A 121,896-nucleotide genomic window follows, 5' to 3' on the forward strand; every position below is an offset into this window, starting at 1 on the left:
ATGTAAAAATGTAAATGACACAAATGTGTCTGTTTAAAAAAGAAATCAAAATATCAGCCCAAATCAGATTTGAAGTGACCTGATTAGCAAGTTACTCATAGTAATTAAAATTAAATCATTTGGTATAAATTATTAAATATATTATTATTACTGACATGGCACACAGAAAATCACAATAATGCTAGGTTACAGGTATCCAGGTTACACCAGCTAACTAAAAGACAAAATAATGCAAGCCACACAACAGACAGTGTTTTCTACCGTGCTCATATAATAGTGTTTCACATATCTTAACATGTGTTTCTTTGTTGGCTGCATTTCATCTCATGTTAAGATATGTAAACCAGGAACATTATAGCATGGTAGAAAACACTACCTACAAAAGTTCTGAACTGTTCACATGTCACGATAGGTAAAACAAGCACACTTCGTCTGATTAAAAAGTAAATTGTCGGAAACTCACATAAACTTGGTATCGATGTGTACAAAGCATTGAAACTTACTAACTGAAGGACCACATAGTTTACAATTATTTTTTTTTTTTTTAATTTAAAAAAGATTACTAGGTATTTTTTTTACATTTTGGTATTTTTTTTACAATTTTGATATAAACCATTTTATTGATAAATTGTCCTGAGATTCATAAGAAAAAAAACGTGTTTTGGTGCCAATCTGGTGTACAGTCCCTTTAAAGAACTCGCGCAATGACTTACTGATAAACTGACAATGGGAGAATGTCATATCACAATTAGAAGGTTACATCAATTTATAGTTGAACCATCTACATAAGAACGTCACATCGATATAAGAATGTCACATCCATATAAGAACGTCACATTGATATAAGAATATCACATCAATATAAAAACGTCACATCGAAATAAGAATGTTACATCAACACCTTAATGTCACATTAATATAAGAATGTCACATCGATATACGAATGCCACATAAACATTTGAATGTCACATCAACATAAAAATGTCACATCAATATAAGAAATCACATAACATTAGAATGTCACATCAACTCAAGAAATTCAATGTCAAATCAGCATATGAATGTCACTTCGGTATAAAAATGTAACATAACCATTATAATGTCACATCAATATAAGGTTGTTACATAAATGTTAAAGCCTTATCGATCAACACAAGGCCCAAAAAATAGAGCGTCAATGATAATATTTCATTTTCCATTGTGTTTCCCGTGAAAAGGCCTGATCCAGTTTAGCAACCAAGCCATTGTGTCATCAGTGAGGTGTTACCCATTATGTCATCACTATGTTGTCACCTATGGCCAAAAGTGCTTAATGGGAGACAGGATCGGTGGCATTCGGGCTGAAATTGTATTAAACAACAAAGCATCAATCATGTTTAGAGATCTTGATGACAAAATCATTATCCTTTAATATAACAAGATCAGCATCATCACCCTCTTCATTATCTTTAACTTTAATATAAATTAAAGTTTATATCGAACTAGAATGATCTTTCAATTAAGATATTTCCATTAAATATTATCCTTATTTAAGTTCTAAAATTCAATCAAGCAATGTTTTGATCAATTCCTACCATTGCAAATGCCACTGATGGAGCATCGTTCAGGTTCCAAGAAATATCACTTCGAGTTGCAAGGTGGGAAACTTCCGGTTCCCTGGACACTGAAATATTGAATCACATATGGGTCAAGTCAGGGTTAAGTTAAAAATCATCATTATTAATAAATCAATCAATAACACTAGTATCCCCATGCAGTGACTGTAAGCATTTTTCATCAATATTACAATTGACCATGTATAACCCAATCATTGTTATATCATTTATTTCAAACTCAAGTTTAATACACAATGCTCACCTGCTTCTGTCTAAGTATCATACGTGAGATGTCATCCACAGCTGCATGGGGCCTCGACTCCAAACCGGATTGTAGGACACATGCTAAAACATTGAACGAACGCAGTCACTTAGATCTAAAAAAACACGCTATATATGAAATTTAATAAAGTTTCATCATCAAATAAAAAAAACGCTAATCATATTAATTGAAGAGCTTAAAAACAAACATCATTCAAATTCAATTCAAAATATGCTCATTTAACAATTTATTCATATTATCTTAATATTTTCTAATATGCTTTCCTCTCCATTTCATGAGCATTTCCTAGCAGTCAACAATAAACCATATTCAAACTAACACAAACTAAGCCCCTCCATTGTGTAATATAAAATTAATATATATAAACACGAGCATATGAAATTATTATAAAATTTTCTGCTACTCGAGTTCGATTTCAGAAATCTTGGGAACGGATCCTAGCACCTTTTAGCATTTTCATTGTAAGATTTCTAAAACCAACAGAAAATGCCTTTTTAATTTTCGTGTATTTTGAAAAAAGAATCATTAATTCGAAATATCATTGATATGTTTTATAAAAGAATTGACTTCATAAAAACCTTTAAAAATGTTGTCCAAATATTTAAAATGACGCATCATAAGGCTATGAAATGTAAAGTGATCTACCTAGTGAAAACATTATTTCGAGATGTATGGTTTAAAAAACAACAATGTTGAGCCAAATAGTGCAAACATAAACTTCCACAAACAAGTGAGCAAAATAATACATATCTTTGTTGATGAAGTTGTCAATTTAAGCTTACGCAAACCTGACTGCCACTACTGTGTCCGCATTACGCCTCTTCGCCAACTCCACTGCAAAGGGCATCACTTCCGGTTGGATGGTTGGCTGCCTCAGGTACCGTGGACGCTGTAACAATGATATGTATATGAAAAACCGATGCAGTGACTTATTTCAATAAGTAGATTATATATAAAATAAGTATCATTATTAAATAAATAATTGTTAAATATGTGAATTAAAGTAGCTATAAACCAATATCATTCAAAATCTATCCAATCATGTTCATTAAACAAATATATTCATATGAATTAAATCAGTTTTATATTGTTTTGCACTCTCATTTCATGAGCCTTTCCTACCAGTTAAATTATAAACCACATTTAGACTTATACAAATGAAGCCTCTCCAATTTGATATATTTTATTTAAAAATACTATATTTTGCCAAACACGAAAATGAAATAAACATTTTCTGCTACTTGGGTTCGGTTAAAGAAATCTTGGGAAAAGGATGCTGGCACCTTTTAGCATTTTCACTGTAAGATTTCTAAAACCAACAGAAAATGCCCTTTCAATGTTCGTGTATTTGGAAAAAGAATCATTAATTCGAAGACTCATTGATATGTTTAATAAAATAATTGATTAAATAAGAACCTTTAAAAATGTAATCCATATATTTAATTTATTCATCATAAGGCTATGAAATATAAAGAGATCTACTTAGTGAAAACATTCTTTTAAGGTGGATTGTTTAAAATCAAAACAATGCTGAGCCAAATAGTGCAAACAAGAACTTATACAAAAAAGTGAGCAAAATAATACATATCTTTGTTGATGAAGTTGTCCACATAAGCTTACGCAAACCTGACTGCCACTACTGTAGCCGCATTACGCCTCTTCACCAACTCCACTCCACTGCAAAGGGCATCTCTTCCGGTTGGATGGTTGGCCGCCTCAGGTACCGTGGACGCTGTAACATTGATATTTATATGAAAAACCGATGCAGTAACTTATTTCAATATGTAGATTATATATAAAATAAGCAAATATCATAATTAAATAAACAATTGTTAAACATGTTAATTAACGTAGCTATAAACCAATATCATTCAAAACCAATTAAATTATGTCCATTAAACAAATATATTCATATGAATCAAATCAGTTTTATATTGTTTTACACTGTCATTTCATAAGCCTTTCCTACCAGTTAAATTATAAACCACATTTTGACTTATACAAATACAACCCCTCCAATGTAAAACATTTGACTAAAAATTTTAAATTTTGCCATACACGAAAATAAAAAAAAAACATTTTCTGGTACTTGGGTTCGGTTAAAGAAATTTTGGGAAAAGGATGCTGGCACCTTTTAGCATTTTCACTGTAAGATTTCTAAAACCAACAGAAAATGCCCTTTCAATGTTCGTGTATTTGGAAAAAGAATCATTAATTCGAAGACTCATTGATATGTTTAATAATATAATTGATTAAATAAGAACCTTTAAAAATGCAATCCATATATTGAATTTATTCATCATAAGACTATGAAATCTAAAGTGACCTACTTAGTGAAAACATTCTTTTAAGGTGAATTGTTTAAAATCAAAACAATGCTGAGCCAAACAATGCAACTTATACAAAAAGTGAGCAAAATAATACATATCTTTGTTGATGAAGTTGTCCACATAAGCTTACGCAAACCTGACTGCCACTACTGTAACCGCATTACGCCTCTTCACCAACTCCACTGCAAAGGGCATCTCTTCCGGTTGGATTGTTGGCCGCCTCAGGTACCGTGGACGCTGTAACATTGATATTTATATAAAAAACAATGTAGTAACTTATTTCAATATGTAGATTATACACAAAATAGGTCAGTTTCATAATTAAATAAACAATTGTTAAACATGTTAATCAAAGTAGCTATAAACCAATGTCATTCGAAATTAATTAAATTATGTTCATCAAACAAATATATTCATATGAATTACATCAGTTTTATATTGTTTTGCACTGTCATTTCATAAGCCTTTCCTACCAGTTAAATTATAAACCACATTTTGACTTATACAAATACAGCCCCTCCAATGTAAAACATTTGACTTAAAATTTTAAATTTTGCCATACACGAAAATAAAAAAAACATTTTCTGCTACTTGGGTTCGGTTAAAGAAATCTTGGGAAAGGATGCTGGCACCTTTTAGCATTTTCACTGTAAGATTTCTAAAACCAACAGAAAATGCCCTTTCAATGTTCGTGTATTTGGAAAAAGAATCATTAATTTGAAGACTCATTGATATGTTTAATAAAATAATTGATTAAATAAGAACCTTTAAAAATGTAATCCATATATTTAATTTATTCATCATAAGGCTATGAAATATAAAGTGACCTACTTAGTGAAAACATTCTTTTTAGGTGAATTGTTTAAAATCAAAACAATGCTGAGCCAAATAGTGCAAACAAGAACTTATACAAAAAAGTGAGCAAAATAATACATATCTTTGTTGATGAAGTTGTCCACATAAGCTTACGCAAACCTGACTGCCACTACTGTAACCGCATTACGCCTCTTCACCAACTCCACTGCAAAGGGCATCTCTTCCGGTTGGATGGTTGGCCGCCTCAGGTACCGTGGACGCTGTAACATTTAATATTTATATGAAAAACCGATGCAGTAACTTATTTCAATATGTAGATTATATATAAAATAAGCAAATATCATAATTTAATAAACAATTGTTAAACATGTTAATTAACGTAGCTATAAACCAATATCATTCAAAACCAATTAAATTATGTCCATTAAACAAATATATTTATATGAATTAAATCAGTTTTATATTGTTTTGCACTCTCATTTCATGAGCCTTTCCTACCAGATAAATTATAAACCACATTTTGACTTATACAAATACAGCCCCTCCAATATAAAACATTTGACTAAAAAATTTAAATTTTGTCATACACGAAAATAAAAAATAAAACATTTTCTGCTACTTGGGTTCGGTTAAAGAAATCTTGGGAAAGGATGCTGGCACCTTTTAGCATTTTCACTGTAAGATTTCTAAAACCAACAGAAATTGCCCTTTCAATGTACGTGTATTTGGAAAAAGAATCATTAATTCGAAGACTCATTGATATGTTTAATAAAATAATTGATTAAATAAGAACCTTTAAAAATGTAATCCATATATTTAATTTATTCATCATAAGGCTATGAAATATAAAGTGACCTACTTAGTGAAAACATTCTTTTTAGGTGAATTGTTTAAAATCAAAACAATGCTGAGCCAAATAGTGCGAACAAGAACTTATACAAAAAAGTGAGCAAAATAATACATATCTTTGTTGATGAAGTTGTCCACATAAGCTTACGCAAACCTGACTGCCATTACTGTAGCCGCATTACGCCTCTTCACCAACTCCACTGTAAAGGGCATCTCTTCCGGTTTGATGGTTGGCCGCTTCAGGAACCGTGGACGCTGTAACATTAATATTTATATGAAAAAACGATGCAGCAACTTATTTCAATATGTAGAGTATACACAAAATAGGTCAGTTTCATAATTAAATAAACAATTGTTAAACATGTTAATCAAAGTAGCTATAAACCAATGTCATTCGAAATTAATTAAATTATGTTCATCAAACAAATATATTCATATGAATTACATCAGTTTTATATTGTTTTGCACTGTCATTTCATAAGCCTTTCCTACCAGTTAAATTATAAACCACATTTTGACTTATACAAATACAACCCCTTCAATGTAAAACATTTGACTTAAAATTTTAAATTTTGCCATACACGAAAATAAAAAATAAAACATTTTCTGCTACTTGGGTTCGGTTAAAGAAATCTTGGGAAAGGATGCTGGCACCTTTTAGCATTTTCACTGTAAGATTTCTAAAACCAACAGAAAAATGCCCTTTCAATGTTCGTGTATTTGGAAAAAGAATCATTAATTCGAAGACTCATTGATATGTTTGATAAAATAATTGATTAAATAAGAACCTTTAAAAATGCAATCCATATATTTAATTTATTCATCATAAGGCTATGAAATATAAAGTGACCTACTTAGTGAAAACATTCTTTTTAGGTGAATTGTTTAAAATCAAAACAATGCTGAGCCAAATAGTGCGAACAAGAACTTATACAAAAAAAGTGAGCAAAATAATACATATCTTTGTTGATGAAGTTGTCCACATAAGCTTACGCAAACCTGACTGCCACTACTGTAACCGCATTACGCCTCTTCACCAACTCCACTGCAAAGGGCATCTCTTCCGGTTGGATGGTTGGCCGCCTCAGGTACCGTGGACGCTGTAACATTGATATTTATATGAAAAACCGATGCAGTAACTTATTTCTATATGTAAATTATATATAAAATATGCAAATATCATAATTAAATAAACAATTGTTAAACATGTTAATCAAAGTAGCTATAAACCGATATCTTTCGAAATCAATTAAATTATGTCCATTAAACCAATATAATGATAATTATTGATATGTTTAATAACATAATTGATCAAATAAGAAACTTTAAAAATGTTGGCCATATATTCTAATGTATTCATCATCAGGCTTTGAAAAATAAAGTTACTTACTTACTTAGTGAAAACATAATTTCAAGATATATTGTTTAAAAACAAGACAATGCTGAGCCAAATAGTGCAAACAAAAAATAATAAAAAGTGAGCAAAATAATACATATCTTTGTTGATGAAGTTGTCCACATAAGCTTACGCAAACCTGACTGCCACTACTGTAGCCGCATTACGCCTCTTCGCCAACTCCACAGCAAAGGGCATCTCTTCCGTTTGGATGGTTGGCCGCCTCAGTTACCGTGGACGCTGTAACATTGATATTTATATAAAAAAACCGAGGCAGTAACTTATTTCAATATGTAGATTATATATAAAATATGCAAATATCATAATTTAATAAACAATTGCTAAACATGTTAATCAAAGTAGCTATAAACCGATATCTTTCGAAATCAATTAAATTATGTCCATTAAACCAAAATAATGATAATTATTGATATGTTTAATAACATAATTGATCAAATAAGAAACTTTAAAAATGTTGGCCATATATTCTAATGTATTCATCATCAGGCTTTGAAAAATAAAGTTACTTACTTACTTAGTGAAAACATAATTTCAAGATATATTGTTTAAAAACAAGACAATGCTGAGCCAAATAGTGCAAACAAAAAATAATAAAAAGTGAGCAAAATAATACATATCTTTGTTGATGAAGTTGTCCACATAAGCTTACGCAAACCTGACTGCCACTACTGTAGCCGCATTACGCCTCTTCGCCAACTCCACTGCAAAGGGCATCTCTTCCGGTTGGATGGTTGGCCGCCTCAGGTACCGTGGACGCTGTAACATTGATATTTATATGAAAAACCGATGCAGTAACTTATTTCAATATGTAGATTATATATCAAATAAGCAAATATCATAATTTAATAAACAATTGTTAAACATGTTAATTAACGTAGCTATAAACCAATATCATTCGAAATTAATTAAATTATGTTCATCAAACAAATATATTCATATGAATTACATCAGTTTTATATTGTTTTGCACTGTCATTTCATAAGCCTTTCCTACCAGTTAAATTATAAACCACATTTTGACTTATACAAATACAACCCCTCCAATGTAAAACATTTGACTAAAAATTTTAAATTTTGCCATACACGAAAATAAAAAAAAACATTTTCTGGTACTTGGGTTCGATTAAAGAAATCTTGGGAAAGGATGCTGGCACCTTTTAGCATTTTCACTGTAAGATTTCTAAAACCAACAGAAAATGCCCTTTCAATGTTCGTGTATTTGGAAAAAGAATCATTAATTCGAAGACTCATTGATATGTTTGATAAAATAATTGATTAAATAAGAACCTTTAAAAATGTAATCCATATATTTAATTTATTCATCATAAGGCTATGAAATATAAAGTGACCTACTTAGTGAAAACATTCTTTTTAGGTGAATTGTTTAAAATCAAAACAATGCTGAGCCAAATAGTTCAAACAAGAACTTATACAAAAAAGTGAGCAAAATAATACATATCTTTGTTGATGAAGTTGTCCACATAAGCTTACGCAAACCTGACTGCCACTACTGTAGCCGCATTACGCCTCTTCACCAACTCCACTGCAAAGGGCATCTCTTCCGGTTGGATGGTTGGCCGCCTCAGGTACCGTGGACGCTGTAATATTGATATTTATATGAAAAACCGATGCAGTAACTTATTTCAATATGTAGATTATATATAAAATAAGCAAATATCATAATTTAATAAACAATTGTTAAACATGTTAATTAACGTAGCTATAAACCAATATCATTCAAAACCAATTAAATTATGTCCATTAAACAAATATATTCATATGAATTAAATCAGTTTTATATTGTTTTGCACTGTCATTTCATAAGCATTTCCTACCAGTGAAATTATAAACCACATTTTGACTTATACAAATACAGCCCCTCCAATATAAAACATTTGACTAACAAAATTTAAATTTTGCCATACACGAAAATAAAAATAAAACATTTTCTGCTACTTGGGTTCGGTTAAAGAAATCTTGGGATAAGGATGCTGGCACCTTTTAGCATTTTCACTGTAAGATTTCTAAAACCAACAGAAAATGCCCTTTCAATGTTCGTGTATTTGGAAAAAGAATCATTAATTCGAAGACTCATTGATATGTTTAATAATATAATTGATTAAATAAGAACCTTTAAAAATGCGATCCATATATTGAATTTATTCATCATAAGACTATGAAATATAAAGTGACCTACTTAGTGAAAACATTCTTTTTAGGTGAATTGTTTAAAATCAAAACAATGCTGAGCCAAACAGTGCAACTTATACAAAAAGTGAGCAAAATAATACATATCTTTGTTGATGAAGTTGTCCACATAAGCTTACGCAAACCTGACTGCCATTACTGTAGCCGCATTACGCCTCTTCACCAACTCCACTGTAAAGGGCATCTCTTCCGGTTGGATGGTTGGCCGCTTCAGGTACCGTGGACGCTGTAACATTAATATTTATATGAAAAAACGATGCAGTAACTTATTTCAATATGTAGATTATACACAAAATAGGTCAGTTTCATAATTAAATAAACAATTGTTAAACATGTTAATCAAAGTAGCTATAAACCAATGTCATTCGAAAATAATTAAATAATGTCCATTAAACAAATATATTCATATGAATTACATCAGTTTTATATTGTTTTGCAATGTCATTTCATAAGCCTTTCCTACCAGTTAAATTATAAACCACATTTTGACTTATACAAATACAGCCCCTCCAATGTAAAACATTTTACTAAAAATTTTAAATTTTGCCATACACGAAAATAAAAAACATTTTCTGCTACTTGGGTTCGGTTAAAGAAATCTTGGGAAAGGATGCTGGCACCTTTTAGCATTTTCACTGTAAGATTTCTAAAACCAACAGAAAATGCCCTTTCAATGTTCGTGTATTTGGAAAAAGAATCATTAATTCGAAGACTCATTGATATGTTTAATAATATAATTGATTAAATAAGAACCTTTAAAAATGTAATCCATTTATTTAATTTATTCATCATAAGGCTATGAAATATAAAGTGATCTACTTAGTGAAAACATTCTTTTTAGGTGGATTGTTTAAAATCAAAACAATGCTGAACCAAATAGTGCAAACAAGAACTTATACAAAAAAGTGCGCAAAATAATACATATCTTTGTTGATGAAGTTGTCCACATAAGCTTACGCAAACCTGACTGCCACTACTGTAGCCGCATTACGCTTCTTCACCAACTCCACTGCAAAGGGCATCTCTTCCGGTTGGATGGTTGGCCGCCTCGGGTACCGTGGACGCTGCAACATTAATATTTATATGAAAAACCGATGCAGTAACTTATTTCAATATGTAGATTATATATAAAATAAGCAAATATCATAATTTAATAAACAATTGTTAAACATGTTAATAAACGTAGCTATAAACCAATATTATTCAAAACCAATTAAATTATGTCCATTAAACAAATATATTCATATGAATTAAATCAGTTTTATATTGTTTTGCACTCTGATTTCATGAGCCTTTCTTACCAGATAAATTATAAACCACATTTTGACTTATACAAATACAGCCCCTCCAATTTGAAATATTTTATTTAAAAATATTATATTTTGCCATACACGAAAATAAAACAAAAACATTTTATGCTACTTGGGTTCGGTTAAAGAAATCTTCGGGAAAGGATGCTGGCACCTTTTAGCATTTTCACTGTAAGATTTCTAAAACCAACAGAAAATGCCCTTTCAATGTTCGTGTATTTGGAAAAAGAATCATTAATTCGAAGACTCATTGATATGTTTAATAAAATAATTGATTAAATAAGAACCTTTAAAAATGCAATCCATATATTTAATTTATTCATCATAAGGCTATGAAATATAAAGTGACCTACTTAGTGAAAACATTCTTTTTAGGTGAATTGTTTAAAATCAAAACAATGCTGAGCCAAATAGTGCGAACAAGAACTTATACAAAAAGTGAGCAAAATAATACATATCTTTGTTGATGAAGTTGTCCACATAAGCTTACGCAAACCTGACTGCCACTACTGTAGCCGCATTACGCCTCTTCACCAACTCCACTGCAAAGGGCATCTCTTCCGGTTGGATGGTTGGCCGCCTCAGGTACCGTGGACGCTGTAACATTGATATTTATATGAAAAAACGATGCAGTAACTTATTTCAATATGTAGATTATACACAAAATAGGTCAGTTTCATAATTAAATAAACAATTGTTAAACATGTTAATCAAAGTAGCTATTAACCAATGTCATTCGAAATTAATTAAATTATGTTCATCAAACAAATATATTCATATGAATTACATCAGTTTTATATTGTTTTGCAATGTCATTTCATAAGCCTTTCCTACCAGTTAAATTATAAACCACATTTTGACTTATACAAATACAGCCCCTCCAATGTAAAACATTTGAGTAAAAAATTTAAATTTTGCAATACACGAAAATAAAAAATAAAACATTTTATGCTACTTGGGTTCGGTTAAAGAAATCTTGGGAAAGGATGCTGGCACCTTTTAGCATTTTCACTGTAAGATTTCTAAAACCAACAGAAAATGCCCTTTCAATGTTCGTGTATTTGGAAAAAGAATCATTAATTCGAAGACTCATTGATATGTTTAATAAAATAATTGATTAAATACGAACCTTTAAAAATGTAATCCATATATTTAATTTATTCATCATAAGGCTATGAAATATAAAGTGATCTACTTAAAGAAAACATTCTTTTTAGGTGGATTGTTTAAAATCAAAACAATGCTGAGCCAAATAGTGCAAACAAGAACTTATACAAAAAAGTGAGCAAAATAATACATATCTTTGTTGATGAAGTTGTCCATATAAGCTTACGCAAACCCGACTGCCACTACTGTAGCCGCATTACGCCTCTTCACCAACTCCACTGCAAAGGGCATCTCTTCCGGTTGGATGGTTGGCCGCCTCGGGTACCGTGGACGCTGTAACATTGATATTTATATGAAAAACCGATGCAGTAACTTATTTCAATATGTAGATTATATATAAAATAAGCAAATATCATAATTTAATAAACGATTGTTAAACATGTTAATTAACGTAGCTATAAACGAATATTATTCCAAACCAATTAAATTATGTCCATTAAACAAATATATTCATATGAATTAAATCAGTTTTATATTGTTTTGCACTCTGATTTCATGAGCCTTTCTTACCAGATAAATTATAAACCACATTTTGACTTATACAAATACAGCCCCTCCAATTTGAAATATTTTATTTAAAAATATTATATTTTGCCATACACGAAAATAAAACAAAAAACATTTTCTGCTACTTGGGTTCGGTTAAAGAAATCTTGGGAAAAGGATGCTGGCACCTTTTAGCATTTTCACTGTAAGATTTCTAAAACCAACAGAAAATGCCCTTTCAATGTTCGTGTATTTGGAAAAAGAATCATTAATTCGAAGACTCATTGATATGTTTAATAAAATAATTGATTAAATAAGAACCTTTAAAAATGCAATCCATATATTTAATTTATTCATCATAAGGCTATGAAATATAAAGTGACCTACTTAGTGAAAACATTCTTTTTAGGTGAATTGTTTAAAATCAAAACAATGCTGAGCCAAATAGTGCGAACAAGAACTTATACAAAAAAAGTGAGCAAAATAATACATATCTTTGTTGATGAAGTTGTCCACATAAGCTTTCGCAAACCTGACTGCCACTACTGTAGCCGCATTACGCCTCTTCGCCAACTCCACTTCAAAGGGCATCTCTTCCGGTTGGATGGTTGGCCGCCTCAGGTACCTTGGACGCTGTAACATTGATATTTTTATGAAAAAACGATGCAGTAACTTATTTCTATATGTAGATTATACACAAAATAGGTCAGTTACATAATTAAATAAACAATTGTTAAACATGTTAATCAAAGTAGCTATAAACCGATATCTTTCGAAATCAATTAAATTATGTCCATTAAACCAATATAATGATAATTATTGATATGTTTACCAACATAATTGATCAAATAAGAAACTTTAAAAATGTTGGCCATATATTCTAATGTATTCATCATCAGGCTTTGAAAAATAAAGTTACTTACTTACTTAGTGAAAACATAATTTCAAGATATATTGTTTAAAAACAAGACAATGCTGAGCCAAATAGTGCACACAAAAAATATACAAAAAAGTGAGCAAAATAATACATATCTTTGTTGATGAAGTTGTCCACATAAGCTTACGCAAACCTGACTGCCACTACTGTAGCCGCATTACGCCTCTTCGCCAATTCCACTGCAAAGGGCATCTCTTCCGGTTGGATGGTTGGTCACTTCAGGTACCGTGGACGCTCTAACAATAAACAGATGCTGTTGCTTATTTGAAATATAATTTACAATCAAATAAATGAGCCTTGCTTTTCATGTGAACATTGTCACTGATGACACGGGCACAAAGTTGTAAGGTAATTAAGATTAGGCCAACGTTATTGAAAAAGTGTTAAAGGTTCTAAGTATTAGTACAAGTAGTACAATGCAAAGGAATCTGAACAAGTGAGTATGTGGATTCATTTAATACATCTTGAACTTAAGTAAGTTCTTTTTCCAGAATGCTTTTTTTACAAAACGCGGAAATAAAGGCTCCTATAATCAACCAAATAGTTAAATCAATACATCCACATAACAAGTGCGTTTTTTAAAACAACAATGCAAATGCACAGACCATAATGAATGATAAAGATACAAAAAAGTATAAAATAATGTGCAAATTTTATGTGACAGTGATAAATTTAAATGATTTTTAAACATCATCGTTGATACACTGCTTACCTGGTACAGCCCAGTCTTCATCATAGAGTTGTCGTCCATAGCCATCTGGTCACCATGCCAACTCCACTGCAAGGGGCATCACTTCCGGTTTGATGATTGGACAATTTCGGTACCATAGACGCCGAAAGTGCTGAACCATTGAAGAGATGCAGTTACTTATTCAATGAAAAATTAAGTTAAAACAAATAGTATAATGAAAATAAATTTATGTATTTCTTAAACAAACAGAAAAAAACTGTTTGCATTTTTTGAAATTCTATAGTTTTATTAATTATTAATACGAAGACAATTTTTTTTCTCTCAAACAATTTATGATTTCATTATAAACGTAAGAGTACCTAATTCATTTTTTCCCATTTTATTGTAGTTCATAAATGATAAGTTTTTCAATTATAAAGTGACCTATTTAGAGAAAACAGTTTAAGCTTGACCGTTCATTGGAAATGATTCCAATATTGCAGATAGTGTCATAACTAAAATGTAACATAGATGTGTTTAACTCATTCTAATACACAAGAAAAAGAGCCAAATTAAATTTGCATTTCGTTGGTGTTTCCATGGCAGCTACATGTGGCGAAGGTAGATAAATCGTGGTGTGGGTCAATGAATCGTGGAGCGACTATTTGAACTGTATACAACTGATTATATATACATCCGGACAGAGCATTCATATATAAAATCGTTCGACAGAAAAAAATAGATAAAGTTGACATTCTTGTAAATATTTCGCTATGTAACTGTTTAGCTAGTACCATTTGAATGATCCTATGTCCTGAACGATTTGTTTCACAACCAGCAGGTTAAAGAAAAGCCAAAACTCAATGGGAACAGTTTCGCATAGTCCAACACAATATTAAATCTAAGCACAACCTAAAAGAAATACCTGGAAACAGACAAAACATTCCTCGTGGAAGCCAATATAACAGTTCCTATTTTTGTTTGCTTTCCGCTTCAACTGACCAAGGTAGAGAAAACACAGGTAAATATAAAATTATGCAAGGTTGACCACATATGACTCCGTTCACTCAAACCTAATTGTACACATGTCCTGGGGCTAGAATACATTGTTTGAATACAATATAATCCTTCCACCTTCTATTTAGTTTGGATATATAAAATTTAGTGTGGTTGCTGTCCTGGCACTGATTGATGAATTGTGTTAATATAGCATGTAATGTCCTGGTGGGGTCCAAAGTTTTTATTTGCCAATCAGCATTTTGCCTTTGGCCGATTACACAAAATGAATATTGATATGGCCAAGACACAAACGTACATGAGCAAAAAAACTTCATAGCATCTGATATCAATTATTAAATTCAACTAAGCTAGGCAAGTTTGATTGAATTCCATGTTTTCTACGTATATCGCTCTAATTAGAACAACACAGTTAAAACTGAAACACTGACTCAAAAGAATTATGTGGACATAATTTACATTTATGCTCTGTCCATATTTTGTCGAAGTCTTGTCGACGGATCTATCTCGTCTTGAGAGAGATCTAAGTAATACATACAGTACGAGTTTTCTCCACGAAATAACGAAAAAAGAGATATTGTATCTGACTTATATGACGAAAAGTGTATTGCATATATAAGTGAGGAAGAAAATGCATTAATGAGTAAATACAGGTTCATAAATTAATAAATATCAATATTTTTTCTGATAGATAAACATAAGATTATTATTATGCCCTTTCTAAATACAAGGTATCGGCTAGTGGGATTACTCGAAATTCTCGTGCACGGTCCGCTTACAAGCGTATGAAGACACCTTTTCAACAGCTCCGCTGGGGATATAGACGTATAACTGCAGAAATCAATGATGCATGTAACATCGATACGTTAACCCTTATATTTACAGACTATCTTTGCAATAAAGGTAATATATAAAAAAATATATCACAAAGTCGAACAGTGCAAATCATACCATTTTTAGTGAAGGCGATGCCAATAAAAAAAGATTGGCATGATAACGAAAGCAATACTTGCCTTTTGCCATTAGAGCCAGAACCTACAACAAGCTTTCATTTTATATCTCGAATATACATATACTAAAAAGAAAAAGGATCATCTGTCAGAACAAGGGGAGGGGGTTACGATTCATGTAACGTTTTACGGTACGGTTTTCTTAGTCTACCTTTATGAATACACTACGATACTGAAAATTGCAGCAAGATGCACCACACGCATACAATTTAGGAACCAAGAGTGTCCATCCTTGCTTATTTCTTTAGCAAAGTTTCGGACATCGTCTTAGGCGGCAACGGCGTATACAAACGTCATTTAACGCTTGTAGAAACGTAATGTAAGCCTTAAAGGAAGTGCCATAAATCGTCGAGATGGTCATTGTTCCCATGTCATGATTTTCGAGACGAACTATAACGAAATCGTTGGAGTAAAAGCTATGCTAAACGTAGAACACTTTTTATTGACTGATTACTGATAAGTTTTAACATTACGAATTATGCCATTATGTTGTTTAAGTCAGTTTCATGGTTTCTGTTTGTAAGCTGGTTGAAGGTTGCCTTTAATGGAAGCAATTTGCATCAGCTCACATACGAATCTAGTAGTAGATTAATAAATAATACTACTAATAAAACACCTTTAAAATAATTTCAAAGCGTTGAAAGGTATTGAATTATTAAATGATCGTCGAGTGAACCGTGAACCACGTTAAAATACGTCATATACGTTGTCATTTTTTCCTTGAACGCGTAGACGCGGTTGCGAGGTGTTGGCACTACCAAGTTAACTGCATCTGCTCGACGCACGCCTCTAGCACTGAGAATGCAAGACGGTTATATTGAAGCGTACGTTTTCTGGTTGAGGCGGTGCGCGTGGACATAATTGAGGGTTCACTGTGTTGCAAGTTTTGGGTCATTTTCATCCATTTGATCATACGTTGTCATTCCACTAAATAACTAAAGCAGTTTCGATGCACATATGTTGTATTCAAAAATGTAACGAAGAAATCGCAACACTCCTCCCAGCATGTAGCATGTTGACGAATTAGCTCAAAAATAATGATGATTTAAAGAACTTATTCATTCATCATACATGCCATATCCCCTGGCGGGGGGGGGGGGGGGGCTGGAGCCCCCAGAATTTCAAATCATCCCCCAGTTCCCCGCTGGGGGATGCATATCCTCCAGAATTAAAGATTATGAAAATGGCGATTATGAAAATCGCCTGGTATGGGACTCAAATCCCCTGGAATTTTGAACAAGATCCCCCGGGTGAGCCTTTCACAAATATGGCATGTATGATTCATGATTAGATTTAATGACAAGTTCTTGATACAAAACCAACCTCCAGTCATCATTGGGAATAAAGCTAACTCTCCTCAAACGCTTGTGAATAATAAATGGTACTTGGGGTGTGCACCTAATGTTATCAATTTATATGTATAATAATACGCGATCATTGGCGATCCGAGCATATCCGAAGATGTTGCATTCATCAGATGATAATGATAATCTGCTGTTCATTAAAGGACTTGCCGAAAAGCTGTTCTTAAAAGGAATGGAAGTTGGGGTGTAAATATTGAGCTGTGAAGTGTGAATCGATCTATTTGAATCACATACAGACGCAGGCATTGAGAGTTTCAGTGTTCGTTGCATTCTACGAGGATCCCCATTAACCAAGTAATTACATAGACAAGTTGAGATGAAATTGGTCATTAAAACCATTTGAACACGATTTGAAGGTTGGAACAAATTCTACTGACTTCTCGCGTCGGAGCCTGCTGACAATATGCGCATCTCCTCTGGTAAACTAAGCTTCCGAAAGAGTTTCATTTAATTCAAGCCGGTAGTTGCTGAGAAATAGCACATACACGAATTGACCAACATAACACTTTACAAAAAATTAAAAGGGCCATAACTCTGTAAAAGAATCATCCATCCGGAAAGTGTTGACAATATGGGCATCACCTCTTTTAGTGAAGCTTCCCATAAAGTTTCAATTTCAAGATTGGATGTTGAATACAAGACGGTGGTTGCTGTGAAATAAACAGGACGCGAATAGTTGGACGGACGGACATACGGAGGCGATGCTCCCTTGTACTTGTTTTTTTTTTCTGTTCAGCATAAAATTGAGTTTTCAAAAATAAAGCCTAAAAATACATTTGGTGCGGGTTACCCGACCCTACCGACGTAATAGGCCTCGACCCTAAGTTGTTTTTAGTCAGTTTTTAAAGTGACACTCTTATTCAAATTCTATACTAACATATGTATAACAAACATCAATTTTGACTAAGGCCTAAAAAAAATACATTTGGTTCGGGTTACACGACCCTACCTACGGAATAGGCGCCGACCCTAACGTTTTGATAGTCAGTTTGAAAAAAAAATTGAAAAACTAAAAAAAAAAAAAAAAAATCTTTTTTTTTTTGCTTTTCAATATGTAGTTTAAAACCTTAATTGCTTATATAGAAGATAACTTTCTCCAATGATGAAAATGACATTCTTAAATAAAGCCTAATAAAAAAAAAAAAAAAAAAAAAAAAAAGCCTACCTACCCTACCTATTTTTGAAAAGGATGTAACCCTAACCAAACAATTTTTTTTTAGGCCTAATAAACCTTTAAATAATAACAAAATAATGCATGTATGCAAAATATTAAGTACTGATAACAAGATTGTAATCCTGTATTTAATAGCAGATAACGCAAAAATATTAAATGATCGATGAATGCTATTATATTTGCTGTGATCTACTATGGTCTCATAAGGTAGAAATACCATGTTTTATGCGCATTTCTTTTAAATTAAACTCGGTATCCGTCATAGGAACCATTGTTTTCGACATTCATTCATCTTTTTGGAAAATAAAAACAATATTATCAAATGTGGTAAATCTTATTTAGGAGAAAGAGTGCATCTTTAATTCCCCAATAATGACAGTATTGAATACCATTCTTACATAACGCCCAATAAAAAAGCCTACTTACCCTACCTGCTTTTGAAAGGGATGTAACCCTAACCATATGTTGGCCTAAGGAGTGTTTGAATTTTAAATAACCATGGAAAAGTAAAAACAAAAACAACAGCACTGTGATGCACATATCAGAAATAGCTTTATTGAATTGTTCTGTGTAATAATACAACACAGACATTGAACATCTGATCTCACACTGTGGTCAAAATAAAGACAACACGTGTCTATTTTTTATAAATAAAATACACCAGGGAGAACTGAATGCGAGGAATAGATCAGATAAATTGATTAAAGAGAATTATATCGCCATAAGAAATGTGGCTGTATTCATAAAACATCGTATAAAGTTATGTAATTTCTTAACTTCTCATTTTCCTTAGCTGGGTAGTATCTCACTGGTCTTACGGTATATTAAGTTAAAAATATATAAATATTTCATTTCATTAATTTATTAAAATATAAATGATGTCTTAAAAACTTCTACATTCGTTTTAACCTGAGTTTGGTCATTTTAAGACATCCTTTAAGTTAATAAATGACTTAAGATGTTTTAAGAAAACTGGCACAGCACTTACAATTAATAGTCAGCCAAAGCAGTAATAGGATGTCCACACCCCTTGCACCAATATTTTAATTCTTTTTCACAATACTTTTTTTTCTGATTAAATCATGAAATTAAAATGTTACAGTTCTCACAAAATCTGCTTGCCCAGCTTCAATGTGGATGTTGTTTGAACTTGCTGCAAAACAATAATAACCATAAAAACTACTTCATCTTGCAGAAAGTGTGAGATCATGTTTACATCATACACAATTCTCAAGCAAGCTTTTATTCACTTCTCTTTTAATTTACTTAACAAAATTAATCCTTTTATTCACTCTCTATTGTCTTTTTGCTGAAACAACTTTTTCAAAATACTAATGACGTCATATACAGGAAATGAGGTCATCATATAAAAGTATGAAAACTTGCCACATGATTTTATGTCACAATGCAGCAGAAACAGAGCATACATATCAAGAATACAAACTACATTTTCAGCCAATGAAATTGCAGAAAGGCAATCATTAAGATCTAGGCTTGATCATTAAGAATTTCAACTTTCGCAGTGTTTTAAGGTCCGCCTACTGCCACTCATCCGATAATCCCTGCATCAGAGTTTTTCATTGACAATGTGTCGGCCAATGAGGTAGTATTCTTAGACAGCGAGATATCATGAAATAACATTTTAATGATTAAGAACAGCTCGTTTGCTTTGCTCAATCCACCCTTTCTCAATCATTAAAATGTTACTTCATGTCACCTTACCGTTACAAAGAGTTAACCGAGCATTATATTATGATGTCATTTCCTGTATGACGTCATTATATATATTACATTTGGAATGCAAAGTCTAAAAATGTAACAACAAAAATGCATTGTATAAGAGTACATCTTCAAAACAATAAACAACAATTATATTGACATTTTAATGGAATGTTGCAAAATACAGGTTTGTAGTACAATTGCAATGTAGCGTCAAGAGACTATATGAATGGTTTAAAGTATTTATATCTATATATATACAAATGGAATGCTATCAAACATATATATATATATGAACCACTAAAAATATATAACATGTACAATATTCAATAAAATCTAATTACGTAAACTAAACGGGGAATCGGGTCCTGCCATTTCTATCATTGGAATGTACAATTTATCAACATTTAACAAATAAATGAGTAAAAACATAACGGCTAAACAATGGGCAGATTGATCAGACCTTTATTACAGTTAACAAAGTTGTTCATGGCATCGTGGTTAACTTCAAAAGGTAAAGCATTTTATGATGCGCTGACATATTTAAATAAAACAAGTATAGCTGTATCAGTTAACAAAATATTTGAGTTAAGTACTGCAGATCAATTGTGTTTCTTCTAGTTAAAGGCATCGTTGTTAACTTTTTGTTAACTCAACTCAACTCAACTCAACTCAACTCAACTCAATATTCTTTTATTACATCACAGTTTACATTTAAGTTACTATTTAATGATATGTTTTTATGATAAGCTCATTAATTTAATTAAAACAAGCATACATGTAGCTGAATCAGTTGTCTTAATAATTGAGTAAAGTTCTGCTGATCAATTGTGTTTCTCGTTGTAAATTTTAAAAGGTGAAATATTTTAGGATTAGCTGAAATATTTAAGTAAAACAAGCATAGCAGAATCAGTCATTTCAATATTTGAGTAAAGTTCCACAACTCAATTGTGTTTCTTATTGCGAAAGGCATCGTTGTTAATTTTAAAAGGTATAAAAATTAATTATATAAATAGCTGATATATTTAAGTAAACCAAGCATAGCTGAATCAGTTGTCTCATTATTTCAGTAAAATACCGCAGATCAATTGTGTTTCTCATTGTTTAAGGCATTGCTGTTAACTTTAAAGGTTAACTATTTTATGATGTGCTGGTATATTTAAGTAAAACAAGCATAACAGAACCAGTTGTCTCACTATTTGTGTAAAGTACCACAGATCAACTATGGTTTTTCTTTGCTAAAGGCATCGCTGTTAACTTTTAAAGGTAAACTATTTTATGATAAGCTGATATATTTTAGTAAAACAAACATAAAAAAATCAGTTGTCTAAATAATTGTGTAAAGAACAGCAAAACCAATTGTGCGTTCATAATCAGTTCAGAGTATTAAAGATTTGAAAGTTAACAATACAGTTAACGATGTTTTAAACATTAACACGGGTCTGAACAATCGGCCCAATTCTACAACATTTTAATTTATTGAGTAAAAATTTATTTGTATATCTTTTCTTATCGCTCATTTCTGAATACAGAAATAAAGATACATGGAACAGAAATAAAGATACATGGAATAAAAATATAGGTGTATATCCAAAAAGCATAACATGGAAATAAATGCTGACATATTGACTATCATCATGACCTTAGGAGATAGCAAACACAGGAGATAGCATAAATGTTCTTTAACCAAATATCACCAAACAAATATGAAGACATTATTTTTACAATAAAATCAAATTAACTTGTAAATAAAAAATATAAAACAATCATTGAGTTAATTCTTTTAGCTCGATAGTGTTTAAAGCTGATAGCTTATAGAATCACTTCCTTGGAGAGACCAGAACTCATGTCCATTTTGAGAGGCAATGAGAAAGTACCCTTGGTGGGGATCGAACAAGTGTTTGGGTGTGAGATGGACACCTATATCAGACCACTCTCAACCTGGTTGGAATCAAACCCAATACCTCTTTGGTGAGTGATGGACACCCATACCTCAGGACCACTCTCACTCTAGAGGGTATCAAACTAACAATCTCTTGTGTCAGAGATGGTCACCTATATTACTAGACCACACACCCGGGTGGGTATTGAACCAACAACCGCTAGGGTGAGAGGCGGACACATATACTACAAGACCACTCTCATCCTCTGGAAACTACAAGAACAAGCCCAGTAGCCTAAATTGACCATGGGCCAATACCATACTAACAGCAAACAAGACACACTATGCTACAAGCCAACAAATACAGTCAAAACCTGCTGGCTTAAACTTCCAGAGACTGGCGAAAATACCTTGAGCCTCAGAAAATTTGAGTCAAGGTAGCTCACATTTAGTAAAAAAATATCAGTCCTTTACATTCAGTTGGAGCTAAAGAGCCAAGGGAGTTTGAGCCCACTGGGTTTGACTGTATGACACATCTATCAAAATATCATCATTGGTAAATATGTTTGGGTAATCGCTTTGGAATGATTATTAAAATCTAGGTAACTTAGTAATAACACACTGGAGGGTTTAACCAGTGGACAAATATCTTAAATAAAATATAAACAGAATATCCTCAACAACAAAATATTTATCGTTTAAGACAAAAAAAGCATGGACTGCAAAATACTGTGCATCCAGGGCAATGCTCAAAATAACCACAAGCCCGCAAGCAATGCAGGGCATGGAAATGTATGGGGATTTTGTTATGTTTATTTAATCAAGATTGTTCAAAATGATCTCTGATAATATGATCATATATAACTTAAGCTCGTTCAAGAAATTTCATGTTCGATTACTACCATTGATATATATTTATATATTCGGGCTTGTTAAAAATAATCTCTAATCATATGAAGCAGAACATATATAACTTGAGCCTGATCAAGAAAGTTTCATTTTCGGTGACAGCCTTAGAAGGTGAAAGTTTCAAGTATAACATTCTTTTCCCTTATGGTAGCTGTAGTAATGAAATATATAACAGGAAACATCTAAGAATGTAACTATCTTTGCAACATTTTTTAAGAAATTTGTTCCCGCTTTCTGTCACTTATGAAAATTGGACAACCTCTTTGTGATAATTTGATTTTACATTACCTGTACATTGTGTCTGCTTGATATGCATGTAACAACATATTGTACGATCAAGATGTTAGAAAAATACATATATTCATTGCAAAATCAAATAAACCATGTTTGAACTCGGACACAAAAAAACTGGAACAAAACTGCTGTTTTCTCTTTTTTTGAATCAATATTTCTGTTGAAAAAAAAATCATATTTTGAAAACAATAAGAGACAATTTCTCATGGTATAATTTTAGAAAAATGAACAATTCATTTAATAAAAGCTGAGTAATGTTAATTCTTCTACATGTTTTCTTCAAAAATTTCATTTTAAAACAGATTAATACCTTTGGATTGACAAATTACCAAGTACAATAAAAATATATCCAACAATGAAAGAGCCTTATTGACTTAAACAGAAAACAAGAGATGTTAGTGAAACATTTATGCCCCCTTGGGAGCCAAATTGTTAGTAGGATTTGGACACTTAAATAAAATATGGACAATCAGAAAACCTTTTTTCAGCTTACAGTCACACTGACCTTGACCTTTGACCCACTGACCTCAAAATCAATAGGGTTCATCTGCTGGTCATGACCAATAAGCCTACCTAGTATGAGGTCCCTGGGTCAAAGCGTTCTCAAGTTATTGATCGGAAACCGTTTTTCATGTTAAGGTCACACTGACCTTGACCTTTGACCCACTGACCTCAAAATCAATAGGGTTCATCTGCTGGTCATGACCAATACACCTACCAAGTATGAGGTTCCTGGGTCAAAGCGTTCTCAAGTTATTGATCGGAAACCGTTTTTCATGTAAAGGTCACACTGACCTTGACCTTTGACCCACTGACCTCAAAATCAATAGGGTTCATCTGCTGGTGATGACCAATACACATACCAAGTATGAGGTCCCTCGGTCAAAGCGTTCTCAAGTTATTGATCGGAAACCATTTGGTATTCCGACCGACCGACAGACAGACAGACCGACCGACCGACCGACCGACCGACCGACCGACCGACCGACATGTGCAAAACAATATACCCCACTTTTTTCAAAAGGGGGCATAATAAACTTTTTCTGGAATAAAGACCATTCTCAGTGATTATCGAGTACACTAGTAACAAGCAACCTCATAACATGAACTGGTATTTCCAGAATATCTTCAGATATGTTCACAGGATTTCCTAAGCGTTTACAGCATTTCTTTTTGAATAACCATCTGCCATCATCATTAGGCAGCAATACCATCTGAGTCCGAAGCTTCCATCAAACTTGATTTATGCTCTGGAATGTTTTTATGCTCTGGAATGTTTTTTGTATCACTTGAATCATTTACAGAATTAATCTCTAAATCATCTCCATTCTTTGGAGGAGATTCTGTTTGAGTCAGAGCAGGCTTTTCGAGTTCCCCTAACAACTTTTCCGGATTGGGCTTATTACTACTTGGATTAGTACGATTTAAGCCATAGGTAGGCTTATTTCTCGCTCTTGTTTTTCTTTGTTCTTTATCAGTATTTACCTCTGAACCAGTATCACTATTTGGTAGAGAAACCATGGAAAACAGGCCTCTCTCTTGCATAGCTTTAAACACCTGTTCCTGGATGCTTTCCGGAGGTCCCTCCATATCAGGAATTCTAAAATTCTCAAGACTTTCATCCTCATGTATAACAAATTCTGCTTCAGTGTTAGAAACTGCTGTCTTGGAACCTACAGGAAACAAACCCCTTTCTTGCATAGCTTTGAATGCCAACTCATTAAGGTAGTATTCAGGGCCTTTAATATCAGTTGCACTGAGTTTCTTAGCATCATCTCCACCTGCAAACTCAGCTTCAACTTTAACATCTGTTGTCGGAATTTTTTCAGATCTGGCAGACAGCTGTTTACGCAACCAGCTAGTGTCCTCTTGCTTTGCCGAAGCCCCAACAAATTCATCATTAACAACGAACTCTGATTTTGAATTAGGGCTACCAGAGCTGGAACTCTGGTTGCATCCTTTATCCTTTAGGGTCGTAAAGAACTTCTCCTGTTGTTTTTCATAGGTGATAAATTTTCGATCTGGTCTGTATTTTTCTCGGAAGTGAACCCCACGGATATGCTGGGTCATGTTGCTCTTATCTGAGAAAGCTTTATGGCAGTATTCACATTGGTAGGGCTTTTCTCCAGTGTGGATTCGCCTGTGTCTGAAAAAAAATATAGTTCAAAATGTAAGAGAATTTCTTCAATTTGGATGTCTACAGAGGTCTGGACCCATTTTCAATACAATATTATCTCATCCTTTGATAGGTCTCTGACATTTCACTTATTATCTTTGCCCATAGTTCACTTCAACACAATCACTGATTATATATGTTAATCATAGTAACATAGTAACAGACAGCACAAACTGCTATGTACACCTGTTGGGGTTTGAGCCCATGATCTTTCACTCTGCAGGCAGACACTCTACTGCGTCCCTATACAAGCTAGCTCTATAGTAACTTAAGACAGTTTATTGCTGTAATATAAAAATTGTATACCAGGTTACACATTCTCCCTCCATTTTGAGATTTGTCCCTGAAATTTTGGTGATTTAGGTCAATTTTCAATGATCTTGCCGCTTATCATGAGGCAACAAGAGTCCCGTGTCTGGCACCAAATGTTACAGACTGTACAAATAGCTATGTGTATATATGTCAGGGTTCAAACCAACAACCAACAAGTGCAGGCAGACACTCGTACGTGTCGCTATAAAAAGTAGCTCTATTAAGCGAGACATTATAAGTCACGCTATATACATAACTTATACCTGGTTACATTACTTTAAGATAAATCAAAGCATTTATTTAATTCAACTGTTGTTTTTTTAGTGAGCAGATATATTATATTGATTAAATACTCCTGACAGCATGTACTTAAATTTATGACATAGGCCAGACTTAAATATTATTTATATCCCCAGTTACCCAGGTGCAAACTGTACCTTAAGTGGGGGAAGGTAAGTAGATTTTTTTATAATATATAATTGAACAGCTAAAAGCTTCCAATTTTGGGCCTAAATTTAATTGATGTGAATTTATTAATAACTTTATTTTCAATTTTGTAATATTCAAACCAAGTTGAACTGAGGGTACCGGTAAGTTGTTTTGGTCATATGGGTGTCCGCCTTTCACCCAAAAATTGAAGTCATGAGTTTAAAGTTCTGACCCATAATGATATCTTATTGTATCTCAAAAGCTCATTAGTAATAGCTTCTAGCAAAGAAATTACCCTTGACTGAATCAAAGAAGGTTATAAATCTGCTCAGAATCAAGCCAAAATGAATTAGTATAAGTTAACCCACCTGGAGAGTTCCCACTTGGAGGGGAATGGTTTCCCGCAGTAGTTACACTGGTGGACCTTCACTGGCTGGTCCCCCTTACCAACAAACTGTGTATCTGATGAATGAAAAGCATTGTTATAGACATTTATTAATACATATACGGCTAACTGGCGATAACTCTACGAGGCTCTACACCGCCCTAATGTCTCGAGCTACACAAGCATAAGTTTTATTTCAGTCATGTATTATAATACAAATTGTTGCTTTCAAAGGTCTAGGGGCAATATAATTTTAGAAGATCATTATAATGTGCACCATTTTTCTAAAAGGTGTAATTGACACTTCTGTTATAAATTCTTAAGAATTGTAATAAATACATAATTTTCTCCTACCTTAAGCAATTTTAAAAGGTTTAAAAGAAAATGAGTGTGGTTGCTAACACTTTGACATTTTTTTTAGTTTATGTGTTCTGTGTATCATTCAGTATAGTCAAACTTGTTCAAGAATTAAAATCTCTCTTTTTGACTTTGTTCCAGTGATAATCAATGTTGTTCAAGGACAACCCTTAAAGCTGCACTCTCACAGGATTGACAGTTTTGATCTTTTCTATTATTGTTGTCTCAGAATCAGCTGATATTGGAATCAAAGCCTTACAATACAACAGATCTCAATTGTTGGAAAACTCATTTTTTTTAAAGCGTTAGTAACACTTTTAGTCATATTTACATCAATATAGGGAAGTGAATATATAAAAAATGCAATCTGACCTTTTCTCAGCAGTCTTATCACTGGTTTCCAGATATTAATGCAAAAAAGGCTGATTCCAAGACTAAAAAAAAGTTGTCAACACTATCAATCTGTGACTAATAAGGGTAACATACCTTTTTTTCTTTTTTCAAAAAACCATATTAGAAATCTGACCATTGGGGTACATTCAATCTCTATTGGTTTTGAAGTTGTGATTAAATTAACTTGCTAAACAAGCTGGATCCCCTTGATCTACATTTTTTTCATGTTTTCCCCGCATTCTATGAACTCCTATGTGGTAATTTCATCGAATACTTATTGGTTACATTCAACTAATTTTATCATTCCTAAAAGAAACAAAAGTTTCTTACTGATGTTGTTTAATGTTTAGTACAAAAGTGGACCTTTCTTTCCATATATGGTGTTCAAAGTCGTGAAATACTAGAAATTAGTGTTATTTTTGTGCAAATAGGTCAATTGACTAAGAATATATAGAAAATTTATTTACTGGTCTCTGATCTTAAGGCCTACATTACCTTGCAGGCTGCTATTCTGGTCCAGAGCTCCATCAGTCCCCAAAGTGTTGCCGTCAAGGTACTGGCTGGATGCCGTATACACGCCTTGACCCTCAGTGGAGCTAGCGTGATCCCTCATACCATCCAGGCTTTCATCCGTGGGTTCAACTTTGATCTTAATATACTGTTGAAAACTGTCTTGAGAGACACTAGGAGATGTATCCCTTGACGATGATCTCTTTGGAAGCCGTTTGGGTGGAGATGATTTTTGGACTTGTGGAGAGGAGTTTGTAAGATTAAGTGGAGCCTCAGCTTCCATGTCTACAGCATATGCTAGGCCATTCGCCAACTGTTTAGAGGCAATATTAGCAGCAATTTGGTCCACTTTTGACAACCCTTTAAATGCTTTATGACTTGACCTTGACCTTGGACCAGATTTCCTTTTTGACGTACGTAAAGATGGACTCTCCATGTTCTGATGCATTATGCCAGCAGCAGAACCATCTGTAGCATCCATTACCGCTGGACCATCATTAGATTGACTCTCAGTTTCTGCTTTAAAATCAGATGCTTCAAAATGTAAGGACTTGCTTGATCCACCGGGCTTTGTTAGTGGGTAAGGTTCATGCCGCAGTGCTGATGTATTGGGAGTGGATTTGGTAGCTGTAATGGGGGTTGTCTGACTGGGCTTGATTTTTGGAGATTTTCCAGGTTGGTTGTAGCCCGAAATTTGAAGCGGTTGAGAAAGGGCTTTAGCTATCTCTGAGGTGGCTTTGTCTTCTGCCTGCTTCAAAACTGAATACTGATCTGAAAAATTAATATTATTCAAATAAGGATAGTTAAAATGCCAGAGCTTATCTTGAAATTCTTTAGATTCTTTTAAAACCTTAGTGTACCAGTCTGATGTACATAAAGTAAACTGTTGGAACAAAAGACTGGTTCAAAGCTGCCTCAGATGATAGGTATGTTCCACTCAGGCGAGAGTATAAGATAGGTTTTTGACCGTTTATCCCAACCCGAGCATAGGGTGTTTTACGTTAACAAGGTTGAGATGAACCAATCTTAAACAAGCTGCCATGGTTGATGCGGTTTCTCCCAACTCAGCTAAACAAAATATAGTAAAATTGTATTTCAACTGGACTTTTATGTACAGGTATTTTTATCATCTTTGCCTGTTGGCATGATAAGGATTTCCAGCATGGCCAAATATTTGGACCTACTTATCTGGTATTTTGGGATTGCAGTAGACCACACAAATAATCAAATAGAGGATAATTGCATCAGGCTATAACAGCTGATAATTGTCAATCCTTAATATTAGCCGGGGACTGTTTGTGTATGAGGGATTCTTGCCCAGCGCAGGGTAAAGGGAGTAAAAACCCTTTTGAAATTGTTTCAAAAGTCATCTATATTCATTACATGGTACGTTCTACTGTATTTTATGCAAATGCCTTAGCAAAAAAACATCTTAACTACTCTATGAAAGTGATTTCAGGTTGAATCCTCAACATTAAAACCAATGTTGTATGTTTCAGTGAGATATTCTAAAGTTTTATTTCATCGAGTGAGAATGGAAATTCATATTTTTCCGACCTGTGAACATACTGTCCATACAGAACTCCAGGAAATGACTGCGGATATCGTTGTTTGACTCAATGAAACGCATTCCCTTTTCTGAGCCAACATGGCTGAGCGAGGCATCTGTGATGTCCGCAGCGAGAAATAGACAGTCCTCATCAGTGTGCTGGTTAAGCTGGTTCACCTGCAAATAAATTGAAAGGTAATTATGAAGAAAATATAAGCATTGCCACACTGTCATAAATGATTTGCCTAGTCCACCTCTAGAGAAATATACAAAAGATATATTCATTGATTTCATTAAACTTGAGTATATATAATCACAAATTTATTTTAGCCGGATTGTGAAGACGGCTTTAAACTGAACTAAACTCTCAAGTCCTTTTCCTGGGAAAGAAACCTGTATGTGAGAGGATCACCTGGGTGAGGAGCTGAAAACTTAACCGACACTGAAAGGGCACTGGCACCGGATTTTCAAACTCAATAAATTTTTACTGTCTTTATAGACAGTACATAGTGCATATTTATGAAAAAATATATTTTTCACAGTTTTGGCATTGCAATTTTTAGATTGGAATTGTATATATTTTTTTTAAATAATCTGATTTTTAAAAATTTGTTGCCAGTGTGAAAGGGTTCTAAATAAGAACTGTCAATGGATGGTGTAAACATAGTCAACACTGAAAGGGGTTCTCAGTTAGAACTGGACACTCACTGTATTACGGTATTAGACAATTTTATTTTTTTTTCTAATTAATTTGAGCCGAAATTCAGTCCCACTGCCAATGCCTAAGCAGATGGGTTTTTTTCCTCAAAAATATGAAAATAAAATTCCCAATTTCATGTTTTGGAGTGATTGAAAATGAAAATATAGAAACAAGTAATGGACCCCCAAAAATCATTTTTATATGGCAGAGTTGGTGGATCCGAAAGGAAATTCTATTTCTTTTAAGTATTCTTATCCATTTTTCGAAAAATATGAGGCGTTTCTCCCAAACTGATGCCCAGTTTCATTTAGAAATCTTAGTCAAAGACCTTGATATGCTGCTTAATTGCTCGGAGGCATGTACACCCATAAAGTAACTGGCAGAATCTATGCTATACATATTCGTACCATATTTTTATTGAAACACAATTTTACGCCAAAAACGAGGTCACATCTTGTTATTCAGATCTTAAGGTTAAAGCCTTATTATCTTTGTAAAACAGGGCCCAGAAAAGCCCAGACCCCTTTCCAACCAAGGTGAAATTTATAGACTGTATGAATATTGATTTACCAAGTGGCCGATCTGTGATTTAATGACTTGTTTAAGAATAATTCTGTAAGCTGGTATCTGCCCGAGAGCATCGAGATCTGCCATAGACATCTTCCCTGAGTCGTCGATTCATCAACACTCGGCATACATGGAGTTGCTCAAAGTACCTTAAAAAATAATCAGCAACTTTTTTCAACATCTCAAAATCACATGATAACTTAAAGTTGCACTCTCACAGATATACCGTTTTGACAACTTTTTTATTTTTTCTCTTTGAACATTCAGCCAATTTTTGCCAAAATGCATGAAAACCAGTTACAGAGTGCTGACAAGAAATTAGAATGAAGATTTTTATATTTAAGTTCAAAAAATGATGTTTTATGCATTCTTCTTATACCATTAGTAACAGTTTAATTGAGCCATAAAACATTAATTTTCTAACAGATATGAAAATCTACGATCTGATCTTTTGTCAGGAATCATTGGTTTGCAGATATTTTTGCAAAAATTTGCTCTTTCCAAGACAAAAAATAAAAAAGTTGTAAAAACGGTAAATCTATGAAAGTGCAGCTTTAAAGTCTTTTGATGACCTAAATTATATAAGGTTAGCTATGCAGAGCATATACCAATGAAGATTGTGTCTATCTGAAATGCTTGATATTAAATGTTGCCACCTTTAAAACTTCAAAGTACTCAGCGAAAATATGACCAGGAAAGAAAACAAGACTGCTTTCAAAATTGAAGGGCAACAAGACAGTGTAAGATGACCAACATCTTTAAACATAGCCTATATTGTTTATCTGTTCTCGAAGCTTAAAGCTGCCCTCTCACAGATTGAACGTTTTGACAACTTTTTAAATTTTTGTCTTGGAACGAGCCAATTTTTGCGAAAGTCCATGGAAACCAGTTATTTAAGACTGCTGACAAAAAAATGGATCGCATATTTTTATATTTAAGTTCAAAAATTGATGTTTTATGCATTTTTCTTAAACCGTTAGTAACGGTTTAAGTCATAAAACATTAATTTTCGAACGGAAATATCAAAATCTGCGATCTGATTTTTTGTCTTATATCATTGGTCTGCAGATATTTACGCATAAATCTGCTCTTTCCAAGACAAAAAAAAATAAAAAAAGTTGTAAAAATGGCAAATCTGTAAGAGTACAGTTTTAACATACAGTGTAAACACAGTTATGCAAAAGATATAAACATTTATACTAAGTCGGACAAAATTTACACAATTCTTCCTTGAGGAATTGTGTATTATAAATACAAAGTCCATGGCAGAAGTTATGATTACTTTTACAAAGTCCCTCTCATTGACACGATGTTTCAGGAGAGTGTGGTCTTGTGATGCACTCTGGAGAAACCAGAGTGCCCAGAAAAAACCCACTTGTCCATGTGTTGAGTGCTGTCTTTTTATACTGTTTTTTTTTACTTATGAATCAGTAACACTTAAAATATTAAGAATATACTGTATAATAATGGGAAGAACTGTGTTAAAGTTCAGTGCAGTTTGGTTGGTTGAAATTACAAACATTGTGTCAAATGTGGAATTAATCAAATGAGCCACACATTTAAAGGAATATATCACCATTAAAATAAGGACACTTTTTAGACAACCATTTTCGAGTCTTTGTTCGTTGTATAAACATGCATCATGGTCTAGATCATGATACTTCTTTACACAGCAAACTGACCATGGTTCAGAACTTAAAAAAAAACATTCTATCATAATGTCTCCTGTGTAATGTATCCTTGTACAATAGATCAACAAATTATCAACATGTGTGTTACTTTATACATACAAAATCATGAAAATAATCTGATAATGCACCAGTCAATTGTAAACACGGCCCCCCAGGTCCGGGGGTATACCGGGGATAGCCGGGGATATGGGACATGTTTTTACCTTCCAGGTAACCCCGCAGTGCCGGGTGAATGCTGTCGTTTTGTCTTCGAGTCGCTGGGGTGCGGAGGCATTTGGCGGGGATTTTACCAGGAGTTTGTTCCCCGCAGGGCGGGGATTTTACCCTGGCTTGACTGGACCAAAACTCAAAAGTCCCCGCTATTCCCAAGAGCTGGGGGGGGGGGGCATGGTTACAATTGACTGGTGCATAAATTAGTTTACAATTTGCAGGGAATTGCAGCATTTCCTTATTAACCTGTGTTTTAATTCACCTGTTCAATTCATGATTTTTATCAATTTGATGTTTTTCAACATGTCAAATGATTTCATAATTGTATTTTTTAGATAAATTCAATAATATCTATACAGTATACTTACAGATTCAATAACAGCTACATTTTTAACATAAAAATAAAACAGACCCTTAAGGAATGTTAACAATAAAATCAACCCAAATCATACCTGTGTCAATTAGCTCTCGTGACCTACTTTTCATAGCGATACCGACACGTGACATGTGTCACGCACTACCTGTTAAACGGTGACATGTATAAACAGGACAGGTGTCTAAAAATAGTAACAAATCGAAAATAATCTGTGGTTATAGATACTAAAATATAAATTGTAAATTTCCGTTTTATTCTTTTTTGATTTAGACCGTAAGTCTTTGCTTTAAATGCGAATTAAAGATTTGACAGCTCTATTTTCGATATGTTGACTAAAATACAGCTAGAGTAGCCTCCCTTGATGCTTGATAAACCCACACCGTATATGGAATGGTTAAAAACTACCATTAGAGGGACAATAAAGTTTGGTGCTATTTAATTATCGATTAATCTGTTAGAGGTTCTTCATTCGTTTTATATCTAAATCGCGTTGAAATAAAATGTGCTTCAATGATTATATTATTTTTTAGAATAAGAAAGGCATTAGTAAAAAAGTACAAAATGAACAACATTAAGACAAACTGCGAATGACTGTGAACCAAGATACATAACCAACTGGAACACTACATGTATACCACTTTAAATAATATATTCCCGCGTTTACAAAGAATGCTGTATATTTAATACTGCTTTAAGAATTTGCAACGAAAATGAGAATGCCATGTGTTTATACCTCAGCACACTGCATAAAATAGTTCAAAAAGTACCGTACTGTCAATCTATAAAATTGCAGTTTTAACAGTGATGGCAAAGTCCTGAATATTTCAACTAGCCCACGGTCGTGACGGTCAAGCAACACTAATATTTTACTTGTTCGTGTCCATATTTTTACGGCATATTCTTACGTTCAAATGTTAAATTCAGAGAAAAAAGCACATAAGTAAATAAAACGATGTCAGCCGCGGACCCATTCGGAGCTCCTCGGCCATTTTTTCCAAAAACAACCTCGGATGTATGCCGTTACATCAGTTGAAGTAGTCCGTAAATTTTTGAATAATATCATTAATTAAATGTAGTGTTTAAGAGTTGTATTTATTGCTCTCACTTTAAATTGATTGCCAGTGAAGTGTATTATTGCAAACATAATTAAGATTCCCAAGATATAAGTCCTAAAGTTTATCAACTAATTAAGATTACTACGCGATTTATTTGCAGCGGACTTAAACGTACCACTTTTTGAGTATGTAAACCGTCCAAATACAACCGAGGTTGTTTTCGATAAAATGGCCGAGGAGTTCCGAATGCCGGGGACCATATGTCGGCGTGGAATCATTTTAGGCAATCGGACTGTTCTGTACAAATCTTGAGTGATAACAGTTCAACCATAATTTCACAAGATTCATATATAGGACATTTTAGTGAGATCGTGCCGCCTCAAATACATAAAAAATAACGTTTAAGTTGACGTTAACTAAAAAAATACAAATCCGTCCACAGACAGCCCGGTCAAAATATACGTGCTTATTCCATCTGCAGGCTTTAACAAATAGTTACTTTCAAAAATTGAACCATCACCTAGCATACAATGAATATAAAGTTGGTGGAATCATTTCAGCAAGTGCGCGTGACGGTCTAATAAATTTAGTTTCCGATAAAAACTTTCAATGTCTTCTTAACAGGGGCGAGTACAGGAGTTGACGCTGGAGGGGGCGTTAAATAGGGGTTCATTTTTTTACAATTTTTGCGTAAATATCTGCAAACCAGTAACGAAAACTGACAAAAGATCATATCCCAGATTTTCATAATTCCGTTCAAAAATTAATGTTTATGACTGAAAGCGTTGCTAACGGTTTAATTAAAATGCATACAACATCATTTTTTGAACTTAAATATAAAAATCTGCGATTTATTTTTTTGTTAGCAGTCTTATATTACTGGTTTCCATGCATGTTCGCATAATTGGCTTACTCAAGGGCAAAATGAAAAAGAGGTTGTCAAAACGTTCAATATGTGAGAACCGTTACTAACGGTTTAAGAACTTAAATATAAAAATCTACGATCAATGCCTCGTTCCAAGACAAAACATGGAAACATTGTCAAAACGTTCAATTTGTGAGAGTGCGGCGTTAAAATCAATTTCACAACCTCGCCGTACCACCTTTAAAACAATAATATTGTGAATTGTGGAGAACCCCGCCATAAATTTTTACTGTAGTCAAATATTATTGAAACTGAACAAATAAAAACAGATACATAGTTGCTATGGCAACGCTTCAGTTGACAAAGTGAGAATTCTGCCGTGTTTCTGCTATTGGATTTCGCCAACCAATATCGTTCACAACGATGTGTGGTAGAGGTGTATGGTGAAATATATAAGATACCAACTCTAACTCGTTATCTTATATCGAATAGTTCGTTAGTAACACAACTATAATACGTGTTTGTGGAACAATATATACTTGTCATTAAATGAAGAGTTCCTAAGATATTCGCTTATACCATGATCATGACATTCCAGGATAACCGTTCGTGTTCTTAGGTAAGTTTTATGTTGTGGTAGCGATGCTTAGAATGGAAAAGAAAAAAAAGTTTATTTCGTATTTATCAACAACAACAGCAACAACAACAACAACAACAACAACAGCAGCAACAACAACAAAAATAACAACAACAATTACCTTTATTACATAGACGATCAAAATATCGCAACAGCAAAATTTAATGATTGCTACAATTTAAATAATCACATGAGGGTATTATAACAAACATACACAGAGGCGAAATATATAAACTAATTAACTACATTTTATTAACACGTGTGGTATTCCTACGATAACAGTGTGAAATACTTTTAATAAGGTTAAAATATACTTAGTCATCAGTATTAAATTTCAAGTGTTACATTTAACATATATTTTACAATCAGTTCACACAATATAAACAATGATATAAGCTTGATCATTGATGAATTGAATCTTCTGCATGTATACATGGTGATCGGTTATAAACTGTATGAATGTCTGAAAAAGGAAAAGATAAAGCATTTGAGCAGTTGAAATCACAATTTAATAAACTATACGATGTTTTATACATGTATATATTCGTTATTGTGATAATACACATGTTTGAATCAATAAATTTTTGATGGGTTATTCACAAAGAGTATCATATTATAACCTAATTAAGAACATTTCCATATGCAAATAGGTGAAACTATTCACTGGAAAAAATGTGAAATTTGTTGATATGACAGAACAGGATCAGAGTTTATTCGACTTAAACCATTACGGTTTCTCGTCCTGAGATATAGAAATAGATAAATACAATTGTTAAACAACAAGCAATCAGGGGCGTAGCTAGGCCTTTAAAACTTGTAGGCCCGATGGTTTTATGAGAGTTTTGGGACTTTTATATGCTCATTACACACACTTAATTATATTTGCAATGATAACAATAAAATCAAGAAACACACCCTGCACGTAGTTTAAATAAACACCAAACTTGCTTTAGTTAAAAATAAAACAAATTTTAGGGTTGTTCAAAGTGATTAGTAGCTATTTTTTTTTATAAGGGTTTTGTTAAGTTGTCATTTTAAAAAATAATTGTAGGCCCAGGCCTACAAGGCCTATATGTAGCTACGCCACTGGCAATACAGAGTATGAGTTGCTACATGCGACCTATATGTAGCTACGCCACTGGCAATACAGAGTAAGAGTTGCTACATACGACCTATATGTAACTACGCCACTGGCAATACAGAGTATGAGTTGCTACATACGACCTATATGTAGCTACGCCACTGGTAATACAGAGTATGAGTTGCTACATACGACCTATATGTAGCTACGCCACTGGCAATACAGAGTAAGAGTTGCTACATACGACCTATATGTAGCTACGCCACTGGCAATACAGAGTATGAGTTGCTACATACGACCTATATGTAGCTACGCCACTGGCAATACAGAGTAAGAGTTGCTACATACGACCTATCAACAAAGTGACACTTAAATATACAGTGTTGTTTAATATGTTATTTCTAATTCTATATACATCTCTTATATATGTAGTCAGATTAATAAGTTCGTTTCTACTCTTACAATTAGTTAATATGACATTGTAAGAGAACAATAATTAGTTTAACAGTTGTGCATTTCTATTTCTTAATTCAAAAGTCGTGTACACAAAGATGATATATGGTTGTAGATAAAGCGGCGTATAAGAAGCCATGGCATTAAACGTATAGAGGAAAATTGTTTTTTTTTAGTGTAAGATAGGTGTATATTTCACCGAGTGAGCACCGAAAGTTATATTTCACGAGTGGGGTGGCGTTAAATGATGTCCTTAAATGGTGTCAAAGCGCTGTGCGCGCTGACGTTTGATTTGGATGTGAGAGCGGGCTAAAATTCAAAAAAGGGAAAAATATCAAAATGTTATTTCAATATCTTAAACAGTGAAATAATATTTTATTTCACTGATAAATCTCTATTAACATCCGGAAAGCATATACTGAATTATAAAATGCATGTATTCTAGAAGCTGTACCTTTAAAGATGAAACCATAGTAATAACAGCTTTTTCCGATGACAAACATCTGTGATTGAGTCTGCTTGCAGAGCTATCTCATCGATACACGTGTTTCAGAATTGTTTTTCTAGATAACAAAACTATGGCAATTAAAGTGAATACTGTTTTCAGTGACTTATTTTTCCTCACGTTTAAACAGGCAATTATTTGAATAGATGCTATAATGTATATACAAATGTATGTAGCTAGGGTCAATTTGTAATTACGCAGATCGATGACGGATAGCATATTAACCGCTTCACGGTCACCCCATACCCCCCTTCGGTTTTTATTTCAAACTCGGGGGTTTTGGTATGACAAAAACTTCGACCTGTCAAAATTTCATTACGCAACTGCGTTTTTGTGTACAGTTAGCTACGCGCCTGGTTTATCTTTCATATGTTGCTGTGCTTTTCAAACAGTTGTACTGAATTTTATCATGCGTGTTCAGTGAATAAAGCATTATGTACGTACACGTAGTGTTTAACAGATTTCCAATGCTACAAAAAGCGTCATTTAAATATCTCTGAAAACCATATTTGTGTAGTGAAGAGTGTGTTTTTCATAGATAATGATTTTGTCATAAAATGTAAATCATTGGTATTTAACTTAAATTTGACCAAACTTTAGACAAAATACTTCCTAAGTCGTCCAAAAATGAGCATGCGTTTAGAACATGGTTTAGCATGCAATTTTGAAATGTGATGATTAGGCCACACTAAAATGATATTTCGTTCCGCGGATTTACCGCTCCTATTTTTTTGAAAATGTAAAAAAGATATTTTTTTTGTGCGCCCGCACCTCCATTTTGATCGCCAAGCAGATTTTTTTCAGGTAATCATTTATTAAAAGGCTAAAAATAATCAAGTATAATATTTCTACGCTAGTTTTCGTGTTTATGTAAAGGGAAGTTACCGATGCGTAGTGTTTTTAATAAAAACTTTTTATACTGTAATATCGATCGGTTTAGCATAGGTTTCAATAAATTCAATCAAACTGGCGGCTTCCGGTATAAACACAATCGTAACAACTCGGCCATCTCCGGCAAGTTTCGAGATAGACTGATCACTGGAGCTTCAAAATTGTTATTTACTAAATTAGAATCTGTCAAATGAAAGAAGACTTTACCCCACCCACTAAGAATTAATGACATTTCCAATTAGTTTCTCATTGGGGCTCTTTTAAAACTATTTTTTATATTTTATTAAAATACAATAAGTATAAAAATAACACTTACACACAAATATGTGGTAAAAGTTCGCTCCTCATTCTGTCTTTGGACTAACATATCTCTTGGTTGTTTGAACATCTTCTTGGACGGCCATGATGGACTATTTTCTTACGACCCGTATTATATCCGAAGCCATATCTTGATACTAGCCGAGGAGTTCCGATTGGTATAAACAATGTGGCTCGAAGTTTGGAAATTAAATCTTATTTTTGACAATAAATATGTTTTGAGCATGCTTGAAGTCATTGTTGATCGTCTCATGCACTAAAGGATCATTACTTAAAGCAATCATTATGCAATAAAGCATGTGTATCTGAGACTGGTAGCGATTATATTGCGTAATTAGTGACTCGTTTTGAATGGAAATCGGAATGATCAACTTAATACAATTTTATTTAAGTAATAATACAAGGGACCAAAATTTTACCTCGTTACAACGATGCTGAAGATGACAGGTCAACTTAACTGGAACATGAGTCATTGTTTGGTCCAAATTGATGTATCAAGCTATTTTTTGATCAAATTCTGACAAAACAACAGTTTTGAACAAATATATCTTTTCACAAATAGCGATATAAACACTGGTTTGGATATACCTCAACATAAGTAAGCCTAAGTTTATCACCTTATATTTTGTTTTTATTTGCAGCATAATCCGGGATTGTAATTCACTTGTCAATTGTAACCACTGCCCCGACCACCCCTCGCCCTTGTTCCAGGAGTTATACCGGGGACAGCAGAGGCAATGGGCTGTGTTTTTACCTTTCAGGTGCCTAGTGAATTTGGTTTTGTCTTCATATTGAAAATAGTCGGGAATGGGCCTCACATAGGTATTCGGGTTGCGGGGCCATTTGGCAGGGATTTTACCAGCAGTGTGTCCCTGCAGGTCTGGTATTTTACCCGGGTTTTGAGAGACCGGAAGTCAAAGTCCCCGCTATTCCGGACTTAGGGGGGGGGGGCATATACAATTGGCTGGTGCATAAAAACATCTAAATACCCCAAAAAGTACTCTAAAAATACCCTTGTACTTTTTGTTTTAATAAGCACAATCATGTCATTGCATTTCCTGTGATAATATAAACAAAATTTAGTCTATGTTATATGGAGTCTGATGTTTGATGATGCCTGTGTAAGTGATCATTTTTTACAAATCCAAAATCAATCCTAAGTTATGTCTAAATATAGTTGCATATTATGTTAAACTGATTCAGTAGATTTATACTGTTTAAGACGTTTCAAACTTTTTACTAAAAGCAGGGTTATTTATTATTATGAATGATCGTCATATTAAATTACGTTTTAATTATATAAGAAATTAGATTTATCCATATAATGATTGTACTAAACACGGATGAATAAATAGTATGTATTCCGACATTTTCCCAATGTCCATTAGAGGTTCAGTTCAAGATGCATTAAAATGGGTTTAAGGGCAATTATTTTGAACAATCTTTCTTAATTATATTGAATATAAGGAAAAATTTATTTTTAGCTCTTCGCTCGCTTCGGTTTTTATGAAAACTGACAAAAAAAATAAAAATAAAAATTCGCTCGCTCGCTCCAATTTTTTTTGGCAAAAATCCGAGGAACTAAACATTAATTTGGTGTGGCCTTAGCTAAAATTACAATCTTTACATCAATCTAAGTCTTGCGAATGTGAAAACCTGTATAACACACGTTTTCAATGTTTGTTCCTAAGTCGAAAATGACAATCAAATATAGCTTTCGACTTTTCTTTGTTTAATTCATTCATAGAAATAGATTTATACGACACTTTCATATTTTTTTTATCCTTTTAGTGCCTATTTGCTAAAAAAAAAACCGTTTTATGATATTTAACGCAAATTGGAGTCCGGTCATGCGTACATAATTAATATGTCACATTTCCGATCGCATGAAAACATCATAAATAGACAAAGAGTCAGAGATCGTTGCTATTTTCGCTAATTTCCCGATAAACTGCTGTCCATTTGTCACGCTTATCACCTGGATGTCCACAAATACACTCTCTCATTAGTGTACCAATAACTAATCAATTGTATGCGCTAATGGGGAAGACGATTCTAATGTTGTAGAGATCTTGTGCTTTACCCATTAGCTGTTCGTGTACTTTGTCATTGGGAAGTGTATTATTGCAAACATAATTACGATTCCCAAGAGTTAAGTCATTAAGTTTAACTGCTAAATTGATATCACTTGATTGTAAACCGTCCATATACATCCGAAGTTGTTTTCGATAGAAAATTACCGAGGAGTTCCGAATGCCTCGAATGTACATGAACATGAACATAATTTTATTCGACGTATACCAACAAGGTACATAGTCATAGAATATAAATACATTTATATAACGTGAATTCAACATGTCACATAATACAGATTCGATACAGGCAATGTCTATACGTAGATATGAATAATTGTCCATACGTGAAAAAAAATAATATGCAAATGAAAGAACATGAGGATGAGCTGATATAAACATATATGGACGGTTTACCATGTAAGAAATATGTACACTACGCTGCAAGTAGATCGCGCAGTAATTTCAATTTAGCAGTTCATCTTAATGACTTTACCCTTGGGAATCTTTAATATGTTTGCAATACTACACTTCATTGGCAATCAATTTAAACTTTAATCTACAAATACGAGCTAAAAAGCTACTTTTGATAAATAATAGAATTCAAAATTTAACGAACTACTTCTACAGTAACTGAAGTACCGGCATACATCCGAGGTTGTTTTCGATAGAAAATGGCCAAGAAGTTCCGAATGATACTTTGTTTATTTGAAGAGTTCATTTTTGCGATCTATAGAAAATCTCTAGAGCGGGCGTAATATTTGCTCCATTTTTTTGGTGATCGTTAAAATTCATTTCATTCATCAGAGGATGGATAATGATACATATAAATCACATCATCGCTCTGGTGTACGAAAGTGTCAAAATTGGACTCTAAGGCCTAAAAAAAAATACATTTGGTTCGGGTTACCCGACCCTACCTACGGAATAGGCGCCGACCCTAACGTTTTTATAGTCAGTTTGAAAAAAAAAAATTGAAAAACTAAAAAAAATAAGTAACTTTAACACCATTCTCCAATGATGAAAATGACATTCTTATATAAAGCCTAATAAAAAAAAAAAATAAAAAAAGCCTACCTACCATACCTATTTTTGAAAAGGATGTAACCCTAACCAAACAATTTTTTTTAGGCCTAATGTATTTGTTGTTAGTTAGTGAATTCGTCGGAAACGAACTATGTAAAATTAATGAACAGAAAATTTGATTTTTTTTAGATTGCCATTGGCCTACACAAAAACATACAAAGCCAAATAGAATTATGGTAAATATATTGGAACTGTTCACAGATAAAGGCAATGCGATATGATTAAATTCATCATTACTGCTATTCGATTATTGTCCAGGACCGCTGGGATTAACAACTCTTTCTCTCAGAGATGCTCTGATTAATCCAGTTTACGGACAATGATATATCATTATGGATATGATTATGGCTTCTGTCCACAGTTTTGTACTGATTTGTTGAGAGAAACAATGAGCAGAACCGCACTCGATGTTGGGAATATTCCTCGGCCTTTTTCAGAAAAATGATTATGGATTCTGTCTGCGGCTTTAAAGGGGGCTAGATAGCAGATGATACAATTGCATTTTATAATACTGTCATCACTGATAGCGGTTAGTTAGAATACATTTAAAGGGACTATACACCAGATGATACAATTGCATTTTATAATACTGTCATCACTGATAGCAGTCAGGTTGCATATATTTAAAGAAACTATACACCAGATGATAAAATTGCATTTTATAATTCTGTCTTCACTGATAGCAGTAAGGTTGAATACATTTAAAGAGACTATACACCAGATGATATAATTGCATTTTATAATACTGTCATCACTGATATCAGTAAGGTTGAATACATTTAAAGGGACTATACACCAGATGATACAATTGCATTTTATAACATGCCATCACTGATATCAGTAAGGTTGAATATTTTTAAAGGGACTAGACACCAGATGATATAATTGCAAGAATTTGTTTTATCCAAAAGTTACATAAAATTTACATCGTTGTTTAAAAGGCGTTGAATCTTACTTACTGATGTATCACATCGCTTACGACACATGCATTTTTCACAGTTTTTGCGCATTTTCCAATTCTAAATTTAGTAGGATTTTCTACCACGTAGGTCCCAGTAAATTTAAAAATAGCGTCGGTATATTTAACTGTACTCTTAAACAGATATGATTGAAACTGGGAAACCAGTATGCGCTATTTCAAACGGGGACACACAGATGACACAGTAACATGATTGATGCGTTTGTTATGTATACCATGTAAAGTCATGTATTATCGGCCTGACCTACTAGCTCGTATTGACAATATTAGGCTTGTTTTGGGGAAATACTGTTTAACCGATTTTTGGACCATCTCGTGTCTGGCCCCTTTAAACTATTATCGATTTTGTTTCATTGTGAGAAACAAAGACCAGAAGCGCACTCGATGATTGGAATGTTCCCTTGGCCTAGAAAAAAATACTTCTGACTCGGTTTACCCGACCCTACCGAAGAAATAGGTGCCGACCCTGTCGTTTTTATAGTCAGTTGGTAAAAAAGAAAGTAAAGTCTGTGTTTAAAAAAACCTTGAAGCTTTCTACAGAATATTACTTCAACAACTTTCCCCAATGATGACAATAGACAACAACGTTCTTTCATACAACCTAATAAAAAAACGAATAAACACGCCTACCCACCCTACCTGTTGTAAAGGGTGTAACCCTAACCAAACCATTTTACATGTATTCATCTTGGATAAGTTTTGTTTTTTTTGCTATTATATGTAATCTTAAGGGTCATAAGGATTGTACATTTGAATGATTCGATTGGTTTATAGTATTATTTTTGGATAAATATTGACCAATCAATAAAATTATGGCTACTTTAACCAAACGAAAGATTTAACCAGTTTTATATAAAACGCATTTTCATTCACCCGAGTGATGATGCTAGATTTATCACGATCGAACCTCTTATGAATGAGAATGATAATAGGCTGCAGTCACAAACTTGTTTGTGTTTGGAAAAGTGAAGTGTCCCGTTTTCGAGCCAAGCTAAACACTCCACGACAACATTTCTAACAGTTTGTTTATTGGCGACGTGTGTACGGTTATAGAACATATTTTCTATAAACGTTTTAAGTACGGTTAACTCTCACAGTAACAATTCAGGCTATTTTTACAGGTGTTGACAGCAAGATTTAACGCGCGACTTAAATAGAATACAAAGGGCGTCGTTTATCAGTTCATCCCTTCTGTGGACACATAAACATGAAATAAATACACAGTATAATGACTTTTCTGAGAATCCGAATAAAACGTGTCAGTATAAAGACAGATTACAGGGGCGGATCCTAGATTTAACTTTAGAGGGGGCGAAACTTAAGGGTGTAACCTTTAAATATGCGCCCCACCCTCAGAACCGGTATTTATTTGGTTAAGGTGACTTTCTTCACAATTTATAACCCTAAATGGTTCATTTTGGGCGTATTTTTTCTCCTTTATTAAAAAAAAATATTCAGGGCGCGCGCCGGTAGCGCTCCTAATTGATCCGCTAGTGGATTAGAGGACAATGTCTGGTTATCTTAACCGAGTTATTGACTTAGGAATCATGGCTTAAAAGCAAACACTGCAGAGAAGTGGGCCTCCCAGACTGCCCAAGATGAGTGCTATTGTTCTTCCTGATAGAATATTTCCATTACAGCAATCTCTAAAACAAATTCGGATTAAGTTACCGGGACTGTTTACATGGAAAAGGAATGTGTGTGTTGGTGCCTAAGCTGTGGCGGCTTTAGCTGTATATATATTTGTTGTCAATTATAGACAGAATGATGTCCGTTCCTTTTTGTATGGGATTAATTATATTGATTGTTCTTAAATTGTGTTTCCTTTTGTCGGTTGCAATGCCCAAGAATGCAATAGGGTCCTTGGTTCACTCCCAATTCGTTTTCGAACTTCTTCGAAGAAATTAAGGCTAACGAGACTTGTATTAGCTTTAAATGTCATTCCTTTGTAAGACAAATGGTAAAGAAATACAGTCAAACCCCGTTGTCTCGAACTCGTTTGACTCGAATTTATCGATGGCTCGAGCTTGCTGTAGATGACCGATTTTTTATACTGAAGCTAAGCATTCCCGCTTGGCTCGAATTTTCCGAGTCTCGAAGTTTTTTCGTCCATCCCTTGGAGTTCGAGCCAACGGAGTCCGACTGTAAATGTTCATAAGAGATTTAAAACTATGTTCTAGGCACATGATGATCTAAACATGACTGTGTCGACGTATTTCATTGAAGAATTAATTGTATAAAAGGAAAATATCCTGAGAGTATTGAAGATTATATCGCAGGAAACATTTACCTGTGAGTAATTGCGCTTGAAACGTTTTCTTCTCAAATCACAATACATGTAAATACAGCGATTGGACGTAATATCCCCCGCGGTAATCAGATATTAGAATTTGTCCTGAAACATTAAAGGGGCTGTACTCCGTATGATGAAATAGCGAAAAAAAATTGTCGAAATCTGACATTAACTTGGTTTCGATGTGTACGATGCATTGAAAATTACTTACTGAAGTACCACATAGTTTACAATTAATATATTTTTCGCAGTTTTTGTCGTATATTTCCATTAAAAAAGATAACTAGGTATGTCTACCTAGTAGAATTCATTCCTTATGCGTGATTGGCTAGTCGATGTTATCACGTGATATTAACATGTTAGGTTTATAGCTAAAATATTCCAACCGTTTAAGCTAAGCTTTCGTACCACAGTGGATACAACACTGGAATGCAATTTTTGCGACACCTGTTCGAACCCTGTCTCCGATTTGATTTTTTTACAATTTGGTATTTTTACAATTATGATATCAAAGAGTAAAACATTTTATTAAATAATTGTCTTGAGATTCGTTACAGAAAAAAACTTTTTTGGTGCCAATCTGGTGTACAGTCCCTTTAAATCAATACGTTTTTTTCTTGAGTTCCTTTAGCACAATTGATGTCTATATAAAAATGACATTATTAAATCTCAATTTTAACGCAGACCTTTGGAAACTGGACTTTTTATTCTCCGCGGTAATCAGATATTATAATCATTCCTGAAACTCTAAATCAAATACATTTTTTTCATTAAGTTCCTTTAGCGCAATTAATGTCTATTTAAAAAATGACTTTATTAAATTTCAATTTTAACGCAGATCTTTGGAACTGGACTTTTCATTCCCGGCGGTAATCAGATATTAGAAATATTCCTGAAACTCTAAATCAATATGTTTTTTTCTCGACTTCCTTGGGCACAATTTATGCCTATATAAAAAAAGACATTATTAAATCTCGATTCAGGCAATATATTTCTTAAGTGAAAATATAACCCATACACACTAGTGAGTGATGAAAGAACGTGGTAACGGTCTTGATTATATCTCAATTTGGGAATTTTGTTAAGTTAAAATATAATCCGTATATTCATCTGATGATAGGTCGTTTTAATATATAAAACGTACAGAAACAAACCATGGCATGTGACAATTATAACATAAGTATTATTTCAATTATAACAAAAGTAACAATACGATAAGTAAAGAAGTAATTTTATAGGTTGTATTTATTTTAACATTAATTTTGTAAGACGTGTATACAAATATTAATAATGTCTATGACTATATTAGATTTATAAAAATATAATATTTGAAATAAGAAATGGTTAAAAAAAGCACATTTGTTAATAACATTAAGAAAAAAAATCCAGACTACGACAAAAATGTAGGGTCTGAAGATAGCTATAGGGTCCGTCTGGTAAGTGAAAACTAATATTTGTGTACGCCTTCCTTGAACATAGAACTCGTTACAAGAAAATGTCAAATTATCACATAATTTAATCATCATTTTATATTCCCATGGCAACAGTTACTGGATATAGAAATATGGAAATATTGATTAAAAACGAGCGATGCAGCTGGGTGTCACTGCACGTCTTTTTCCTCAGGTGGCCGACAGACGGGGGCCGTATCAAAAAGATATCTTAGTTGTAAACTTGCGCGGTTTAAAGTGACTCGCTTATGTTTTGGTAACATTAAATTTGTTTTTCCCGGTAATGCATCTGAAAACACTTGTATTATACCTATTATACTCTTTGATACCGAAATTGCAGCAAAAAGTACACTTTAAAGCTGCACTCTCACAGATATACCATTTTTACAAAAAAATAAATATTTTGTCTTGGAAAGAGCAAATTTTGCGTAAATATCTGCAAACCAATGATAGAATGTTGACAAAAAATCAGATCGTAGATTATCATATTTCCGTTCGAAAATTAATGTTTTATGGCTTAAACCGTTACTAACGGTTTAAGAAATACACACAAACATCAACTTTGGAACTTAAATACATGTATAAAAATCTGCGATCTAATTTTTTGTCAGCAATCTTATATAACTGGTTTCCATCGATTTTCGCAAGAATTGGCTCGTTCCAAGACAAAAAAAAATAAAAAAAAAAGTTTCAAAACGTTTAATCTTTGAGAGTGCAGCTTTAAGTATTAGAAATAATCTGGTTTTAGTGGGTTTTAGTGTTGAATCATGTAACTTACGCTATTCAAAAAGGTAGACTTCCAAAATAATATTTATAATAGCACATATCAACATCCAGCGGTCAATATCTTAGTTTAATTAACACTCCTTGTTATCTGCCACACTTTGTTTCGTCATAACAAAAAAGTGCTTTTTGCTAAAAAAAATGAGCGAGTCCTTTTAAGAGAGCTCATGTATACCCATAACGTCATGAGCAAAATCTATGCGATAAATGGTCTGTACGGTATTGTTATTGAAACGCAGTTCACGTGAAAAAAGAGATTGAGCCTTGAAATTGATGATTTTCAGCCATAAGTTACCCCGCCCCACACACACATCCAAGGGGGTCGGTCCAATAAAGAAACTTAGTGGTAACTTAAATAAATTTTACATCTGTATAACCGTCACAGATGGCTTTAACATTGACTTTTTTATTTCTTCAAAATAGTGTTCAGGAGCGGAGCTGCCTATACGCGAGTACGCGGCTGAATCCACATGATTCTGACATTTTTTTTTTTTTTTAAATCAGCCAAAGTTTAAGTATGCGTACTTGACTCCATGATTCTAAAACTGGCTATTTTCCATTTCTAAATAAAGCATGCCCCCGGACTCCACAAGCACAACTATGAATCTATATGAATAGAGGACTAGCTACGCCCCTGGTTTTTCTATGCTGGCTAAAGATGTAGCAGAATGATAAAACTTTGACACCAAGATAATTTACGACAAAATCGACTAAGACTTTTATTCAAACGGCTCCCAAGTCTTTTATTGAAACGGCACTCAAGTCTTTTATTGAAACGGCTCCCAAGTCTTTTATTGAAACGGCTCCCAAGACTTTTATTGAAACGGCTCCCAAGTCTTTTATTGAAACGGCACCCAAGTCTTTTATTGAAACGGCACCAAAGTCTTTTATTGAAACGGCACCCAAGTCTTTTATTGAAACGGCTCCCAAGTCTTTTATTGAAACGGCTCCCAAGTCTTTTATTGAAACGGCTCCCAAGTATTTTATTGAAACGGCACCCAAGTCTTTTATTGAAACGGCACCCAACTCTTTTATTGAAACGGCATCTAGTACTCAACATATATACATGAGGATGACTAGGGTGACGGGAATATATTTTACCATGTAAATCACTAATAAGAACAGTATGTACTTAAGGACACTTACATTGTACACACATTGAGTATCAACACTTATGTTTGGCAACTGACTCGTACCAGGCCGTACATTTTACTTGAAAGTTAGTTATACTTGGCAATGAACTTGCATCTAGAAGTGCATTGTTCTTGAAGATAAGCGTTTATGAAAGGGGGAGGGGGTGGATGACGTGGGGGTGGAAAGGTAAACATCAAATGGTTAAGAATGATACACAGGTAAGCTTCCGTCAACGTCCGTCCCGGCGTGCCGGAAATGGCGGGGAAAGTGTTGTCCGAGCGTTTCAGTTTTTGGCAAGGTCAACCCGGTGGTGGGGAACCATTAAAGAGTCGCCGGTCTGTCCCAACGTTTACAAATGAAAACAAAACCCATATCGTTTCCATAAACGTCATCAATGGGTGCTCCGGACGGATGGCACCGGAAATAAGAATTTGGTAGTTTTCGTCCACGTCCCGACCTGTTACCGGAACTGCTCAGGTCCAGTGTCATTAATCTATAAATCTTCTTTTAATGATTTGGTAACCATTCCGAGTTGTACCAATAACTAATCAATTGTATGCGCTAATGGGGAAGACGATTCTAATGTTGTACAGATATTGTGCTTTACCCATTAGCTGTTCGTGTACTTTGTCATTTGGAAGTGTACTATTGCAAACATAATTACGATTCCCAAGAGTTAAGTCATTAAGTTTAACTACTAAATTGATATCACTTGATTGTAAACCGTCCATATACATCCGAAGTTGTTTTCGATAGAAAATCACCGATAAGTTCCGAATGCCTCGAATGTATATGGACGGTTTACCATGTAAGAAATGTGTACACTTATAATAACTACGCTGCAAGTAGATCGCGCAGTAATTTCAATTTAGCAGTTCATCTTAATGACTTTACTCTGGGGAATCTTTAATATGTTTGCAATACTACACTTCATTGGCAATCAATTTAAACTTTAATCTACAAATACGAGCTAAAAAGCTACTTTTGATAAATAATAGAACTTAAATATTTTACGAACTACTTCTACAGTAACTGAAGTACCGGCATACATCCGAGGTTGTTTTCGATAGAAAATGGCCAAGAAGTTCCGAATGATACTTTGTTTATTTGAGTTCATTTTTGCGATCTATAGATAATCTCTAAAGCGGGCGTAATTTTCGCTCCATTTTTTTGGTGATCGTTAAAATTCATTTCATTCATCAGAGGATGGATAATGATACATATAAATCACATCATCGCTCTTAGATTGCCATTGGCCTACACAAAAACATACAAAACCAAATAGAATTATGGTAAATATATTGGAACTGTTCACAGATAAAGGCAATGCGATATGATTAAATTCATCATTACTGCTATTCGATTATTGTCCAGGACCGCTGGGATTAACAACTCTTAGCAGAGATGCTCTGATTAATCCAGTTTACGGACAATGATATATCATTATGGATATGATTATGGCTTCTGTCCACAGCTTTGTACTGATTTGTTGAGAGAAACAATGAGCAGAACCGCACTCGATGTTGGGAATATTCCTCGGCCTTTTTCACAAGAAAGATGATTATGGATTCTGTCTGCGGCTTTAAAGGGGGCTAGATAGCAGATGATACAATTGCATTTTATAATACTGTCATCACTGATAGCTGTTAGTTAGAATACATTTAAAGGGACTATACACCAGATGATACAATTGCATTTTATAATACTGTCTTCACTGATAGCAGTCAGGTTGCATACATTTAAAGAGACTATACACCAGATGATACAATTGCATTTTATAACATGCCATCACTGATATCAGTTAGGTTGAATACATTTAAAGTGACTAGACACCAGATGATACACTTGCATTTTATAACATGCCATCACTGATATCAGTCAGGTTGAATACATTTAAAGTGACTAGACACCAGATGATACACTTGCATTTTATAACATGCCATCACTGATATCAGTTAGGTTGAATATTTTTAAAGGGACTAGACACCAGATGATATAATTGCAAGAATTTGTTTTATCCAAAAGTTACATAAAATTTACATCGTTGTTTAAAAGGCGTTGAATCTTACTTACTGATGTATCACATCGCTTACGACACATGCATTTTTCACAGTTTTTGCGCATTTTTGCTATTTGAAATTTACAAGTGTTGTCTACCACGTAGATCCCAGTAAATTTTAAAATAGCGTCGGTATATTTAACTGTAATTATATACAGATATGATTGAAACTGGGAAACCAGTATGCGCTATTTCAAACGGGGAAACACAGATGACACAGTAACATGATTGATGCGTTTGTTATGTATACCATGTAAAGTCATGTATTATCGGCCTGACCTACTAGTTCGCATTGACAATATTAGGCTTGTTTTGGGGAAATACTGTTTAACCGATTTTTGGACCATCTCGTGTCTGGCCCCTTTAAACTATTATCGATTTTGTTTCATTGTGAGAAACAAAGACCAGAAGCGCACTCGATGATTGGAATGTTCCCTTGGCCTAGAAAAAATACTTCTGACTCGGTTTACCCGACCCTACCGAAGAAATAGGTGCCGACCCTGTCGTTTTTATAGTCAGTTGGTAAAAAAGAAAGTAAAGTCTGTGTTTAAAAAAACCTTGAAGCTTTCTACAGAATATTACTTCAACAACTTTCCCCAATGATGACAATAGACAACAACGTTCTTTCATACAACCTAATAAAAAAACGAATAAACACGCCTACCCACCCTACCTGTTGTAAAGGGTGTAACCCTAACCAAACCATTTTACATGTATTCATCTTGGATAAGTTTTGTTTTTTTTGCTATTATATGTAATCTTAAGGGTCATAAGGATTGTACATTTGAATGATTCGATTGGTTTATAGTATTATTTTTGGATAAATATTGACCAATCAATAAAATTATGGCTACTTTAACCAAACGAAAGATTTAACCAGTTTTATATAAAACGCATTTTCATTCACCCGAGTGATGATGCTAGATTTATCACGATCGAACCTCTTATGAATGAGAATGATAATAGGCTGCAGTCACAAACTTGTTTGTGTTTGGAAAAGTGAAGTGTCCCGTTTTCGAGCCAAGCTAAACACTCCACGACAACATTTCTAAAAGTTTGTTTATTGGCGACGTGTGTACGGTTATAGAACATATTTTCTATAAACGTTTTAAGTACGGTTAACTCTCACAGTAACAATTCAGGCTATTTTTACAGGTGTTGACAGCAAGATTTAACGCGCGACTTAAATAGAATACAAAGGGCGTCGTTTATCAGTTCATCCCTTCTGTGGACACATAAACATGAAATAAATACACAGTATAATGACTTTTCTGAGAATCCGAATAAAACGTGTCAGTATAAAGACAGATTACAGGGGCGGATCCTAGATTTAACTTTAGAGGGGGCGAAACTTAAGGGTGTAACCTTTAAATATGCGCCCCACCCTCAGAACCGGTATTTATTTGGTTAAGGTGACTTTCTTTACAATTTATAACCCTAAATGGTTCATTTTGGGCGTATTTTTTCTCCTTTATTAAAAAAATATTCAGGGCGCGCGCCGGTAGCGCTCCTAATTGATCCGCTAGTGGATTAGAGGACAATGTCTGGTTATCTTAACCGAGTTATTGACTTAGGAATCATGGCTTAAAAGCAAACACTGCAGAGAAGTGGGCCTCCCAGACTGCCCAAGATGAGTGCTATTGTTCTTCCTGATAGAATATTTCCATTACAGCAATCTCTAAAACAAATTCGGATTAAGTTACCGGGACTGTTTACATGGAAAAGGAATGTGTGTGTTGGTGCCTAAGCTGTGGCGGCTTTAGCTGTATATATATTTGTTGTCAATTATAGACAGAATGATGTCCGCTCCTTTTTGTATGGGATTAATTATATTGATTGTTCTTAAATTTTGTTTCCTTTTGTCGGTTGCAATGCCCAAGAATGCAATAGGGTCATAGGTTCACTCCCAATTCGTTTTCGAACTTCTTCGAAGAAATTAAGGCTAACGAGACTTGTATTAGCTTTAAAAGTCATCCCTTGGTAAGACAAATGGTAAAGAAATACAGTCAAACCCCGTTGTCTCGAACTCGTTTGACTCGATTTTCTCGATGGCTCGAGCTTGCTGTAGAGGACCGATTTTTTATACTGAAGCTAAGCATTCCCGCTTGGCTCGAATTTTCCAAGTTTTTTCGTCCATCCCTTGGAGTTCGAGCCAACGGAGTTCGACTGTAAATGTTCATAAGAGATTTCAGACTATGTTCTAGGCACATGATGATCTAAACATGACTGTGTCGACGTATTTCATTGAAGAATTAATTGTATAAAAAGAAAATATCCTGAGAGTATTGAAGATTATATCGCAGGAAACATTTACCTGTGAGTAATTGCGCTTGAAACGTTTTCTTCTCAAATCACAATACATGTATATACCTACAGCGATTGGACGTAATATCCCCGCGGTAATCAGATATTAGAATTTGTCTTGAAACATTAAAGGGGCTGTACTCCGTATGATGAAATAGCGAAAAAAAAGAAAATTGTCGAAATCTGACATAAACCTGGTTTCGATGTGTACGATGCATTGAAAATTACTTACTGAAGTACCACATAGTTTACAATTAATATATTTTTCGCAGTTTTTTCGTATATTTCCATTAAAAAAGATAACAAGGTATGTCTACCTAGTAGAATTCATTCCTTATGCGTGATTGGCTAGTCGATGTTATCACGTGATATTACCATGTTAGGTTTATAGCTAAAATATTCCAACCGTTTAAGCTAAGCCTTCGTACCACAGTGGATACAACACTGGACTGCAATTTTTGCGACACCTGTTCGAACCCTGTCTCCGATTTGATTTTTTTACATTTTGGTATTTTTACAATTATGATATCAAAGAGTAAAACATTTTATAAAATAATTGTCTTGAGATTCGTTACAGAAAAAAACTTTTTTGGTGCCAATCTGGTGTACAGTCCCTTTAAATCAATCCGTTTTTTTCTTGAGTTCCTTTAGCACAATTGATGTCTATATAAAAATGACATTATTAAATCTCAATTCAGGCAATATATTTCTTAAGTGAAAATATAACCCATACACACTAGTGAGTGATGAAAGAACGTGGTAACGGTCTTGATTATATCTCAATTTGGGGATTTTGTTAAGTTAAAATATAATCCGTATATTCATCTGATGATAGGTCGTTTTAATATATAAAACGTACAGAAACAAACCATGGCATGTGACAATTATAACATAAGTATTATTTCAATTATAACAAAAGTAACAATACGATAAGTAAAGAAGTAATTTTATAGGTTGTATTTATTTTTACATTAATTTTGTAAGACGTATATACAAATATTAATAATGTCTATGACTATATTAGATTTATAAAAATATAATATTTGAAATAAGAAATGGTTAAAAAAAGCACATTTGTTAATAACATTAAGAAAAAAAATCCAGACTACGACAAAAATGTAGGGTCTGGAGATAGCTATAGGGTCCGTCTGGTAAGTGAAAACTAATATTTGTGTACGCCTTCCTTGAACATAGAACTCGTTACAAGAAAATGTCAAATTATCACATAATTTAATCATCTTTTTATATTCCCATGGCAACAGTTACTGGATATAGAAATATGGAAATATTGATTAAAAACGAGCGATGCAGCTGGGTGTCACTGCACGTCTTTTTCCTCAGGTGGCCGACAGACGGGGCCGTATCAAAAAGATATCTTAGTTTAAAGTGACTCGCTTATGTTTTGGTAACATTAAATTTGTTTTTCCCGGTAATGCATCTGAAAACACTTGTATTATACCTATTATACTCTTTGATACCGAAATTGCAGCAAACAATACACTTTAAAGCTGCACTCTCACAGATATACCATTTTTACAAAAAAAAAAAAAATTGTCTTTTAAAGAGCAAATTTTGCGTAAATATCTGCAAACCAATGATAGAATGTTGACAAAAAATCAGATCGTAGATTATCATATTTCCGTTCGAAAATTAATGTTTTATGGCTTAAACCGTTACTAACGGTTTAAGAAATACACACAAACATCAACTTTGGAACTTAAATACATGTATAAAAATCTGCGATCTAATTTTTTGTCAGCAATCTTATATAACTGGTTTCCATCGATTTTCGCAAGAATTGGCTCGTTCCAAGACAAAAAAAAATAAAAATAGTTTCAAAACGTTTAATCTTTGAGAGTGCAGCTTTAAGTATTAGAAATAATCTGGTTTTAGTGGGTTTTAGTGTTGAATCATGTAACTTACGCTATACAAAAAGGTAGACTTCCAAAATAATATTTATAATAGCACATATCAACATTTGTTGGAAGGCTCCAGCGGTCAATATCTTAGTTTAATTAACACTCCTTGTTATTTGCCACACTTTGCTTCGTCATAACAAAGTAATAAGTGCTTTTTGCTAAAAAATGAGCGAGTCCTTTTGAGAGAGCTCATGTATACCCATAACGTCATGAGCAGAATCTATGCGATAAATGGTCTGTACGGTATTGTTATTGAAACGCAGTTCACGTGAAAAAAGAGATTGAGCCTTGAAATTGATGATTTTCAGCCATAAGTTACCCCGCCCCACACACACATCCAAGGGGGTCGGTCCAATAAAGAAACTTAGTGGTAACTTAAATAAATCTTACATCTGTATAACCGTCACAGATGGCTTTAACATTGACTTTTTTATTTCTTCAAAATAGTGTTCAGGAGCGGAGCTGCCTATACGCGAGTACGCGGCTGAATCCACATGATTCTGACAAATCGTTTTTTTTTTTTTAAATCAACCAAAGTTTAAGTATGCGTACTTGACTCCATGATTCTAAAACTGGCTATTTTCCATTTCTAAATAAAGCATGCCCCCGGACTCCACAAGCACAACTATGAATCTACATGAATAGAGGACTAGCTACGCCCCAGGTGTTTTCTATGCTGGCTAAAGATGTAGCAGAATGATAAAACTTTGACACAAAGATAATTTACGACAAAATCGACTAAGACTTTTATTCAAACGGCTCCCAAGTCTTTTATTGAAACGGCACTCAAGTCTTTTATTGAAACGGCACCAAAGTCTTTTATTGAAACGGCACCCAAGACTTTTATTGAAACGACTCCAAAGTCTTTTATTGAAACGGCACCAAAGTCTTTTATTGAAACGGCACTCAAGTCTTTTATTGAAACGACTCCAAAGTCTTTTATTGAAACGGCACCAAAGTCTTTTATTGAAACGGCACCAAAGTCTTTTATTGAAACGGCACCAAAGTCTTTTATTGAAACGGCACCAAAGTCTTTTATTGAAACGGCACCAAAGTCTTTTATTGAAACGGCACCAAAGTCTTTTATTGAAACGGCACCAAAGTCTTTTATTGAAACGACTCCAAAGTCTTTTATTGAAACGGCACCAAAGTCTTTTATTGAAACGGCTCCCAAGTCTTTTATTGAAACGGCACCAAAGTCTTTTATTGAAACGGCACCAAAGTCTTTTATTGAAACGGCACCAAAGTCTTTTATTGAAACGGCTCCCAATACTTTTATTGAAACGACTCCCAAGTCTTTTATTGAAACGACTCCCAAGTCTTTTATTGAAACGGCTCCCAATACTTTTATTGAAACGGCTCCCAAGTCTTTTATTGAAACGGCACCAAAGTCTTTTATTGAAACGGCTCCCAAGTCTTTTATTGAAACGGCTCCAAAGTCTTATTGAAACGGCTCCCAATACTTTTATTGAAACGGCACCAAAGTCTTTTATTGAAACGGCACCAAAGTCTTTTATTGAAACGGCTCCCAATACTTTTATTGAAACGACTCCCAAGTCTTTTATTGAAACGACTCCCAAGTCTTTTATTGAAACGGCTCCCAATACTTTTATTGAAACGGCTCCCAAGTCTTTTATTGAAACGGCACCAAAGTCTTTTATTGAAACGGCTCCCAAGTCTTTTATTGAAACGGCTCCAAAGTCTTATTGAAACGGCTCCCAATACTTTTATTGAAACGGCTCCCAAGTCTTTTATTGAAACGGCACCAAAGTCTTTAATTGAAACGGCTCCCAAGTCTTTTATTGAAACGGCTCCAAAGTCTTTTATTGAAAAGGCTCCCAAGTCTTTTATTGAAACGGCACCAAAGTCTTTTATTGAAAAGGCTCCCAAGTCTTTTATTGAAACGGCTCCCAATACTTTTATTGAAACGGCTCCCAAGTCTTTTATTGAAACGGCACCAAAGTCTTTTATTGAAACGGCTCCCAAGTCTTTTATTGAAACGGCTCCAAAGTCTTATTGAAACGGCTCCCAATACTTTTATTGAAACGGCTCCCAAGTCTTTTATTGAAACGGCTCCAAAGTCTTTTATTGAAACGGCTCCCAAGTCTTTTATTGAAACGGCTCCCAAGTCTTATTGAAACGGCTCCCAATACTTTTATTGAAACGGCTCCCAAGTCTTTTATTGAAACGGCACCAAAGCCTTTATTGAAACGGCTCCCAAGTCTTTTATTGAAACGGCTCCAAAGTCTTTTATTGAAAAGGCCCCCAAGTCTTTTATTGAAACGGCCCCCAAGTCTTTTATTGAAACGGCTCCCAAGTCTTTTATTGAAACGGCTCCCAAGTCTTTTATTGAAACGGCTCCCAAGTCTTTTATTGAAACGGCTCCCAAGTCTTTTATTAAAACGGCTCCCAAGTCTTTTATTGAAACGGCTCCAAAGTCTTTTATTGAAAAGGCTCCCAAGTCTTTTATTGAAACGGCCCCCAAGTCTTTTATTGAAACGGCTCCCAAGTCTTTTATTAAAACGGCTCCCAAGTCTTATTAAAACTGCACCCAAGTCTTTTATTGAAAAAGCTCCCAAGTCTTTTATTGAAACTGCACCCAAGTCTTTTATTGAAACGGCTCCCAATACTTTTATTGAAACGGCTCTCAAGTCTTTTATTGAAACGGCACCCAAGTCTTTTATTGAAACGGCTCTCAAGTCTTTTATTGAAACGGCACCAAAGTCTTTTATTGAAACGGCTCCCAAGTCTTTTATTGAAACGGCTCCCAAGTCTTATTAAAACTGCACCCAAGTCTTTTATTGAAACGGCTCCCAAGTCTTTTATTGAAACGGCACCAAAGTCTTTTATTGAAACGGCTCCCAATACTTTTATTGGAATGGCTCCCAATACTTTTATTGAAACGGCCCCCAAAGTCTTTTATTGAAACGGCTCCCAAGTCTTTTATTGAAACGGCTCCCAAGTCTTATTAAAACTGCACCCAAGTCTTTTATTGAAACGGCTCCCAAGTCTTTTATTGAAACGGCTCCCAAGTCTTATTAAAACTGCACCCAAGTCTTTTATTGAAACGGCTCCCAAGTCTTTTATTGAAACGGCTCCCAAGTCTTTTATTGAAACGGCTCCCAAGTCTTTTATTGAAACGGCACCAAATTCTTTTATTGAAACGGCTCCCAAGTCTTTTATTGAAACGGCACCAAAGTCTTTTATTGAAACGGCCCCCAAGTCTTTTATTGAAACGGCTTCTAAGTCTTTTATTGAAACGGCTCCCAATACTTTTATTGAAACGGCTCCCAAGTCTTTTATTGAAACGGCTCCCAAGTCTTTTATTGAAACGGCACCAAAGTCTTTTATTGAAACGGCACCAAAGTCTTTTATTGAAACGGCTCCCAAGTCTTTTATTGAAACGGCTCCCAAGTCTTTTATTGAAACGGCACCCAAGTCTTTTATTGAAACGGCTCCCAAGTCTTTTATTGAAACGGCACCAAAGTCTTTTATTGAAACGGCTCCCAAGTCTTTTATTGAAACGGCACCCAACTCTTTTATTGAAACGGCATCTAGTACTCAACATATATACATGAGGATGACTAGGGTGACGGGAATATATTTTACCATGTAAATCACTAATAAGAACAGTATGTACTTAAGGACACTTACATTGTACACACATTGAGTATCAACACTTATGTTTGGCAGCTGACTCGTACCAGGCCGTACATTTTACTTGAAAGTTAGTTATACTTGGCAATGAACTTGCATCTAGAAGTGCATTGTTCTTGAAGATAAGCGTTTATGAAAGGGGGAGGGGGTGGATGACGTAGAGGTGGAAAGGTAAACATCAAATGGTTAAGAATGATACACAGGTAAGCTTCCGTCAACGTCAAATGGCGGGGAAAGTGTTGTCCGAGCGTTTCAGTTTTTGGCAAGGTCACCCAGTGGTGGGGAACCATTAAAGAGTCGCCGGTCTGTCCCAACGTTTACAAATGAAAACAAAACCCATATCGTTTCCATAAACGTCATCAATGGGTGCTCCGGACGGATGGCACCGGAAATAAGAATTTGGTAGTTTTCGTCCACGTCCCGACCTGTTACCGGAACTGCTCAGGTCCAGTGTCATTAATCTATAAACCTTTTAATGATTTGGTAACCATTCCGAGTTGAACCGAATCACTCCAAAACTCAGTGAAAATATTAAAGATGCACTCTTAATCCCCAAAAATAAGTTTTAGCACAATTAATAATATTTTTTAATAGTCCTTAAGATGAATAAATGTCGAAAACAATGGTTCTTATGAAGGATACCGAATCTAGTTTGAAAGAAAAGTGCATAAAATATGGTATTTCTACCTTAGGAGACTAAAGTAGATCACAGTAAATCTTTTTGCATTCACCAATCATTTAATATTTTTGCGCTTTCTGCTGTTAAATACATAGCTACAATTTTGCTTTCAGTAATTAATATTTTCCATAAATGCATTTTCAGTAAGTAGTTAAAGGTCTATCACTCAAAAATTATGTTTGTTATGCATGTGTATGTATTAATTTTGAATAAAAGTGTCACTTTAACAGACTCCGCAAGCTTCACCAAGCAAGAGCGATCGTTTTATCTGTACGGGATTTACAAGCAATTAATCGTACATTTTAAGTGTAACGTGGTAGGATATTACGTGAATAGGAGTTAATTACCATAGGGCCGTAGTCAAGGCTCTTGAGATTAATTGGGTACGTAATAACCGTTATCATGTATCGGTGTATTACTTGTATACGACCGAGACGGGTTTTATTAAATGTCACGGGGTTAATAGGTGACCCGATATAGTCTGAACACTTCTTTTACAAATAACAAACACCTTTGCCGGGGCAGGACATGCGATAGAATTTACAAATGTTAGTGAAGTCGGCAATCAAATTCAAGTCGTGAAACATTCATAATTTAAGTTGTTTTGTAATGAACAATTCTTTCTCTAGACAATCATCAACATAGCCGTCTTTGGCCGTATCTGTCTTCCATCGACCGTGTTTCTTTAAACACCGGTCTGAAACTCCGTCAGCATTTGCTGCTACAGTAGCTCCACTTGCTCTTAAAGAATGAGTCCCCAAGTTTAATGTTGGAGCGACTAATTGTAACTTTGAAACTATGCATTCTCTAGCGCGGGTATTAACTGATATTTTTGTTCTTTTTTAACAGAAAACATTTTTTTGCCTGATCTGCATGCTGGCCTGAATAAAAACATATCTGAACCGATTACTAACCCGGCGCATTTCATGTGACACTCCAACATAAAAACTGGACAAGCCGATGTCGAACCCTTTGCAATTAAAACCTCTTTTCCCCCACGATAAATGTCTGTTTTGCTCTTCTTTATGCTAATAACTAAGTGTTCACTTTCAAATTTAACTTCATTACAAGTCAGTGCACTAAGCTCATCAAAACGTAAAAATCCAGCATAAGAGAGAAGAATCATTGCGAGATCCCGTAGAACTATCACATCCGTTGATTCAATAAACATGTCACAAAGCTTTATCAAATGCTCAGAATTTACAACGTCTTTTTTCTTAATGGGTTTTGAGTTTAAACGCTTTGCACATTCAAGCATTGATTTTACTACACTATTCTCGGTTGGATCTGTAAAATCATTTACACGAGTGGTACCACTTGATTTCATAAAACACTGCCGAAATAACACTGGCAGATTTGTTATTGTCTATCAATGATGATAAATACATTGCAATATGAATGGAATGCGCTGGTCTATATTCGAATCCTTTCTCTATACAAAAGTCTATGAATCCCTTTGCTTGGTGGTGATATTTCAAAACGGTGTTGTCCGCCCTAGCAGCTAAAAGGTGGCTTGCCATTCTGTCGACCACATGTTCAGAATTGTCAATAATCGCCCCGGCTTCCTCGAACTTTCGTTTTAGCGTTTGTCTCAAGCCAATACCTGCAATACGTATATATCATGATACAACATGTACGTGTTCCGTTTTCGCTTATGATTTAGATACGCGTACGTCAGTCTGTACCTGTAAAACCGTAATCATGACGCTTCTTCTAAACGTCAAGCATATCACAATTTAGCGCCAATAATCTGAAACTCAAGGGATCGTGCATAAATATCCCGTTTTTCCCTTTTCCCTGTAAGACTGCGACTGTAAGGGGACATTCATAAACATCTTTTGCAAAACTTTTAAAACCATGTTTCCCAATAGTGAGTAACGGCCAAAATGGAGCCGATATCCACCTAGGAACAACCACTGTTCCTCTGCATTTTTCAGCAACCATCTTGTTTAAACATTCAACGATACGATTCGGCGGTGGAACAATCCAATTCATCTCTCCTACCCAGCTTTGCGTAAAGCAATCTATGGCTTCCGTACCTGGTACCCACCACCTTGAATTGAAACGATCACATTTATTGTTATAATGTGACGCAAATCTATCAACTGTAAATGGTCCCCATTTTGTGTCTAAAATTTTAAAATTATTATCACTTATTGACCAATCATCTGAATCTAAGCCTCTGCTTAAATGATCTGCTTCTGCGTTATCCTTCCTTGGAATCCATTCTACAAACAAAATGATGTGGTTAACATCGCATATACGATGAATATCAAGACATATTTCGTGAAATCGTCTTTATTGCTTCCTGAAATCTGAATGTACTTTACATTTTTGTTATCTGTGTAAACCAGAACATTTTTACCCACAAAATTGTGCAGATTACTAAGCATAATTCGGCGTACAGCTTCCAATTCCCGCCAGGTAGAACTTTTTACCTTCTCTGCATCAGACCAAGTCCCGTGTACTTTTGAATTTTCTGCTACGTCAGGAACTTTAATGTGTGTATTCATTTGCGATAAATCTAAACATTTAGACTCACATTCGGGAGCCTCGAATAAGGGAACATGTCTTTGAGACGGAAACCGTCTCTCGCTAACATAGCGAACATACTCACTTCCGGGAGCATACCTCTGAGACTCGACCGGCCTCGCGCTATCTGAGCGCACCTGCCCACTTCCGGGAGCATATCTCTGAGATTCAACCGATCTCGCGCTATCTGAGCGCACCTGCCCACTTCAGGGAGCATACCTCAGACTCAACCGGTCTCGCGCTTTCTGAGCGCACCTGCCCATTTCCTGGGGCTATGTTCGAATAAACTAAGCATTTTTATTATTCTGAAAATACCTCTTTTCCGAGAGCAAACCATCGCAAACCCAGTCTGTGCGTGAGCTGCAATCCGTTTCGTCATCTGATGACGTCACTACCACATCAACTAGTAAACCCGAGGTACGATTACCATCATGATAGAAATCTACACGTGAACCCTTACCAGAAACTACTTCACTAATCACGAATCCGCCGTAGCCCAAACTGCTTGCGTCTGACCAAAGACTAAACTCAGTGGTTTTGTCATATACCAAAAACTTGCCTTCTATGTGTAATCGTCTTACATTTTCCCGCCAAAACGTCAATTCATTTATGGCGTTTTCGTTTACCTTGACTGGAGCATTCCAACTAGCTCTACTATCAATACAACGATGCAAATATCTGGTCATTCTACAAACGATCTTACCGAGCACGCTTTGTAATGAAACAATTTGGCCAACGATACCTGCTAAAAAACGCACTCTGACCAGATCCAGCTTATCGCATGCGAGCTGAAACTTTATAGAGTCTATCGCTATTTCTAGCCTATCTATCCGTTCACAAGAAATGAAAATTCTAAATTTGATTCATAGTCTAGCGGGTGACCTAACCAGTTACCAATGCGTTTCGGGTACCAACTGCCTTTGTCTTCTGCCAACAAAAAACCAAATTCCCTTACTGACTGGCGAATGAATGAACTTGCTAACATTGCTTTTGTTCGGTGAATGTGGCCGCCTATGCCGTCATCAAGGAACATAATAATCTTGTGACCTAGAGATCTCCAATATTTGACCAATACCCTTTAAGTTTTACTAAAAATAAACCCAGCGGTGGAAATACCGAATGGCAAAGATTTATATGGATACCATTTATCCTCCCAACAAAATCCGAGATATATACAATGATCTGGGAAAATATCGATATGGTGATAGGCGCTTTTTAAATTAAATGTGAATATGTATGTGCCTTTTTCAAATAATGTTTCTGCAACCTTAATGTCCTCGTATTTCATTCGAAACAGATGCAAACATTTATTAATGTGTCTACAGTCTAAGACGAGTCTAGGCTTACCATTTCTATTATACTCTACTGTAAGAGGATTCACTATATGAGGTTTCTCCTTAACCTCTGAAACGACACCCTTTCTAACCAGGGAAGCAATTTCTCCCTCTACAAAACTGGGATTAGTCCTTGCAGACTTATTATTTCTCAGCTCTATTCTCTCTGGAATAACCTTAAATGGTAACGTATAACCATTGGCAACCACGTCTAAAATGTATTGATTATCGGACGTTTCCGACCACTTACTTAGGTGTTTCTTTAAACTACCGACTGGAGTTACGTCATTTATGCTAGAGTCCCTCCTATCTTCTTTTAAAGGGTTGATGTCTATAGAAGGACTTCCTTACCTCTCCACTTCCGCTTGAGTAGGTTCCGGATGATTCGTACCTGAATCTTTTACGTCAGTAACCAAGCAATTCATAAAACTACTTATCTTGTTATTCTGCTGGCTTGGGTTCTGCCGGCACTCCATTTTCCAATGGCCAGATTTCCCACACATGAAACACAATCCGGGACGCTGCCTGCTCGTCTGTGCGATGTGCAACGCCTGTTGTAATCCCGGCTGCTGTTCCGGTCGGCGATACGGCCAGTTCTTACGCGGCCGCTTCTTTCTTGTCCGACTTGACCTTCCTACTGGCTCGAGCTTCGGCCTTGTATATGCGCTTCTCGTCATCGCTGTCGTCTGCAATGGGATTGGCCTCGTACTCCGAAACAACACGCCAACCCAACTCGGACGTGTCTGCAAAAAGCACCAGTTTCTGGCGGTGTTTCAGCAATTCAGTAGCTAGAAAAACACAACATAATTGGCGTAATAATGCGCTTTATATGAAGTACTTATTATTTATACATGTGTATATTGACTAAGATGCGCAATGCTACCAATCTTATAAATACCCATGCATGTGGTCACTATAATCCGTGTTATGTACACAGATAAATTGTTATCGAAAAATAAAATATCGATGTTATGTTTACCTTGAACAATAGCCTCGTGTGCGGCGGTTAAATTTTGCGCCTGTACGTGCGACCCTGCCGTTTCAATTTTCTCTAATACCCTAGAATTAATCTTGTACTGCTCCTCGTTACTTTTCCTTTTAAATTTAGGAATGTCAAGTAAAGACAAGGGTTTATCACTTATTTTAGATATCATCCCGCTGATGCTTCCGAGTAACTCCTGGTTGTCTGTCCTCATCACTTCCATGATTTTTTGTTCAATCCTTTTGTCCATAACATCTGACATTTCGGACGTCGCCATGTTTCAAGCAAAAGTTGACCGTTCAGATCGCTGTCGAGCATAGAACTAATCGCCACGAACATTATCCCGCCTAAACCGCCAACCAATAGCCATTGGTCACCTGACTTTTACACCTGATCAAACCGCGCACTAATATTTGCGCGCCAAAATGTTAAGACAAAAGTTCTGCGCTATACTACGTAACGCACAGAACTAGTAAGGATATACGGGTCAAAGGAAACCATATCGGATGAGAACGAAAGTAGGTGACCTGATATGGGATACACGGGGCAAAGGAAACCATATCGGGTAAGAGTGAAGCCGACTATGGTTTCCTGCGCCTCGTATATTCCATATCGGACCACCTACTTATCCGCTACATTTAATATATGTTGACAACAAGTTTATATTGATCAATTTATTGGAGGAGTTTCATTTTTTTAATCGGAAGATAGAGGCCATTTTGGTATGATATAAAGATTAGTGACCCAATATGCAAATGTATGAGGTCACCACGTGACCAGTTATTTGGACCAATGGCGTTGCGTATTTCATGTTAGAAGCGTTATACCATTTTTAAGAATAAGGTTTCAAATGCTTTATAAATGTATTTGGGAGAGGAATCAAGAAATGTATGTTGTTATTTTAGATTAAGACAACTAATAATAATGCCTGAATTGCCTTGCGGTCTGAAAAAAAACGCTTTCAATCAGTTCCATTTCCGATACGCCCGAACGTTCGCCGCCTGATGTTTGCTTTTGCAAACTCCATCCATCAAGTGTTACTTAATACTAGACTTGTACAACTGTATTGTACTTGTCGTGTGGTTTTTACTTGGTAAATATGTTGCATATAACAATACATCTGTAAAAAAGAAGCTGTATGCTGGTCTTAACAATACGTATGTATGCTGATCTTAACAATACGTATGTATGCTGGTAAACAATACGCGTGTATGTTGGTGTTAACAATACGCGTGTATGTTGGTGTTAACAATACGCGTGTATGTTGGTGTTAACAATACGCTTGTATGTTGGTGTTAACAATACGCTTGTATGTTGGTGTTAACAATACGCTTGTATGTTGGTGTTAACAATACGCTTGTGTGTTGGTGGTAACAATACGCTTGTATGTTGGTGGTAACAATACACTTGTGTGTTGGTGTTAACAACATGCATGTGTGTTGGTGGTAACAATACGCTTGCATGTTGGTGTTAACAATACGCTTGTATGTTGGTGTTAACAATACGCTTGTGTGTTGGTGTTAACAATACGCGTGTATGTTGGAACTAACAATACGCTTGTATGTTGGTGGTAACAATACGCTTGTGTGTTGGTGTTAACAATACGCGTGTATGTTGGAACTAACAATACGCATGTGTGTTGGTGGTAACAATACGCTTGTGTGTTGGTGTTTACAATACGCGTGTATGTTGGAACTAACAATACACTTGTATGTTGGTGTTAACAATACGCTTGTGTGTTGGTGTTAACAATACGCGTGTATGTTGGAACTAACAATACGCTTGTATGTTTGTGGTAACAATACGCTTGTATGTTGGTGTTAACAATACGCTTGTATGTTGGTGTTAACAATACGCTTGTATGTTGGTGTTAACAATACGCTTGTATGTTGGTGTTAACAATACGCTTGCATGTTGGTGTTAACAATACGTTTGTATGTTGGTGTTAACAATACGCTTGTATGTTGGTGTTAACAATACGCTTGCATGTTGGTGTTAACAATACGCTTGTATGTTGGAACTAATAATACGCTTGTGTGTTGGTGTTAACAATACGCGTGTATGTTGGAACTAACAATACGCTTGTATGTTGGTGTTAACAATACGCTTGTATGTTGGTGTTAACAATACGCTTGTATGTTGGTGTTAACAATACGCTTGTATGTTGGTGTTAACAATACGCTTGTATGTTGGTGTTAACAATACGCTTGTATGTTGGTGTTAACAATACGCTTGTATGTTGGTGTTAACAATACGCTTGTATACTGGTCATAAAATTCCGTTTGTAAACTGCTAGGCGTGTAGCTGACTGTACGCAAATACGCGGTTGCGTAATGAAATTTTGACAGGTCGAAGTTTAGTCATACCAAAAAACCCTGAACTTGTAATAACAACCGAAGGGGGTAGGGTTGAAGGAGTTAACATGTTGTCTGTCATCGATCTGCGTAATCCAAAATTGGCTCTAGCTTCGCTCTTGGCTGCACTTGATAATGCTTTTGTAATATGCAATTTACAATGCACTTGTATGCTGCACTTAACAATCACTCTGTTAGCTGTATTAAACAATGATCGTGTTTGCTGCACTTTACAGTGAATTTCGCATATGCCTTGGTCCCGTTCTTGGTAAATCTGATAAAGGTATTTGTAAGTTAAGATGTTAAAGTGCCATTCGTTTTCAAAATCAATACATACACATGCATAACAAACATAAATTTTGAGTGATAAACCTTTAACTACATGTGTACTTACTAAATAATGCATTTATGGAAAATATTAAATACTGATAACAAGATTGTAACCGTGTATTTAATAGCTGAAAACGTAAATTAATTAAATGATTGGTGAGTGCTAAAATATTTACTGTGATCAACTATAGGTAGATATACCATTTTTTCTGCACCTTTCTTTAAAACTAAACTCGGTATCCTTTATGAGAACCTTTGTTGTCGACATTTATTCATCCTTTTTGGTATATCAAAACAGTTGTATTACTTGTGGTAAATTTTATTTGGGAGTAAAAGTGCATCTTTAAACATATAAGTACCTATAAGGCAGTATTATGTGTTAATTGCGTTTGACAATCTCCTTGGTCATTGGTCTGAGTCAATCACGTCTTATGACTGGAACAAATGAGCGATCATACGGTTTAATGCTAGCGTTAATGCTTTGGGAGATAATGAACGAACAAAACCTTTATGAGTAGGCCAAATTATGTATGTCATTTGTGGCCATATATTTTCGTTCACGCTCGAAATTGCCTGTCGTAAAAACAAAAAGATAAAATTCATCACACACTAGTAGTATACAGACAGATTTGGTTGTGTTGGCTAAAACTCAACGGGAAATGTTCCTGGCTTAGAAAACAACATACTGACGGAGATTAATCTGCCAAAAACCGTCTGTCTAATCTACTCTGGCAATTCTTGCCCGATATTTATCAAACTTGGCAACATTGTGCATGATCATAATCCATCAGGCAAGTGCAACCAGCCATTGATTATCACTGATCAATACTCAAGGGATTGTATTCAATTGTTGTTGTTGTTGTTGTTGTTAAATTAAGAAAGGTCTACCCGGGCACCTATATGGGTGCATTATGTCTTTAAGCTGCATTCTCACCGATTGAACGTTCCTGACAACTTTTTTGTCTTGGAACAAGTCAATTTATGCGAAAATGCATGGATCGCAGATTTTCATATTGAAGTTCAACAATTGATGTTTTATGCATTTTTCTTAAACCGTCAGTAACGCTCTAAGCCATACAACATTATTTTTCGAACGGAAATATGAAAATCCACCATCTGATCTAGTGTCAGCAGTCTTATCCATATCTCTAGTTTGCAGATATTTACGCCAAAAAAATAGCTCGTTCCGGCTTTAAACCTCCGTCACATGCCAAAGGGTAACCAAACCAAATGTCAAATGTTGAAGCCAAAAGGGGGGGGGGAGGTAATTGTTTTGTCTTCACAATTTAATTCTTAGATAATAATCTAAGTGTTTTAATTGGACAGTAATAATAACTTGACAATGGACGCAATGGAATGACTGGGCGTGTCTAAGGACAATAATAAGAATAATATTGAATATATATTGAACTTCCTTCTTACAATTGTGAAATGTTTGCAAATTAACCGGTAGTTTGATAAATTTGTATTTGTGTTATGTGATTACTTGGGCAGCAAAAAAATAATGCACAGTCGAACCCCGTTGGCTCGAACTCGTTTGGCTCGATTTTCTCGTTGGCTCGAATCGGATGTAAATGATCAATTTCTTAATACTAGAGGATTAATATTCCCGCTTGGCTCGAAATTTCAGAAACTCGAGGTATTTTCACTGGTCCCTGGGTGTCGATTGTACAACATTTTGAAAGCAGTACCGGAAACAAACGCTCCATTTCAAAACAACAACACACACTTGCAATCAAGCATGGAGTTAGAGGTGCACTCAAAAGTATTTTATCCAAAAGGGATTCATCGTTAGAGCTCATTTGCGCCCACTTCACTATTTATTCTAGTTTATTCTAGTTTTTCCCCAATCTTAATAGCATGTGAACACGCGTCTTCAGCGGTTTGTTCTGTAATCCTTTTGATATCACTTTTAGGAAGATTGAAATGAGGTTATCGTTATTCATTAGACAAATCCTAATCGATTTTCACCAATTCTTTGGATGTAAATGGAATGCTCTTGTGACAAGATTTCAAAAAATTGTGGAGAAATAATCCTTAGGGAATCAGCAAATCTGTTTAATCTAAATAACCGTTTGAATACCACAGTTTAAATTGTAGGCCACCGTCGACCCGTCAGCTATGTTTGAATATAAAGTCGAACCCCGTTGGCCCGAGCTCCCAGGGACCAGCAAAAATAACTCCCAAGCCTCGTAAAGTTCGAGCCAAGCGGGAATGCTTACCTTCAGTTAAGAGGAATCGGTCCTTTACATCTAGTTCGAGCCAACGAGGATATCGAGCCATGCGAGTTCGAGCCAACGGTGTTCGACTGTAGTGAAATGTATAAAGTGTAAATAATTTTGAGCCTACTTTTACTATTTTTGGTCTTTAAGGGATTTTGAAAAAAAATATTCTAATCTTAAAAATAGAAATAATAATTTCACATATTTGAAATACATGCTATCTAAATATATAGGTGTTTTGATATTGAACTAATTGGGGTAGCTCCATAGTGCAGAAATTGAAGTTAATTCTGATTTCTTTTACTTCGATTTTGATTGAAACTGTTAGCTACAATGATCACTTTCGAGACTCAGTCCATTTCATCTGTATAAAACATAACTGCCTATTTTGAGAGGCAATGAGAAATTACTCCTGACTCGGATCGAACCCACAACATTATTACTGAGAGGCGCACACATATACCACTAGACCACTCTTTATGCATGTTCTTTGAATACACACATGCGCTATCTTACCCATTCAGCTAATACGCATTTGCCCAATACGATACAATACATTTTTTCGATTTTTTCATTGCGATATCGATTTGAAACCTCTTCTAATTTGCTTCCATTATAATAAGCACTAGGAATAAATAATGTGTTGCTCCGCTACCAGATGCGGAACAAGGAGTTGGCGTTAGAGGGGGCGTAACTTTAGGGGCGTAATCTTTGGTCTTGCGCCCCCCCTCTCAGAACTGAAATTTATTTGGATTAAATTGTTGGCATGCGGTTTGGTGGTACCCCCCCCCCCCCAACAACAACAACCCCTCAATAATATTATTAAAATTCCAGTCTTAAATGGTGCATTGTTGGCGTAGTTTATTAATATTTTTCTCCTATATTGAAATAAAAAGTATATTTGGACGTTTTTAAGAGTACTCGGGCCGGTTGCGCCTCTCCCCCCTCGATATACAAGGCATTTTCCAAATCCAGGTTATGTACTTAACATTCGCCCTCTCCAATGAGAAACTGTATTTTCAGAAAAATAGAAAAATGAGCAGCAGTTACAAACCATGTGAGATCTCGCAGAAAAAAAAATCCCAGATTGTAATACATTTGTAAATATTCCTTCCAGAAATTAAAACTGTTCAATTGACGATGACGTTTTATTGAAATCGTTTCAGGAACTGTGAAAAAAACATATACTTGAACAATTAGCAACAGGACGAAACCATGAAAATATCGAGACGCTCTATGGCTTTTCCCGATAAAGCCAGTCATGTATTAAAGCTGCACTTTAACAGATTTATCATTTTACAATTTTTTTATTTCTTGTCTTGGACAGAGCAATTTTCTTGCGTAAATATCTGCAACTCAATGATATAAGACTGCTGACAAATATTATATTCATATTTCCGTTCGAAAATTAATGTTTTATGGCTTAAACCGTTACTTACAGTTTAAGAAAAATGCATAAAACATCAAGTTTCGACTTTAAATATAAAAATCTGCGATCTAATTTTTTGTAAGCAGTCTTATATAACTGGCTTTCACGGATTTTCGCAAAAAAATTGGCTCGTTCCAAGACAAAAAATAAAAAAAAGTTGTCAAAACGCTCAATATGTGAGAGTGCAGCTTTAACACCCTCGAATGGCCAAATGTTCATAAACCATTTCCCAGATACTCAATAACATGTACGGCACCTATGCTACAAACGTGAGAAACCGAAAGAAATCATGCGAGGTTCTTCAACTATTCATTTTCCGGATTCTGCTAATGATCCTTATCCTACCTGTGGAAACTCTCCAATTAATTATTAACGTTGTATTGGTATTTTTCCAGTTAATTTATTAGCACCCTCGAATGGCCAACTGTTCATGAATTTTCCAGATACTCAAAAACAAATACGCAAACTTTTAATACAAACGTGCGAAACCGAAAGAAGTCATGCGAGGAATTTCAACAAGTCATATTGCGGATTTTGCTCTTGTAGCTTTTCCTTCTAGGAATAAAAACTGTTCAATTAACAATGAAGTTGTATTGAAATCTTTTCAGGAACTGTGAAAAAACATTTACCGGAACAATTAGCAACAGGAAGTAACCATGCAAATATCGTGACGCTACATGTTTTTTCCCCGATATAGCCAGTCATCTGTTAGAGCTGCACTCCCACAGATTTACCATTTTTACAACTTTTTTATTTTTTGTCTTGGAAAGAGCATTTTTTGTTTATATCTGCAAACCAATGATTATTATAAGACTGCTGACAAAAGATCAGATCGCAGATGTTCCTATTTCCGTTCGAATTGAAAATTAATGTTTTATGGCTTAGACCGTTACTAACAGTTTAGGAAAAATGCATAAAGCATCAAGTTTCGAACTTAAATATAAGAATCTGCGATCTATTTTAATGTCAGCATTGTTATATAACTGGTTTCCATGGATTTTCGCAAAAATTGGCTCGTTCCAAGACAAAAAAAGTTGTCAAAACGCTCAATATGTGAGAGTCCAGCTTTAACACCCTCGAATGGCCAAATGTTCATAAACCATTTCCCAGATACTCAATAACATGTACGGCACCTATGCTACAAACGTGAGAAACCGAAAGAAATCATGCGAGGTTCTTCAACTATTCATTTTCCGGATTCTGCTAATGATCCTTTTCCTACCTGGGGAAACTCTCCAATTAATTATTAACGTTGTATTGGTATTTTTTTCAGGAACTGTGAAAAAAGTATACCATAACAATTAGCATCAGGAAAAAACATGCTGATATCGTGACACTGCATGACTGATTTCCGATATAGCCAGTATAAACAAAACAGAACAGAACAGAACAGAACAGATCATATATTTAGACTTGTAATTTGCACATCGTCTTCGCAACCATAGCATACTATATATATATATATATATATATATATATAAATACAATGATGAATATACAATGATACAAAATATAAAATAAAATACAGATACTTATTATAAGGACACATGACCAAATTAGGTGTGAATGAACAAAACATTTCATATTTCAAAATTTAAATTTGTTTATCTTGGACGCAAAGCTCTTGAAATATAAAGATATTTTTTATAAGTTATTGTTTAATTTTGTAGCTAATAAATCTAGAAATATTAATAACAGTATTTAATATATTTTCTTCGAATACTGTAAAAACATGGTCAAATGCATGAAAAATGGAATTCGTCTTCTATATATCTTCAGTTGCAACGTGAATAGAAACTTTCTATAAGTTGGATACGTTTTCGGTTATATCTACACGTTTGAATTCTCATAGGACGAACAGAAAGTCTAAGTTTACAAACGAAAAAGAGCGTAAAGTTTTAGGGAAAACATCAAATTTTCTTTACATTGAAATGTTCTTTTAAATTCTTTATACAACATTAGAACTGGGTGATCTAGAGATCTATACTACTCTTGCTTAAAACAGTAAAATATTCGAGTTTTAAATCCACACAAAATGAACTAGCATTCGTTAAATTAACATACAAAAGAAAACAATAATTACTCAAAAGCTTTCTAATATTTGATACACTGTTTTCCTTTTTTAGCACTCTCCAATGCCAAACTGTTTATTAATCTTGTGTCTTTCCAAATACCCCAAAAAACATATAGAGGGGCGGATCCAGGATTTGACGTTAGAGGGGGGTGTAACCTAGTGGCGTACCTTTTTAAATTGCGCCCCTCACTCCGAACAGAAATGTATTTGGTTGAAAAGGTTGGCAATGGAGTTTGGTACTCCCCCAAGAAAAACTTACCAATTTTCTATCGTGTATTTGGGCGTATTTTATTGCTCTTTATCTCCTATATTGAAATAAAAAATAAACTTGGACGATTTAATTTGGGGGGGTGGGGCAGTCCGATCCCCCCCCCCCCGATCCATTATCGATATACGACACTTAAACTGCACACATGAGCATCCGAACGAAATTATTCGAGGTACCTCCAAAAGACATTTCACGGACCCTGCTTAGGAACCTCCCCCACACCATTTCCATTGGGGAAACTGTTCATTATTTGATTAATTTGAATTGGTATATTTCAGAAGCATAAAAACAATTAGCAAAAAAAAAAAGAAATCATTCGAGGAACCGCTACAAGTCATTTTCTCCATTCGTCATATGTACTTTCTCTATTTATTCATAAGCTCTCTCCTATGTCAATTTGTTAACGTGATACTCGCTTTTAAAATCAATACATACACATGTATATCAACATAACTCTTGAGTGATAAACTGCTTATTTAATAGCTCAATACGAACAAATATTAAACAAGAAAAACTGCGATACAAAGTATCACAGCGGGCCCACAAGCAGATCTACCATGTAAATATTTTGAAGTTGGTGATGGCTGATGTCGAGTCAAGGCTATGAAGGAATTCGAAGAGACCTATTTTGGTAAAATATTAATCTATGCACAACTACAGTTTATATTAAACAAAATGAGTCCTTTAAGATTCACACTGATCAACTATCGTCTCATAAGGTAGAAATACCGTGTTTATGCACCTTTCTTTCAAATTAAATACCATTCCGTGCATAAGAACCATTGTTTTTGATATATATCCATCCTTTTCAGTAAATAAAAACAAGAAAATGAAACTATTAAAATAGATTGTTATATTTTCAGATACTTTATAACAAATACGACACTGATACTGCAAACATGAGCAGTCGAAAGAAATCATGCGAGGTGCCACTACAAGACTTTTCCCGGATACAGTTAATGTATCTACCCTCCGCCCTGTCCAATGGGAAACTATTCACAGACTACACGTTTCCTCCGGACAAATCCTCCCTCACATATGTATACAGCGGAGATGATCGTTATGAAAAGATGATCTTTAAAAGACCAAAGGTGAGATGGTTTATATATTTATACATAAATACGGTAATTATTTAGCGCTCTCTGACGTCATGCTTTTCCCATAATTTCCATAATATCAATCACTCTCGTTGGCACGATGTTACGCGAGAGTGTGTTCTTGTGTTGTGGGGGAAATCGGAGTTTCCGGAGAAAACCCACTTGTCCGACTTGGTGACCACAGCCAGACTCACATGCGCCCAGGCCGGGAATTGAACCACGGTCGCCTATGTGAGAAGCGAGTGCGCATACAATTGCGCTAACCGGTGAGATTATTTCTAGGAGCTTAAACTAGTTTGTATGGCCATCATCTCTAACTTGACCCAACATTTATCAATAATCAAAAAACTAAAATCATAAGCCTCATTTGAGCCAGCATCAATTTGAAAATAATGAAAAATGAAAGTAAAATAAAACATTTTAATTTTCAAGTTTTAACGACAAGGGGCAAATTTTCCGGTCCCTTATAATAGGACCATGCACCAGTACATTATTTATGATTTGGTATTGAGTTTGTATAGAGTTTTGTGGTTTTTGAAGGAAACAATATTTTAATTTAGAAAGATGAACTACTTTTTTGTTTTGTTTTATAAACTCATATTTAAGTATGTCATTTTGCTATATTAAATAAGATAATTAAGTTAGTAACGCTTAAGAAATTTGAAAATATTTAAAAAAAAACACAAAAGAATCAAACCAGAGCAATCGTGCTAGCCCTTAAAGCTGCACTCTCACAGATTTACCGTTTTTGCACCTTTTTTTATTTTTTGTCTTGGAAAAGCAAATGTTTGCGTAAATATCCGCAAACCAGTGACAAAAGACTGCTGACAAAAGATCAGATCGCAGATTTTCATACTTCCGTTCGAAAATTAATGTTTTATGGTTAAAAGCGTTACTAACGATTTAAGAAAAATGCATAAAACATCATTTTTTGAACTTGAATATAAAAATCTGCAATCTGATTTGTGTCCGCAGTCTTATATGCTGTTTAACATGTATTTTCGCATAAATTGGCTCATTACAAGACAAAAAAATAAAAAAGGTTGTGAAAACGTTCAATCTGTGAGAGTGCAGCTTTAAAAGTACGATATTCATTCAAAGATTTATCTAATAATGAAAGTTTCTTGGTATATTATAAAAGCCACGGTATGGTAAAGCAATTTGCATCATTTCGCATGTATGGCTTTGATGTCAGATTGTGCATGCATGCATTTATTTATTATTTACCTTCTAATTAAGTTAATGATGAATAAGTCTGATAATTAAATTCTTTTTGTATTTATTTATTTACACTTAATGAGGAGTTGAAAGGCTAGAAATTAAAGCATTTGAAAATTTAATTTCTAATTACTTTTGTGATACGACCTTTTGCATGGGTAAACATATTTTTGGAATGTGTTTTTAGGTGTATGTTAAGGTTTTGAGCAAACTTAAAGAAGCAACAATTATCAGGGATTGATTTTCTTTCGACGCTATAAATATACAGTCAAACCCCGTTGGCTCGAAATCGCTTGGCTCGAATTTCACGTCGGCTCGAGCTTGTTGTGAATGACCGATTTCGTTATACTGAATGTAAGCAATTCCGCTTGGCTCGAATTTGTTCGGCGTTCCCTTGGAGTTCGAGCCAACGTGGTATGACTGTATTTAATGCCAGACTTGCCAATCAATAATTCGTGTGGCTGTTCCATAATACGTATTCAAATCAGGAGTGGTATCTAATGTTCAATTTAAGATAATTTTATGGTCATACATCATCGACTTCATTCACTCTATTGGTCAGTTATTAATAACCAGTAATCCGATTAGCTACATCGTTCTTAGACCAATAGTTCTAAGACCAATATTGAATACCAGCCCAGAAAAAAACACACACAAAAAAACAGTAACTCGAGCCTCTTTCTGGTTACAAAGATCGAAATATAGGTATTGAAATGAAAGCAAAAATCCACAAGACATTGTTATTTGGAAAGTGCCAAGCGTTTTGGCTCTGAAACTAGTGCTTATATTTCTTCTTCCATTCTGACTAAACTATGGTAATTTCTCCTGTATTTAAAATTTCTGGGCTTGAACAGATAAAAAATATGACATTTTGACAATTTTGTGTTTTGGTCCTTCAAATTCACTTTTGCACTTTTGTGTTAATGTTATCGCATCAAAAGGAAAATCATCGATCATTATTACAAACAAATTGTTTCAGGAAAAGTTTTATTACTGTAACAATTTTTTTCCGAATGTTAAGTTTTAATAATTTTAATTACCAAGAGCTTTATATAGACATCATGTTAGTCAGGAAACAAATTAGTAAACTTGCTATAATTAATCTTAGCAAAAGAGTGCTTACCTTAAAAGAGTTTGGAAAATCCTAACGAACATATACATAAATTAAGCGTACAAATATTCGAAGAAATGGAAAACAAAATGGTCTTGGCTGCTTATAAAATTGTTCTTAATTGGATCTTACAACAATGTAGCTAATCGGATTGCTTGATATTAAGAACTGACCAATATATAGTGATTGAAGTCAATGATGTATGACCATAAAATTGACTTAATCTCAATTACGAATAACACCCCTAGTTTTCTCCCGGAAAACACTTGGAAGTTGTATTTTTCGGAGAGATAAACTATCGACTTAAGTGAATGGACATGTTGTAGCATGTTATTATATAAAATATTCAAAATCAGCAGTCGAAAGTACATGTACCTATACCAAAATAGAAATTAGTTGTCCGGTAAGCGCAGTGGTAAGCGCACTCGCTTCTCGGTTTTGGTTCGATTTCCGACCTTGGCGCGTGTGAGTTTAGTTTGGTGTTGTTAAGTTTGGTGTTTACTAAGTCAGACAAAGGGCTTTCTCCGGTTTCCCTCATTCTCTCGCGCAACATCGTGCCAACGAGAGTTTATAAGAATAAGCTATGTAACTTTCTGTTTGTTGTAAACAATATAATAACGTGGGGCCGTATTCAATAAGCATTTTAGCGAATATTTTCAGCATACTGAGAATTTCGTGATTTTGACATCGATTATTTTAAATTCACGCTACTTTTTATCAGATTTATTCACATGCATATATTGTTTAGACCATTTTCTGGCTTGTTTTCATATTTTTGGTGTACAAACATTGTTCGTTTCCTTAAATTTCAATTTAGAAAAAAGGCATTTTTTTCACTAAGTTGAAAGTTGTTACTATTAGTAAGATGCTTTTTGAAAACGGCCCATGAACGTTTGAAAACATATTAATCAGTTGCAAACAATTCTTCAATGAAAACTAAAATTATACACTTGTCGTCCAAGGACGTCCAATCGGCAACGATTAATAAAATTGTATCTTAAAGCTTGACTTTTCATTTTTCATTCAACATGATCTTTCTTATTTTAGGACATTTGCTCAAATGCTGTGTTAACCGGTGTGGGTGGGGCATATGATTCCCCGTTTCCATGGAAACAATGGAAGAAATGCGGATGGTTCGAAGCCGCCATAGCTGTTGTGTCTCTCAATATCAAAACCATGGACAAACTCATTCCCGGATACAGGAACTTTGACCAATCGTTGCAAACAGATTATATCGGTAAGTGCATTCGGAGCTCCTCGGCCATTTTCCATCGAAAACAACTTCGGATGTATATGGACGGTTTACAATGTCAGAAATCTTTATAATCTCGAAATACACTGCACCTATTTGGAATGGGTTTGCATGCTTGTTGGTGGAAAGACAACCCGAAAACCCATTCTACTTTTTTAATTGGTTTCCATGATTTGTGGTAGATAGACAACCAGGCGAAATAAATAGTTTAAGATACAATGGATTCGGATTCACCGTTGAATGTTAATTTTACTCTTATTCGAATGGACACGTGTCCGTTGTGGAGCACTAATAATCGGAAGAGAACTTTCTGGGGTTAAACCGAAACCGAGTACGTATTCCAAGGGTTCCAGTACTACCCGGCAATTACTTAAGTACATGTTTTTGCTATAGAATTAGTCGTGTTTGGAATATTGTCAAATATTTTATCAACACATTCAATGAGAAATTACGTTTTCAAAAAAACAACAACAAAAAACAACAAAAAAACATGCAATATTTTTAATCACACTATGCGTTTATGTGGTTAAATGAGTTAAAAAATGAAATTGAGATTTGACTTGAGTATTTTTGTGATATTTGGGTCTTGTGTTATACGGGGTTCAATGAAACAAAAAGAATGCAAATGCAATGAATTTACCTTAAAAGACAACGGTGTGGTTATATTGACAGTACGGAGGGAAGCCCACAAAGGGGTCCTCATTGCAGTGTACGACAGATTTTAACATTTAGTTTTGTCTGGCTTGGCCGTATTTCTAGAGCGAGTTTTCACTTTACTAATGGTTTTCAAGTTTTGTATAAGGAGTTGATGCAATTGTGAAGCAGATGTATGAATGGGCGGAATGGAAGAAATGTTACCGATATTAATGATATGACAAAGCGGCCACCTTTCAGGATCTTATTTACGGACAGAAGTTCAGAACATACACGTTTACCAACATTTCTTTTAACCTAAATTTAACATACTATCACAAAACGGTATACGCGTATGCTCACGAAATCGGACGTCATCCACCGCAGACAAATGTATTTCCATAAAATAAACAACTGAGCTCCCCTTCATTTATCGCATACAGTCTTACCCCGTTGGCTCGAACTCCCGTGAACCGGTGAAAATACCTCGAACCTCGAAAAGTTCGAGCCAAGCAGAAATGCTTACCTTCAATATACAGAAATCGATCCTTTACAAATAGTTCGAGGCAACGAGGTATTCGAGCCAAGCGAGTTCGAGATAACGTGGTTCGACTGTAGATTATGCACGTAGCTTTACGGGATACGTGAGCACGTTTTAATATCATTACGCCCACGACTCCGATATCTTTTTGAAAAAGGGCCATGCCCCCAATTTCTACTTAAACGGAACTCACTTAAGTATATTATTTCATTCAGCAAAATTATTTGCTTGAATATGATTTTATTAAATAAAAAGTAGTGTATCTTATCTATTTTACTATTATTTTCTTATTTATCACGAATATTAATTCCTTAACAGACCTCGAGTTTTTAAAAAGAGAATACTACAAAATTTATACTAAATTAAAAATAGTTTGCCGAGCTTGGTCCTGTTATAAGGAACTTAATATTTTTCGATTTGGGCCTGGCGTATAATGTTACTCCAGACATGTAGCGCCTAAGTGGCAATGATTGACGTGTCGGCTTACATTGCCTGTGAACGATGGGAGACTTCCAAGGAAATTAACGAACCGGCTTCATGTATGGCTATTAAAAAGGGAAAAAGTAATTTTCTGGATTCCATAAGAGTTCGTTTGGTTGTAAATCGATATCTTTTTTCCATTGACGTCGGCTGATAAAAGACTTATAATGCTCAATTCGTCTCTTCATAGAAGCCACCTCCCCCCCCCCAAAAAAAAAAAACAAAAAAAAAAACATGCTCTGCTTTTAAATGGATCAGAAAATAACCCTGTGAACGCAGAAGGAGTTAACATACTTCTTTAAGCAAGCTGCACTCTCACAGATTGAACGTTTGGACAACTTTTTCTTATTTTTTGTCTTGGAACGAGTCAATTTATGCGACAGAACTGCTGACAAAACAAATAGATCGCACTTTGTATATTTAAGTTCAAAAATGGATGTTTTATGATTTTTTTCTTAAACAGTTAGTAACGCTTTTAGCCATAACACATTAATTTTCGAACGGAAATATGAACATTTGCGATCTGTTCTTTTGTCAGCAGTCTTTTATCGCTAGTTTGCAGATATGTACGCAAAAATGAGCCCCTTTCTAAGACAAAATTTAATTTTTTATCAAAACGGTGAATCTGTGAGAGTGCAGCTGTAATAAAGATAAATTACGGAGTCGGTTTTGATTAACGATTCTCCCTTACAATTTCAGAGCTTTCCTGTGTTGATTTTTTTTTGTTTCCGTTAATTGTGTCACTGAAGATTAATATTACGTAATCGCCTTCAGGGGCATAGCTAGACCAGAGTTGATGTGCAGGCGTTGTTCGCAACGGAGGTTCGGGTTTATGATCCTACGAGAATGTTTTAAATGGAGAGTGCGCTAAGATGCGTCTTCCGAGAAATCATGGAATAAAACACACATATACACACGCGTACGCAGACGCACACTCACACGCATGTACGCACGCACACACGCACGCACGCACACACACACACACACACACACACACGCGCGCGCGCGCGCGCGAAACCCAATTTGCTATAAAGTTTAATTACTTAGACCTTTTGAAAATTTTGAGACTGCCGGGCCTAAATTGCTAACGTGGAACTACGTTACTGATGCAATAAGCAAAAATAGAAAACAAAACAAAACATATGTATAATTAATCTTTGAATGGGAGTTTGACCTGAAGTATTGAAAGTTTTATTCATTGAGATATTTACGTGTATATCAAAAGTCGTTGGAGCAAAGTCAATACACAGTGTAGTTTGATTCAGGTCGGTCTTATTAATCTGACAAACTTAAGTATTGTAGACATCTTTTGAACGGATGACTATATTTCGATGCTGTTGTAAATCGGCATACATAGCAATCTTTGAATTATTATAACATTGCTACCAAAATAAGTGAACGAACATTAATATACGGTTCTTGATAACATCATTGACAACTCAAGTTGTAGCTCTCTCTCTCTCTCTCTCTCTCTCTCTCTCTCTCTCTCTCTCTCTCTCTCTCTCTCTCTCTCTCTCTCTCTCTATATATATATATATATATATATATATATATATATATATATATGTGAGAACCCCGTTGAAGTCACGTAATTTCTCACCGTGAGTTCGTGCAGGAACCCGCAGAACACAACATTGAAGCCTTTAATGGTAAAAACGTCATTTATAAAAGCGAATGGAACAGTAATTGTTATTATATGTGTGTGCATGTACACGCTACACGCGATTTTTGAGCTTAACTTAATTTTAACGAGTACATTTAGATCCACGTGGTGTCTTCCAACTCACCTCATTTAATATTAAATATTTTATTAAAAAAAATAATTATTATTAATATACAAAAGTAGTAAGGGAAAAGAAGGTTTATACACTGTTGTTTCTTCGGTGTTTCAGGATGTTTCTGCTTCAAGCTGTGGCGGTTCGGAGCCTGGATTGACCTGGTTGTTGACGACCATCTGCCAACCCTCGACAACCATCTCCTCTATTGTCAGGCCTATGGAAATCCGCGGGAGTTCTGGGGACCTCTTGTGGAAAAAGCGTATGCAAAGTAAGTATCATTTTATTATTATATCATTTATCATTACTATTTTTATTTATTATAATTATAATTATTATTTGTATTATTATTATTTCTTCTTCATCTTCTTCTTCTTCTCCCTTCTTCTTCTTCTTCGTCTTCTTCTTCTTGTTCTTGTTCTTGTTATTGTTCTTCTTCTTCTTCTTCTTCTTCTTCTTCTTCTTAATTTTCTCCTTCTTCTTCCTCATAATCTTCTTTTTCTTCTTCATCTTCTTCTTCTTTCTTCTTCTTCTTCTTCTTCTTCTTTTTCTTCTTCTTCTTCTTCTTCTTCTTCTTCTTCTTCTTCTTCTTCTTCTTCTTCTTCTTCTTCTTCTTCTTCTTCTTCTTCATTTTCTTCTTCTCCAATCCTGCGACTCAGAATTAAAGCGTTTTTATCTGCCTAAAACAAAACCATTCTGGGAAGGTCTCGTGTGCGCAGGCAAGTTCTGTGTTTTGTAATTAATGTCAATTCTGCCCAGTTTGTTTTCAAGGTTAGCTTTATAAAAAAAACAATATAACTAAAACAACATTACATCAGTGTGAAACTCGCTGATTGGGGCTATATTTGTACACAATGGGAAGTTTTCAAGCTAAACTTACGTTCATTTGTAAAACAAGATGATTTCCGACTGGCATAAAAAGGAGTTACACTCTGCTAAAATAAATCGGAATTGAGACTGGAAACTTAAAAATATTTACTGCAAATAGAATTCTCCATGTCTGGGAGGCTTAAATAAATTGGAATTGAGACTGGAAACTTAAAAATATTTACTGCAAATAGAATTCTCCATGTCTGGGAGAGATGCGATTACCAGTTCATTAGGTTGACTAAATAGCGGACGTAAAATATAAGAAGTGGGATTGTATGCATCGACTTGATTATATTTCAAAGGGACTTGCTCATGTTTTGCGTTAAATGCACTTTATTGTATGACGAAATAAAGAGTGGCAAATCACGAGGAGTGTAAAAAAAAGACATCAAAAGCTGGAATTCTTGAGCAAATGTTGATATTTACTCAAATATCGTCTTAGAACCACAATTTGCATAAGCGGTAATAACGGCTTCGAGCGATTCGTTGTTGAGTGATGGCTGATCGACATTATCACGTGATGTTATCAATGTATTATTAAAAGCTTAAAATATCCATAACTTTTGTATAAGTCCTTGTGGCCTAGTGGTTATGGCAACTGTTTTCTTTTGTCTGCTTGGCTGTATCGGTCCGGGTTCACAACCCTATAAGACCAAACTTTTTTCTATACCCTTCTTTAATTGTTTCTGCAATGGCGATATCATACAGAAAAAATAAAAAAAAGTGTTTTTAGATGCAATAGCAATTTATGTTTGGTGCAAAAACATGAGCGAGTCCCTTAAATGAAGTTTAATCACAATGTGCGTGCTAGCAGAATAGATAATCGTTTTAAATTTGCACGACTTAAATGACAGATACGATTTTTTTGTTTTCAATTCGAATTTGAAAACGTTTGAGAGAGAGAGAGAGAGAGAGAGAGAGAGAGAGAGAGAGAAGAAATCTGTGTGATCGCATTATTCAAAACAGCAACACCAAAAGAATATCTCTTTGAAATCGAATTCAATTTCAGATGCAAGAAAACTTACGAAGCCAATGAGATGGGACGGACTCTTGATGCGCTCACTGACCTGACCGGTGGTGTGTGTGAGTTTTATACCCCCGATATCAATCCGCCGGAAAATCTCTTCCATGTGCTTTACAAATCCGGTGTAAACCGGTCACAGATCGTCTGCTGGAGAAACGACAAGCTCCTAACACCGACTGGGTTCAAGGACGAAATAACCATTGCGGAACAGGTAATTATGTTTGTCAATCGGAAATTCTCGGCCATTTTCCATTGAAAACACCCTCGCATGTATTCCGGTGCATTTGTAAGAGTGGTTCATAAAATTAATAATAATAATAATAATAATAATAATAATAATAATAATAATAATAATAATAATAATAATAGTAATAATAATAATAATAATAATAATAATAATAATATTCAATTATAGTGTTTTAATGTGTAATTTGTGCTACTACGTTCTAATTGAATTTAGTAAAGTGTATTTTTTCATAAAGGATTAACATTCCTAAAAGTAAAGTCCTCAGGCTTAACAGCTAAATTGAAATTACTACGCGAAGCTTGTAGCGTAGTTATATATAAAGAAGTTTGACATTGTAAACCGTCCATATACACCCGAGGTTGTTTTCAATGGAAAATGGCCGAGGTGTTTCAATTGATCACCATTACATTTATAAGTATCATGAACATCCTATTTTTATTTAATGCTGGAATTTATCAGGAAGAAATGTTATTTTGTAAATTCAATTTTATAGCGTTTTGTTTCCGTTGTATTCCAGAATATCCAGAAAAACATATACTTATTAAAGATACAAGCTTCTCTTTTACAATGATAAACGTAAAAATGCAAATCCATTCTAGAAGCCCATCAATCTACTTAGATTGAGCTGTATTTTATTCGACGCAACCTATACACATTGGATTTTATATATCGTGCAAAAATATATATCAGTAACTGTTATAGATTTGTGAGATACAAACCACAGGTGGCAGAAACAAATTATTTTTGTTTATTTAAGCCTATATGTATATATATAGAGAGTCTATATATATATACATATAAGAAAATAATTTGTTTCTGCCCCCTGTGATACAAACAGTATTCAACACAAGAATGTGAAATGCCTATTTCTTTAAGAAAAGTATCTATATATACAATGTTTCTGAAACAAACGGTGAAAATATCACGAGGTTTGCTTATAAATCTATTGTATCCGTTCTTATTAACTCCTATCAATGGAACTCAGTGAACGCATATGTTTTTTTCTTGAAATGTATGGCATTTCAATCGGCCATTATCATGCGAGTAAAAAAATCAAGCGGATACTCTTTCTTTGCCACGTAGTAGATAAATGCCTTTCCCGGTTCAAAAACCCTACAGTGTTTACAATTCTTCATACATATAAAAGAAAGCAATCAACTTTTATTGGCATTCAAATTCCCCTGAAAGTCGTGGTCTTCCAATTCTGGGTAATTTGAATGCTAATAAAAGTTGATATCCTGGGCTGAAAATATAGGTATTAAGTAATTGTATACATCATAAGAATATAACCTTTATGCTCTGCATATGAAATTACATATAGGCAATTAATTACTAGGTATAATCACTGCACTCTCACAGATTGGCCGTTTTGTCAACTTTTATTATTTTTAGTCTTGAAACGAGCCAATGCGATGATGCATGGAAACCAGTCATTTAAGACTTCTAACAATAATAAGATCGCAGATTTTATTTATGGTCAAAAAGTGTTTTATGATTTTTTCTTAAACCGTTGGTAATGTTTTAAGCAAAACTTAGCCTTTGAAAAAGTCTTTGAACAAGTCTCTTTCACTTGAAAAAACAATCCAGTAATTCCCATGCGGTTTTTTGAACACATGAGGTTCTTAAACCATAGGAATGATGACTAGTTATTCAGTGTATCAATTGCGGTAAATGTATTAACGAATAAAATAAACGGTTTCCATGGTTTTCCCTTATATAATTATGCAGGATGAAGTAACGCAGACAAGGCAGGCACCGGCTGTTCGTTTTCTTCACATTGTCACTGCAGCAACGAAGGTAGGTACCACTATAATCATAATTATAACGTTTAAAGGGGCTAGACACCTGGGATGGTATTCATTCACTCTATTGATCAGCTATATAAACCAGTGATCCGATAAGCTACATCGTGCTTAGATCAAATTAAGACCAATATTAAATACCAACTTATTTATAAAATATCTTATGTCAACCTTATGGTCATACATCAGTGACTGTATTTACTATTTACTATATTGTTCAGTTATTAATAACCAGTGGTCCGATTAGCTACATCGTTCTTAGATCCAATTAAGACAAATATTGAATATCAGCCTAGGGGTGGTATTCAATATTTAACTTAAGTAAATCCTTTGGTCATACATCCTTGACTTCATTCACGCTATTGGTCAGTTATTAATAGCGAGTAATCTGATTAACTACATCGTTCTTAGCTTCATTTAAGATCAATGCCGAATACCAGTCTTAGATTTAGTAGGACCGCAAATGATTTCTTCGTGCTTATTATTAATGCATGTGTATTTTCTGATAAAAGTTTTTAACCAGCCCAGGCTGATATCTATAAAACACCTTAAATCATTTTCTACCTTAAAGCTGCACTCTCACAGATTGAACGTTTTGACAACTTTTTTATGTTTTGTCTTGGAACGAGCCAATTTTTGCGACAATCCATGGAAACCAGCTATATAAGACTGCTGACAAAATATTAGATCGCAGATTTTTATATTTAAATTCAAAAAATAATGTTTTAAGCATTTTTCTTAAACCGTTAGTCATAAAACATTAATTTTCGAACGGAAATATGAAAAATATGCAGATATTTACGCAAAAATTTGCTCTTTCCAAGACAAAAATAAAAAGAGTTGTAAAAATGGTCAATCTGTGAGAGTGCAGCTTTAAGTCATTTTCTAGTTAAGCGTCTCACTAATCATATGATATTATATCTAAGTAATATCTGAAATTGATTTTATTGAATATACATGTTTTGTTTGTTTAAAAACCCTTATGATTGTGTGTTTAAGTTGACTCTGAAAACTTTAAGAAAACGACTTAAGTAACTGACATAAGATGTTTTATGAATACCACTCATAATCGGCCATAAATTAGCAAACATGATTTCCTCAAAATTAGTATAGAATTGTCAATACGAGCTAACAGGAGGCCGATAATACATCATTTTACATGATTTTAAAGAATAATTGCAACAATCATGTTGCTGTCTCATCCAAGTTTCCCCGTTTAAAGAATAGCGCATAATTGGTTTCCTAGTTTAAATCATATCTGTTTATGAGCATAGATAAATATACCGACGCAATATTTTAACTTACTGAGATTAACGTGGAACACAACCATTGTAAGTTGGAAAAATGCACAACAGCTGCGAAAGATACATGTGTCGTAAGCGATGTGATACATTAGTAAGTAAGAATTTGCGTTGTAAACGATGTCAATTTCATGTAAGTTTTTGACAACATTTTTCCATTGTGTCATCTGGTGCCTAGTCCATTTAATGCGAGTGATGCTTGTGTCGAAAGCGATGTGTTTCACTAGTAAGAAAGATGCATTGCGTTATACACAACAATGTCAATTTTATGTAAGTTTATAACATTTTTTTTACAATTGTATCATCTGGTGTCTAGTCCCTTTAAATGGTCAACCTAACTGCTCTCAGTGATGACAGTGTAATAAAATGCGGTCACTGGAGGCGTACTATTTTAAAGTGTTTTTCTTCTTTCTTTCCGTTTATACATTATTTATCGTAGCAAAACAGTTGGCGGAGAAATAATAAGGGCGGATCTAGGACATAAGAGGGGCGTAACTTAGGGGCGTAACCTTTTGGCTTGCAACCCTACCTCGGAACCGTGAATTATTTGGTTTAACATGTTGGCAGGGGTGTTTGGGTTACTCCATCAACATATTTTAATTTTAACAATATAAAGTTTAACACTCTCTAGTCCGATATTGTGCATTTTTGCGTATTTTTTCTCCTATATTGACATAAAAAGTAAACGTTGACCCCTTCCCCTTTGTTGGATTCGCTAGTGAACATGTGGCGTATGAATTAATTTTAACGATATATCGAAATACTCACGCTTCATATTGCACACTACATATTGCACACTACTTACTGCACACTACAGCACGCTACATATTGCACGCTACATATTGCACACTTCATATTGCACACTACATATTGCACACTACATATTGCACACTACACTACATATTGCACACTATATATTGCACGCTAAATATTGCACGCTACATATTGCACACTCGAACATTATGCACACTCGAACATTTTGCACAATACATATTGCACACTACATATTGCACGCTACATATTGCACACTACATATTGCATACTACATATTGTACACTACATATTGTACGGGAAACTTGATAGTACGGCACAACACCTTAATCACTGCGTACTACTTTTTTATTCTTTCAACAGAGAGGTATCAGTGCTATTTAGGTGCAGAAGCTAACCATATAACTGTGTTTTTAGATACAGATAACTTAAACGCGTAACAATGGGTGTGCGTTTGGCGGGTTGTGTTGTGTTTTTGCATTTACCTATATTGTGACAATTAAAGGCATCATAAGTCTCAATGAGTTTTAACACAATCATATTTGACCTTCGATATTTTTGTAGTAAAGTAGGGGGTCACAATTTAAAGGAATTTATTTCGCATCCTTTATGAACAATCGCAAAAACATTTTACGTTTGGGAACTCTTATATGGTGACTTAACAATCCGTTCTTAATTAAGCAAAAAATCTACATAATGCAAAGACGTAAAAACGAATTGCAATACCAAAACATTAAAAATATGTCAGGTATGTGAAGTTGGCATGTACATTGTACATCGTAGTTCAGCTGGTAATTCGCCAATTACAAGCTTGTAGTTGGGTATTCAGCGTGTAGTTCGGCTTGTATATTGTACATAGTAATTCAACTTGTAGTTCGCCAATTACAAGCTTGTAGTTTGGTATTCAACTTGTAGTTCGCCAATTACAAGCTTGTAGTTGAGTATTCAGCTTGTAGATCGGCTTGTATATTGTACATAGTAATTCAACTTGTAGTTCGCCAATTACAAGCTTGTAGTTGGGTATTCAACTTGTAGTTCGGCTCGTATATTGTACATAGTAACTCAACTTGTAGTTCGCCAATTACAAGATTGTAGTTGGGTATTCAGCTTATAGTTCGGCTTGTATATTGTACATAGTAATTCAACTTGTAGTTCGCCTATTACAAGCTTGTAGTTGGGTATTCAACTTGTAGATCGGCTTGTATATTGTACATAGTAACTCAACTTGTAGTTCGCCAATTACAAGCTTGTAGTTGGGTATTCAACTTGTAGTTCGGCTCGTATATTGTACATAGTAACTCAACTTGTAGTTCGCCAATTACAGGCTTGTAGTTGGGTATTCAACTTGTAGTTCGGCTTGTATATTGTACATAGTAATTCAACTTGTAGTTCGCCAATTACAAGCTTGTAGTTGGGTATTCAGCTTGTAGTTCGGCTTGTATATTGTACATAGTAATTCAGCTTGTAGTTCGCCAATTACAAGCTTGTAGTTGGGTATTCAGCTTGTAGTTCGGCTTGTATATTGTACATAGTAATTCAACTTGTAGTTCGCCAATTACAAGCTTGTAGTTGGGTATTAAACTTGTAGTTCGCCAATTACAAGCTTGTAGTTGGGTATTCAGCTTGTAGATCGGCTTGTACATTGTACATCGTAATTTAACCTGTAGTTCGCCAATTACAAGCTTGTATATCGGTATTCAGCTTGTAGTTCATCCTAACTGCACCAGCATTCATAAAATTTGAATTACAAGCTTGTAGTTGGGTATTCATCTTGTAGTTCGGACAAATACATTAGCATACGTTGTATTTGAATTACAAGCTAGTAGTTGAGTATTCATCTTGTAGTTCGGACCAAATACATCAGCACACATTATATTTGAATTACAAGCTAGTAGTTGGGTATTCATCTTGTAGTTCGGACAAATACATTAGCATACATTATATTTGAATTACAAGCTAGTAGTTGGGTATTCATCTTGTAGTTCGGACCAAATACATTAGCATACATTATATTTGAATTACAAGCTAGTAGTTGGGTATTCATCTTGTAGTTCGGACCAAATACATCAGCACACATTATATTTGAATTACAAGCTAGTAGTTGGGTATTCATCTTGTAGTTCGGACCAAATACATCAGCATACGTTGTATTTGAATTAAAAGCTAGTAGTTGGGTATTCATCTTGTAGTTCGGACCAAATACATTAGCATACATTATATTTGAATTACAAGCTAGTAGTTGGGTATTCATCTTGTAGTTCGGACCAAATACATCAGCACACATTATATTTGAATTACAAGCTAGTAGTTGGGTATTCATCTTGTAGTTCGGACCAAATACATCAGCACACATTATATTTGAATTACAAGCTAGTAGTTGGGTATTCATCTTGTAGTTCGGACCAAATACATCAGCACACATTATATTTGAATTACAAGCTAGTAGTTGGGTATTCATCTTGTAGTTTGGACAAATACATTAGCATACATTATATTTGAATTACAAGCTAGTAGTTGGGTATACATCTTGTAGTTCGGACCAAATACATCAGCATACATTATATTTGAATTACAAGCTAGTAGTTGGGTATTCATCTTGTAGTTCGGACCAAATACATCAGCACACATAATATTTGAATTACAAGCTAGTAGTTGGGTATTCATCTTGTAGTTCGGACAAATACATTAGCATACATTGTATTTGAATTACAAGCTAGTAGTTGGGTATTCATCTTGTAGTTCGGACCAAATACATTAGCATACATTATATTTGAATTACAAGCTAGTAGTTGGGTATTCATCTTGTAGTTCGGACCAAATACATCAGCACACATAATATTTGAATTACAAGCTAGTAGTTGGGTATTCATCTTGTAGTTCGGACAAATACATTAGCATACATTATATTTGAATTACAAGCTAGTAGTTGGGTATTCATCTTGTAGTTCGGACCAAATACATCAGCATACGTTGTATTTGAATTACAAGCTAGTAGTTGGGTATTCATCTTGTAGTTCGGACCAAATACATCAGCACACATTATATTTGAATTACAAGCTAGTAGTTGGGTATTCATCTTGTAGTTCGGACCAAAAACATCAGCACACATAATATTTGAATTACAAGCTAGTAGTTGGGTATTCATCTAGTAGTTCGGACAAATACATTAGCATACATTATATTTGAATTACAAGCTAGTAGTTGGGTATTCATCTTGTAGTTCGGACCAAATACATCAGCATACATTGTATTTGAATTACAAGCTAGTAGTTGGGTATTCATCTTGTAGTTCGGACCAAATACATCAGCACACATTATATTTGAATTACAAGCTAGTATTTGGGTATTCATCTTGTAGTTCGGACAAATACATTAGCATACATTATATTTGAATTACAAGCTAGTAGTTGGGTATTCATCTTGTAGTTCGGACAAATACATTAGCACACATTATATTTGAATTACAAGCTAGTAGTTGGGTATTCGTCTTGTAGTTCGGACAAACACATTAGCACACATTATATTTGAATTACAAGCTAGTAGTTGGGTATTCATCTTGTAGTTCGGACAAATACATTAGCACACATTATATTTGAATTACAAGCTAGTAGTTGGGTATTCATCTTGTAGTTCGGACAAATACATTAGCATACATTATATTTGAATTACAAGCTAGTAGTTAGGTATTCATCTTGTAGTTCGGACCAAATACATCAGCATACGTTGTATTTGAATTACAAGCTAGTAGTTGGGTATTCATCTAGTAGTTCGGACCAAATACATCAGCACACATTATATTTGAATTATAAGCTAGTAGTTGGGTATTCATCTTGTAGTTCGGACCAAATACATCAGCACACATTATATTTGAATTACAAGCTAGTAGTTGGGTATTCATCTTGTAGTTCGGACAAATACATTAGCACACATTATATTTGAATTACAAGCTTGTAGTTGGGTATTCATCTTGTAGTTCGGACAAATACATTAGCATACATTATATTTGAATTACAAGCTAGTAGTTGGGTATTCATCTTGTAGTTCGGACCAAATACATCAGCATACATTATATTTGAATTACAAGCTAGTAGTTGGGTATTCATCTTGTAGTTCGGACCAAATACATCAGCACACATAATATTTGAATTACAAGCTAGTAGTTGGGTATTCATCTTGTAGTTCGGACAAATACATTAGCATACATTGTATTTGAATTACAAGCTAGTAGTTGGGTATTCATCTTGTAGTTCGGACCAAATACATTAGCATACATTATATTTGAATTACAAGCTAGTAGTTGGGTATTCATCTTGTAGTTCGGACCAAATACATCAGCACACATAATATTTGAATTACAAGCTAGTAGTTGGGTATTCATCTTGTAGTTCGGACAAATACATTAGCATACATTATATTTGAATTACAAGCTAGTAGTTGGGTATTCATCTTGTAGTTCGGACCAAATACATCAGCATACGTTGTATTTGAATTACAAGCTAGTAGTTGGGTATTCATCTTGTAGTTCGGACCAAATACATCAGCACACATTATATTTGAATTACAAGCTAGTAGTTGGGTATTCATCTTGTAGTTCGGACCAAAAACATCAGCACACATAATATTTGAATTACAAGCTAGTAGTTGGGTATTCATCTTGTAGTTCGGACAAATACATTAGCACACATTATATTTGAATTACAAGCTAGTAGTTGGGTATTCATCTTGTAGTTCGGACAAATACATTAGCATACATTATATTTGAATTACAAGCTAGTAGTTAGGTATTCATCTTGTAGTTCGGACCAAATACATCAGCATACGTTGTATTTGAATTACAAGCTAGTAGTTGGGTATTCATCTAGTAGTTCGGACCAAATACATCAGCACACATTATATTTGAATTATAAGCTAGTAGTTGGGTATTCATCTTGTAGTTCGGACCAAATACATCAGCACACATTATATTTGAATTACAAGCTAGTAGTTGGGTATTCATCTTGTAGTTCGGACAAATACATTAGCACACATTATATTTGAATTACAAGCTTGTAGTTGGGTATTCATCTTGTAGTTCGGACAAATACATTAGCATACATTATATTTGAATTATAAGCTAGTACGAGCGTAGTTGGGTATTCATCTTGTAGTTCGGACAAATACATTAGCATACATTATATTTGAATTATAAGCTAGTAGTTGGGTATTCATCTTGTAGTTCGGACAAATACATTAGCATACATTATATTTGAATTACAAGCTTGTAGTTGGGTATTCATCTTGTAGGTCGAACCAAATACATCAGCATACGTTGTATTTGAATTACAAGCTAGTAGTTGGGTATTCATCTTGTAGTTCGGACAAATACAGTAGCATACATTATATTTGAATTACAAGCTAGTAGTTGGGTATTCATCTTGTAGTTCGGACCAAATACATTAGCACACATAATATTTGAATTACAAGCTAGTAGTTGGGTATTCATCTTGTAGTTCGGACAAATACATTAGCATACATTATATTTGAATTACAAGCTAGTAGTTGGGTATTCATCTTGTAGTTCGGACAAATACATTAGCATACATTATATTTGAAGTACAAGCTAGTAGTTGGGTATTCATCTTGTAGTTCGGACCAAATACATTAGCACACATTATATTTGAATTACAAGCTAGTAGTTGGGTATTCATCTTGTAGTTCGGACCAAATACATCAGCACACATTATATTTGAATTACAAGCTAGTAGTTGGGTATTCATCTTGTAGTTCGAACCAAATACATCAGCACACATTATATTTGAATTACAAGCTAGTAGTTGGGTATTCATCTTGTAGTTCGGACAAATACATTAGCATACATTATATTTGAATTACAAGCTAGTAGTTGGGTATTCATCTTGTAGTTCGGACTAAATACATCAGCACACATTATATTTGAATTACCAGCTAGTAGTTGGGTATTCATCTAGTAGTTCGGACAAATACATTAGCATACATTATATTTGAATTACAAGCTAGTAGTTGGGTATTCATCTTGTAGTTCGGACCAAATACATCAGCATACGTTGTATTTGAATTACAAGCTAGTAATTGGGTATTCATCTTGTAGTTCGGACCAAATACATCAGCACACATTATATTTGAATTACAAGCTAGTAGTTGGGTATTCATCTTGTAGTTCGGACCAAATACATCAGCATACGTTGTATTTGAATTACAAGCTGATTACATAATCCTCAAATCTTGCGGTCATGGTTGAGCGCTTTTTTGCATGTAACTCCTCAAGTATTCGGTTTAGAGCTTCGGTTCCTATCCCAATTTGTTTGAGAGGCCTTACTCCCTGAATCGGGAGAGGTCACATATTGGGCGCATCTAGTATAAATTAGAACCGAGTCTAAAGCGTTCGAATGTTATTTTAGCCAAGTCAAAAGTTTATTTTCAGATCATGTTATTACAGAACATAACTTTACTCAAAATTGAACATATTGACATGGCATGAAAGTAAACATAATCAAAAGCATATGAAGAAAAGTATAAAAAACGACGATTGAAACTAATACATATAAATAAGTAAATATAATTATGTGACTAGCTTCGTCTAACCTTAGTAAACGATAAAAAACATAGCCATATCATACAAAATTGACTTTTATTACAAGCCATCGGAAAATTAAATGTTGTCAATTTGGGCCAATTAACAGAGTATCTAGGAATATATTGAGTACGTTAATCTCTATATTAAGGACATATCAAATAGTGATTGTATTATTTCAACCACATTAATGTTACATTTAGTACAAATTGTGTCTTCTCGAAATATTGGAGATGTCATCAGACGACTACACGGTATTGTGTTTAAATGCTGTGGGGGAAATAGACTGGTCAGCTTTTTTAAGAACATGTAATGATCTATTTTTAGAGAAATGTTTACAAACCAGTCTTACAATTATAGTTGACTGCGCATGCGCCAAAATGTTGGCGATTATATCTGCAGACCGTCGGGACCCGGGATCCGGGACCTAAATTTCAAAATTAGTTTTGTTATGTTTTATAAGCGATGCAATGTTTTAACTCCCCTGTGAATCGTTTGAAACTGATTAGTTTTGGAAGGAATTAAATATGCTGCATGCATATGATTTAATGATCATTACATACGTATAATTATAACTTGCTGCCACTTGAGTTCTCATGTGAAAATACTCAATATTATATTTCAAAATGTGCATATTTTGGTAAAAGTTGTTGTTTGAGCAACCGTGTTAGAGGAACAATAGATGACACCACATGTTAAATCGACCATGAGTTCTTGTAGTGTCATATAAGATCGTCCAGGATGTGGTTTATCAAGTAAATAAAAAGTTTAATGGAAATGATTCTAAATTTACTCCGTACGCTTAATTTTACGGTTAGTGTTCACTGAAAGCATAAGTTGAAAACTTCAGGCCTTTGACTGTTGTCATGTGGCATCATCCTGTGGATTTAAAATAAGAACGTTTCATTATGGTTTTTGTGTCAAATTTGGCCGGGCCTATGTGAACACATGATTTACTTGATAAACCACATCCTGGACGATCTTATATGACACTACAAGAACTCATGGTCGATTTAACATATGGTGTCATCTATTGTTCCTCTAACACGGTTGCTCAAACAACAACTTTTACCAAAATATGCACATTTTGAAATATAATATTGAGTATTTTCACATGAGAACTCAAGTGGCAGCAAGTTATAATTATACGTATGTAATGATCATTAAATCATATGCATGCAGCATATTTAATTCCTTCCAAAACTAATCAGTTTCAAACGATTCACAGGGCAGTTAAAACATTGCATCGGTTATAAAACATAACAAAACTAATTTTGAAATTTAGGTCCCGGATCCCGGGTCCCGACGGTCTGCAGATATAATCGCCAACATTTTGGCGCATGCGCAGTCAACTATAATTGTAAGACTGGTTTGTAAACATTTCTCTAAAAATAGATCATTACATGTTCTTAAAAAAGCTGACCAGTCTATTTCCCCCACAGCATTTAAACACAATACCGTGTAGTCGTCTGATGACATCTCCAATATTTCGAGAAGACACAATTTGTACTAAATGTAACATTAATGTGGTTGAAATAATACAATCACTATTTGATATGTCCTTAATATAGAGATTAACGTACTCAATATATTCCTAGATACTCTGTTAATTGGCCCAAATTGACAACATTTAATTTTCCGATGGCTTGTAATAAAAGTCAATTGTGTATGATATGGCTATGTTTTTTATCGTTTACTAAGGTGAGACGAAGCAAGTCACATAATTATATTTACTTATTTATATGTATTAGTTTCAATCGTCGTTTTTTATACTTTTCTTCATATGCTTTTGATTATGTTTACTTTCATGCCATGTCAATATGTTCAATTTTGAGTAAAGTTATGTTCTGTAATAACATGATCTGAAAATAAACTTTTGACTTGGCTAAAATAACATTCGAACGCTTTAGACTCGGTTCTAATTTATACTAGATGCGCCCAATATGTGACCTCTCCCGATTCAGGGAGTAAGGCCTCTCAAACAAATTGGGATAGGAACCGAAGCTCTAAACCGAATACTTGAGGAGTTACATGCAAAAAAGCGCTCAACCATGACCGCAAGATTTGAGGATTATGTAATCAGCTTGTAATTCAAATACAACGTATGCTGATGTATTTGGTCCGAACTACAAGATGAATACCCAACTACTAGCTTGTAATTCAAATATAATGTGTGCTGATGTATTTGGTCCGAACTACAAGATGAATACCCAATTACTAGCTTGTAATTCAAATACAACGTATGCTGATGTATTTGGTCCGAACTACAAGATGAATACCCAACTACTAGCTTGTAATTCAAATATAATGTATGCTAATGTATTTGTCCGAACTACTAGATGAATACCCAACTACTAGCTGGTAATTCAAATATAATGTGTGCTGATGTATTTAGTCCGAACTACAAGATGAATACCCAACTACTAGCTTGTAATTCAAATATAATGTATGCTAATGTATTTGTCCGAACTACAAGATGAATACCCAACTACTAGCTTGTAATTCAAATATAATGTGTGCTGATGTATTTGGTTCGAACTACAAGATGAATACCCAACTACTAGCTTGTAATTCAAATATAATGTGTGCTGATGTATTTGGTCCGAACTACAAGATGAATACCCAACTACTAGCTTGTAATTCAAATATAATGTGTGCTAATGTATTTGGTCCGAACTACAAGATGAATACCCAACTACTAGCTTGTACTTCAAATATAATGTATGCTAATGTATTTGTCCGAACTACAAGATGAATACCCAACTACTAGCTTGTAATTCAAATATAATGTATGCTAATGTATTTGTCCGAACTACAAGATGAATACCCAACTACTAGCTTGTAATTCAAATATTATGTGTGCTAATGTATTTGGTCCGAATTACAAGATGAATACCCAACTACTAGCTTGTAATTCAAATATAATGTATGCTACTGTATTTGTCCGAACTACAAGATGAATACCCAACTACTAGCTTGTAATTCAAATACAACGTATGCTGATGTATTTGGTTCGACCTACAAGATGAATACCCAACTACAAGCTTGTAATTCGAATATAATGTATGCTAATGTATTTGTCCGAACTACAAGATGAATACCCAACTACTAGCTTATAATTCAAATATAATGTATGCTAATGTATTTGTCCGAACTACAAGATGAATACCCAACTACGCTCGTACTAGCTTATAATTCAAATATAATGTATGCTAATGTATTTGTCCGAACTACAAGATGAATACCCAACTACTAGCTTATAATTCAAATATAATGTATGCTAATGTATTTGTCCGAACTACAAGATGAATACCCAACTACAAGCTTGTAATTCAAATATAATGTGTGCTAATGTATTTGTCCGAACTACAAGATGAATACCCAACTACTAGCTTATAATTCAAATATAATGTATGCTAATGTATTTGTCCGAACTACAAGATGAAAACCCAACTACTAGCTTGTAATTCAAATATAATGTATGCTAATGTATTTGTCCGAACTACAAGATGAATACCCAACTACTAGCTTGTAATTCAAATACAACGTATGCTGATGTATTTGGTCCGAACTACAAGATGAATACCCAACTACTAGCTTGTAATTCAAATATATTGTATGCTAATGTATTTGTCCGAACTCTAAGATGAATACCCAACTACTAGCTTGTAATTCAAATATAATGTGTGCTGATGTATTTGGTCCGAACTACAAGATGAATACCCAACTACTAGCTTGTAATTGAAATATAATGTATATATATATGCTAATGTATTTGTCCGAAGTACAAGATGAATACCCAACTACTAGCTTGTAATTCAAATATAATGTATGCTAATGTATTCGTCCGAACTACAAGATGAATACCCAACTACAAGCTTGTAATTCAAATATCATGTGTGCTAATGTATTTGGTCCGAACTACAAGATGAATACCCAACTACTAGCTTGTAATTCAAATATAATGTGTGCTAATGTATTTGTCCGAACTACAAGATGAATACCCAACTACTAGCTTGTAATTCAGATATAATGTGTGCTGATGTATTTGGTCCGTACTACAAGATGAATACCCAACTACTAGCTTGTAATTCATATATAATGTATGCTAATGTATTGGTCCGAACTACAAGATGAATACCCAACTACAAGCTTGTAATTCAAATATCATGTGTGCTAATGTATTTGGTCCGAACTACAAGATGAATACCCAACTACTAGCTTGTAATTCAAATATAATGTGTGCTAATGTATTTGTCCGAACTACAAGATGAATACCCAACTACTAGCTTGTAATTCAAATATTATGTATGCTGATGTATTTGGTACGAACTACAAGATGAATACCCAACTACTAGCTTGTAATTCAAATACAACGTATGCTGATGTATTTGGTCCGAACTACAAGATGAATACCCAACTACTAGCTTGTAATTCAAATATAATGTATGCTAATGTATTTGTCCGAACTACAAGATGAATACCCAACTACTAGCTTGTAATTCAAATATAATGTGTGCTGATGTATTTGGTCCGAACTACAAGATGAATACCCAACTACTAGCTTGTAATTCAAATATAATGTGTGCTGATGTATTTGGTCCGAACTACAAGATGAATACCCAACTACAAGCTTGTAATTCAAATATAATGTGTGCTGATGTATTTGGTCCGAACTACAAGATGAATACTCAACTACTAGCTTGTAATTCAAATACAGCGTATGCTGATGTATTTGGTCCGAACTACAAGATGAATACCCAAATACTAGCTTGTAATTCAAATATAATGTATGCTAATGTATTTGGTCCGAACTACATGATGAATACCCAACTACTAGCTTGTAATTCAAATATAATGTATGCTAATGTATTTGGTCCGAACTAAATGATGAATACCCAACTACTAGCTTGTAATTCAAATATAATGTGTGCTGATGTATTTGGTTCGAACTACAAGATGAATACCCAACTATTAGCTTGTAATTCAAATAGAATGTGTGCTGATGTATTTGGTCCGAACTACAAGATGAATACCCAACTACAAGCTTGTAATTCAAATATAATGTGTGCTAATGTATTTGGTCCGAACTACAAGATGAATACTCAACTACTAGCTTGTAATTCAAATACAGCGTATGCTGATGTATTTGGTCCGAACTACAAGATGAATACCCAACTACTAGCTTGTAATTCAAATATAATGTATGCTAATGTATTTGGTCCGAACTACATGATGAATACCCAACTACTAGCTTGTAATTCAAATATCATGTGTGCTGATGTATTTGGTCCGAACTACAAGATGAATACCCAACTACTAGCTTGTAATTCAAATATAATGTGTGCTAATATATTTGGTCCGAACTACAAGATGAATACCCAACTACTAGCTTGTAATTCAAATATAATGTGTGCTGGTTTATTTGGTCCGAACTACAAGATTAATACCCAACTACTAGCTTGTAATTCAAATATAATGTATATATATATGCTAATGTATTTGTCCGAACTACAAGATGAATACCCAACTACTAGCTTGTACTTCAAATATAATGTGTGCTGATGTATTTGGTCCGAACTACAAGATGAATACCCAACTACTAGCTTGTAATTCAAATACAACGTATGCTGATGTATTTGGTCCGAACTACATGATGAATACCCAACTACTAGCTTGATATTCAAATATAATGTATGTTAATGTATTTGTCCGAACTACAAGATGAATACCCAATACTAGCTTGTAATTCAAATACAACGTATGCTGATGTATTTGGTCCGAACTACAAGATGAATACCCAACTACTAGCTTGTAATTCAAATATAATGTATGCTAATGTATTTGTCCGAACTACAAGATGAATACCCAACTACTAGCTTATAATTCAAATATAATGTATGCTAATGTATTGGTCCGAACTACAAGATGAATACCCAACTACTAGCTTGTAATTCAAATACAACGTATGCTGATGTATTTGGTCCGAACTACAAGATGAATACCCAACTACTAGCTTGTAATTCAAATATAATGTATGCTAATGTATTGGTCCGAACTACAAGATGAATACCCGACTACAAGCTTGTAATTCAAATATTATAAATGCTGGTGCAGTAAGGGTGAACTACAAGCTGAATACCGATATACAAGCTTGTAATTGGCGAACTGCAAGTTAAATTACGATGTACAATGTACAAGCCGATCTACGAGCTGAATACCCAACTACAAGCTTGTAATTGGCGAACTACAAGTTGAATTACTATGTACAATATACGAGCCGAACTACAAGCTGAATACTCAACTACAAGCTTGTAATTGGCGAACTACAAGTTGAATACCCAACTACAAGCTTGTAATTGGCGAACTACAAGTTGAATTACTATGTACAATATAAAGCCGAACTACAAGCTGAATACCCAACTACAAGCTTGTAATTGACGAACTACAAGTTGAATTACTATGTACAATATACAAGCCGAACTACAAGCTGAATACCCAACTACAAGCTTGTAATTGGCGAACTACAAGTTGAATTACTATGTACAATATACAAGCCGAACTACAAGCTGAATACCCAACTACAAGCTTGTAATTGGCGAACTACAAGTTGAATTACTATGTACAATATACAAGCCGAACTACAAGCTGAATACCCAACTACAAGCTTGTAATTGGCGAACTACAAGTTGAATTACTATGTACAATATAAAGCCGAACTACAAGCTGAATACCCAACTACAAGCTTGTAATTGACGAACTACAAGTTGAATTACTATGTACAATATAAAGCCGAACTACAAGCTGAATACCCAACTACAAGCTTGTAATTGGCGAACTACAAGTTGAATTACTATGTACAATATACAAGCCGAACTACAAGCTGAATACCCAACTACAAGCTTGTAATTGGCGAACTACAAGTTGAATTACTATGTACAATATACAAGCCGAACTACAAGCTGAATACCCAACTACAAGCTTGTAATTGACGAATTACAAGCTGAACTACGTTGTACAATGTACAAGCCAACTTCACATACCTAAATAAGTCACATTGTAACCAAAGGGAAACTCTTTTACAAATACCTTCTGACAGCTCAGATATACGGTGACGTGTATGCAATAACATTACAATTTGAATATAGCTTCCGCTTTTGCACCAGTCAATTGTAACCACGCCCCCAGGTCCGGGGAATAGCGGAGACTTTGACTTTCGGTCGAGCCAAAATCTCCGCCCTTCGGGGACAAACTGTTGGTGAAATCCCCGCAAAATGCCACCGTACCCCGGGGGCATCCTAGGTAAGGCCCATTCCCGCCATTTTCGGTGCGAAAACAAACCTACCGCATGCACCTGGCACTGCGGGGCCACATGGAATCGCTATCTCCGGTATACCCCCGGACCTGGGGGCCGTGGTTACATTTGACTAGTATATTATGTATTAATTAATGTTTCGTCTCTTATCCAGTTTCCGCTGTCGGATGGACGGATGATCGAGATGGTTCGGCTCCTGTGTCCTTTTCCCGGCGAACCAGCGTGGAACGGGAGATTTGCTATAAGGTGGGCGGCAAATGTTTGTTAACAAAATGATATATGATATTTCAGAAGGAACGCTTCTCTTCAATCGTTCGTCCAAACATTAGGCATACACAAATATGTTTGTTACCGTTTTCCACGACTTTCCCAATTGTTTTTGCCCTGACCCTGAGCCATGTTATTGCCTTAAGAAATGTTGTTTATCATTTGTTTATTATTTTTTCTGCCCAAAGCGTTGACAGTTTGCGACTTTTATACAAAACCATTTCCTTTGGAAGATGCTTGTGGCGTGTGGCGGATCCGTGGTCTAGTGGTAACACACTTGACTGTCAACTAAGGAGTCGCTGGTTCGATTTCCTGCCGCACCACTAAACAAATAATAATCGTCTTCTGGGAGGGACGTTAAATGGGAGTCCCGTGTAAAAATGCTTTGCACTGGTGCACGTTAAAGAACCAGGGTAGCTGTAACCATGGTTACATTCTGTCTGTACACTATATTCCAAAAACATAAAATGACTATTACTCTTTTCGGAGCACTCGCCGAATGGACAAGACCCGAGTGCGAGTATAACTAAGCTTACACACCACCAAGATGCATAGCATACTGTATTAGACTTAATTCAGATACCGTTTTGTTATTAACTTCCGTTAAGACTATATACATCCCAGCCGGATTTACTGCAGCTCCGACAGAGATCTGGTCTCCGAATAAATGTGATATAATTCTGTCATCGTTATTCTAGTAAAAATATTGTCTCTAATTGTTCAGCAGTAATAAGTTTAGCAGATTAGTTTTTGCAAATTTTAATGGATATAATTTATCTTTATTTCTCTGTTTTCTCATTAAACATGTTCCCATGTGAGGGATTCAAACAAAATATCAAATAATCCTTGGCAAATGATTGATACGTCATCTTATAATATGCCGATGGGACAATGAACAAATCCGAATAATGTCCTTTGAAAGTCAAACTGCATTCAGAATAAAGCCTACATTTTAAGCCAATGCAATAGCAGACTTGCAATCATTAAGAACTGACCTTAAACATAAAAGGCTTAGTTTAATCCTTCTATAAGTGACCCCCCCTACACACAAAAAAAACCCGTGTATTATACAATACCTCTGTGTATCTTAATCTAAGTGCCTAATTGTCTTATCAGATCTTTGATCTGAGTATCATGCAGTGCAGTTTTGGAGGTTTTATTATTGAAATGGACCCTAAATAGCCCTGAGACAATAAACAAATGAACAGGAATAGGGCCCCTATTGTGACATAAATGCAATTAGCAGGAGATGCACACCAGGGGATTGTCATGCCAACCATTCCTTAAACTAGGCCTTTAAGAATTTCACCCCTCACGTGGGTTTAAAAGGTCCGCATTCTGCTAATCATCCTATACCCAATGCGTTGACAGTGTGTCAGCCAATGACGTTGTATTCTTAGTCAATTAGATGACTTGAAGTAATTTCTTAATGAGTAAGAAAGCCTCTTTCGCTACGCTCACTCAGCCCATTCGCTTTCATTAAGAATTTACTTCATGCAATCTAACTATTACTGAATACTGTCTTCACGTAGTCATAGAAAGGTGTTATAAGCGTCAAACCCTCTGGAATATTGTCATCATGTGGTCGCCAACCTCTCAAACAAATGCTTCGCTGTCATTGTCCGTGATCAAAAGTATTCTAATTTCAGTAAACAATTGAAGTAAAACCATATACTCTTATTGAATTAACGCACGCGAGAATAAAAGGACGTTTATCAATATTACAATGCAAACTACAGGAGCTGTCACTGCATGCACAATTACAGGCTAGAAATGTATTATATTTTTTCCTGATTGAATGGCATAAGGATAAAACACGTCACATATTCTGCTTTATTTAAAGCTGCACTATCACAGATTTACTGTTTTTACAACTTTTTTTATTTTATCTTTCTTGGGATGAGCAATTTTTTGCATAAATATCTGCAAACCAGTGATAAAAGTCTGCTGACAAAATATTAGATCGCAGATTATCATATATCAGTTCGAAAACTAATGTTTTATTGCTTAAACCGTTACTAACGGTTGAAGAAAATGAACTTAAAAAGAAAAATCGGTGACTATTTTTTGTCAGCAGTCTTATATGAATGTTTTACATGCATTTTCGAATAAATTGGCTCGTTCCAAGACAAAAAAAAATAATAAAAAAAGTTGTCAAAACGTTCAATCAGTGAGAGTGCAGCTTTACAACACGCTAACATTCAGCTAACGTTACGGTTGTCGAGCTGACAGATACAGATGTCTAGGATTCTAAATGTCAGGAAACTGCAATGGTATATGCGTAGAAAAATAGAATTAATTCCATTACCAGTCGCTCCCTGCATCGCGTGGTTTCTGACAAGTTTTCTGTTATAAAAGTACATTTGATGAGGGTATATAACCGACTTAAAAACTGTTAAAGGGACAATACACCAGATGGTTCCAAAATCGACAAATACAGTATTTCCTCAAAACACTGCTAGAATTGTCAATACCATAAAACATCATTTTACATGATGAAAATAATATTTTGTTGCTGTCTCAGCTGAGTTTACCAGTTTAGCAATAGCGCATAATGGGTTCCCAGTTTATTGTGTGTATATTTAGCATGTGAATTCAGGTGATTAGTACAGATACATATATCGACGCTATCTATTAACTGGGATTTACGTGGAAGACGAACCCAGTAAACATTCGATTTGGAAAAATACGCAAAATCTGCGAAAGATACATGTGTCGTAGTCGATAAGATACATCAGTAATTAAGATTTAATGCGTTTTAAACAACGATGTCAATTTTAAGTAAGTTTTCTTTACATTTTCCCCTTTTTCTTGCAGTTCTATCATCTGGCGTTAAGTCCCTTTAAGGTATTGTCTTGGAACTTTTGTTGTGGAAAGGGACATCGGTAACGACATCATTCAAGTTGAACATTTCAATATTTTGCATAAACTTTCCTTCTAACTCTTTGTACCTCTAGTAATCACCATTCTGTGAGGGAAATTAATACATGAAGATTATAAGTATCTTCCATGGCCGAGAGTGTAAGATAGGTTCATTCCGACCCGAGCGTAGGGTGTTTTGCGGAAATGAGGTTTACCGAGTTTCCGCAAAACACCCTGCGCGAGGGTCGGGATGAAACTATCTTACACGAGTGGCTATGGTAGATGCTTTTTCTCCCACCTCAGTTAAACAAACTTAATTAAATATGTATTTTTTGCTGGAACTCTTTTGTGCTTAGTGAAAATAATTGCGTATGGATATGCGATAGCACGTGGTTGTCATGGATACGTGCGCAGTAATCCAGTTAATGTTAATAGTCAAATCGGTCTTTTTAAATAGTTCTAAGGAAAATGAAGCATTATTTCTTGAATGGTGCGTGAAAACTGTTTTTTGGGGACATTTGAAGTGAGAAATAATTAATTAGCGTTCTAAATATTACCATAAGACAAGATTTCCTTGATGCTATTGACGACAGTCTTCAACAAGGGAGGTAATTACAATGTTGTGACCATTAAAAAGGAGTTCCATACGGGCATGTTATCTTCGCCCGTGGGCAAGATAAGAATATCTAGCATGGTTAAATTATTGGATCTACTTATCTGAGGTGGAAGAAAACGAAGTATAAGCCTTTGAAAGCGATTGCAGAATATGTCAAGAACAGAGGGAGATTATAGACGTCAGCTCTCTGTATAAATACCTTGAAACTATGATGTCTAAGACAGTCTATGCCGTTTATTTTTGGTCGTACTTTTATCAATGTGCGTTTTCGTTCTGTAAATGTTTAAATAACACGTCTTCCAAAGACGAGATTTCATGGAATATGTCTATCGTGTCTATATATGTCATTTCATAATTCAAATTGAAACACAACTCAGACATGATCAATCGTCAATCTAACACAACTCAGACATGATCAATCGTCAATCAATAAATAATAGCACGTCTTCCAAAGACGAGATTTCATGGAATATGTTTATTGTGTCTTTATTTGTGTCATTTGATAATTAAAATTGTTACTCATATCAGAGACGATCAATCGTAGAGATATAGTGATATGCCATTTCATTATACGTGTATACTCTAATTTCCTGATGAAAAGGCGGTTAAAGCGCACAATCTACGTTGATTTAAAACATTTGTTTTTTTTATTTTTAAAGCATTCATGTTTAACTCATTTGATTTAATGGTCAAATGAAAAAAGCAACAATATATGCGATATTTTGGCGCTTTTTGAACTAGGAAATCTGTGGCCACATATATATTAATGAAATCTTTTTTAATTTTATAGCTGTACCTAAATCATATATATTTGATTATAATATAAAAATGCATTAATATCATTTTTTGACATCAACCTATATTTTGCGCCTTTAATCCCACCTTTGATACTTCTATGTGAATATCAGTATTTCTGGCCCCAATATTACAGAAATACTGAAGTCAAATCTAAATTTCAAGCTCAACTCATTTTACCGTATAACATCAACACTTATTTAAAATCGTATATATTCAAACTATTTTTAAAGCGTGTTTTCTCATCGAATGTTTTGATTAAAATCTTTATTTCCCAGGAAACTATACCTAGACCAATAAATGTACTTCAGTAATTGCTCAAGAGCAATTACATGTAGTTGTACTTTTCTTGCTGTGGGATAAATTTTCTTTGGAATATTGACGACGGTTTTTAAACAACCAATTCCATAAGGGAATGCATTTTAAAGACGAGTGAAAGACGTATATGATTTTCAATAACGTTTGATTTTATGTTTGAAAATGAAATAAGATAACTTAAGGAAGATCGTGATATTGAGGCCTTGTTCATGTATAGCATGAGTCTGTTAATGTTTTATTTTAAACCTTTTGTGATAATGACCCCTAAAACTATTTTCGTTAAACAAATATTATATATCAATTTCGTCCATAAATGTTTTATCACGAAATGATGTTACTGAGGTCCTGTTACGTGATATTATCCCTTAAAAATATTTTGTTATAAATTAATTTCGTCCATAAATGTTACTTTGTCACGAAATTATGCTTCTGAGGTCCTGTTACGTGATAATGTCTCTCAAAACTATTTTCGTTTCAAACAAATTTTATATAATAATTTTGTCCAAAAATGTTTTTTTTAAACGAACGCATGTTACTGAGGTCTTGTTACGTGATAATGTCCCTTAATTTTTTTTTCATTAAACAAAATGTATATATATATTTCGTCTAAAACGTTTTTTTTACGATGTATATCACTTTCTTTATTTTTGTGGGGTAAATGGAATATGAGATTCGGTATGATTGTAACGTCTGACACATTTCAGAGACGAGATTTCCTGGGGCACGGTAAATGCAGAGTTTCTAGGAAAGTACAAACCTTTGGTGAACAAGGATCAAAGCGAGTACTGGATGACTTTGGAAGACTTCAGGTATTAATTCCTTGTACAATCGATGCTAATGCGTTCAGTCTAGTCATCAAGTTTATGATTACTTTATGACAATTCTGTTTCTGATAATCAAGCTCGACTGCGCTTCCTTTGTTGAAATTAAACTAAATGGATGTAACGAAGCAATGAAACTTACTTCTGGAGAGCCTCGAGTTCATCATCTCTTGTGTGTGAAATGCTGTATCGTGGGTAAAGTGATGGTAAGTGTGTGTCCCTGTTGTGTTTGATAATAATATGAAAATGTGAATCAAACAATTGGATTCGTTGTCAGATTTGTTTGATAATAACTGGCTTGTTTCAAGGGAAAATAAGCGCCCTTATTTGCTAATTTTACTTTTTAAATGATATGGAATTTTATTTACAATAAGGTCTATATGCAGGTCCGAAAATTGATGAAACCTGAATATGTTTATTCATGTTTTGAGTTGATGCAGTTAGTTTTTGTCAGATACTAGGGCGGGGGGTTACAAGAATCATTTGATATTTTTGTTTGTAGTAAATGGAAATTTTACGGGCAATGTGAAAAAATCCTAAGAAAACGGTGAACGTCTGGGTAGAAGTGATAAGTGGACTTACAATGATCACACTGTGAACGTTGTATATTATTTTTACTATCTCGGTGTTGTATTTTCCTTATGCAGACTTTTAATGGCATCGCACTCAGGCCTTTATAAAGTTTAACCGGGTCCCCATTGACATCATGGTGCCTTTGTTTTTTCTGTCTTAAGGTTTAATTCAGAAGTTTGGGGTTATATGCAGACGAAGATAATAGAAAGAGTACATAGATTAAGTGGGTATTAAACGTCAAACGCTCTACATACCCGTTATCGATTTATGGAGTGTTAGGCAGATTTTAATTATATATTCAGCAACGCATGCATGTTATTAAATATTTCCCGAAGTTATACTAAAGTATGAGAAATTAGATAAATGTATTCTCAGGGCATTTATCAAGAAACAATACATTGATCTAAGTGATAGCCAACGGTATAAAATGATCTTCTAAAGATCTTTTTTTTCAGCAGGTTCTCCAGTGTCTGTTAATATTCGTGGATTTTTAACCATGTTCAAAGAAATATAACAAGATATACATTAAACAGGTCGGTGGTCTATAATGGAGTCACTTTCATTCATCAATGTATTTGTATAAGGTAGTTTACAATTTTCAAATTGTCAACTCGAAGTAATTTAGCTAAACTGAGATTGTCCCATGTGTCCTCTTATAATTTAAATATGGAACTAGATACATAGACAAGATAGTAAATATACATTGTGCAATTTTAACGGTATTGAAGATGAAATTCATTCCATTTAATTTGGTCAATGTTAAAGATTAACGACATGATTTTATTTCTAGATGTTATGATGGAAATTCAAGTATGATGATGCCAATAAGTCCATTATTTAATTCAGATAATAAACCTCTGTTAATATTTTTTTTCTATACCAAGGCTTAGATAAAAAGAGATTTAAATTTATAAAGTAACATTTAAGGGCATATCCACACACTATACTGTTATTATTTTAGTCTTCATGATATTGCATACCATTCTTCTAAAAATATATTGCAAAATGATTTATTTATTATTTCATTTATTATATTCATTTATGTTATATTTATAATTTGTGTAAATAACGCTGTGCTAAATATGCTTAAGTTTAATAAGCATTCTTCTATGCTTAAGTTAAATGACCAATCTTCTATGCTTAAGTTACATAACCATTCTTCTATGTTTTAGTTAAATAAGCATTCTTCTATGCTTGAGTTAAATAAGCATTCTTCTTGATTAAGTTTAATAACCATTAGTCTATGCTTTAGTTAAATAAGCATTCTTCTTCTATTCTTAAGTTAAATGAGCATTCTTCTATTCTTAAGTTGAATAAGCATTCTTCTATGTTTTAGTTAATAAGCATTCTTCTATGTTTTAGTTAATAAGCATTCTTCTATGTTTTAGTTAAATTAGCATTCTTCTATGTTTTAGTTAAATTAGCATTCTTCTATGCTTTAGTTAAATTAGCATTCTTCTATGTTTTAGTAAAAAAACATTCTTCTATGCTTAAGTTTAATAAGCATTCTCTATGTTTTAGTTAAATTAGCATTCTTCTATGTTTTAGTTAAATTAGCATTCTTCTATGTTTTAGTTAAATTAGCATTCTTCTATGTTTTAGTTAAATTAGCATTCTTCTATGTTTTAGTAAAAAAACATTCTTCTATGCTTAAGTTAAATTAGGATTATTCTCTGCTTAAGTTAAATAAGCATTCTTCTATGTTTGAGTGTAAAAATACCTTTATATTCTATTCTGTTTAGTTCATGAATTACTTTATTGCAGGTGCAACTTTGGTGGGCTGATTATATGCAGTAGTGATGTACCGTACACAACAGATGCTCTGACGACGGACAGATGCTATCGCAGAATGTCGGAGGAGGAGATCAAATCGGGTACATGAACATTTTTGAAATCAAATTCCGATTTAAATACAGAAACAAGATCAACAGAATGAAAAAAAATACAAATTCCATTTGTGATTTTATAAAATCAAAAACCATAACCTATATGATGATATTATAGGTTACGGGGTTGGTAGGTGACCAGATATAGGACATACGGCGTTCGAACTCAAATACGGTTTCCCGCGCCCCGTATATCCATATCGGACCACCTACTATCTCCGTAACGTATATATCACATCGCCAACCTGTAAACATTGATCAGTTAATGGGAAATGTTTCATTATTCATCGGAATTGGAAAAAAGACGCCTCTTAGGTAAGTAATAATTAAGTGACCCAATATGCAAAAAAAAATGAGGTCACTATGCGACCAGTCCTTGACTAATGCCCTTGCGTCATTGATGGTGGAGACGTGAGAACTTTTCAATGTGGAAGAAATCTAAAAAAAAATCAGATTTCATTCAAACATTATATCTGCTAACGTTTTTTAAAATCGATGTCTTCAAAGACAATATCTGAGCAAATATCAACATCTGTTGAAAGGTTTCAGCTGTCAGTATCTTCTCACTTCTTACGGTTTGCCCCTGCACTTTATTCGTAATGCTTCTTTTTCGTAAAAATGGCATTCTACAAACCATTAACAAGACCCTTTAAATGTATATATCGTATTAGATGTATTTCATTAATTTAATTTCTTTATATCAAAAAAAATGGTTTAGGACGCTTACGCTATGCCCTTGTACGAGGATTATCATGAGCGAATGTCTATAACATTAAAAGAAACCTTTTGAAAGGCCCTGTTGGTACTCAAAATAACGACTGTTTTAAGTACAGTCCAACCCTGTTGGCTGGAACTCTCAGGGAGAAGGTTTACCTTCAGTATAAAGAAAACGGTCCTTTTAATCTAGTTCGAGCCAACGGGGATTTCGAGCCAAGCAAGTTCGAGCGAGCGGGGTTCGACTGTATACCGAAATACACCAATTATCAGAAATGTTCAAAACATTATTGTTACAGGTCAAAAGACGATATTCTCTGCTAAAGATCGACGACGCAGCAGTGAAGGAAAACATAACAGATCTGTTGGAGACAATTTCCACAGTTTGCACAGAAACTCACAGCCATATGTTGAACGCAAAAAGAAGCATTCGGCGTACGCAAAACTTGCTTTTACTCGAACCAGTATTCCATCTGAACCCGGTATTACGAATGACACAGGCATTCTTGTTCGGGAAAACACAAAAACGGTCAAAGTTGACAATTCCTCATTCAACAAGTTGAGGTCTAAACGACATTCAAATAAGCAGTCTAAAAGCGATACGCTTTGTATGAGCAAACACCAAAGAAAGAAAAGTGCCTTTGCAGAGAGAGCTAAAAGTGCTGAGATATCAAAACCAGATCTACAAGTTTGTGAGCGAGCAAATAGTGCTGATGATATGCTAAGGACGAACGACAAAGAAGGGGGTAAAGGGAAAGCACAGCTCACGCTTGCCACAGACAAACACGTCGGTAAACTGGGTGCATCAAATTGTTCAGCAGACAGACAAAATCAAAACACCGAAACTGGTGAATATTTACGACGTGACTCTGACAAAGTGCCAGCGCTGAGTCAAACCAAGCATCCCTTGCCATCTCCAGCTATATCAATGCGTAAAGAAAGTGTAGATTTTGTTCAAACAAGATCGGATAGCCTTGTTTCAAACTCATCTGCAATTTCAGACTGTCATAGCACGTTTTCTGCATCAGATATAACACTGAACATGCAAAGTGGTCTATCAAGAGAGAATTCATTCAAAAGGCCAAAAAGCGCACCGGGAAATTTCGTGCGAAGTGCGTCATCAGGCTCATTACCAAATATGGTAGTGAACAACTTTATAGCCTCGTCTTCAGACAACTTCCGGTCACATGGTTCTTGGCGATACATAATTGAATATAGAGGCAAATGGGAAAGTAAGTATTAGTTTACTGTTGAGCAACACATAACATCATTGTTAAATTCGTAGCAAATGTTTAATTATACTTTCAACGCATGCATACATTTTATAAATTATATTATATTCATTTTTTATGCTTGTGATCAGATATAAAACTGCTGATATATGCAGCACTTTGCGTCGAACGAATCTTGTTGAATGTGCCATTTTCTAAGAAGTAGTCCATATAATAATGTCCATAATAACATCAACAGTGTATTATTTTATTCGAAAGCATTTTAAAATGCCAATTCCTTCTCACAGTTTTACGTCCCAAGGGTGAAATATAGTTCTTACAGCTACCACAATTTATTACAACACTTGATTAGTTTTTCACATTGTCGTGACATCGAAACTATCTAATTGGAATAGAAGAAGAAAAATGTTCAGAAACGAAATCATACACATCATTTGTTCCAATTAGGTCAACATAAAACCCCTATTTCAACATTTCAATAGATATAAAATATGCATTTAAAACAATTATATGGACGGGCGAAATATTGTTTATAATGACAGCTCCAAATTTTAATATGATATGTTGGGGGATTTAAGATAGTTTCGTGTAAACATTAAGTGAGAAAAAGGATCGTTTGCAAACAAAATGATGAATTTGTATGGAAAAGTACCGATTTATGTCCGTGTTATATCATCGGTAAAGAGGCAGTCGTTAAAAAGGCTGAATCGAAAATGTTCTAAGTGTTTTGGGAACATTTGTTGTTGCATAAATCTCATTTAAAACTGTTTAGATGCACCTCTTAAATATTTCAATAACGTTTTATTAAGCGCCCTCCCGATGCCGTGAATTATGCTGAAGTATAGAATAGGGACATAAAACAAATATTAAGTAGAGTGTACACATGCTATTTGAACGTAGACGATATTATGAAAAAAAATCATCTGTATATCGCATTTTTCACTTCGTAATTGATCGCCTTTTTTACGAACGCAATGCATTTCGGGCCTAAGTATTTTTTCAGTTTATAAATATTTAAAGGAATAAAGGAATAAATATCTCATGCTGTCTTAAATCGCATTTATAACGCAAATAGCCTTTTACAATGCAACAAACAAAACTCAGAACTCATCTGATATCTAATAAAGTAGATGTGATATATGATAACAGAGAATTCGCTGAGTACTAATGTAACAAAATGTACGAAATGGACATGAAAAAAAGATGAGATGTTACACAGTAAGTCTGCTCAAATCTGCCCATAGTCTGGCGACTGTCACTGCCTATAATGTATAATGTACTGTTCTGTCTGATAATTGCTGCTGAAAATGCTCTTTACATCTACAAAATATAGCCATAGGTTAATGGGATAATAGAAATATAATTCTAGAGCAAAACTTTTACTTAAGTACAATTTATTATGTTGAGTTACTATTCAAATACATTTTGTGCTCTAGAAATATTTATTAATATATATTATTAAAATATTTGAGCACTGATGTTTATCAACATAATGTACCAGAGAATTAGCTTTTAAAACCATTATGTAATTTTGAAAACAGTTATATGAGTTCAGATTGAGATTGAAATTGGACTTGATTATTTTCAAGATATTGGACCCATCCTACATTTAAAATACAACGGATCAGACGTAATATAATCTCGCTTTCGATTAAAATAAATAAACTTGGCTCTGTATATTCGAAATTTAATCATTCTCTCGTATAAAATTATTAGCAGCAGTCTACTAGATACAATTATTCAACAAAACATTAAACGTAGAAAGAAATGGAAAATCTGCAGACTGGAAATTAGAAATATAACGAAACTCAGGAAGATAATATTTCCGCACGTATTTCTCGAATTGAAAATGAGAAAATATCGATAAAGCAAAAGACGGCCTGGAGCGTTCAAGGATATATTTCATTGAAAAGGGGGAAATTATTTCACAATAGTTCTCAGTCCGCCCGGTTAGCTCAGTCGGTAGAGCGTTGGACTGTTAATCGGACAACCCGGGTTCGATTCCCGGGCGGACCAGGTCACTTCTGTTGTGATTGGTTATGAAATCCTTTCTACGACCATTCGCACTGTACCACTGCCCCTGGCATGTACAGAAGTTGTCAGTTCCTTGCAGAAGTGAAGGCACCTAGTACTGGTTCACCGCCCAGGATAGGTGTGCGGTGGTTGAACTGTCACTCTGGGACCCTTCAATGTGCTCACGCCGGGACCCGGAGTATAAACTACTAACACCACCACCACAATAGTCCTCAATGCCTTGGAAATCACGTCAAAGTATGGAAGTTATTCAGCCACCGTTAAGATATATGGAGCCAGGGCAAGTATTCATTCTTGAGCTTATCCTAAGACAATTAGATTAAATGATTCAATACAGCCTATTGGTCAGCTAAATATACAGGTTAATCGAAACACCTAGATTCTAATTCAATCTATGTTGGTCACTGAATGCGACCCCAAAATAGTTCGATGGTCATACATTAGTTTCATCATTTTTTTGACAAGTCATTGAAGACATATTTTTTAGTTTCAAATTCAAGATATGAAATAGATGGCATATTTTTACTAAAAAAGTGTACCTGATACGTTTGCTATTTTGTCAAAGAGAATCAGAATATCTTAAAAACTATCTAAAAAGATATTATTAATTAGCAACAAAAACTTAACCTAAAAGTCCACTTTCCATTTTACCAAGCATTATAAGATAATCAAGAAAACATTACATATATGTCTGTATGTTTAAACAAGAGGCAATCAGATCACATACACGAGTACAGGGATTAGTTTGATTTAAGACGGTGCTGTTTTTTTAGATTTCATAAAAGCTTATAAAACAGTTAATTGGTAAATCCTGGTTTATATGTTCATTATAATGTAAAGAATTCAAACTTTCCTTTTTTAATTGGATGAACACGCTGTACTGTCATATAACGTTAGAATCTGTAATCAATGGATGGCTCTCAGATTCATTTAGATAACAGCGTGGTGCATGGCAAGGTTATCCTCTTTAGATTTATGACAAAATAAACAGGTTGGCATAAACTGGAATTTAAGAAAAAAGAATCCCCTTAAAGATCGTAGTCATTATTATTTTTTTTCAGAGTATTTTTGTTGATTTCTATTTGTTGTTAAAGAAATAAAACGAAAAAAGAAAATGGTTGCCATCTGCGGAGTGGCTTTCTGAGGGTTGAGGTTTCGAATAAAGCTCTTAATTGAAACGATTCCCAGCTGCTCTTTAACAAATTATCACTGATAAAAACGTTGTGGATGGTGTGGACCGGCAGACCACATTGTTATGCAACTTCGTGGCCAAACCATTCCTCTAGTTATTTCGAGAATAAAAATGCCTTACAAGCATTGTCTTCTGTAGGAATCAACACGTGTTTAATACGTAGGTCCAAATTTAGACTTTTACAATATAGATATTGGACATGTATTCCTCTCCACGATAACACTTGTCTAAAGGAGAGCTCGGTAGCAAACTAGCCGAATCATATAACACTCATAAAACAATTCTGACCTTTCAGGTTAAAATTGAAAATGTACCTCTCCACCTACAAACCCGCAAGAAGGTATAGATCCAAGAGTAAAGTTAATTCTATGCCATATCTTTTACCAAACTTTAGTCGACGAGGCATTTTATCTTCAGAATGCAGGGGAAGCAATTTCGAATAGTTAAGCATGCATTTCACATGCATATTTTATAAACGGCTGTATTTATTTCCCTGAGACGTTGACTACAATTACACTGATGTTGGGACAAAAAACAAACAGATTAGCACAATAAATTCTGGCCAGATTTTCGCCAATAATATGAAGCGTTACACTCTAAAGCACTTTATTATACCTCCTAAACTTGGTGGTGAGAGAAATGAAGAAATCACCTTGTCCCGTCCGTCCGTACGTATGGCCAACGGTCCGCCCGTCCGGACCAACGTAGGGGTGTTAAGGGGGTGAGTTTATTAGGGTTAGGAGTTTTGTCCGGCCGCCCGTCCCGGGTAATCGAGAAAGTCTACTTTAAATACGAATATTGACTGTGTTGCAGGAAAGTGCTTTGCAAAAGAAACATATTTTTAGTTTATTGTTACTTTAAAGATATTGATTATGTTTACATTTTATTTTAACTTTTTTATTTTATACAAATAATGGTGAGGAGACTTTTTTTGCCAAAAAACATCATTTCTGTGTATGGGATTTTAGAGATATTGTACTTTGATTTTTTTATACTTTTTTATTGGGACATGTCTACTTTTGTCCATAACTTCATATATTTTTTAGGTATTTACTTAAAATTTCATATACATATTGCCTGTGTACAGGAGAAGTGCTGTGCATAATTATATATATATAAACATTGCTCTGTGTTTGGTATTTATAGAGTCATTGCCCTATACATATTGAAGTTTTTTCGGGGTGGGGGCGGGAATGCACCCCATTGATCCGTTAGTTGGTGTATTTATAGACACAGTTTTCCCGAGTATAAAAATATTGAATAAATGGGTACCACCTACAACTGGTGAGTGATTTGTTTTAAAACAAATAGCCCGTTTCTTTCAGAGAGTGAATCTGGAGTCAGCAGTGTCGATATGAAGCTCCACTCAAGAAACCCACGAATTCTTCTCAACATTCTCCATCCGGACGCCATCAACAGGATTGTCGCCCCTGGTTACCATGGCAGAAGTCACGTGATCGTCTCCCTGATGCAGGACTACCGTCACGGTGCTAAAACTGCCAACAGTCTTCTCATGCCGATAGGCTTTTCTATCTACAAGGTATTTAGAACGAGCAGCAACAGTATTAAGTACGAACAGTAAACAGTACAAGCAGTAAAAGTATTTAGTACGATCAGTTAAAGCATTTAGAACGAGCAGTAAAAGTATTTAGAACGAGCAGTAAAAGTATTTAGTATGAGCAGTAAACGTCTTTAGTACGAGCTGTATTAGTATTTAGTACAAGCAGTATAAGTATTTAGAACGAGCAGTAAAAGCATTTAGAACGAGAAGTAAAAGTATTTAGAACGAGCAGTAAAAGTATTTAGAACGAGCAGTAAAAGTCGTAAGTACGATCAGTAAAAGCATTTAGAACGAGCAGTAAAAGCATTTAGAACGAGCAGTAAAAGTATTTAGTATGAGCAGTAAACGTGTTTAGTACAAGCAGTAAAAGTATTTAGAACGAGCAGTAAAAGTATTTAGTACGATCAGTAAAAGCATTTAGAACGAGCAGTAAAAGTATTTAGAACGAGCAGTAAAAGTATTTAGTACGATCAGTAAAAGCATTTAGTACGATCAGTAAAAGCATTTAGAACGAGCAGTAAAAGTATTTAGAACGAGCAGTAAAAGTATTTAGTACGATCAGTAAAAGCATTTAGAACGAGCAGTAAAAGTATTTAGAACGAGCAGTAAAAGTATTTAGTACGATCAGTAAAAGCATTTAGTACGATCAGTAAAAGCATTAAGAACGAGCAGTAAAAGCATTTAGAACGAGCAGTAAAAGTATTTAGTACGATCAGTAAAAGCATTTAGAACGAGCAGTAAAAGTATTTAGAACGAGCAGTAAAAGCATTTAGAACGAGCAGTAAAAGCATTTAGAACGAGCAGTAAAAGTATTTAGTACGATCAGTAAAAGCGTTTAGTACGATCAGTAAAAGCATTTAGAACGAGCAGTAAAAGCATTTAGAACGAGCAGTAAAAGTATTTAGTACGATCAGTAAAAGCATTTAGAACGAGCAGTAAAAGTATTTAGAACGAGCAGTAAAAGCATTTTGAACGAGCAGTAAAAGCATTTAGAACGAGCAGTAAAAGTTTTTAGAACGAGCAGTAAAAGCATTTAGAACGAGCAGTAAAATTATTTAGTACAAGCAGTAAAAGTATTTAAAACGAGCAGTAAAAGTATTTAGTATGAGCAGTAAACGTCTTGAGTACCAGCAGTAAAAGTATTTAGAACGAGCAGTAAAAGTATTTAGTATGAGCAGTAAAAGTATTTAGAACGAGCAGTAAAAGTATTTAGAACGAGCAGTAAAAGTATTTAGTATGAGCAGTAAAAGTATTTAGAACGAGCAGTAAAAGTATTTAGAACGAGCATAAAAGTATTAAGAACGAGCAGTAAAAGCATTTAGAACGAGCAGTAAAAGTATTTAGAACGAGCAGTAAAAGCATTTAGAACGAGCAGTAAAAGTATTTAGTATGAGCAGTAAAAGTATTTAGAACGAGCAGTAAAAGCATTTAGAACGAGCAGTAAAAGTATTTAGTACGATCAGTAAAAGCATTTAGAACGAGCAGTAAAAGTATTTAGAACGAGCAGTAAAAGCATTTAGAACGAGCAGTAAAAGTATTTAGAACGAGCAGTAAAAGTATTTAGTACGATCAGTAAATGTATTTAGTACGATCAGTAAATGTATTTAGAACGAGCAGTAAAAGTATTTAGTATGAGCAGTAAACGTCTTTAGTACAAGCGGTAAAAGTATTTAGAACGAACAGTAAAAGTATTTAGTATGAGCAGTAAAAGTATTTAGAACGAGCAGTAAAAGTATTTAGAACGAGCAGTAAAAGTATTTAGAACGAGCAATTAAAGTATTTAGTATGAGCAGTAAAAGTATTTAGAACGAGCAGTAAAAGTATTTAGAACGAGCAATTAAAGTATTTAGTATGAGCAGTAAAAGTATTTAGAACGAGCAGTAAAAGTATTTAGTACGATCAGTAAAAGTATTTAGTACGAGCAGTAAAAGTATTTAGAACGAGCAGTAAAAGTATTTAGAACGAGCAGTAAAAGTATTTAGTATGAACAGTAAACGTCTTTAGTACAAGCAGTAAAAGTATTTAATACAGGCGGTAGAATAATCTAGTACGAGCAGTATTTGGTACGAGCAGTAAAAGTGTTTAGTATGAGCAGTAAAAGTATTTAGTACGAGCAGTATAAATATTTTGTACGAGCAGTTAAAGTTTTTGTTGCGAACAGTAAAAGTATTTGGTACGAACAGTAAAAGTATTTGGTACGAGCAGTATAAATATTTTGTACGAGCAGTTAAAGTATTTGTTGCGAACAGTAAAAGTATTTGGTACGAGCAGTAAAAGTATTTGGTACGAGCAGTAAAATTATTTGGTATGTACGAGCAGTAAAAGTATTGAGTACGAGCAGTAAACGTATTTAGTACGAGCAGTAAAAGTGTTTGGTACGAGCAGTAAAAGTATTTAGTACGAGGACTAAAGGTATATACGGATAACATGGGGAGAAATACATTTTTTTCACAATAAAACAAGCGTTTCGGGGAAACATTTGTAATTCAATTATAACTTGATGCATGTGTCCGTAAAAACGAAACTTGTCTTAACGCATCCGATGTAGTGAACTGATAAATGTTTCGTGTTATCGTGCATTTTGCCGTAATGTTGACAACCATATGCTTTTGATATCATTTGTAAGGGTAATTCGAACTTATTACTAATATTTTGCAAGATAAAGGACAGAAAAACGTTAAAGATGCAGTTTTTGTGTTTTTGTTCTCTATTTTAAGGAAAGTCGGACGTATGATGTCATATTTTGCAACCTTTTAAGGTCGAAAAATTTAATTGAAATACATTTTCGGTATCATTTTCTAAACTCTCTCTAAACATCGAACCATTTTCGTACCAAAATAATATGGGTTCGCCAGACTTCTAAAATTCACATACTTGTACGTTGATTACATTAAAGCAAAAGTGAGACTATTTCTGTTTGTTTTCCACGGTTGATACGATCTGCAATCCTTTATAGCAATGTTAGAAATTGCCAGACAGCATAATGAGCATTTTGTCAAGGGAGTTCAGTGTGGCTGCGTTCCGTACGATACTTCAAATAAACATATCATATTAATGAAACGAAATATATCTAGACAGTTCATTAGGAACTTGTATAGTGTTTTATGGAATTGCCAACAGTTCAAAGAGGAAATAAAAGTCGATGAAAAATTATCAATCTAAATGTTAATGAGTATCACGATTAAATCATAAGGCTTTTATAATGAAAAAAACAAAACAACAACAACATATAATTTGTGTACAGATAAAAAAAATGGCCTTTATAAATGGGGGTTTTCAATTAAAAACTTCGTGGCCACTAATATCCCTGTTAAAAATTGCCAAGATATCGCTGATATGTTTTATCTGTGCACACTTTTTGTCATTTAAGTCAAATGAGTGAAAATGAAACAAAAAACAAACAATGTTTTATGCAAGTTTTATTTACTGTTTGTGGGTTCTGGTCAATCGAGAGCATTGAATGCTAGTTGATATTACTAAACAACAACACTATTTAAGCAGGTGCCAGGAAGCGATAATATTGTTGTAGAAATATTATTGCATTAACAATGTTCGTCAAGGGACGGTCCCAATCAAAGCGGGAATTTTCATTCATGTTTTTGTTGGCCACAGTGGCATTACATATCATTTTGTAAAAGGTTTCAAAAATCACCGTAGCAATTCTGTTATGCAGAGTGTATGAGTTGTAAAGGTGTATGCCTCTCACACAATTATGAGGTTATGGGTACGATTCCCCAGGGTTTCTATTCATGGCCTCTCAAAATAATGCACATGTCAATTGTAACCACGCGCCCCCCCAGGTCCGGTGGTATACCGGGGATAGCCGGGGAAATGGGCCGTGCTTTTACCTTCCATGTGGCCTCGTAGTGCCGGGTGAATGCGGTGGTTCTAATTTACTGGTGCATAAACACTTGTACTGGTTTCTACTCAGGAAACGGTACTCCAGAGTGATTATATAAAGTATCAGCTTTCGTTACAATCAAGCTAAAAGAAATTAGCATAAACTAATAAATAACATTTCTCTTTAAACTTTCAGACGAAGAACCCAAATAGAGATGAAAAGAGAGCTTTGGCGAAGTTATCATTGGTAGGGGAGGTAACCTCGGAGTCAGATAACCGAGAAATTTCTACGCGATTTGACCTTTCACCCGGGAACTATTTTGTGGTGCCATATTGCCTGTCGGATAACCATTCGGGCCAGTTTTATGTCCGGGCACTTGCTGAAAAAGACCCAGTGGCTGGGAAAACCGGATGGTATAGGTTTCTTTTTCTACTATAAATAATATTTAAAAATAATAACGCATTGATTAGTATCATAGACAAAGAAATATGATATATACAGACACATAGATAAATAGAAGTCATATGGATCACAAGTAATGCAAAAGCTTATTCGAAATTGTGTTATAATAGAACTCTTCTACTCTTGGGGTTCTTTTAAATTGGTCGAGAGTGTATGTAGCACAAGGCTTGAATAAAATGACAAAAAAATGCCATAGAAGATATAGAATTTTACCAGCTTTAATATACTATCTTGTTAATAAATCTTAAATTATCATATTATCAAGAATGAAAACAGCAAACTATTTTTGATTTATTCTTTTCGTGATATGAACGCCACCAGAAAATCTGAAAATAAGAATGAGAACCAAAGTATATATATATATATATATATATATATATATATATATATATATATATATATATATATATATATGATAAATTTGTCTAAGACTCAAACCAACTAGTCTAAATGCGTCATGAAATTGTGTTTCAAATCCTAAAATAGGTTCTTTTTTATTTTCAGCGAGATATCCTAGGCGAAAACTACAGTTTAAGTACGTCATGAAATGACGAACTGAAATTCACTAAAAGTGACAATTTCATTTAGTTTTGTTATTGATTTAGAAGTAGACTTTTTTGTGTAAATATACATTTTCGTACCATATGCATTTCTGTTTTTGCTTTAGGGTTGTTTTATTTTATTCAGTTTGCAACATTGTCCGTGTGTTTAACATTGTTTTAATAAATTATGTATTGTTGAAAAAATATTTGTCAGTATTAAACCATTTGTTTCTCGAAAGACATGGCAATTTGCAGAAGACATGACAATTCGCGGAAGGTATTATCATTTGCGAAAGGCCTGACGATTCGCGGAATACATTACAATTCGCGGAAGACATGGTCATTTGCGGAAGGCAGGACAATTCGCGGAAGAGATTATCATTTGCGGAAGGCAGGACAATTTGCGGCGGACATGATCATTTGCGGAAGGCAGGACAACTTGTGAGAGGGAGGACAATTCGCGAAAGACATGATCATTTGCGGAAGGCCTGACAACTTGTGAGAGGGAGGACAATTCGCGAAAGACATGATCATTTGCGGGAGACATGACAACTTGCAGAAATTACAACCTTTGGAAGACATGATTAACATATTTATTCAATTTTAATGCCAAATTCCGAACAAAAAATACTGTTTATCATATATGCTTTTTAAAAACGAATCGTTAGTAAAATACAACTCATTCTGCATACTATAATTTATATTTTGGTCGAGAAACTAAGGCCTCTGAAGACTTTTGAAAAAAAAATGAATTGTTATGAATTATCGTGAAGGCTCGCGAACGATCATGAAGGTCGTGAAGACTCGTGAAGAACTTGGAGATCGTTAAGATTGTGAAGGATCGTGAAGGCTCGTGGAAGATCTTGAACGCTCGTGAAAGACCGTAAAGGCTCGTGAAAGACGTTGATGGCTCGTGAACGATCAATTGGGCTTGTGAAAGATTTCTACGGCTCGTAAAAGATAGTGAATGCTCGTGGAAGATCTTGATCGCTCGTGAAAGATAGTAAAGGCTCGTGAAAGAAGTTGATGGCTCGTGCAAGATCGTAAGCTATTTAGAAGAGCTCTGACTACCGAAAAATCCACCAAGCAGATAACAACCGCCTTATGTCCACCAGTCATGCATTGTTTTAATATAGTGAATTATTTAGAAACTCGTGTATGGGCACAATCAACACTTTCAAGTATAGATGATTCGCTCGGCGTTTCGCGCTAAACACTAGAAAGTTAGCATGTAATTTTGGACTTCTTAACAATTAGTGGGCAGCGGGCTGTGCCCGGCCATCATACTTAATCGTAAAGAAGACCTAACCCAAACAC

General features: G+C 34.5%; 2 protein-coding genes and 1 pseudogene across 2 annotated transcripts; 1 reads left to right on the forward strand and 2 right to left on the reverse strand.

Annotated features, from left to right (window-relative positions):
* Positions 1-19,160: 19,160 nt before the first annotated feature.
* On the reverse strand, positions 19,161-33,424 carry LOC128206260 (zinc finger protein 148-like). The gene is made up of 6 exons (XM_052908614.1): positions 33,168-33,424; positions 30,818-30,963; positions 29,556-29,724; positions 27,984-28,769; positions 26,722-26,815; positions 19,161-25,582 (listed from the first exon to the last, which is right to left on the reverse strand). The coding sequence occupies exons 2-6, from the start codon at positions 30,905-30,907 to the stop codon at positions 24,634-24,636; spliced, it is 2,088 nt and encodes a 695-aa protein (XP_052764574.1). The 5' UTR covers positions 30,908-30,963; positions 33,168-33,424; the 3' UTR covers positions 19,161-24,633.
* A 2,090-nt stretch (positions 33,425-35,514) lies between these two features.
* LOC128206684 (uncharacterized) lies at positions 35,515-120,735 on the forward strand. The gene is made up of 13 exons (XM_052909297.1): positions 35,515-35,630; positions 73,701-73,928; positions 77,311-77,500; positions 81,062-81,215; positions 82,824-83,049; positions 84,814-84,882; positions 101,018-101,109; positions 106,426-106,530; positions 108,880-108,989; positions 110,015-110,947; positions 115,499-115,713; positions 119,771-119,988; positions 120,542-120,735. The coding sequence occupies exons 2-13, from the start codon at positions 73,737-73,739 to the stop codon at positions 120,552-120,554; spliced, it is 2,517 nt and encodes an 838-aa protein (XP_052765257.1). The 5' UTR covers positions 35,515-35,630; positions 73,701-73,736; the 3' UTR covers positions 120,555-120,735.
* LOC128204543 (uncharacterized) lies at positions 63,526-64,437 on the reverse strand (annotated as a pseudogene).
* Positions 120,736-121,896: the final 1,161 nt, after the last annotated feature.

This window comes from Mya arenaria, chromosome 10 (genome assembly GCF_026914265.1).
Source record: "Mya arenaria isolate MELC-2E11 chromosome 10, ASM2691426v1".
Lineage (NCBI taxonomy): Eukaryota > Metazoa > Mollusca > Bivalvia > Myida > Myidae > Mya > Mya arenaria.

What these genes read in the sequence shown, in the direction of transcription:
- LOC128206260 (XM_052908614.1), bottom strand. Translation starts at nt 30,907, where the DNA reads ATGTCTATGGCAGATCTCGATGCTCTCGGGCAGATACCAGCTTACAGA. An exon ending in TATGGACAGTATGTTCACAG is followed by an intron (nt 28,770 to 29,555) that starts GTCGGAAAAATA and finishes TTAATTTTTCAG; the next exon opens with ATCAGTATTCAGTTTTGAAG. An exon ending in CCAGAATAGCAGCCTGCAAG is followed by an intron (nt 26,816 to 27,983) that starts GTAATGTAGGCC and finishes TTCATTCATCAG; the next exon opens with ATACACAGTTTGTTGGTAAG.
- LOC128206684 (XM_052909297.1), top strand. Translation starts at nt 73,737, where the DNA reads ATGAGCAGTCGAAAGAAATCATGCGAGGTGCCACTACAAGACTTTTCC. An exon ending in ATATAGAGGCAAATGGGAAA is followed by an intron (nt 110,948 to 115,498) that starts GTAAGTATTAGT and finishes CGTTTCTTTCAG; the next exon opens with AGAGTGAATCTGGAGTCAGC. An exon ending in TAGGCTTTTCTATCTACAAG is followed by an intron (nt 115,714 to 119,770) that starts GTATTTAGAACG and finishes TTAAACTTTCAG; the next exon opens with ACGAAGAACCCAAATAGAGA.